A 139820-nucleotide genomic window follows, 5' to 3' on the forward strand; every position below is an offset into this window, starting at 1 on the left:
CTTTAACCCCATAACCCTGTACTTTTCAGCCCTTAAACCCAAGACTGGGGGTGTAGAGTTCAATTGGTTAATGATTTCATTTTTTTATTAATGAGAGCGCTACTTATTACGAAAAAGTAAGTAAACTTGTAAATCATTAATATAGTGCTGGTAGGGTAATAAAAATAATTAAAAATTGAAAAAACTCTTGGTTAGCTTATTTAAAAAAATCATTCACAAACATAATTTTCTATTCCCAGTCCCTTGAGCTCCTAACTCTTCACCCCAAGTACTTAAACCCCATAACCCTGTACTCTTAAGCTCTTAAACCAATAAATGACCCGGGTTGTAGGGTTCAATTAGTTAATAATTTTTTTTTTTTATTTACAGTAAAAGTGCTACTTGGAAATTTTTTCGTGATAAGTAATAAAAAAAAAAAAAAATAACTAATAGTAATATTCTTTAAAGTCCAGATTTGAGACTATAATAAACTCAAATAAGTATTATTGTTAGTTATTTTTTTTTTTCCTTTCGTCATGAATGTCATTATAGAAACATGGAAAAAAGTAGTAACTAGAAACAACTTTTATGATTAATGATCACTATTTAATACTTGACTTTTAAGATTTTAAAAAAAGTAATTGCTATTAATAATTGTTAAAAATACATTATATTTATTGTTTTATATTCTATATCAGATAGAAAGAAACAATAAAAAATAATAATCTTTATGGGCACGGTTGTACCATTTGATCTCACGAGCAAAAAAAAAAATAACTAATAAGTATTTTAAAGTTTTAGTAACAACTTATGACAGACAATTGTAAATAACAAGTCTTATTACTTGTCTTAAATCTAGACATTAGAGGTTGGTTGAAACGGAAAGAAATTTCAAAATTTATGGTGGTAGCGAATCGAAGCCTATTGGAAAATTAGAAAATGTTCGACTCGAATTTAACGGCGATAAAAGAGTCTTAGTTTGTTTTGTGTTCAAGGGTACGGGACCGGATTTATTAGGGCGACAGTGGTTGCACGCGTTCAGAATGTGGCCGTTAAATTTTATAGCCGCGAACGTTAACTGCTTAAATAAAATTGATTATGAATTCATGGAAACCTATTTTTTAGATAAATATAATAAATTATTCAACAATACACTGGGCAGATACAATAAAAGCGAGTCAAAAATTTATTTAAAAAATAACGTGCGACCTGTTGCGTTGAAATGTAGGCATGTAGCACATGCGTTAAAGCCACTTGTGGAAAAAGAATTAGATCGCTTGGTAAGCTTGGGCCATTTAGAGCCTGTGGAAATAAGCGAGTGGGCTACACCCATAGTGCCAGTGTTCAAAACTAACGGTAACATTAGAATTTGTGGGGATTTCAAGCTAACGCTTAATCCATATATAATTGAGATTAAGTACCCATTACATACGATAGACGAAATTTTTTCGAGTCTTCAAAATGGCATTCTGTTCTCCGAGCTGGACTTAACGCACGCGTACATGCAGTTTCCTGTTGATGAAGAGAGTTTACGATTACTCACTATAGTAACACGCAAAGGTTTATTTCGATATAAAAATATACCGGAGGGTGTTTCACCAGCTCCTGCGGACGTTCAACGAAAAATGGACGAGTGCTTAAGGGGACTAGATAACGTAATCGCCTATATCGATAAAATTTACATTACAGGTCGCACTGAGATCGAACATATTAAAAATTTAGAGAAAGTTTGCGAAAGACTTTTAAAGTGTGGATTGAAAGCGAATAAAAATAAAAGTAAATTTTTTCAAGATAAGATTGAAGTTTTAGGGTTTGTCATGGACAAAGACGGGCTGCACAAGTCAAAATCTAAAATTGAAGCTATGATAAACGCGCCTCAGCCGAAAAATCAAAAAGAGTTGGCTTCATTTTTAGGCTTGGTTACATTTTATTCGCGATTTCTAGAAAATAGAGCTGAGAAATTAATGCCGTTGTACGCATTACTAGATCAAAAAGAGTATAATTGGAATGAAAAATGTTCAGAAGCGCTCGCATGGTTGAAAAATGAACTGATATTGCCGCGTATACTAGCGCACTACGATCCGACAGAAAAAATTGTGTTAGCGTGCGACGCGTCGGATTACGGTATTTCTACGATACTTTCACATAAATATACTAACGGGACCGAAAAACCAATTGCATACGCATCTCAAAAAATTTAAAAGAAAGAAATTAATAGAACTATATTAGACAAAGAAGCAATGGCAATTATTTTCGGTTTTACACGTTTTTATCAGTTTAGTTTTGGGAAAGAAATTATACTCAGTACTGATAACAAAGCTTTGCAATTGATTCTAGGTCTGCGAAAAGGAATTCCGATTACGGCGGACAATCGTTTGCAACGTTGGGCGTATTATCTATCGGGATTCAGGTACACTATAGAACATATGAAATCTGAACAGAATGCAAATTGCGATGCATTATCTAGACTCCCGATAGATAATAACAAGAATGGTATAATGTTATTAGAATCAAACACAAATGTTAGCCATATTAAATTTTTTAATAATGAAATACAATCATTAGATCATAGAATGCTAGCAGCGGAAACGAAAAAAGACCCCACAATGGTACAAGTTTGTAAATATGTGTTAAGCGGATAGCCAAATAATAAAAACTTCTCACTTAATGAAAAAAATTATAGCACGAAAAAATTAGTTATCGGTCAAAAAGGAATGTCTATTTTGGGGTTTAAGAGCGGTTATTCCGAAATGCATGTAGAATGTAATCCTTAAAGAACTTTACGCTACTCATCTAGGAATAGTGAAGATAAAAATGTTTGCGCGATCGAGGGTCTGGTGGCCGGGAATTGATCGTGATATAGAATCCATGGTAAAAGAATGTAAAATATGCATGATAGAGCAAAAGAAACCATCACACACACCGTTGACAACATGGCCTTGGCCATCACACCCTTGGGTCCGCATTCATTGTGACTTTGCAGGGCCATTCCACAATAACATGTACCTAATTATAATTGACGTGCACTAAAAGTGGCCTGAAATAATTAATTTTAAAAATAACACAAAGGCATATAGATTAGTTGAAGAGTTTCAAAAATTGTTCACACGTTTTGGATTGCCCCTGCACTGCGTCACAGATGGAGGTCCACAGTTTAAAAGCGCCGGATTCAATAAATTCTTAGAAAAAAATGGGGTAAAACACACGTACTCCCCTCCATACCACGCAGCGACTAATGGAACGGCCGAAAACTTCGTGCAAACTTTTAAGAATAAGGTAGGCAAAATAGTTCAAGGGGGAGAGAAGCTAGACACTGCGGTAAATATGTTTTTGTTCGACTACCGTAGCATAGAACATTGTACTACGCGCAGGAGTCCGGCGTATCTCATGCTAGGGCGTGAATTAAGAACACGTCTTGACGTATTGAAACCTAGTTTAGCCGCAGAAGTCGATGAAAAACAGCGCTCGTAAATAGTTAATCGTACTGGCAAACGCAAAGTAAACGTAACAGTAGGAGATGACGTCATGATAGATAACCATGGTGTCAGAGCTAGCAGGCGAATAGCAGCTAAAGTGATTAAACAGAACTCTCCTTCAACTCATACAGTTAAATCATGCGATAACATAGTTCACAAGCGTCACATTGACCAAATGATTAAATAAACTGTTTATTATCATGTACCTCGATGCTCTTCAAAATTGTATTGGTTTAGATATTACAGAAGTGGGAGAGTTGTGATGTATTGATCATATTGCGCATATATACATATAAAAACGATGAGTTTGTACTCTCACGCGAGCCAAAGTTGAGCGATGAGATCAGTTTATCGTTGACCCGCTTCGCACTTACAGCTTAAACTTATGAGCTCCGAACTTATGTAACACTTATACTTATTATCAATAAACACTAGTTATACAAATCAGCCTACATTTATTGTACTCGGCGTATACCACAAGAAACTGTTATTATTTTTTTATATTTCCTACTAATTTTAAAAATAATTATTACCAACTTACCAAACAAAATTATTTCCGCTTGGGTATAACAAAAAAAAAAAATAATTTATAAATCATTTGAACGGTATTTGCGTTCGATAAAATTGTTAATAACTTAAATGACTCGAATAGCTTATAAATAAAAATTATTAACAAATTTAACTTTCTACTCCCAATCCCTTGAGCCCCTAAGCCTTGACCCCAAGTGCTTTAACTCCATATCTCTGTACTCTTAAACCTAAAGGTCTATTTATTTCTTTATAATTGTTTTCGCGTTAAAAACGTGCTAGTAACATTTATGAAATATCAAATAATAAGAACACGTGACGGTTAAAAGCCTCATGTATGTACTTTATGATCCTTGTGCAATACAACTACAATAGTTGTGAAATTTTTAAAGTTGTGGCACTCTAAGTTGTTAGTTTTTTTTGCATAAAAATTGTAAGAAATAAATTAAAGTGATTAGTAATTTATTAAAATCAACTGATTTTACTAAACGCATCAGTTTATTACGTTGGAATTGCATAGAGAATCATGGGGTTTGAGAGGACATTCAACACACATAGTTTTTTCTCATAGATGTTTTCGAAACTTTGAACGTATATATACCGTAAAAAATATACTACGCGATATTTCAAATCGTTTTACTGTATCGCTTTTTAAATATTTGATTTTTTTTAATTTTTATTTGACATGAAAATAAGTAGCTTGACTTTTAAAATATAGCATGTTTCTCCTAGTAACGTAACGGTTGTTACAATACCGCACCAAAATTAAAGTGTTATTAGCTAGGCGAATTGAAAAAATTCTCATGTATTTTCTGAAAAATTACAAGTTTTTAGATCTTCAATCATTTAAAATAATTTTCAAGCAAAAAAATTAAATTAAGTTCTGTCTACTACACATACAGAAGATATTTAACAAACTTTTAGGTGAGTAACAATTAACTAATAAGTGAGACTCAAAAATTTTATGAAAATTATTTCAACAAGGAATTCTCTTTTCCAGGGCTACTAACAAAATTCTCAATGAATAACCGCCTTTCAATACTGTAAGAGGCAAAGATACCAAAAACTTTTAGAAGCTTACACTCTGCCGTTTTGCAAGAACGAAATAGTTACTGAGCAAAAATCGAGTATTTTGATCAATTTTTGCAATTTTTTTTTAACTTAAAGGGTCCTAAACAAGTGGCCACATCAGGCTTCTCAAATAAGGGTGCCTGTACATGGGCGTCTTAATGTCTTTAGACTGTAAGCCACACCTATGGCGGGTGATTCATTCAAACTGATGTTAACTGAATACCGATATAAGTTGTTTTAAACAAGGAAATAGACACTTTATTCATCATAAAACTATGTAACCTGATTACATTATAACGTTAGAACGTTTTTTAAGGCATTAATTGAAAAGTCTCTACAATTCATGTTAATACAATAATTTTGTCAACATAACCTCTCTTTTGAACGACTCAGCGTTAACAAAATTTTTTTTAGTTTTGGTGGCTAAATATCTTTCCAATATCATAATGTAATCACGTAACATAGTTTTGTTATAAACAGGATGCCTATTATCTTGTTTAAAACAAATTATATCAATATTTAGTTAACGTCAGTTTGAATTGAATCACCCGCCGTAGGTTTGGCTTACAGTCTTAAAACATTAAGACGCCCATGTACAGGCACCCTAATTATCGATGACGAACCGAAGAGATAACGATAGAAACGATGTGGGAGGGGGAAGGGGGAAGAGAGAAAAACAGAGGTTTTGTCAACGCATAGCCAAGGCATCGTTACTTTCAAAAATATCAGTGAACAAATACCTACTCGGTGGCTCGATTATAGAAATGCAGTTCCGCCGGTCTCCGGAGTGAAGCATCATTTGCTGCGGTTAGTACTTGGATGGGTGACCGTTCGGTGCTCTTCGTTTCGCCCGTGATGTGTTCGTTTCGAGGACCGGTTAACTGTATCTCTGTCGTCTTGACCAGCTTGAAGGTGCAGGAGTTAGTAATCCTTGTGTCTATACGTAGACACTTGGACCTAACTCTTGCCGACTTTTGTCTTTTTTTTTTTATTTTTACTTTAAGATAATGTTTATCAATGTCCTTGGCATTAAATACTTTTTTACGCATGTTAAGCGAGTTTTTAAGCATACAAATTGACGTTAAACGCGTATGGCCCAACTGAGGAACACCACAGGTGTGACATTATCAGTGGGTAATAAAAACATGGTATATGGCTTCTTTTTTTTTAAGGAAATATGGTCCTGATTTATTTTGTGTAGTTAAATTTAAAAAAAAAACTTCTCACCAGCTGGTTGGGGAAAACAAGCCTTGACGCATGCTTTTTTAAATTTTGCACGTTAGGTGTATTATTTGCGAAATATTTTATAGGTTTAGCTCTTTCTGGTTCTTATATTTTTGTAAAATTTTCTAATCTAACATTTTTTAAAAACATATATTAATTTATTTGTAAATGTAGCGACACATGTTGGTAGTACATCATGAATAATTTTTTCCTCGATATCTCACACAAAGACGTGTTTTATCGAATAGTGACAATAAATTTTATTTTTCTTGATACATCGTCAGCCTCACGAAGTTTTCGGATAACAATTCAAAATCGGTCAAGTTTTTTCTCGTTTTTTAGGCGCAACATATACAGTTTGTATGGCACTCGTAGTTCTATATTGTCTTATACTCATACATAAAAAAGTTACTTACCAATAATGATTTAGCCAAGTACTACATAAGAAATATACATTAAATAGATAAAAAGAATTACCTAACGTTTTTAGACACGACTGATTCACACAAGTGCCCTGTATTTTTGCCAGAGTAAAAAATGTAACCGCTACTTACAAAGACATGTAAATCAACTATCTGAAAAGATGGTGCTTAGATTTGGTTTGTAGTTTCGTGTACATACCAAAACCCGACAGTTTAAAATTTCGTCGAAGGGAAAAATGTTTCCAGCCCCAGGATTTGCACAATTCTGATAAATTGAAGTTATTTTTTTTTCAGAACCATCTTCATGTTTGAAAAATTAAAAACATTGAAAAACATTAATTAAATCCTTTTTTTGCTATATCTTTTAGTTTGGATTAATGGTGTGTGTGACTGTATAAGTAGTAAGAAAAAATGCAAGTCTCATTGAAGTATAACTTTTTTATATCTTTCACTTATATTCAAATTACAATCCTGATGTATACGTAAAGGCAATAAATATTTGAAAATAATTTTAAAATTTATTTCTGGAGAGTATAGTAAAAAGTTGACATAATTACATCAAGTTGTAAATACAGCAGTTGTATATCTCAAAAAAATACAAACTTTTGATATTTTTGTATATTTTTTAAAAACTATTTTGATGCTCTGAAAAATGAAGAAAATACTTTAGCAGACCAAAAAATCAGTATTTTTGGCCACACCTAATGTTTTAGATTTATGTATGGTCATTGAAAATTGTAGATCTTGTTGTGTTACGTTTTAGAATACATATTTAAACCTAAAATGTGATTTTTATGGTCTGGACATTAATAATTCACACAAATATCCAAAAACCGAAGTAATAGTGCTCATATTGAATATAAAAAAAAAATTGTTTAAACTTCTACGATTATGATTATACTTTTCGTTTAGGTAAGAGTTTTTTTTTTAATGCACTACGTGGTACGGTTACATAATATACTTATGCTTATAGAACTTCTCCGCCTCGTACACATAGACGGCGGCGTGGTCAGAGTGAAAAGCTCGCACGTCGCCTTGTGTTGTGCCTTGCAGTAGCAGTTCACAAAAATCCTTACCGACATTAGCTCGGCGAACGATAACTTTATTAGAATTATATAATTTATAGGAATTAACCTTATTCCCTTATACATATATATATATAGACTCATAATATCACACTTTATCAGATATACAAACGATGTAACCCGTTTCTTCCACTCTCATTTGAATATGAAGCAGTTAGAGGATAGGGAATCATGCACTAAAGTAATACAATTCACGAATTACACTGCCTTTAGTGTACATATATTACGGTTGTTTCATAACTACTTTTTTAGTGCTTGCATTTTCACAAAATACTTTCTTCAAAAAGATTATTGAATTTTAAGGCACTCATTACATAGACAACTACATTTAATCTTATTGTTTAATACAGATTTGTAATTTCCATTACCCATCCTCATTCAGTATTCCACCTTAATTCACTTCACCAAATTTAACTACAAATAAAAACAGTCGATTTTTCGTCAAATACATTGATATTTCTTTTACTAGCAGGCTCCACCTATGCTAATACATTTTATTAAACTGCTTGAGACAAGTATGTTTGAACAGATATGTAACATGTGCAAATTTAAAAGAGATTATTATCATGACACTTCGAGTTAAATCAATGAGAAATAAACTTACATTTGGAAATTTTGATTAATTGGGTATTCAACTGCAATCCATCAATTACTCTTTTTATGGAAAATCCTAATTTCATCTACTAATAAACTTAACAGCAAAAACAGTTAGACAGAATGGTCTAGTTTCGCGATCAGAGACAAAAAATGTATAATTCGGCTTAATCGATTATCAGACGGATAATCATAATTACACAGAAAGTTCTAAAACAAAACTTTGGTTTATAAAACGAGACTAAAATAAAACTAAACAATAAATGAAAAATATACATTGACACACATGTAACGTATTTCTAAGGAAAGAAATAACTAAGTATTCACGAAAGCAAAATGCATCAGTTTCATAAAAAAAGCCGCAAAATCCTAAGCAAATACCCCTGCGGTATGATTACGAAAAATTTACCGTAGTCATTAACTATAAATCGCCGAAATAATTGAGCAAATCTAAATACATGTTTGTACCAGCAGTAATAACAAAAAACCAGCAAATTTCCAATTCAAAATTTCATCTACAAAACTACGAGTATGAAACAAATACACAAGTCTCAAATTAGTGAACGAAAAAAAATATGCTAAACTAGTTATGAGAGCACAAAAAAAAACATCTCAAACATGATTCAATTACTGACACAACCACTACATGCTTTGTAGCCCATTAAAAATAGCCACGTAAATAACAACCTTACGCATGTATAATATTAAAGTTATTACAAGCATTCTATGAAATAAAGTCCGTCATGGATTAAGAAAAATTTTAAATAAGTTAAGCAATAGTCTCAGTAAGAGAAATACAAAATATAATCAGTAAAAGTAGTCAATATGATAAGCGTTGTACTTTGTGACCCAATTTTATTACCCAAAGACATTGTGTTTTTCTGTAGAAGTGTGGTATGCTCACTGGATAAAAGTAATCACAATAACTCAGATCGTGCAAAACACGATAACCATAACTAGTACTGTTAGAAATATTAATTTACTCACAGCGAACTTTAATTATAACTCCATAATTATTTTGTCAATAAAAAAAGTTAATCGTTTTTTTTTCTGTTTTTATTTTTTTATTTTTGGACGTTCACTGCATCTTCAGCAGAAAAAAGAGAACTCGTACCTCATGGGCAATACAGTGCAGGCGAGTTAGTTAATTTATTGAAAACATCCTTCGTCCACTTTCATGACGTGATAATTATAAAAAAATAGCAGAAATAGCTGAGTACATTTTGGCAAAGTAAATTATAACAGAACATACGGGGATGAAGGTCAAAAAAGTCCGTAAACCACGTTCTTTGCCATTTTCGGTGGGGAGAAAAAATTAATTGGCACAAACAAATAATAGTATGTAGAAGCGTTTAAAAAAAGAAACAATACGAGGTGTTATGCGTCTCAATCGGTCAACAACTTTTTTCATAAATAATAAAAAACGCTTAAAATGGCCATTTTTTTGCATTTAATTACAGCTACTTAAATGGTCTTATAAACTTTTGTTGAGCTCAAACTGTAGGTATTTGTGTAATACTTTTCTCTCTCTGGTAAAAATTTTGTTAAAAATGTTTTTTGAGTTTTGTCACTATTTGCAAAAATGTAAAAAAGCTGTTTTGTTAAAATGGCGGAGCAATTGCCAAAATATATAGCTAATTCTGCGATTTGTTAGTAATTTTTCCGTCAAAAAAGTGGACAGAGGACCTTTTTAAAAAAACTAACTATCCTGCACTCAAACAGAGCAAGCACAAGGTACTTTTTTTATTAATAAAAAAATTATAGTTGTCCTACCCACCTACCAAGGAAGAATAAACTTAAATAAGAGTCTTTGTCCACATCAGCTTTTGAAATATGCCGTTTTTTATCGAATGACTTACCTAAAAAGCGCGCAACAACTATGTGAATATTTTCATTCCATACTTGGATGTATAAACATTTTTTTCCTCTTTATTTACGTGAAATCAGATCTTATCCCTCTGCTTCTGGATAAATTTTTAAGCATAGCGATTTCTTATAATTAACATATGTGAATTTACAAATAAAGTGTTAAATATCTGATCACTATTTTTAGTATGCACTTGCAACTAGTTAACTGTGCAATAATTTGTGTATTTATAGTAACTGATATTTTTTTAAATTTAATTTTAAAAATAACGACAGTTAATCAATGATATATTGGGATTGTATAATTATTGCATAGTTTCTCTGTTATAGTCATTTTTAATTAAATTTTAATTAGCGTTAAACAAAAAGTTTTGTTTGATACTTACTTTTTAATATTTACTTGAAACCACATTATCTATAAAAAAAAAAAAAAAAGCGAACTGCTACACAAGAGGCTTGAACGAAAAGGCAAAACACAAGGCGACGTGCGAGCTTTTAACTCTGACCACGCCGCCGTCTATGTGTACTAGGCGGAGAAGTTCTATAAGCATAAGTATATCATGTAACCGTACCACGTAGTGCATTAAAAAAAAAACTCTTACCTAAACGAAAAGTATAATCATAATCGTAGAAGTTTAAACAAATTTTTTTTTATATTCAATATGAGCACTAATACTTCGGTTTTTGGCTATTTGTGTGAATCGAGGTGTGAATTATCAATGTCCAGACCGTAACAATCACATTTTGAATTCAAATATGTATTCTGCGAAATGTAACACAGGATCTTAAATTTTCCGCAGCCATACATAAATCTAAAACATAAGCTGTGGCCAAAAATACTGATTTTTTGACCTGCTAAAGTACTTCCTTCATTTTTCAGAGCATCAAAATAGTTTTTAAAAAATATACAAAAATTTCGAAAGTTTGTATTTTTTTAGGATCTACAACTGTAGTATTCACAACTTGATGTAATTATGTCAACTTTTTACTATACTCTCCAGAAATAAATTTTTAAATTATTTTTAAATATTTATTGCCTTTACGTATACATCAGGATTGTAATTTGAATAAAAGTTAAAGTTATAAGAAAGTTATACTTCGAAGAGACTTGCATTTTTTCTTACTACTTATACAGTCACACACACCATTAATCCAAACTAAAAGATATAGCAAAAAAAGGATTTAATTAATGTTTTTCAATGTTTTTAATTTTTCAAACATGAAGATGGTTCTGAAAAAAAAATAACTTCAATTTATCAGAATTGTGCAAATCCTGGGGCTGGAAACATTTTTCCCTTCGACGAAATTTTAAACTGTCGGGTTTTGGTATGTACACGAAACTACAAACCAAATCTAAGCACCATCTTTTCAGATAGTTGATTTACATGTCTTTATAAGTGGCGGTTACATTTTTTACTCTGGCAAAAATACAGGGCACTTGTGTGAATCAGTCGTGTCTAAAAACGTTAGGTAATTCTTTTTATCTATTTAATGTATATTTCTTATGTAGTACTTGGCTAAATCATTATTGGTAAGTAACTTTTTTATGTATGAGTATAAGACAATATAGAACTACGAGTGCCATACAAACTGTATATGTTGCGCCTAAAAAACGAGAAAAAACTTGACCGATTTTGAATTGTTATCCGAAAACTTCGTGAGGCTGACGATGTATCAAGAAAAATAAAATTTATTGTCACTATTCGATAAAACACGTCTTTGTGTGAGATATCGAGGAAAAAATTATTCATGATGTACTACCAACATGTGTCGCTACATTTACAAATAAATTAATATATGTTTTTAAAAAATGTTAGATTAGAAAATTTTACAAAAATATAAGAACCAGAAAGAGCTAAACCTATAAAATATTTCGCAAATAATACACCTAACGTGCAAAATTTAAAAAAGCATGCGTCAAGGCTTGTTTTCCCCAACCAGCTAGAGAGAAGTTTTTTTTTCAATTTAACTACACAAAATAAATCAGGACCATATTTCCTTAAAAAAAAAGAAGCCATATACCATGTTTTTATTACCCACTGATAATGTCACACCTGTGGTGTTCCTCAGTTGGGCCATACGCGTTTAACGTCAATTTGTATGCTTAAAAACTCGCTTAACATGCGTAAAAAAGTATTTAATGCCAAGGACATTGATAAACATTATCTTAAAGTAAAAATAAAAAAAAAAAGACAAAAGTCGGCAAGAGTTAGGTCCAAGTGTCTACGTATAGACACAAGGATTACTAACTCCTGCACCTTCAAGCTGGTCAAGACGACAGAGATACAGTTAACCGGTCCTCGAAACGAACACATCACGGGCGAAACGAAGAGCACCGAACGGTCACCCATCCAAGTACTAACCGCAGCAAATGATGCTTAACTCCGGAGACCGGCGGAACTGCATTTCTATAATCGAGCCACCGAGTAGGTATTTGTTCACTGATATTTTTGAAAGTAACGATGCCTTGGCTATGCGTTGACAAAACCTCTGTTTTTCTCTCTTCCCCCTTCCCCCTCCCACATCGTTTCTATCGTTATCTCTTCGGTTTGTCATCGATAATAAAGACGCCCATGTACAGGCACCCTAAAACGTCCCTAACTTGAAAACAAAATTTTTTTTTCAGTTCTAAATTGTCACCAGAAGCCGCAAAAAATGAAATTTTTTAATGCTCCGCGGTACGGTCATGATATTTTGGCCTGTTTTTTCAACCTTACGGCTACGCAAAAAATTTTTCGACATGATGTCATAAATATATTTAGGAAAAATTGGTTTAAACCGTTTAAAAAAAGTTGTGACTTAAAATAATTTGATCCTTCGTTTTTAAACGGCTTTATGGAGTTTATGGAATATTGCATTTTTTGTGAAATAACCCATATATATAATCACAAGCGCGCGCCGAAATATATATATTATACTTAATAACCTAACCTGAGACCTCAGGTTTTCGGCAGCGATGGGATATAGTTCCGGCCAGATTTGGGAATTCTCTAGGACCCAACCTCTCTGACGTGGGAAATCACTAGATCAAAAAAAAATTAGTACCAAAGGTGACGCGCGAGATTCAAATAAGGTCCAATAACACAAGCATCCATCACCTGATGACCCGGGGCGCTCACTGGCCACTCTTTTAAATAAACAATTATTAATAAATAACACAAGCGCCTATCACCTGATGACCCGGGGCGCTTACTGGCCACTCTTTTAAATAAACAATTATTAATAAATAACACAAGCGCCTATCACCTGATAACCCGGTGCGCTTACTGGCCACTTTTTTAAGTAAACAATTATTAATAAATAACACAAGCGCCTATCACCTGATGACCCGGGGCGCTTACTGGCCACTTTTTTCAATAAACAATTATTAATAAATAACACAAGCGCCTATCACCTGATAACCCGGTGCGCTTACTGGCCACTTTTTTAAGTAAACAATTATTAATAAATAACACAAGCGCCTATCACCTGATGACCCGGGGCGCTTCCTGGCAAAACTGTTAAATAAATAATTATTAATAAATAACACAAGCGCCTATCACCGTATTACCTGGGGTGCTAATTGCAAATCTAGTAAATAAATAATTAATCATAAGTATGTCAAGCACCTTCTTCCTGAGGATCCAGGACACTTGTTTGCAACACTATTAAATGATAAAAAGTTGATCGATAACACATTAATTATATCACAATTTTGATTGCCCATCTAGTACGACAAAGATATTTTTAATTGGCGCTCTTGTAATTACTTGATAATTTATTATTCAATAGTAGCTAGTAAGCGCCCCGGGTCATTAGGTGATAGGCGCTTGTGTTATTATTAATTGATTATTTAACAGAGTGGCCAGTAAGCGCCCCGGGTATTTAGGTGATAAGCGCTTGTGTTATTAATAATTATTTATTTAAAAGAGTGGCTAGTAAGCGCCGTGGGTCATCAGGTGATAGGCGCTTGTGTTATTTATTAATAATTGTTTATTTAAAAGAGTGGCCAGTAAGCGCCCCGGGTCATCAGGTGATAGGCGCTTGTGTTACTAATAATTATTTATTTAAAAGAGTGGCCAGTAAGCGCCTCGGGTTATTAGGTGATAGGCGCGTGTGTTATTAATAATTATTTATTTAAAAGAGTGGCTAGTAAGCGCCGTGGGTCATCAGGTGACAGGCGCTTGTGTTATTTATTAATAATTGTTTATTTAAAAGAGTGGCCAGTAAGCGCCCCGGGTCATCAGGTGATAGGCGCTTGTGTTATCAATAATTATTTATTTAACAGAGTGGCCAGTAAGCGCCCCGGATCATCAGGTGATAGGCGCTTGTGTTATTTACTAATAATAATTTATTTAACAGAGTTGCCAGTAAGCGCGCTGGGTCAAAAGGTGATAGGTGCTTGTGTTATCAATAATTATTTATTTAAAAGAGTGGCCAGTGAGCGCCCCGGGTCATCAGGTGATGGATGCTTGTGTTATTGGACCTTATTTGAATCTCGCGCGTCACCTTCGGTACTAAATTTTTTTTGATCTAGTGATTTCCCACGTCAGAGAGGTTGGGTCCTAGAGAATTCCCAAATCTGGCCGGAACTATATCCCATCGCTGGTTTTCGGATAGATTCATAGATAACCCGATGACCGTAACAACGCGTTAACAACATTTAATCAAGTCTGTGCTCTCGCTAGTACTTTAAGGTATCGTCTCATCAGCTAGCTAGTGTACGTACAACTTCGAGGTCGCGACGATCTTGCATTTTCTCTCATCGCAACGAAGGTACGAAGGTCCAAAATAACGACAATCTACAACCGCCGAGCCGGTCTGCTACTGCTACTATACCAAGAAGTCGGCGTCGACGTCATCGTCGTAGTCGATTAGTTAAAAACAGCAGCGGTATCATCGGCGTCCTGGCTTGCTCGTGCTCTCCTCGACTGGTAGCGGTAGATCGCTCATCCGCAAGAGTAAAAATATGAGGACTCCTAGCCATTCGAGCAGGAAAAAAAGCAAGAACCGCAGCAGGTTATCCAAACAACAACAGCAACAGCATCAACAGCAGCAGAAAATTGAGACCAAAGAAGCAAGTCCCGGTGCTGCTAAAGCTGGCGCCACTGGCGTCGACGCTTTACCCGTCCAAGAATCTAATAAATATGCTGTGGTAAGTTGAAGAGAAGTAGTGCTATCAGCTATTTCTTTATATGGTTTGTAGGGGCTTAAAATCGTTGGAGGTGAGTGTCAACAAAGTGCAAGCTCAATTTGGTATAGAGTTGATGTTTTGGTTCAAGTGCTGGTGTTACTTTTGATCTCAAAAATTGCTAATGTGTTTCTTTAAGGTGTAAAACAGAAACGATGGTTGGTTGAATTTAAAGCTTTTTTTTTCATATCTTAGGTGATACCTTGGAAGGAGGATGTAACTAAACCAGTTAAACTGCAGTTCACTGAAAGTATTTCAATACTTCCACAGGATGGTTGCGTGGAGGAAGAGAAAAGTTCTCCCCACAAGAATACTATCACGATCAGCGATAGAGAAAAAGAAGATAAGGCTATCTTGAGTTCCCTACCAGTTGCTGTGGCCAAAGAAATTGATGGATATGAAAAACAAATCGGGGAAGCCGAAGCCCTTCCCAACTCATATGTCAGGTTTATGGAGCGCAGTGGAGAAGAACTAGACGGTACAAATGGCAGTTTTTAAACAAAATACAATTATTTACAGACGTGTAATCACTTAAAAAATTAACACTGTGTCTTATTAACAACGAAATGTTTTAATGCAGGAGAAGTTGAGTATGATTTAGATGAAGAGGACTCGGCATGGTTGGCCATAGTTAATGAAAGACGAGCAGCCTCTGGATTACCAAATCTTGAACCAGACGTTTTTGAGCTGTTGATGGATCGATTAGAAAAAGAATCCTACTTCCAACAACAGAGCAACGGTGGTAGTAGCATAGCTACTCTTGGCACAGCTGCTGACGAAGATGCTGTATGCTGTATCTGTATGGACGGAGAATGTCAAAACAGCAATGCCATTCTCTTTTGCGACATGTGTAATCTAGCTGTGCATCAAGACTGTTACGGAGTTCCTTACATTCCAGAAGGCCAATGGCTTTGTAGACGATGCCTCCAGAGTCCTTCAAGGGCCGTTGATTGTGCTCTCTGTCCTAACCGAGGTAATTGCGTCATTTGCGCCATTACTGCTTGCTAGTTTACTCATCAATTTCCAGAACGACTCTACTTGATTTATTTTCCATAGGTGGGGCGTTCAAGCAGACAGATCAATCGGGTACATGGGCGCATGTAGTTTGTGCTCTCTGGATACCCGAGGTTAGATTCGCCAATACAGTGTTTCTAGAACCAATTGACAGTATTGAAAGTATTCCAGCAGCTCGCTGGCGCCTCGTCTGTTGCGTTTGTAAACGGCGGAATGTCGGTGCCTGCATTCAGTGCCACAAGAGCAATTGTTATGCCGCTTTTCACGTTACCTGTGCCCAACAGGCGGGACTCTGCATGCGCATGCGAACCGTCCAACCTACCAACGGCGAGCCCATGTTGGTTCAAAAGACTGCCTACTGCGAGACACATTCACCACCAGATTATCAACCCAATACGAATCCGACTGACGCTAGGAGGCGGGCTATCGCAAACAAGAAAAGCTCCAGTGCACCAGTTATCTCTATACCAACCATTCCACCCGAGCGTATTCGTGAAATAGCTAGGTAAGTTTGGCCAGACTTGAATGACGAGTGAAATGTGGTTTTTGTGACTCTCAATCTTAAAGCAAAAATTCCTTTTTTGAACATTCCTGCAGCCTAGCTGAAGGATTACCAAAAAAGAATCAGCTTATGCAGCGATTAATCGCCTATTGGACGTTAAAACGTCAATACCGCAATGGTGTGCCATTATTGCGCCGACTTCAAAGTTCGCATCCACATCCACGGGCACCACCGTCGTTAAATGATTCTTCGTCGCCGACGCCAGATTCAGAGTTGCGCGAAGAACTTGGTAACCAGTTGAAATACTGGCAATGCCTTAGACAGGATCTCGAGCGCGCAAGACTACTGTGCGAGTTGGTGAGGAAACGTGAGAAACTAAAGAAGGAACTGTTTAAAGTGTAAATTTCAATTTATACGACATTATTCATGAGCCTGGATGCATGTATACATTAATCAGTTGACACTTTATTTACACACAGGAAAGAAAAGTGCATGTGGTTTGAACTTAGACCATTAGATAGCTTATTGAAAATAGTGATCGAATTATTGAAATTGCGGGATCCAAACGACATATTTGGTCAACCAGTCAACATCGAGGAAGTTCCCGATTATTTGGACATTGTCACTCATCCCATGGATCTCTCAACCATAGAGGTCTTTGTTTATTATCATTAGTGCCTTAGTAAATATTAAAACACGTCTTCAATGTATAAATTTCTTTTTAATTTTCCATAGGCTAAAATCGATAGTCAAGAATACGACTCGATATCTGCTTTCGAAAGTGATTTCAATTTAATGGTAAGCAATTGTCTTGCTTACAATCGCAAGGATACCATGTTTTATCGCGCGGGTGTCAAAATGCGAGAGCAGGGCAGTATTATTATTGAACAGGCTAAAAAGAACTATCCTGAGTTTAACGGTTCCAATGCAGTTGAAAAGCACGTCATAGATGAGGCTGAGCAACCACAGCAGCAAAACGTTACGAGTACGAAACGGAAACGTGAACGTAGCTCACGCGTCCGCAATGACTCCGAAACAGTCAGGTAAGCATGAGTATGTACTACTTGATACGATTACAAAAATAATCGATATTTATAAAGAATACATTTCCCATAAAAAGTGGCGACAAAGAGACATTGTCATCGAGTGCTCTCAGCATAAGCCCTGGAAACGCAAGCAATGCAAACACAAGCGGTACCGGTAGCGCTCTAGGTGCAGTCAGTGGTGGAGTCAATCGTCGGACAGCCGTGCTCTTCACTCGGAAGGCCAAAGCTCGTCAAAGTCGTGGTCCTTTGCACCGTGCAAGCCCGGAAAATGAGCAGAAGAAACAGAGCGATAGTTTCCGGGTTTACCGGAGCGGAGGAACGGACAGTGACGTGGGCGAGCGGGACAGCCAGTCGTCGAGTTGCAGCAGTTGTTCGACTAGCCGGTCCACGAGTCTGGAGCGTGAAGACGACGAGATGGAAGAAGACGAGGTGCCACGCGTTGTCACGGTCGTGCCCAACAAGACTAAGCACACAACGCCAAAACTCGTCAGTAATGCGACTACCGTCAATAAGATGGAGGTTGACAGTAACGGCTCGTTGACGCCTCTACAGCTTGTTTGGGCCAAGTGTCGAGGTTACCCTTGGTATCCAGCTCTGATAATTGATCCCAACACTCCTAAGGGCACAGTGCACAGGGGTGTGCCGATACCTTCGCCCCCAGAAGATGTACTTGCACTGAAGAATAATCACAAAGATCTCGTTCATCTTGTTTTGTTTTTCGACACCAAAAGAACATGGTACGTAGACACGAGTGAGTTGTACATCAAATTTTTGTTTTTCCTTTAATATATCGACATATTTTCTTCATCACAGGCAATGGCTACCTGGTGAAAAATTAGAGCCTTTGGGGGTGTCGCAAGAATTGGATGACGGTAAATTGATCGAATCTCGAAAACCTACTGATAGAAAAGCAGTGAAGAAGGCTTATCAGGATGCGTTACTTTACCAAAAACAAACTACCGGTTCATCGACGCTCAACTCATCAGCTAGCGATTAGTGTGTTTTTTAATGTCAATTAGATAGCTCTTGTATAAAGTTTGTTTAATCCGTTCAAAGGATGACCATAATCGTTGCTTTTTTCGTAAGAAAGCTCATTATGTTTAATAGACGTTTCACGCGTTTGATATGTATGAAATAAATATGTTTTTACACTATAACTGTAAATTGATAATTTTTCATTTGAACTTTTCATTTTTAGATACAAATATGGGCGCACTGTCTACTTTTTCACAACTTGCGGCTGGAAATCAGGCTGCGCAGCTTGCGTTAATTTTTCGGCGTACATGTCAAGTCTCTGAGTCATCTGTAAGAACAAAAGTGAACTTTGACGAATGTTTTCTACGTTCCTTGACGCTGTAAAGTACTAACCCTGAATCCCCAGGAGTCTTTTGTCTGTCTGCAAAGATTAAGATCCAACTCGGCCACGAGTAAACCGTCCATGTGACGATTGAGGCCTCGCGTTCTCGCACCATCTGGAGCAGCCACATAAGAGCTGCCGTAAAACTGTCCAAACTCCTTGTGCGCTGGATTGCCATCCCCGGATGTAAAAGCATTGGGGAAAATCTCCGTCCCAACTCGATTGATCGCACAAGTGTAGTAGCTGTTGGCAATTGCCGCGTTGCGCGCTTCTATTGGCCACAGTGGTTCCGACAAATTGCCTACCGTAGCCGACGGGTTGAACACGATCTGCCGATTTTACCGTAAAATAAAAACTTTGGTTTCCTCATTCAAACTCGAATACGCAGAGTGTTTACTACAATAAATAAAACAACGCACTTCGGCTCCGTTGATACCGAACATGAGCCAATTCAACGGGTGATGACGCCCGTAGCAAATATTAATACCGATCTTCCCGTACGGGGTGTCAAAGACCGGATGGCCGGTATTTCCTTCCATGTAATAGGTTGACTCGTTGAAGTCACCTACCCTGGGTATGTGATTTTTACGGTGCTTGCCGATCACTCGACCGTCGCTACCGATCACCACGACCGTGTTCCATACTGTTTCGCCGTGGATCCCGTCGCGCTCGAGGATCGGCGATATTATGACCATACCGTGCTTGAGGGCAAGTGACGACAGCAACTCGGTCGTCGGGCCCGTTACTGCCTCCTCCGCGAACTCGTTCCAGGGGTACTTTTCACGAGTACAGAAGGCAAAGGGCATCGCTATGATTGAGAAAAACCCGCATTACCGATCATTATTTCGTCATCTTTAAAATGAAAGGGACGGAAAAAAAAAAATCTCACTCCAAGCTTCCTGAAGACAAACGATGTTGACGTCGCACTTGGCTGCGTGATCGATGTATTTGGTGATCTTTTTGTAAATGGCATCGCGCTGCTCCTTGATCGGCGCATCTGTTGGCAGGACGATCGAGTTTTGGATCAGACCGACTCGAACGATTCGCGGGGGGCGAAGTTGCTCCGCTCGAGAACCGCCTACTTTCCAGCCTGCAACTTCACAACTTGTGCCATCGCCGTCCAACGTTGGTATATCGAGTTTCCTAAAGCAATAAACAAAAAATGTAGTCCCACATTACAATTAAACGCCAGAAATGATACACTTACTCCAATTCACGACCGTAGAGGAGCCTGTTGACGAAAGACCTATGCTCCGGAGCGAGGTCCTTATCCAGCACCTCTTCCAGCGACAACTTGTCCAACTCCAGGCTCATTTTCGGCTCTGTATCTTCAACCAGATCGTCACAATCAATACATCTGTATTGGTTCATGTGTTATTAAATATTCGTTCGACTCGGGTTCTTGCCAGCTTCTGCGCTTGTTTTGCTAAATCATCGAATCCGATATCATGATTCTCGCGAGTGCAATTACTTTTGTAAATGTTACGTGCGCTCTCGCCGCGATAAGATTAGAGATGCAAGTGAGTGGTTTTTTTTTTTTTTTTTTTTTTGCCACTCGATTAATATACTGCCGTGAGTTTGAGTGGATAAATTTGTCTCAATATTGATTCATTTGATAACTTTGTAGTAAGTTGGTAAAAAATATGTATAGCATCGACGTGTGAACACTTTTAATTACTGGATTTATTAAACAATGATATATTTTTTTTTTGTAAATACGAATGCAATCAATATTAAATAAGTAAATCTAAAACTCTGCACTTACCGGCTAATCCACACACGTTGAATGTTCTCAAAAACGTATCATCAACTCTTACCTTAAAATTTATATTTATATTTGTAATGATTCGGGGCTCGTTGGAGTAATAAAATTGTGACCGGAAATCTTGTGGCGTCTCGTCGCTTGGCTCAACTTAAAATGACGACGCTAAAGTCCAAACGCCAAAGACGTCGAGTGTAAGTATATACATGCGTGTACGTTATGTACGTATACGTATGTTGCGTGTGTATACATGCAACGACATCGACATCAGCTGCTTCGGCAAAATGTGCGTTCGTGCGCGTAAAAGCGTTTGAAATGAGATGGAGAGGGGGACTAAAGGAAAGTAGCTGATTAAATTCTTTTTTTTTTTTTTTTACTTTTTTCATTTTATCCTTGCCGATATTTTTTTTACCCGTGTGTGGTTACTCGATTGGATTAACTTTAATAATCGTTTTTGTGTATATTTTTCATTTACCTGGTGTTTTGTATAGTTGATGATTATTCTAGTGTACCGGATAATAGATGATTACAGTACAACATGTTGTTTTGGCAAACGAAAAAATTTAAACAACGTTTTACGAGTTGTACAGGTAAGGAAGGAAGCGTGAGAAAAGGTGCAAAGTACATTTACTCGGTTTAACGTGCAACAATCGCTTTTATTTACGATGCTTTCGTATAAAATCTCCATGAATCTGCAACTTGTTTTGTGTGAAATAAAAAACAGATATCAGAAACTCGTAAAAAAAAAAAAATAAATAAAAATAGTACATATTACTCTTGTAACAAGTAACGAGAAAATTGGATGAAAAAAAGGAATCAACGACAACCATTGTCGAGCAACGATGTTTTTGTACCCGCCTCGCGGAGATTTATTTTCTACCCACGATCTGCGGCTCGTAGTTGGGCTGGGCAGCCTTGCTCAATTCCCGAGCGTAAAGGTCCAACCGGCGGGTCATCTGCAACGACGAAAAACCGTTTGACATATACATTTTCCACTTGCGCGAAGTCGAAGAGACAAAAGTCGCGGCTTACCGGGAAGTTCCTCGAATCGCGCATCTGCCTGCACAGGTTGAGGTCGATCTCGGCGAGGAGGACGCCGTCGCCGGTGCGACTCAAGCTGGGGGTGCGCGAGCCGTCGGGAGCCGTGATGTACGAGGACCCGAAGAACTCGCCCAGCTCCTTGTGGGCTGGCTTACCGTCGCCGGAGGTAAACGCGTTGGGGTAGACCTCGGTGCCGACGCGGTTGATGGCGCAGGTGAAGTAGCAGTTTGTTATGGCCGCACAGCGGGCCTCGATGTGCCACAGAGGCTCGAACTGCTCCGCGATTATCGCCGAGGGATTGAACACGATCTGGAAAGGAAAAAGTACTGCGTTTTTTCAGAATTTTCTTTTTTTTTTTTTTTTTTTTTTTGTTTTTGTTTTTTCTTCGCTCACCTCGGCTCCGTTGAGGGCGTACATGAGCCAGTTCAACGGGTGGTGGCGGCCGTAGCACGTGACGACGCCGATCCTGCCAAAGTGCGTCTGGAAGACCGGATGGCCGAGGTTGCCCTCCATGTAGTAGGTAGACTCGTTGAAGTCGCCGTTCCTGGGGATGTGGTTTTTCCTTTGCTTGCCGAGGACGCGGCCGTCCGTGTCGATGACGACCGACGTGTTCCAGATGATGTCGCAGTTGAGCTCCTCTCGCTCCAAAATCGCCGAGATTATGACGATGCCGTGCTTCTGGGCCAGCTTGGACATTAGGGTCGTCGTGGGCCCTGAAACTGCATCCTCGGCGAACTCGCACCAGGGATACTTTTCGCGGGTGCAGAAAGCCATTGGCATCGCTGGAATATTTTTTTTGTTGTTGCTTTGATTAAACTACATATAATATATACGCTTTTTTTCAGAAGTACATTTTTTTGGGACAGCTGAAAAATTCATCCCGATGGTGGATAACACCTGTATTATTTTGTGAGTGGGCACGAGATATTATACGTAGTGCTGAGTGTAAAATTAAAATTGTTTTCTCTGCTTGTATATGCGCAAAGAGAAATTTTTCTCCACTTGCGTTTTCTCGAGACGAAGAGGTTTCTTCATCGCAGAAAATTCAAAGCATTTGCCGATCTCCGTCGTATGCACTGTGAGTACATATATCTTTTTTAAACCGACTAATTGTCATAAATTATATTCATTCTAATTCTTTTTAAAGTTGAACAATGAACGCGAAAAGTTGCAAACAGTACACATTGTAGCATCGAAGAATAATATATATGCGTACCAGTACTGCAAATTATGTCTTCACGTAATCGTAGTTTTTTTCCTCCAAAACCATCACGCCTATCTTGCATTATTAAAAAAAATCCACCACTATGGCGTGCGAAGAATCATTAATGGACGTTTATTGCGTAAGCGTGCGATGCTGGAATATTCTAGATGGCAACGGTGCCTGCATTCCATCGACCGGTATCATTTATTCATTATGCTCCCTCGATCATGTATTATTCAAGTATACACACATGTAATATCATAATGATCCGAGCCACTCCTATGGCCATTTAACTCGTGTGCATCTACGCTTTTTGCAATTCATACGACGCAAATTAAGTCTCCAAGATGACAGGTTTTCTACGCAACTGTTCAAAGCCAATTGAAACCCCCCCTCACATAATTTGCAAAGGACCGAGGGTTGCACTTTTTTTTCTTCGACTCGCGTACCTTTTTAAATTAATTTCATTTGTAGTGATGAATTAGAGGATTTGCCAATTTTAGATGAAACTGCACGATAAAAACACGCTCAAGCGGAGAAAAATAAATCACACGATCCACAATTGGATTGGGGCCGAGTATGAAGGATCACAACTAAAACTTTTTCACTCGTTGATGAAAATGTAAGATAAATCGGTATCATGATCAATTAAAAAAAAAAGTTGAAACGAACGGTAAAAACGGAATGGTTAAGCCAATAAATAACGAACAATAGCCAAAGGGGGTGGGGCAGGAAGGAAACTCACTCCAAAGTTCCTGCATGCAGACGACATTGGCACCGCACGAGGCCGCGTGTTCGATGTACTTGCAGATCTTCTTGTGTATGGCGTCGCGCTGCTCTCGAATCGGCTCCGTCGTCGGCAGGACGATGGAGTTCTGGATCACGGCGACCCGCACGATCCTCGGGGGCCTCAACTGCTCCTCGATAGCACCACCGATCTTGAAACCCTTAAGCTCGCACTGGACCCCATCCTCGAAAGCCGGCAGCTCGATCGGCCTGTCGCGTAAAAGAGCGCACGTCGGGGTGACCAAGTGGGTTATCGGTATACAAAAGGGGGAGTCGATAATAATTATCGAGAAAAAAATCGGGGCTTACTGAACGTGCTCGCCGTAGATGACCCTCTTGAGGAACTTTTGCTGGTCCTCGGGCACGTTGTCATCGATGACCTGTTCGACGCTACGGTGTCTGTCCATTTTATCTGAGGGAATATTGTACCTGCAGCAGACACGACCGGTGATTGCAAGAAACGAAACAACGTATCCGCGGATGGCTGGAAATCGTTACGAGGCGATCGGGTACTCGAGCTGGATTGCGAGCTGCGGCCCTCGGCACGCGGGCTATATATAGGCAAATAATCTTGTACCGGGGACTCGTTTCGCGTAGCAAGTCTCGTTGTAAATCGTTTTGCATGTGTGCGTATATACGTGGGAAAGTGTTGATACATATAAATTTACGTTTAGCTCGGAGAGGGTTTTTGTGTGTACATGTGGTTTCGTTTGGTATATTTCTCAATCAGAACCGTATACAGTATATTTCATCGTTGGCGGACCACTTGTTCGTTACTTTCGTGTTGTTATCTCCAAGTTTATTTTGCTTATCAAAAGCGGTGGGTCAAAGGCTTTCGTCATTGTTACCATTATTATTGGCTCATCGGTACATCGTGACCACCGTTTGTTGTTCACTTTTCACTCGATATATTTATAATGTGTATGCATTTTTCGAGTACGTTCCCCCATCTACATACGGATATTTCATGATTGTACGCCACGAATTTGTTTATTCCACAAACGCGACGGCTTAAACGTCGATAATCGTGTGTTTTATGAGGACGATAACGTTTTTTTTCTTTCTTTTTCTTTTTTTTTTTTTTTTTTTTTTTTTTTTTTTTTTTTCTTTTGGTGCAAAGTACAACGAGAATGAATCAACACTTTGCTCCAAGATGAAAAATAATCTCAAAGCTCTGCCCAACTCCCAATTTTCCAACGTATTAAGCAACACGATGAAATAAATGGTACAAAAGTACTGATTCGATTGTAATACACAATTAGGGCGTACACTTTTATTAATGACAATATACGTTGTGTTGCATATTTACGGAATTTTGATAAAACAATATAGTTAGCATCGTTCCTTTGTGGGTAGCTTTAATATGCATTGTCACGAGTTTCGTACAGTATAAATCAAAACCGAGACTACTTTTTGAACCCATAGCACTAACATATATGGATGAATAATATTTATTATTATAGTATGTGTGATTATGTTCATCAATGATGTGACATGATTGTAGGAAAAAAGTAAACATGCGTCCCTCCATAGAATTGTTTCAACAGTTTTATTAATAAAAATATAGAAAAACATATAAATACTAAAATATTCAAATGACTATTGATCGATATAATTAAATCAACAAGTTAAAGCGGTAAAAAAATACAGTGTTCTGCAGACAAACATTTGACGATCCCGTTTAAAAGTCAAGCACGTTCGAAATTAAAATGATTGTTCTTTTTCTTTTTTTTTTTTTTTTCTTTTTTTTTTACAGCAAGAATACATAAACTGTTTACTTATTGCTTAACGATTTGTGGTTTGTAATCAGGTTTCACCGCTTTGGCTAGAGCTTCAGCATACATGTCGAGTCTCGCAGTCATCTGTAACACATAATAATAGTAACAATCTTGAATTATTTTAATAAAATTTACTCATATTGAATGACACGCAAATAAGATTACTCGAGAATACCTGCGGGGTACTTGAATCGCTTTATTTTTTTTTCCCCCACGAGTTAAATCATATACGACAATTACAAATTATCCTTACCGATTTTTCTTCCTACCTCATCACGACATGGTAAGTATTAATTATTACCGACACGTGTAACCACGTCCAACATTTTACCGATAAATGAAAATGTAAAAAAAAAAAAAAAAAAAAAAAAACTCACCCTGAAGCCCCAAAAGTCCCTTATCTGCCTGCAAAGGTTGAGATCGATTTCGGCGACGAGCAGGCCATCCTCGTTCCTCGACAGCCCCGGAGTTCTCGTGCCATCTGGAGCAGCCACATAAGAGCTCCCATAAAAGTGTCCAAAATCGTTGTGCGCTGGTTTTCCATCCCCGGATGTAAAAGCATTGGGAAAAATCTCCGTCCCAACTCGATTGATGGCACAAGTGTAGTAGCCATTGGCAATAGCCGCGTTGCGCGCTTCGATCGGCCACAGCGGTTCCGACAGGGTCTTGGTGGTGGCGCTCGGATTGAAAACGATCTCCGCTCCGTTGATACCGAACATGAGCCAATTCAACGGGTGGTGACGCCCGTAGCAGGTGTTGATCGCTATCTTCCCGTACGGGGTGTCAAAGACCTGGTGGCCGAGGTTGCTCTCCATGTAGTAGGTTGACTCGTTGAAGTCGTTTTTACGCGGAATGTGGTTCTTGCGGTGCTTGCCGATCACTCGGCCGTCGCTACCGATCACCACCGACGTGTTCCACATGACCTCGCCGTGGATACCGTCACGCTCGAGGATCGGCGATATTATCACCATTTTGTACTTGCGCGCGTAGGAGCACATCAGCTCGGTCGTCGGGCCCGAGTCCACCTCCTCGGCGAACTCGCACCAGGGGTACTTTTCCCGGGTACAGAAGGCAAAGGGCATCGCTGTGGAGAGACGAAACATGTAAACACAATACATGCTTGCGGATTATTGGAAAATCGGTTAGTTTACGTTTTACTGCGTGTACATATTTATGTGCATCCGGTTCTATGGTAAAGTGGCAGCTGTAGTGAAAGTATATACTCACGCCAGCCCTCCTGGAGGCAGACGATGTTGGCGCCGCACGAGGCCGCGTGTTCGACGTACTTGCAGATTTTCTTGTAAATGGCGTCGCGCTGCTCCTTGATCGGCGCATCTGTTGGCAGGACGATGGAGTTCTGGATCACGGCGACCCGCACGATCCTTGGGGGCCTCAACTGCTCCTCGACAGCACCGCCCATCTTGAAACCCTTGAGGTCGCACTGCACGCCCTTTTCGAATTTCGGCAGCTCGATCGGCCTGGTGGAAATCGGTATGCGGTTGAAACATCATTTGTGCCATTTTTTAAGTGTTATTTTGAAAAGGAATCGCCTTGTTGTGTGCGACAGTACTCGACTTCGCGGCCATAGATGATTCGCTTGACCTCCTTGAGGATGGGCTCGGGCAGATTGTCCTCGAGCATCTGTTCGAGGGTGAGGTGCTCGAGGCCGGTCGTCTTGGCGTCTCCGAAGATCTCCATGCTTTGGCCTATTGCGCTTCGACAATTGAGTGGATGAACAACAACAACAACAACAACAATAAAAACGAGCGCACGAGTGTGGTGACAATCGAAAGATAAACAATTGTCGACTTCTGGATCGGCTGATCTTCGTGCCCGGGCTTATATAGACGTCCAATATCGGCGAGTCGATAAAAATATTTGCAGAAATCGTCGCCGGGGATTGGTCGGAGACAAGAGTTATGCAGCAGGCCGTTGCTCCGTCTCTCTTTGCCTCCATGTGTGTCGTGCAATGGTCTCCTCGTTGACAGTATATTCTAGATTTTTCTCTTATTAAAAAATTCATTTCATGACGTTGCATGTATACATGTCTATATATCGATGCACAGGTCAGCGCGAGGGTTATTATTGTCGAGAGATAGATTTGAGTTATCGTTATTAGGAGTACGGCTATGGAGTAAGAATAGTGATGGTGTTAGGGGGGAAAAATTTTCAAATGACATTAGATAATGTGGCATTTTTGTAAATAATCCGGAAAATCGTTATCAAGTGACCCTCTTTTCTTATTTCTCCTGTGGATAAATCTTGCCTATATCTTATTGTTCTTTGGAGAATAGCGTCCCTTCCTATATGGGTGTCGTATGTCAATCAGTCACAGCACTACATAGGCAACGTTGATGTTTGATATACGTGTCACACATTTTTTTTTTTTTTTTTTACTTATCCGTTAAACAAGCGTATTTTCTCGAATACCCGGTATCTTTACTTTGCTGCTTCTTTTCACTTCTAAATGAAAATTTTTCTGGTAAAATAATTTTTGCATTACATAAATAGCAATTTTTCATATGCAGCTCAAACCTCAATCTATGCATAACTTGTGATACGGTATGAGCACCAAAGCTGCTTCGCTGAAATTAATATGCATCATCGCCATTAGTAAACACCAATTTCCCCCTTCCCCCTGTATTATTTTATACTTCACCAAGTGTCCGTATACACATTACGTAGGGAGAGCATAGATACGCTGGTGTATCCTATATACTTAATGGAGCGCAATTTTCCACTTGTACTCAATTAAACCAACTGTTGTACATACTTGACGTTTTTTTTTTTTTTTTTTTTTCCTTAAAACACGTCGATAATCTCACTTGCGTAACCGATACACATGGGTATTTATGCGTTTTTATGCAGCATTATTTTCAACAAACAAAGTAATAATACTGCAATGATAAGTACATTTATCACATTCGTGCTCTAAAATCGCATGAAAAAACTAAATGAAAGTTACAATTCATACAAGTATATAGTTAACTTATGGCACGACAAAATTTTGTTGAAAAAAAAAAAAAAAAGAGTATGATCGATCGCGCTGATAATAAGTAAGCCATGTGACTCGATTCCCGTGTACATGTATTGCATTTCATATACTTATTGATAAATTTAACTTTACCCTTTATTTTGAAATTGAATCAATTGTAAAATTTATGTGGACTAGCACTCTTTTTAATATCAAAGTGTTTTTTTTTCGTATTGAGCAAAATTTATTTTTAAAAATCTACGTGCGAACAAAGTAGTTTTTTTTTTTTTTTTTAATTAAAACAAACTTGTACATGTATTTTTTACAATAGCCGAAATGTTTGTTTAATCAATTTCATTTCATTTGATGTAAAAAAAAAAACAAAAAAAAACATCAACTTTGGGTTCATTGTATGATATCCGCGTTTTAATCCAAGAAGTATTAAATGAATTTAATAATTAATTAAATGAGATAAAAATTATCAGTACTTTATTTTGATTCCTAAAAACAGATGAAATAAAAAAAAAAATTTCTTACGACATTGCAAATGTATTTAAATCTAAAGATAAACCGCTTTCTCTTTTTTTTCCTCGGGCGTTTCAAATATAATTTTTATCACTTAAACTTTCGAGTTATAGTGTAAGTAACAATTTTTTATAGCAGAAAATTACTGAAACTACATGTTTGTTCAATGTAAACAATTTTATTATTTATATTTCAAACCGCAAATGACCAAATATTCGAACAGAATTTTTTTTTGTTTATATTTAGTACACATATATTTTATGTTGTATATAAATTCATGAATTGCGTCGGCACCCAAGCGGAAATTTTTTTTGTGATTAAGTAACGAAAAAAAATAATAACTAATAGTAATATTTTATAAAGTCCAGATTTGAAACTATAATAAACTCAAATAAGTATTATTATCAGTTATTATTTTTTTTTCTTCCGTCACGAATGTCATTATAGAAACATGGAAAAAAGTAGTAACTAGAAACAACTTTTATGATTAATGATCACTATTTAATACTTGACTTTTAAGATTTTGAAAAAACTAATTGCTATTAATAATTGTTAATATTATAGTATATTTATTTTTTTTATATTCTATATCAGATAGAAAGAAACAATAAAAAATAATAATCTTTATGGGCACGGTTGTACCGTTCGATCTCACGAGCAAAAAAAAATAATAACTAATAAGTATTTAAAAGTTTTAGTAACAACTTATGACAGACAATTGTAAATAAGTCTTATTACTTGTCTCAAATCTAGACATTAGAAACTGTTATTATTTTTTTATATTTCCTACTAATTTTAAAAATAATTATTACCAACTTATGAAACAAAATTATTTCCGCTTGGGCACGATGGCATTTTTTTTTGAGGCCACAGCCCAGGTGGTTAAACTTTTTTTATATGTTCGGTACAATTTTTAATGTAGAAACAAATGCAGAGAAAAATATCAAGTATATGGAAATTTTTTTTGTTGGCAGCAATGTTAAAAAAAAAAAATAACTGCAGAATCATGAAATACTTTTTCACGTTTGTTTCAAACTATTTATCTGTAAATATAGTCATGTACTTGCAATGATTTGTTTAACCAAAAAACATTGACGAGCACATTTGTTAATTGCCATTTTTTATTCACGATAAAGCCGGTAAGTATACATACGAGATTTGCTTCGACTTTCGCTTGCAGTCATTGGTGATCGTTTGTTTACATCATCATAAATGTCAACAAAGCAGACGCCTATTCACAGCACTTCGGAGTCATTTGTGGGAGCAATAAAGGGTTAGGCTAGGTTTGAATTAGAGAGGGTTATGTTTTTGTGTATTTTTTGTGACTTTTGTTTGTTTTCATACAATGCGTAAGTTGTAAAATCTGCTGGAGGACGATAAGAGCGACGTCCATGATTTGCATCTTCACAAAGTATAACTCTGTCACAGTTTTATTTTCTCATTTCTATATATGTAGTCGGATCCTGTTTAGTATATAGAGCAAGGCGAAAGGAAAGTGGGTGGGTAGGGAGCTGGGGAAATCGATCTCTCACGTCCGAATCCGAAACTTCGAAGAGTGTGTTTGCTTTGCCCCACTGTTTCTGCAATTCTCTGCTAAGTACTTACTAAATTTTGTTTGTCACGTATTTTTTTTTTTTTTGTTGCAAATTTCGTGCGTAGTGAATGGCATCGTTACTTACTATTTCAATGGCAACAAAATTTCAGTCATGAGTAACTAAGTACTTAACTTATTTAGCAACCAGCAAATGATAAATGTTGTGTTTAATTGTCAATTTGATGAAATACGTGGTCGGTTAATTTGGTGTAAGTATACATGTATAATTGCACCTACTCGCGAAATACATGTGATATTTTTGCACTAATATTGCATGAGTGTATTTATAGTGAATACTTGGAAACAACTAATAATAAGATTAAAACTGCAAAATCATACAAATTTGGAGTAGTCTCGGTGTGGTTGTAACTGCAACTTATTTATTTCTTTTTTTTTTTTTTATTGATTTTTTCTCCATTTTCAATTTGAGCTTCTGACTATTTGTCTTTTGTCTAGTACGTTTGTCATGCCTAATGCGTGAAACAGTAGTGCATACACGCATGAGCGACACTATAATTATGATTTAAAATAAAAGCAAACATTTATTTTAAATTATATTGATTGGTTGAATGATTCAATTACAAGATAAATTTAATTAAGCATTATAACAGTTACTGGATAGCTGGAGAATAGAGATACATGTAATATATTACAGCACTGCATGTTCAAAGGCACACATGGGACGTTTGAGAACATTTTTGCACTAAGTATAACTTGCAGCTGAATAACCAGTAATTTCCTTCATTTGAACAGGTATAATGCTTTTCCCTACTCCAAGAAGAAGTTAACTATACTCCATGAAGACATGTGACTATGCTACACAACAGTGCCACACAGAGAGAGATGGAGTGAGAGAGGGAAGTGAGTTGTGAGGTGGGTACCTTGTTTTAATTCTAACAATCATAATGCTACTGGAGCAGCTAGTCTGTGATGGTTTACATTTTGTTATCAGCTAGCAAATGCTACTCAACAACTGGCCTGGCAATTGTTGGATCAGTGTCAGTTGAGCCACTGTCTCACAAAGTTAAAAAATTCATCTTTCTGGAGAGTATTCAGCTGAAAAAACGTTATCGATGAAAACTTCTACCTCGATACAGCATAACTTACCTTGAGTTTCAAATTGTGTTTATTAGAATTTCAAACAAAATCGTGTCAAGTGATAAAAAAAAAAAAAAAAAATACTTGCAGTTAAATTTATCCATCTAAAGAAAGATAAGAAAATAAAAAGACAAGGTTGTTTTTTTGTGATTCAATACCTTGTGACTGATAAGCAACACACCATCTTAAGGTATTTCACGTTTATAAATGTTTATTACACCTGCGTTTTTAGTTTGATTTTGACTGTGCGTTTTGAAACATATAGTTTCATATTTCTTGTTATTATTTACTTAAAAACAATAGATTCATAAGTATGAAATGTAAAATATCTGCTATAATTTTTAATTTACTATCAATTAGTGTGCACTCATATTAATTACATAAAATAATTGTTAGATGTTTACTAATAAATTTAATTCGAATTTTTTTTCAATATTTCATTTTAAATAAGATTCATGTAACAATAAAAATATCCCTACATATATTCAAGTTTTCAATTACAATATTTTGATCCATAAATCACGCATTAGGAATGGAGTCTGGAATAAAAGAGCCGCACTTCAATATTTCTATTTGTGAAAATGACATAATAAACGGTGCTATGGAAATTGTAAAACTCTTGAGACCTATGTGGCCTTCTGACCAGCTATTACATAAGGTAACGTGTGTAATACGAGATAACTCGTGATAAGCGAGACTTAATAACAGGAAAAGTAAGAATTTTTTAAATTTCTAGATCTTTACCAATGGAATATCAAATAAATTGGTAGGAATTTGGTGTGGAGATAACTATAATGAAATGGTGCTAGTCAGAGTTTATGGGCACAAAACTGATCTTCTTATTGATAGGAAGCAGGAAATTAGGAATATAAGGGTATACATAGACTATTTTACAGTTAAAACAATTAATGCATACAAGTTTTCTGTTTCTCTTCATTTATTTATAAAACTTTTCAATTTAATTTTAAAGGCACTACACAAGGCCGGTCATACGCATTCCATTTATGCTACGTTTGACAATGGACTTGCTTACGAGTTCATCGAAGGCGATACGCTTACTGTTGACACAGTTAGGAAGCCAGAAATTTATAAACTTGTAGCTCAGCGTATGGCTGAAATGCATTTGCTTCAGTCAAGTACCGATCAAAATCAAAGCGAGCCAATAATATGGCGAAAAACCGAAAAGTTCATGCAGTTGATGCCAAAAAGTTTCGACGATCCAGAAAAACGAAAAAAGTAAGCGTTTCCTGTTACATATAAATTTTTCACAAGCTTTTCAAAATTTTACGACATCGAAAATGTAACTTGTAGATTCGAAAAGTTGATAAAACCTCATTCCTCGTTGCTACACGAGTATCAAACTCTCAAGGAAAATCTTTCGAGGATGGATTCTCCTGTTGTCTTTTGTCACAACGACTTGCTCCTGACGAATATACTTTACAACCAAAAAGAGAACAAAGTAACATTTATAGATTTCGAATATGCGGCCTACAACAGTCAAGCCTTTGACATAGCAAATCATTTTGCTGAATTCGCTGGTGAGATAATAGCTTTTATCGGAAAACAAATAAGATAAGGATAAAATTAAGGTATGCTCGAATGATTTATTTTAATGGCTCGACAGGAGTGGATAATCCTGATTTTTCTCTGTATCCCGACGAAGAGTTGCAAAAATCGTGGCTCAAGATTTATTTGCGGACTTACAAAAATATCGAGGACGTGTCCGAAGATGAAATTGCGAAGTTGTACAAGCAAGTTAAACAATTTGTACTAATGACGCATTTCTTCTGGGGCTGCTGGAGTCTCATACAGAGTCAATATTCACATATCGACTTTGACTTTTTAGAGTAAGTGACCTTCATTTTGACGCAAAAATGAAAGATCATTGCCCACCTCGTACAGATGACAGTATTTTTGATTAAAAAAAAAAAAAAAAAAAAAAAAAATTTATGTAGTAGCAACTTTAAAAGTCTTGACGTCTTAACTAATAATTATTTGCTTTATAGGTATGCAGCTCTTCGATTTAACGAGTACTTCAGGAGGAAATGTCACGCAAGCGAAAACGGCATCAGGAATATTTAAAGATTTTACCGAGAACAGTAAAAAAAAAGAGTGAAATCGAGATGATTGCCAAAGATCTATTGTATTGACAATAGACAATAAACAATTTTTGTTGGAAATACGTTGATCGTACTGGCGTGCAATACGTGGAAACCAAGAAATTATTTTATTATTTTTAAAAATATTTGTACATATGGAAAAAAAAAAAAAAAAATTGTGATAGCTGTACCTGTAACATAAAAAAGTGCTACTTAGTGTAAAAAATTTAATATTGAACATGGAATTGTTGCTGAACTTTGTATTAACACTATTAGTATGGTATATACTTTTGTTTGTCGAAATGAGTATATACATGTATTATTTCGAATCTAATGTATATTCAAAAAGTTATTGGAGGCACTAAAATTGCATTTAAAAAAAAAATGTTATTGTTAACATCGGTTTTGTCGATTGCATGACTATCAAAGATTTGAAAAAATTAACAAAGCTCCATACAAGTTCCAAATTTACGTTTGCAAATGCTGCAGTAATTTTCACGGAAAAAAAATTTGTTGGTTGAGTGGATGAATTTGATTTACAGCGTTTCAACGAAATAAATTAAAAAAGTGGAAAAATGAAACCTGAGCCTACTTATTGTAATATAATTTTGGACAAATAAAAATGACTCGCGAATCGCTGTGCTTGATTTTCAACAATGACACACGTCCTGTTATTAAAAAATTTTTTTAATTTTTCATGAAATACTCGTGAGAACACAATATCATGTTTGGTTTTCGTGTCGGTACAGATTCACAATGAAGAAATTTTCGTAAGTTCACATTCACTTTCCTGAGAATTCTCATCTTGATCATTGCCCCGACTTTCTCTCTTAATTATTCGTCAGAGATTACCTCGGCATCACAATAGGAGTATAACAATATTAAAAAGTAATCCTGACATATGAATGAAAAAAAATTTTCCTCGCCATTGTGTTATTGTGAAAAAGTTTGAGTAAAGGATCTGGAAGATCAGAAAGTTGTTTCGTGCACTTGCTTAACGCGGTATATTACAACGTAACAATGGTAAATAGTGTATTTTACAATAAACATATACGCATGGACAATATTTATAATGATACATACATTGGGTTTTCCTTCCGGTACAGTTCCTACAACAGACAACTCATCCAACGGTAAATCAAATGTTAGCTCTCTCTCTCTCTCTCTCTCTCTCTCTCGCATTGTTGCTCGTATCGGCTAATTACGTGCATAATCCAACCGAATGAAATGTTCTTTTTTGGACGTATTCAGTAATCGTGCAAAGTACATATAATATACTCGCGGTCGCGTAGAAGAGCATTTGATAAATTATGTCTAGTGATCCAAAATTGTATTATCCTTTCGATTGTGCATTTCGTACAGTTAGCATATTTAGTTCGTACGGTTGATTCATACAATACAGCTTTCTGAGCGAACGGGAATGCCACATAGTCTGTACATATAATGTACGCAAGAGATTTACATTCACGGGTGCTTAAATATTTTTATATATCTTTAGCATGAATCACTCTGTTTTCAGCGAAAGTCCTCATGGTGAGCCGAACATAGTCGAACATACCGATTTCGGATCGGTAAATGAAATCGGTATGTACTTATGTGTTACTATTTTTGTGCATTGATTCGAATATCCAACAGAAACGATGTTACAAGAAGAAAAAAAAGTATTTCATTGGTAAATTACTACCGACTGGTTTAAAAAATTAAAGATAATTGTGCTGTGCGCAGCACGCCTTGCTTATCAATTTAAGGAACCTCGAAAATTAATAGAAATATAAGTATAACATACGTTAAAAAAATGAATCATCGTGAATCATCCAAGGATATTTCGAAACTTTTCATGAAAATCGATATTGAGTGCATTGAAAAATATGTCTACATTTTAATAGCTGTAAATTTGGATCTCAATAATTTTGTATTTTTTAGCTAATTGTATACCACGTATCAGTGCACATGCAGTCACAGCTTGCCTAACACGAAAACGACCCTTTCAAGGAAAACTGTATTACACGTAATATATTTCAGACGTGTGTTTGTATGAATCACATACACATTTTTTTATGTTATACATATACGTAAAATTTTACACTTATAAACTTGTACGTATGTTCAACGATATCATTCTTAATAGACAAGAATTTATGTCATGATTGTATATGGGTTTATACACGCGCATTACAAAGAGTGTCTGTAAGTTATTGACTAATTTTGTTTTTTCAATTTCACCACTTATAAAAAGTTTTTGTGAAGAAAGTGAGATTTTTACCTTGGTAAAGAGAAAATGTTTTAGCTAACGTACACGTGTCCCTAAAAGTTTTAATTTTCTTTCCGCCCTCAGGTGGTTTTGGGAGGCTGGTACTTCCTCGAGCGAAAAAGCAGTTTTCCGGAACTCGTTCGAAAAGTCTCCTTTACGAACCTCGTTACGGCCCTCGCCTTCAACTCATGCCATAAACCTCTCGGTTCGCAAACAAAGACTTTTCAAACTCGTAGGAAAACTACCATTACCATGGGCTCAAAGTGCAACCGCTGCTTTGCGCCCTTGGGTCACGGGCCCAAAGCACTTTTCTGCCCTAGGGCGCAAAGTGTACCCACGGGCACAAAATTGCACTTTGGGTCCTCGGTAAGAAAAACGTTATACGCGACTCGGGCACAAACATACGACAATCGTGCCCTTCGGCCGCTCATGTTTGTACTTTGTGCCCTAGCAACGTAACGTACCGTTATTTTTAATTGATTGTTAACTATATAATTTTTTAATTATAGAACTACATTGGATGTATCAAGTTGTGGACCATTTCTTAACCGTGACAAACATATTGGGTATTACTAAACTTTGTCGTTTACGTTGTAAAAAAACTATGCTCAGAATTTTTTCAATTTATGAAAATATAGATGATTATATTTATATTCCGAGCACACGGTTCTGATGTGCGTCTAAAAGTTTCGGAATAAAAACATCTCTAATCTATTGGATATGTTATTTTGGATGAATATTAATTTTGCCCAAAGATACCTGGTAATAAACAAAATTTTTTGTATTCATCAATAAATTATTAAGCCAGAGGTATACCTGGCAAATGGAAGCTAAAAAAAACACAGACACGTTAGCGCGCATAATATGTAAACATATTTGTGTCCAAAAGTAAGCATATATGCATACAAGTAACGTTCGCTCCCTTTTGCGAAACAAGTACACATATTTTACTTTTCACTCATAATATTATGTGTTAAGCGCAGTCATGTCTAAAAATGTGATATTACTTTTCTTTCTCCAAATTATCATATGTCAACGTTCGAAGTAACTTTAAAAGTGGTTAATTTAACAAAATGTTCAACAAATACAATCATCGCACGGATACCGCTTCTAAATTAACGAGGAGATATATATATATATATATTATATATACTTACATTTGTAACTCTCGGTTCAAAACAACTAATCATACGAAAAATATTTTAATGACTCACTGTGTCTTGCCCCCTGGAGTGCGATTACATAGGTACCTACTGCAGTCAGTCAGTCACCCGAAGCAATAATTATAATCCATCCAGATCTGAAATTCTGAAAATCCCACCGGAAGTGCGACTATATAAGAACGGGCATGCTCAAGATTCCTTCCTTGCCAATCTTTCTCTCTCTCTCTCTCTCTCTCTCTCTCTTCCATACCATCATGCCCTCAACCCTCAAGATAACGTATCGCATATTCAAAGCAAAACATACACCAAATAATAAAACTTCTGCATAATCAAGGATTTTACACTCTAAATATATAATTGTGTGTTGATGCGGCTTATTATGAGGAGGGGGTCAGGGGGTGCACAAAGCCCTTTCTCGGGGGGGTTGAGCGGTTCAGGATTCAGGACTGTGAAGAGTGTGAAAAGAGAAAGAGGGAGTAAAGGGGAAGCCTAGGCAACTTCGACCCTCGCCATCCCCCCCTCATGGCAATGTATACCTGTATATATTACACTGTACTTCGCCATTCTTCCATTTGTATGTATGTATGGTATATTGGTACGTAGCGTAGCAATGTAGAATGTAGCCATGTAGGTGAATTGCGAGAGACAACAACGAACGACCCTTCGGAGGACACGCGAATACGCGATCCACCCTCGTTTTTTGCAAGAGAAACACATCAACAGAACAGTAGAAAGAGTGAGCGTAGAAATAAGAAAAAGTTGATGACTTGCTTGTGTCGTCGAACCCATACATACGTTTCGTATTGGAGCAAAAGAGAAAGAGAATAAATCCGGCCTCTTCCTCCCACCACCCTCTCTTTTCCCTCAAATATATACATATCATCTGCTACTGCTGCTGCTGCTGCTGCTGTCTCCTTCGCACTCGTGTCATAATAAACTCATCGTCATCTGCACACAGTCGCATTTAATATTTTTATGTTTGTGTTTGCGGTAAATGTAGTAAACCTGTAAAAACTGATACTTAAAATAGAGTATATACCCATCACTGTGGACAGGAGAACAACGACTCCTGACAATGAGGTCGTCGCCGGCCAGCAACTCCTTGACGCGTAGCCATCATCAGAAAGTTGAGAGTACTTACAGTACTTAGTGTTTGTTATATACCTACTATACCTAAGTTCCTATTCCTACATGTATATAGTGATAGTGTTAGTGCGGTGTGTTGTGTTTTATGACTCGAGCAGTTTACCATTAGTGAATAAGTGAATGAGCTTATAATACATACATACACATATATATATATATATATATATATATATATATATATATATATATATAGTGAAGCAATGTATGGAAGAACTTAAGCTTGTAAGCTCCGCAATCTTATTAATCTCCTTTTGTGTTTTCCCGTTGCCGTGCGCATGCCTCCTTCAATTCCATAACTCTTCATCTCTGCAACAGCAACCATCATCATACTACCATTATCATTACTTATCATACCTACAACTACGTTCCATTGGGTATAGAAAGCAAAAAAGAGAGACCCTTGTTTCAGCTATTAGCTAGAGTATATATAAATTGTGTGTATGCAATATAATTATGACGTACGGTTGTTATAATCTGTATCATTGTAAACTATACTGCCTGGATCACCTGCAGGGTGCCTGCCTGCCAAAGTGCTATAAATGCCAATTCTGCGTGTTGCCGTGTATACAACATATAAGCAATACATACACACATGTATATAGGTTTGTTACAAAATATCTCCTTCTCTCTTCCTCTCGCCATTTTGATTGGTGAGGGACTGAGGGACGAACGACGGACGGATAAGGCATATAAACGGCAGGCAGACGACTGATGGACTGATATGTGCTATAGGGTATACATATAGTTACATATGTATACAGACTGCTGGTACGGCGACGACGTAGACGAGAGGAAAAATGACGCGCGATACTCTAGTGCACTCACGCGCGCCTCTCTCTCTTGTATAATACACACTCCACTAAACACTATCCTCCTCTCTCCTTTCATTCCACCCCCTCTGCCTGCTTTGCCTCGCTCTCTATCATCCGCTCGAACAACGTCTCTCTCGTCGTCATAATCCTCCGTGTCCGTGTGTTGTTCGTCCACTCTCTTTCTCGCTCGTTTACCTCCTCGCCTGCTCTTGCTCTCGCGAGCGCGCTGTTTGCTCCTCCTCCTCCTCTCTTCTTTTCTTTCTGTGTTTTGTGCAGCAGATACTGCTGCTGCAGCTGGTGATGCGTTACTCACCCTCCCTTCCGTGAAAAATATTTGAAGTTTTGCGTGGTACTTGGTTCAGTTTTGTTGTTCTGTTAACTCTTTTTTTTTTCTCTCTCTCTCTCTCTCTCTACCTATATAAGTAAATTTGCTCCGCTTTGGTCTTCTGCTGGAAGAGAGACACAATACCCGCTGCTATTGCTGTGTATAAACTATACCCATACAATTAATGTGTACGTGTGTGTTCTGATATGCTGGATGTGCTGTAACTGGTGCTTACAGGTTGAGAGGAAAGAGGTACCTAACAGATACTACTCAAAAACCATCTTCAGGGAATGCGGTTGTATGGCAACTAACTAGGCCCGGGACAGACTGGGCCACCACGTAAAAGCAGACGGCGTTAATTGTCTTGACATGGAGCTCAGCCTGGATCAACACTGATCTCTAGATGCTTTGTGAGTTGGGATATGACGTTTCTCTTCATTGCTCCTTTTTTATTTATTTATTTATTTTTTTTTATCCCCATTTTTCAGTTTAATTTATGTTTGTGCACTTTCATGTAACTGTGCACGAGATACCTGTCTGTGTATCTAGTGATTATACACATGAGTCAGTGCTAGTTGAGTGTAAACTTTGATTATTCCATGAACGTGTAAGCTATAGGTACTATCATTTTGGTGTGTGTCCCTCTGCAGAGACTAGACTAGTGGTGGGAGTGATTGTACATATGTGAATTATTCAAGAGCTCCAAGTTTTTCTTTGAGGCATTGACTGAAATGTTTAATGTAACAAAAGTAAATCAAAGAGTTCGATATTCTGTTTCCACTGTCATATAAGTATATCAATGATATTTTTAAATTAGGAGTGAATCACTTTTGACAGTTTGTTGAAACTTGTATCTCCTGGGTGTAACTTAATCCTTTTTTTTCTGAGTTCAATGATCTTTCATTCTTGATCATCTTTACTCATTATAAAAAATATACCCTCACACATGCGTTTATACTCTGATAATAAAGTTGTGATGAAATCAATAACTTCTTAATATATCAGTACTTTGTTCTCTGATAAACTTCTTGTGTTTATTTAGTTTTGCATTCGTATTTTTTTTTTTTTTTTCATCAAAATCAACAAATACTTATAAATAAATTTTAGATTCAGTATAATTCAAATAAGTGTACAATATAGCATTTAATTCGTTTAGAGGCATTTTTTTCAATTTCTTGTACACTGATAAAAAATACATTAAAGTCCAGTAATGATAGGATAAATGTAAATTATTGTCTTATCACTTGATTCATTGTATAATATATTGAATAAGATTAAAGTAATTCATTATTTACTATGTGTTACACCTCATGATTCCTCATTTGAATACTTCATAACACATTAAAATGTCAAAAACTTTTTTTTGTAAATAAAACAACAAAACAGTATGGAATAATCCTTGTCCATGGCATCATATAAGTTTGTTGAAAATATTTAATTTTATTTGAGAATATTAATACTTGTGCAATTTTAGGTACACGATGTTAGGGCTAATTCGATATTTATTAACAAACAAAAAAAAAATCATCTAATCGTTGATGGACAATTGTATCAACAGGCCAAGCGACATACAGCCAGGGCGATGGATTGATAGAGGAAAGTAAGCTGGCTGGTCAGGTTTGGATTGACGAGCAGCAGGCCTGCGCCCGCAAGAGCAGTAGGAGTAGCAGCAGTAACAGCAGCTGTGGCAGCCAGGAAAGGCGCAAGCCTACAAGGAAGAAGAAGCTGGAAGTCGAGGTGGGCAGCGTCAGTGAGGCGGCCGGAGCTGTCGGTCACAACAGCAGAAACAACAACCGGAGGGCCTTGGGCGCAGGCCGTGGTGGGTCGCGTGACAGCCAGATTATGCCGACACAGCCGAGGCCGGGCAGCCTCAAGGATCCAGAGATCGCCGAGCTCTTTGAAGATAACGATCCGGAGAAGATCTTCGAGGACTTGAGAGAAATCGGCCATGGCAGCTTCGGCGCCGTCTACTACGCGAGGTGCCTCATCAGCAGGGAAATTGTCGCCATTAAAAAGATGTCCTACCTCGGTAAGCAGACTATGGAAAAGTGGCAGGACATACTCAAGGAAATACGCTTTCTCAGACAACTTAAGCATCCAAACACCATCGAGTACAAGGGTTGCTATCTCAGGGATCACACTGCCTGGGTAAGAAACGTTTTCATTTTTCGCAGTTGCATCTAACGCTTGTGGGTTCTAATGGCAACGAAAGCATCAATAATCACTTGAACAAAACCTCATCCTCCTTCTGCTCCACTTTCTGACTCTTTGCAGCTGGTCATGGAATACTGTCTGGGTTCCGCGTCGGACATAATCGAGGTGCACAAGAGGCCACTAAAAGAGGACGAGATCGCGGCGATATGTGAGGGTGTGCTGCGTGGCCTAAACTACCTGCATTCGTTGGGCAGGATTCACCGGGACGTGAAGGCTGGCAATATCCTGCTTACGGAAAACGGTACAGTCAAGCTCGCAGATTTCGGTTCTGCGAGTGTCAAGTGCCCGGCCAACAGCTTCGTCGGTACGCCCTACTGGATGGCCCCGGAGGTCATACTAGCCATGGACGAAGGCCAGTATGACGGTAAAGTCGACGTCTGGTCCTTAGGAATCACGTGTATTGAATTGGGTGAGTAGCCATTTTATTTATATACTTACTGTTTGCAATTATATTCTTATTGTGTTTTGGTTATCCAAAATGAAACTTGTAGATTTTCCTCGATAATCATACATCTTATTATTGATGTAATTGCATATTATCTCCAACACGTATGCTATATATGACTTTATAACGTTTAAGTTTACGTATCGTATTTATTCGAAGCTGTTACTTGTGATGCTGTTGTGACAGTACGATGGCGATAATTCATGAGAATTTTACTCATTTACAGCGGAACGGAAACCGCCTTACTTCAACATGAACGCAATGAGTGCTCTCTATCACATTGCCCAAAACGAAAGGCCGACGCTGAACTCGGCCGAATGGACGGAAGTATTCCGTCACTTCGTCGAGATCTGCCTTACCAAGAGTCCTAGCGAGAGGCCAGCTTCCGGGAAACTGTTATCGGTGCGTATACCAAACCGCACGCTGTAATGAATGTACATTTTTTTTTTTTTTCTTTTTCTTTTTTTCATTTAAATTTTACCGAAACTCTTTTCACTCTTTGGTAAGAAAAAAAAAAAAAAAAAAAAAAAAAAATTTGTGACAAATTTCTCCTTTTCAAAAAGCAGTTTTTCTATTATACATCAACGATAAATAAATTTTACAAACATTAATAAAATCATATTGTGTTCTGCAGCATACTTTTGTAACAAGACTGCGCTCGCCCCAAGTCTTGATAGATCTTATAAATAGAACAAAGGCTGCCGTACGGGAATTAGATAATTTAAATTATCGAAAGATGAAAAAGATTTTGATGATCGACACCTGTGAAACGGAGAGTCAAATAGGCGACGCTGATGGTAAGTTTATTTGTTTCTTTGTTTTTAATGATCAACTTTAATTTGAGTAAAAATTTGACATCGCGTAAACAAGCATCTTATGAACTGACAAAAAAAAAAAACCAGTCGTTGATATAAAAATCTCAAATCTCTATTAAATTTTTTCTTCTTCATACTTTAATTTTAAACTTTCATTGAACAATCAGCTAGTGGCTCTTTTTTACTCGCGAATGAAAAAAAAGAAGTTTCAATCTGTTGTACGAAACGATTGTTTCTCCTGAAAACGCGGTACGACTCGCTTTCTGATACACAGACACTCCTGACGAACAAACAGGTGGTGACAGCAGCAAGAGCAACAGCATTACCTCCGAGCACTCGATTCACTCGATGGGCGTGTCGGCAAGCTCGCAAAGTTCATCAACCAATAGCCTACCTTTACCAAACAATGCCAATGACACGAACGACGCTTGTATTATGGCTGGTTCGATGAGAAATCGACACAACCGAATGGCAGGTGCTCAAGGCATGACCGCGAACCTCCTCGAGCACGGCGCTAACAATTTTGCGACGATCAGAACCACGTCGATCGTCACCAAGCAGCAGAAGGAACACATGCAGGAGGAGATGCACGAACAGATGAGCGGCTACAAGAGGATGAGACGAGAGCACCATGGCGCGTTGGTGAGTAGTGATTTTATTTTGTCTTTTAAATACTCGGTGCTCTATGTCTCTCATGATATAAAAACGTATCCCATTTTTTATTCTTAACTAGATGAAATTAGAGGAACGGTGTAAGATCGAAGTCGAGTCTCACAAGCAGCAGCTTGAAAAGGAGTACGAAAATCTGATGCAGCAGTTTAGCAAAGAGTTGGAAAAACTACAGGCTAGGCATCATCAAGAGCTCGAGCGGAGACAAAAGCAAAATCAAAATGCAGAAAAGAAGCTTCACAAAGAAATCACGAACAGGCACGAAACTGATCGCAAGGCTCTTGAGGCTCAGCAAAAACGGGAGTACAAGGCGTACAAGGAGAGGTGGAAGAAGGAACTATCACAGGACGAGCTGACGCCAAAGCGACAACGGGACGCTACTCTTCAGAGTCAAAAAGACAGTCTCAGGCAGATGGAGGCTCAAGAGGAGCAGCGACTCGCGCGTGGACAGCGGGAGTATCTAGACTTGGAAATACGTAAATTCCGCAGAAAAAAATTACTCAACTACCATGCTCTTGAACAAGAGCTTCTTCGTGAAGTAAGTATTGTGTTTTATCGAACAACGTGTTAGTTGTTCTCATTCGTGTGACCATCAATATTTCTCATACTTTTAGGAATTAAACAAGAGACAGCAACAGCTGGAACAAGCTCACGCGATGCTTCTTCGGCATCACGAGAAGACGCAAGAGCTGGAGTACAGACAACAAAGGGCCGTTCATGCTCTGCGAGAGGAACAAATCCAACGGCAACACAACACTGAACTTAGCAATCAACGAGATTATATGCAACGTGCCGAACGTGATCTGCGTAAGAAGCATGCGCTTGAGCTCAAACAGCAACCCAAAAGTCTGAAGGTAAACCGCATCTTTGCAATTTTTTTGTCTTCTATCGGATTAAATTTTTCATTCCGAAATTTATACTAAAAAAGAAAAAAAAATGTTTTTTTTTTTTTCATAAACACATGGAGTCATTTGTTTCTACGCAATTTTGTTTTTTTAGCAAAAAGAAATGCAAATCAGGAAGCAATTTAGGGAAACGTGTAAAATACAAACGCGCCAGTATAAAGCACTGAAAGCCCAGATATTGCAGACAACTCCCAAGGACGAACAAAAATCTGTAATAAAGAAATTGAAGGAGGAACAAAGGCGAAAACTCGCACTCCTGGGTGAACAGTACGAACAGAGTATTGCTGAAATGCTTCAGAAGCAAAGTATTCGTTTGGACGAATCGCAAGAAATTGAGTGCCAGGTTCTCAAGGTACTTGTTGCTTTACTCTCGATAAAATCTCAATATTTTTAATACAAGAGAAATATCAAATATATATGTATATACATATAATTTTTTTTTCAAATTATAGCAACGATTGAATCACGAGCTTGAAATCTTGATGGCGTACCAGTCGAAGAACAAGATGCAGGCGGAGGCTCAGCGTGATCGAGAACGACGCGAACTCGAGGATCGAGTGTCCGTGAGACGAGCACTTTTAGAAAAGAAACTCGAGGACGAAACGCAAGAGATCTTGCACGAGCGTAGTGAGCGAATACGATTGCTGCACGAAAAGCAAGAGCGTGAGCTCCATTACTTCGACGAAGAAAGCGCGAGAATCGGATTCAGGTGAGATATTTATTATATCGAGAAAATTGAGAATAAGTATCGAAAATTCCGGGTTGACGTATGAATAATTTTTGTTTTCAGTGCGTTAGCAATAGCCGAAGCTTCAAAGGAATCTTATCCGGATGACGAAAGCCTCAGCGGTTCAATGTTAAGTCTGGCTCACAGTAATAGTTCTACATCTTTTCCCCCTAATAGTCTCTAATCCAAAACCATGAAAAATAATTCGTGTTAATGAAAAATAATGAAATAATTATGTCCGCCTGTAGTCGTGCGAGTAAGGAACTTTTTTTTTTTTTTTTTTTTTAACTTATAACACCGCACAGTTCAGAGGCAGAAGTGTGTTGACTCGCTCGAATTCCAGGTATGCGTATTGGATTTAGGTACTAGCAATGCGATCACTTCCTCAACACTTTTTTGACGTAATTTTTTTGATTTTTTGATTCCACATTTACAATCAAGCGCAATCATTCGTCCCTACGGCCCAGTTCAACTTTTCTCGTCTCTCCTTCTCTCTTTTTCTCTCTTCTAATTTTTATTCTTTCCTCTTTCTTTATTCTAATGCTAATATTTCCTTGTAAAAATTTTATACTCATAATAGTCTGTGTAGATATATATATTTTTTCCAAGTTATCGATCATGTTTTATCGCTCTTTCATTCGGTTTACAAAAAAGTAACAAATCAATGTTCTAATTGATTTTTATCAATTATTTTTAACATGATGTTACTCTTTTGGGATTTGAAACGCCTATTCAAAATGCATTTTGATAAAATCTAAAAATTTTGTACGAATTGCCTTGTTGTGAATATCATCATTATATTATTCAAAAGCTTATTCGAATCAAATGACTATTAAACACGTTTGACTTGCATACGGGATATTAAAATCATACGTAAACATTATAGTATGAGGCACGTATTAAAAAAGTCCGATTTTAAAAATATTGTTCGTTGAGCACATTTTATTTGACATTTACCTCACTTTTTTCTCTTAGTAATGACAATTTTTGTAAATACCTTGGCCATTCGATTTAGTTTGTATTAGATTATGTTTTTTTTTTTTTTTTTTAATTTTAACGTGATGCGTGTATGTATATTTTATTATGCGTTATCTCATTATTAAAAAGATGAAAAAATGAATTAGAAAGTCGATTTTTTAATATAAACAAAGTAAGCATACATAGATAAAAATATATTATCATACATTAAACTAAAGATGAAACTAATTAAATTTTCTCAAAGAAGCATGCCGAGTCTCTTTTCTTTAAATGTTGTTATTGTTTTATGTCTATTCTTTTTTTATAGCAACAATAAAAATTCATTTTTTAACTGACAAAAATGATAAAATATTTCTCGCGTACGATTCAGTAATATCAGTAATTCTGCAGACGTTGCTAAATTTTTAAGGTGATATTTGACATGCGTGAAAATCTTTAAGTACTCACTTTTATGGTCTTCCCAAATCCGACTATTCTGTTTTATTACATAAATGAAAATATTGACCAGCAAACTTTGCAAAATTCTAAGCCTAGTAAGATTTTTCTGTTCTGTCGCATTAAAAGTTGACAGTAAAAAGAGCGACATGCATTTTTATACAAAATTATGTACAGATACTACAAAGGTATCATTGAAAAAATAAATACTAAAAACAGTTTTAAGAAAAAAGTTACTTAATGATGTGCGTTTTGATTATATAAAATCGCATCTCATTTTTTCCTAACGAAATAGTAATAGTAATAATAATAACAATAATAAGGTTAAAAAAAAAAAGAAACATAAGAACTATGTGAAGCGTCCAATTGTTATGTGACACATCGACACGTGGATATGCGCTTTGATCCAGTACACATACCATTATACAAGCTGAAAAATGCAAAAGTTTCATAAACCAAAAAAGGGGAAGGGCGTTTTTAATCACATTCACTCTTTCTCTATTAGGAGAGAAAAACTTTTTATACGCAGATATTGATAAAACTAATTATATATAAATACCATTTAAACGTTTAAAAAATATCTAAGAAGAGATGAAATAAGAATAAACCTCACAAATGTAACATGTGATTAGTGGGTAGGTGATTGTGACAGTTTTACGATTTAATGACGGTGCGGATTTTTATTCGTTATTTAGTAATAGAACTGTATGGCTAAACGAAAAGAAGTAGACTGTAACTATAGCAAAAATAAACAACCATTCAAGTAGTTATCTTTTCGTTTTTGGTTGTACGTACGGGAGAAAAAGTTCATGTGAGTCGTTGGTGTATGTAATACTTTTCACAAGTTCAAAAGTAGGTAACTATTCGGTTATACACTTGTGCGTTAAAATATACAAATAAACTAGACTCTTAACATTAAAATACATGTGCAAAAAGTTATTACTAATATCAAAACCTTACTGTTTTTTGCAAAATCAACAAAAAGATTATCATTTTTGTTGTTGTCAATATTATATGGTGCCAATTTGATGATTACAATTTAATGGTCTTTTATTGTAGATCGCTTAAGTTTAAGCTTTGTAAACTAGAGAGGGAAAAAAACGAGTTTCGAGTGATCACCATTGGATAAATTTATTGTAATTATAGAGAAAAGTGTTGAAAATACACACAGTATGGTGTTTGTGATTTATTAAAAATTAACTGTATAGAATTATATGCCTAGTATAATGAATCAGTGGGTTAAATAAGCAGTGAAAAAAAACTCATAAAGTAAAATTAATACCTAAACTAAGTATGAATTGGTGAAAAAAAATTTTGAAAATTCGCTTGTATGAAAAGACAACGAAGAATTTCTTTCAAAGGGTCGTAACGTATGGAACATATTGAAAAATGTCACAATCAGCCGATTTATTCTTCTTTTCAAACAAAAAAAAACAAAAAACAAAAAACAAAAAAAAAATACACACAAAAACTATAAGGCAAGTCTGCTCACTGCGATTACACATCATTGTTCATTAAAGATATACAAAATTAACACGAATAATATTTATTTATGTATAGATTCGATGGCGACAGAACTACGCTAAAGATTGTTATGTATTATTTTTCATCGCAATTATTATTGTTTTATTCGTTGATTATTGTCACGGTAAATAAATAATTGAAGAAAAAAAAATTATTCGCTAACAAAATGCATGACTTAAGTATCGCATAATTTATTTTTTTTTCACACACGTAAACTGCAATCATTTGTTAAAGTGATATATTTGTTTGTATGAATAAAAAAAGCTTTTATATCATAATGTATAGTCTTTTGATATTCAAATGATATGTTACTTTTCGTTTTCGATATCCAACTATTCATTTTTGTAAACACAAAAATCAAGAAAAACAAATTCACATAATATGATGAATCGCAGCAAAGCAACAAATACATACACACACACATTCAATATTGAAGCAACGAAACAAAAAAATATAGACGTGACACAAGAAGCAGGATATCAGCGCGAACTCGATTTAGATGAGAATCAGCGTGGTTTTTTTTCTCATTGCATTAATTTGATTGCTCTCGTGTGTATAATGCTGTGCGGTATCGTCACGAAGAGAAATTTTTATTAGCACTGGAAAAAAAATTGTAGATGAATTATGTGTTTAATAAGAAGGAATATATAGGAGCTCCAAGTTTAGACCAAAGGTCAGAACTTGGAGCTTCGCCGATATAAGTGTATGTGTTAGATACGAGAACAGAATAATCTCAGTGTTTTGTTAGTATTGTGTATATAGACAAATACAGAATATCGATTATAAACGCATCTGTGTACGTATAAACGTACGACAAAAATACGTCTACTTTGAAGAGAACAAAAAAAAATTATAAGTTTATAGATCGAAACACAATATCAAACAAGGCCACTTTAAAAGTGTAAAAAATATGATATTTTCGTGGGTGTAATAATATCGTCAATTAGCTCGCGCAATGGAGTAAATAGGCATTTTCATTTTTGTAGATTTTCTACGAGAGATTTTTTATAATAAAACGCAAAATCGCTTTTATATCATATACAATATACGCAACATTCCTCGACACGTTTGCGCGACGCTTCGATTCAACGCTGTGTCTTTTACATTTTTAAAGTGTCTACGTCAAAACCCCGAAATATAAACATCCAGCCAAAGATATGGAAAAGAAAATTTGTCCAACTTGCTAATTAAAGAATTAAGAGGTAATTTTTCTGTAAAAGAGAAAGAGAGAAAAACGTGTTTCTTGTTATTGTCATTGTTGTTGTTGTTGTTGTTCCTTTTTTTTTGCTACCATTTATTCCTTCTTTCTCTTCATTATTGATTTGTTTTCTCTCTTTTAAGATTTGGTTGTAAATTTCGAACCGACGATTGCGAGGATGACGACGGTCATGCAGGTCAAGAATTTCATTAAGTAACGTCTAGTGATGAGGCTCTCGTGGCTGTAATCTTTTATTTCTGACTAGCGGGAGAAAAAAAAAAGAATTGTAGAGCAATGTATGTATGCCTAGTAATATATGCTGTCGTCGTTATTTTTTTGTAGCCTTACGAAACAAAAAAGTTATTTCATTGTTTAAGAAAAAAAAAAAATAAATAAAAAATAAAAAAATAAAATAAAATAGTAAAAATATTGATGTTTAAGTTATCGATTTGTTAAAAGAAAAAAAAAAATTAAAGTTTAATGTAGAGTGTAACCTTGTATGATTTGTTTAAACATTTTTGCGAATTTTAGGTACCTCTCAGCCGTAAAACCTCCGCAGAATGGGTCTGAGAAAAAAAAAAAGAATTTTTCAAAACTGTGAACTTATACATATAATACGTACGCAAATCACGAAGAAAACTTTTATACACACGTAGACGTAAGCGGTAAATAAATTATACATATACATATATATATATATATATATACGATAACTAATAAAAGATATGATAAAGAGAGACTTGCTCTATATAGTAAAAGAAAAATACCGTAAAATGGACAAATTAAATTAAAATAAACACATTTTAGTATGTAACTCGGTACGTTTTTTGTACAATCATGCGAGAGAATAAGAATAAATTAAAAATTAATAAGACAAAAAAATCTGTGCAATGTCGAACAGCGTGTGCGTGTTGTTATAATCAATATGACAATGAAAATATGTATTAGGCAAGTAAGTACGTACATCATAAGAAGAAGAAAAAGAAGTACATAGCTTTATGCTAGAAATACTAGAATCAATGGGTCCCTCACTCAAGTTTATAATATCCCCCCTTTACTTCAATAGTCACACAGGCGTAAGCAAATGTGTGTTGTTGCATGTTGCGATTTGGTGTCAGTCAAATTGTAATTTATGCCTCTACTTATTGAGTTATAAAAAGTGAGGGAGAACGACGAAAGGCCACCTTGTGTTGTAAAACGTACTATAACTCATTTTAAATATTGTCTATATTTCACTTGAATGTGCAAAATAGAATTCAGAAAAAAAGAGTGCGATGGAGGTGAGAAAAAATTAAAAGTTAAAGATTAACAAAAAAATTGTAGAGTATGTGCGACTAAGCAACAAAGCGACGAAAAAAAATCCAGAGAGAAGTTGTAAGCATATGTAGTCCGACACTTTTTTCAAGCTATATTTAAAATATGATCATGACAATTATTTTTATCCTCAAACTTGTGTAGAGCTTTTAGTACATTTTCTATCTTGAAAAAAAAAAAAAAAAAAAAAAATGAAATGAAAAAGTATGGTGTTATGATTTTATAAAAGAGTAAGAAAAATTTCGATAAATAATGTAAAGGCACTCGAGTAACGCGCAATGAAGATGGTGCCCGAGTGTATTGACGTCAATCGAAGATTTCAGCAAAGGTGATCGAAAGAAAAAAAAAAAAAAAAGAAAATTATAGGAGCCCGAGAAATGAAGCTCCTCGAAGCCGCAACGTCGATTAGATAATAATAAAAAAATTGATATTAAAGATACTCAAGTTACTGTATTTTGTATTTCATTCCCGTAGATTTTACATGTGCTTTTGCGCTGTACAAATTCCTCTTTAACATTGTCGTTTTTACTAAAATTAAAGCTACGTATCTTTACTTTTCCCACTGCACCTTATCTTCTTTCCATCTCGTAACATGATTCATCGATTATTCAACAAAAATAACAACAAAATATTTCGAGCCCATAGTGTTACATGATTAACGTTTCTTTTATATCCTTACATTTCTAGTTTTATAAGTTCCATATAGAGTCGAAAAAACATGCTATTTATACATATCGCGCTGCTGCGAACCATTCTTACTTCATTTCTGTACATCTTCCTTTTATCATTAGTAAATTACTATTGCACATACTTTGCTAACAAAAGTGGAAAGCTTTTTTTCCAAACGATAATTTTTTCGATTTTAATAATTATATTATTTTATTATCGACACCTCTGTTGGACGTATGTACGAGTAATGATCGTATTAATTGGCATTTTTTCCTCACTGGGTGGGCGAAAAAGAGGTAGGTTTGAGGATACGACAGTGCATCTCACGGATGAGAGGTACCGTGTAGGCAACGCACTCATCCCAGCCAGGTGATCGCCAAGCACTCTCACGTGTTTCTTTACGCTGCTGTAGATCCTTGTAACCTAAAATTAATTAACAATAATTCATTTATATTTTAATTTCATTATAGTATGAAAATATAGCTTTTTGGTGGCTGGAAAAAAAAAATTAATTTATGCTCAGAATTTCTGTTTATCGTAATTACTTACACCAAATGTGATGAACATTGTAGAGGCGTCCTATTTGCGAGAAAAAGCCCGCAAAAGCTTCATCGTTATTGCGTCTGAAATTGACTGCTCGGGCCCAATTGTTTCCCCATTCAATCATTGTACCGGGTTTTAAACTATAGCTTCGTATTTCATATTTATTCACGCCCTCTCTTAAAACTATTTGTGGCCAATAACTAAATGCTAACAAATATTGTAAATGCCGCGATCTTAAATAGTTTCCGCGTTCCTTGAGTAGTTTCTGGTAATCCTAAATCAGAAATTTATAAAAATTTTCATTTATTTTAACACTTGATAAAAAAAAAAAAAAAAAATTACCTCATCTTTGGCAAGTAGATTTTGTGCTTTATCTACAATTTGGAATCCTCCACTGTACTGCCACAAGTGGAGTGCTTGATCTAAATCTCCGACTTCAACAGTCCATGACCCAACAAGTTCTAGATTCAAGTCTTGTTTTTTGGAATGAATAAGCGCAACATTTTGAGAACTGCGGGACGCAAAAATTCTTTAGTCACAATATGTTCCATTGAATTTGGTGAAATGTAATTTACAATAATTATTATTATTATGCAATGGAAATTTTACTTTCGCGAGTCCACTTCTCTTCTTATCTTTGTAGCTTTTGACGTACTTAATTCTTGCAAAACATCCGGGATAAGATAAAACCTTCACCTAATCGTTTTGAGCAATGCCAAGATCGTTATTTTATAATTCTAGAAATTTTAAATAGTATCATAGCCCATTACGGTATTTTAAATCGACTTTTAAAGGAAAACAGTTAAAGAAACTCTGTTGATGTTACTGATTTTCTCAGAACAGTTTGACGTTTTTCATTAACTTTTATCGAATGTCATTCTGAAGTTTAATTTTGCTCCACTTAACTAATAGCCTTCAGTAAACAACATGAGCTTGACAAGACTCCATTAAATAAGTACCATGTAGGCAAAAAGGAACACTCGATGATAATAAAAATTAAATCCTCTTGCAGCAGCTAACGAGCTGCATTTGAAATAAAAAAAATTTTCTCAAATGTACCGCTGTTGTGGTCGAATGGTAAAATAATATATACATATATATACATATATACTCACTAATTATTCAAATATTTGTCGTAGGAGTCAGGGCGAATATTGTGGGTGTGTAGCGCGTAGATGACCTGCTTGTCCGAGAGCATCCGCGAGTGCGACTCCTTGGTCGGCTCGATCTTCCTCACGAGTAACTTGCTGAACCATCCTTCGCTTATGTCCTGGAGGTCGGCCGATTTGGTCAGACACCTGCAGATCGTCCCCAAAAACAAGAATAAATTACCAAAGCTCTTTTTTTGTATCACAAGGACGAAAATAAACGCAGCATTAAACTATTGGGAGCAGCGAATATTTGCGCGTGACAAGACAATTGTATCAAAATATTGTGGGGATAGATAAGTACATCATAATTAAATACTTGGAAATAAGAATAAAAACAGATAATTAAACCTGGCGTTGGGCGTTTGGATGAAAGCCGATCTACCGCTGCAGGAGGCGAGAAGCGGCTGCTGGAGAACAGCTCCAAAGTACCTTCTCGTCACGGCAGCCATTATTGCCCGCGAGAGGAGAGGATTATAATACAAGTATTTTATTTCTACTCTATCTCAATTCATTCGGCAGCCCCCGGCACCCACGCAAACACTTCTCTCTTTCTGTGGGTCAAGTATACCTATGTACAAGTTCTTTATAACATTATCAGAGCAGAGATCAGAGCAGAATCAGAACTAAGTACAGCCATATGTTTATGTATACTTAAGTATATATGTGCATATATATATACCGAGATCTCGATGAAATGTTGTGATATTTTTGTGTGATCATAAATCATAAATATAGCAGACGACGGTGGACGGGCGGCTCCTGAGCGCGTGAGTTATATATATGTGAAAAATTATTGTACTACTGGATCTGGAAGACTGGAAGATGTTTGTTACCTATATACTTATTATGTAAATTATACGCATATAGGTAATTAGGTGTTATGTATTTTAGCCGCACCCATCATTACGAAAATATAAAAAAAAAATACAGGGTACAGCAGGTATAGTTATGTTCATACTCGAGATGGTTTTACCTTTGTCTAAATATTAATTGTTAACTGATTCTTTGAAAGTTAAATTAAAAATTTCGAATGTTTAGTTGCGGCGAACGAATACAATGAATTACAAATATTTAAACCTATTGGATGTATTTTATTGTATTGTACGGCGTTTCTACCCTACCGACTGCGTGATATCTATGTATGGTATTGATTATTTATTTTAACTATGTAATACTTTATAACTATATAGTTATCAATGTTTTAACGTATAAAATAACGAGAATACAAGCATATTCAAGAAAAATAAAAAAGCCTCATTATAGTCATTATTAATTGTTATTTTTTACGTAATTATACATGCAAATAATATTTAAAGTAAATAAGTTAGTCGGTAAGGTAGAAACTTCTGGTAAAAATTTGGCAGTTCCCCGAGTTGCCACGTATGTAATTATGCGCTCTTGTTCTTGACTTGTTCTTGTTGTGTTGTGTTTTGTGTTTGTGCTTTGTGCATGCTATATACTTATATGTGCTCTTGCGACTTGCGACATTTGCGTGATTCTCGTTTTTTCGTGCAAACAGTGACCACACCAGCGATTTAATCTTTTTGATTAAATTATAAAGGAATTGGTGTTTTTTTACATCTCTCGAGTAGGTAAGTACGAAACACTTGATATGGTTTTGTTCTCTGTTGGGTAATTTTTCTTATTCGTGCATTAAAAATAGCAACTATTAACTCTACGAAAAGATAACGTAGAAAAAAAAAAATCCCGGCATGCTTACACGTATTTTGTACTACTGCTGATGTTAAAAACAACTTGTGGAAGAAATATACTTGAATAAATTACGGATTGCCTTTTTTTGCGTTCATAATAGTTGCGTGGGACGAAAGCGTTAAAAACAGACTCAATAATTAACATTTTTTAATGCGTAGCATGCCCGTGAGAGTGTGTGTGTTCATATGTGTGTCGGACACCGGCACACGCGTCAAAGAATTAGCTCGAATTTGCTCGAAAGAAATGAAAAGAATATAAAAGGGGACAAAAAACCACGTTGCTATTGTCTGTCGGCGATCGGCACAATGCAAATATCGCCTTTTTAAACACTCAAATTGTATTATCATTCGAATAAAAATTTTAAAGGTCTCTACTTAATAGTTTTTTATTTATTGTTCAAGTATAAAAATTTACCCTCTAATTTGTGTATTTATTGCATTAAGATTATACATTCGTTGAGATAAATACGCAATATAACCTAAGTTTAATTCTTCGTTGTCTTGAATCTTAATTGCACTAGGTATCATTAAATTTCATTATTAACATATTTGAAAAATCAATTTAATCATTATGATGGACCAAATTAACTATATTCTTAGAAATTATTGATAAATCAGAAATGTGTAATATTCTACGTTAAAAAAAAAAGAATTTCAATTTGCTAAAGATTATTTTATTTGCATTACAGATTAAAAGATGAAGGAATCATTGCCATTTAGTGATGAGCAAATTGCACAGCTTAAATTATTCATTGAGTCGTGCAAATTGCAGCCAAACGTTCTTCACCATCCTAAACTTACTTTCTTCAAAAGCTACTTACTCTCGCTAAGAGCTCAACTCCCAAAGCAAGAAGAGACAAAGGAACCCGAACCTGCTTCTGTGAGTGAAAGTGAAGAAAGTGAAGAAAGTGATTTGGAACTTGATACAACCAATGTCATAGGTAAAACTTGAACATTCATTATTTTTTATTCACAAAGTTTATTTCTACCCTTGGCACTTGTCAATCGTTACAGAACCAGATACAGATGAGCCCCAGCCTATGGGTGATGTAGATGCGGAACCAACAGAAGAACAGATTGACCAATCCATAGAAAAACGTTCAGCAGCAATGTCTGAATATCGCGCCAAAAACTACGATAAAGCCATCCAGCTCTACACAGAGTCCATTGAGTTAGACCCTACATCGCCGATCTCGTTTGCAAAACGTGCCCAGGTCTACATCGCCTTGAAAAAACCAAACGCCTGCATTCGTGACTGTGAACGCGCCCTTGAGATCAATCCTGACAGTGCACTCGCGCATAAAATGCGGGGTAGAGCAAATCAGCTGTTGGGTAATTGGGAAGATGCTGCTAGGGATTTAAGAATAGCTGTCAAGTCTGATTTTGACGAAGAGGCTAATGAATGGCTGAATGAAATTACACCAACTGTAAGTAATCTTTTTCTACATTCAAGTACATTTTTAACATAAATAATAACTACAAAAAACTACCAAAAAAGCCAACATAGATATTTGCTCATATAAAGCATTTATTTTAGTCATTGTTTACTTTTTTACATTAATAAATAACAAGTCATTTTTCGTAGTTTTTTGTATTCATACAATTTTCCACAAGATGAAAATTAATCAAGCACTTGTGGTTTTTGGAGTCATGTTTGAAAATATTCCACGAAATTTCTAAATTTATCTTGGTTGCAGTCTATACTTACTTATTTACTTACCAACAATGATTCAAGCACTAATTTTAAATTAAAAGTTATTTCCCCACTCTTCTTGCACTTTCATTCTAAAAATACATTTATAAATTCACAATTCAACAAGAAAATTTTATTCGAGGATATGTAAATAACAAGAACATGCATGAGTAGGGAATTTTAAAATTTTTATTGACTTTTTTTTAAATTAAATTATGTCGCGAATAACCTAACGCAAAACATTGAACCATCAAAATAGCGCTCTACCACATTATAATTTATGCTTTGAACACTTTTGCATAAAACATTTTTCATTATCGTTTAAATAAAAATTGTTATTGTTCGAAATTTTTTTAAACTTTTTAAAAACTTTGATGTACGCGAAATTGGCAATACAAGAGTCGATGATGCACATATATTTAGGCAGTACGTTCAGAAACGCGTAAGTTAAAAAACAAATTAAAATCATGCTCGATCCTAAAGCTACTAATAATATATTACTTTAATATTGATATCTATTAATCCTAATATCATTACAAGTATGATATGAATAATCTCAATAGAAAAGGAACTTTGCCGAGTTGAAATATTTAAAAAATAAGTAAATTGATTATTTTGAAAAAAAAAAATTATTTTTATTCTACCAAAAAGCGTGTCCTCACATTTCAACAATGAAACAACAACACAACGTTCAAAAACTTTAGGTTTTCAATAATCTAGCCACAACTCGCCATTGTTCCTCAATACTCGACGTATCATATAATAATGAGAATAATCATGATAAGAATAACAATAGTTACATTAAATCAGAAGTATATCAACAGAAGGTGCACAATATCTCTGTCGGCGGCTGTAAACTTATGTACAGCATTTGCAAATTTTTAAGAGACAGTTGAATTGTAAACATGATATTTTTGTTCATCTTTGCTCAATTATTAAGAGCACAGTTTGTTAACTTTTTTTGCTTGTGATGAAAGACAAGGAAAAAATAAACGTCTAGTTTTTTTGGCCGCTCATATATACTTGCTCTCACAGACTTGCATATTTTTACATTTTTTTTATTTATGTATTTTATTTTATTTATTTATTTATTTTTTTTTTTTTTTTTTGACGAAAATCATAATATGTATTGTTGTCGTTATTGTCACGGTAAAACTTAACAACAGAAAATTTGACTTGATACATCACATTTTGTGCGACGTGTCACGTTAAAAGTATTTTTTAAGCTGCATATACTTAGATGCCAAACTTTCGTTTTGGTGTTCTTTAATCATCAAATAAGAAAACCGTCATTGAAATCATCTTCCATGACGTATGTTAAATTGGTAACTACATAAAAAAAAGGAGAAGAAAATAATGTTCAAAGAGAGGAGAGAAATAAATTTATGTTCGACAAAATACGTATAATAGTTCAAGGTGTAATCATACATTGAATTGCATAATACTAAACTATTTCCCTCTTGGTGTAGTAACAATTTGACAGGCTTTGATCATGCCTTTCCTTTGTCCTTCTCAACCTGCCCGTATGAGGACTGAGAAGGAATCTTTGGTCTTCTATAGTCATGTTCTTAATTTTATTTTATAGTTGAAAAAAAAGGAAAAAAAAAAAAAAAAAAAAAAGAAACTCGATATTCGGCAGACCAGCTGATGTGCGAGTAGGCACCATCAGCATCTTGATCCAAAGTACGAGTATGCGTGTACATGTTGTCAGCTCACAATTGTACTTAAATCGTCTCCAGCGAAGAGAAGCGGTGCCGACAAATCGTGGAGTTTTGCAAAATTTTCGTGGAATAATCGATTTTGGAAACATCCTAGATCTGAAAAATCGTCAACTGAAGCCTATAGAGAAAAGGGTAGAAAGAAGAAAAAAAGGCACGCAAGAGCTTGTAATGAAAAGTCTCCAAGAGGTACCGGCACGGCGCATCATCAACCAGGACCACCTCAACTGAACGAGAGCCTCGAAGCACCACTCCTCGCGGGCTGTTTTTTCTGGTTGGCAGCATCAGGAGTTTCGGGCTTGGGCGACGCGGGAGAAGGAGCGGGTGGTGAGGAGAGGAGTGACGTCGAGTCGTCCTGTTGGACGGCGGCTCTCTTGTACTTGCCGACGAGCTCGGGCAGGTCGTAGGCTATCGCGACGTCGAGCCTATTGATGGGACAGCCCCGGAAGTAGGTGCAGGTCGAGCTGAGCAGGGGGAACTCGTAGAGGGAGTTCAGCCGGAAAAAGTCGCGGTAGACGTCCGGGTCGGGCAGGTCGTAGCGCGATATGTTGGTCAGGGTGCTCAGGCCCTCGTAGATGTGGTAGTCTTGTGGGCTCTCTATTATCCGATCGCTCGTGTCCTTTTTCTTCGCAAAGAAGCTCTTCTGATTGTAGTAGGTCGTTAGGTAACAGTCCACCATCTTTGCGTGGTTGCGCACTCGAACCTTTGGTTTTTCATTTTTTTACAAGGGAAGAAGTTTTATTTTCTTTTCGTAAAAATGCTCGATTTTTTAAACTAAAACCCACCTTACTGACGTATAGGTGTATATTGTTGTATTCAGCGTTACTTGAAATATCATTCACAATCACAAATCGGCAATATACTGAAGCATATTTGTGAATGTTTATCTTTAAAAATATTACTGTGAAACTCACTCAAATGAAACTCAATCAAAGACGAGCGTATTGTCGGTAAGGTCGGTTTGTACTTGACAATTGAATTATCCAAATAAAAGTACGTGTCGAGTACTCACAGCGAATCTCCTGGCGCTGGCTATCTTGTGCTCGACCCGTTTGTCGATGGCGGTGCGCAAGTCGCGGAGGAAGGCGCGTTCCTGGGCGTAGAGCAGCCTCGTGGGGGCGCCAGCCTCGTAGGGTATCGACCACAGGGACGCGGAGTACATTATCGGCGGCTCAGCGCTCGACATGAGCGGCGAAATGTTCCAGATCAAGGCGCCCTGCACTCGCATCAGCTCCTCTGGCTTCACCTGATCCGCCTTGTTCAGTATGATCCTCGTCTGGCGTTGGTCAGTTTTTTTCTCTTAGACAATGTTTTTTCAATCGAAAAACAACTTTTTTCCATGTACCTGGTATTCGCGTCCCTTGAGCTGGTCGAGAATGGCTTCGGTTTCAGGTCCAACGTCGAGCTTGGACGGGTCGTAGACCAGGAAAATAATGTCCGCCCTGTCGATGAACCACTGGCATGCATCATTGAACGGGAATAGCCTCTGCACCTGTTTTCGGATCTCCAAGATTCCGGGGATCTCGACGATGTTTACCTGCATCCATGAGTCAATTTTTTTTGTTTGTTCCTTTTGTCATTGGCGATCGTAGAATCTTTTTTAATCAATTGTCTTTAATTTCCAGCATCTCACCTTTTCGAGCAGCTTGTTCTTCAGCTTGTACCCTTTCAGACGATCGAGCAATCCCTGGCCAAACTTTTGGAGTCCCGAAAACGTCCAGTCGGCGGCCAACTGGGTTCCGTCCAGCACCTCCTCCTCCTCGCCGTGCATCAGAATATTGAAGTAAGCCGGCGACGGCTCGGCACCTAATGCGATTCATTCGTAATTTGTGATTTCGTTCATCTCGTGACAACATTCACTCAAATTCAAGACAGACCCGTTCTCAACGACGTTGCTTTGTATTCCATGTCCAGTAGATAATTGATGATGGACGATTTACCCCCGCTCCAGGGACCCATGAACAGTACCAAGGGTTTTGAAAAAATTTCTGGATCTAAACGCATCCAAACAACAACGTTCGTCAAAACAACAGCCAGGTTAATACATGCGCAGCTAAATTACCTCCAAAGTGACGATTGCTCAGATCTCGGTACTTGTAAAGAGTCTCCAGGGGCTTGATGGCATTGTCGTAGAGCCTCTTGAGGTCTCTTAGGATAACATCGGCCACCCTCTCGACGGCCCTCTCCTTATCCTCGTTTTCCTCGTCCAGCTTGAGCAACTGGTTTACGTGATCCCTGGGCCTGAGTATCTCCGGGATCTCGATCTCCATGATCAGCTCTTCCTCCTCCGGCCTCGACTCCTCCTCGACCCCATCTCCCTCCGCCTCCACTTCCCCGCTTCCAGCGTCTTCCGAGGCTTCCTCTTGGCTCTCCCCTTCATCTGAAACAAACGCCCAGCCACCCGATTGTACAACCCAAACTATACGACAATCACGTCTCCCTCCATATACCCACCACCTTCCCCGGATTTTCCAGCCTCGACCTCCAAAGACTCCCCGGCCTCTTCTTTCTTCACCACCTCCTCCTCCTCCGCCTCGGCGCTCTTTTCACCCTCCTTTGCTTCCTCCTCTTCCTTACTAACTGCCTCGGCTGCCGGCTCAGGTTCCTCCTCGACAACCTCCTTGGCTACAACTACCGCCTCCTTCTCCTCTTCCACGGTTTTATCCCCCTCCTCCTCCTTTTCCCCCGAATCTTCCTTTTTCTCTTCTCCACTGTCCTCCTCGGACACTCTCTGCTCCCCGCTGTCGGCAGCCTTGTCCTCCTCTACGGACTCTGTTTGCTGCTCGACTCCTTCCTCCCCCGACTCCCCTTCGGCCCTCTTCTCTTCCTCGGGCTCGCCCTCGTCTTCGCCGCTCTTCCCCGAGCCCTCCTTCTGCTCCTCTTCGGACGCCTCTTCCTCGACCACCGCCACCTCCTCCTCCTCCTCCTCCTCCTCTACAATGGCCTGCTCCTCAGTCTCTCCCTCTTTCTCCTCCGATTTGTCCTCTTCGACAAAAAAAGAAAAGATTCACCACAACAGCCCTCGCACACCGAGCTACCTCGAGACCCACCAAATTAGATGCATACCTTCGGTTAGATCGGCTGCCTCCTTGGACCCGGCCTCGTCCTCCTCGGCTATCGGCACCGGCTCCTCGCTGCCCTCCACCTCCGCGCTGACCGCCTCGCCGTCCCCATCGTCACTCTGGTCGTCATCCTCGACTCCAGGCGCGTCTCGCTTCTCCCTGACATCCTCCGATTCTTCGTCCTGGGGATAGAGCAAGTCGGTTTTACCGCGGCAAATTTGGATAAGTACTAACGCATTCGAGATAACTGTCAGAGAGAGAGAGAGAGAGAGAGCGATTTTTCACAATGTGACAAAAGTAACGCGCCGGCTGTCGAGGAAAATTGCATATGCCTGTGCGGTGTATCACACGCACACACGTCAGTTTTCTCTCTCTCTCTCTCTCTCTCTAGATCTGTTATATTTCTGGACTTTGAGGTTGCACTCTAGTTCGCCCGGAATCCGCGTGCACGTTAAATTTGACTCTGGTGAAATCTTCGTATACCCAAAGTGTCCGCGTATTTTTAGAATCCTCCTCCCCTAGAGAGAAGGGGGGTAGGGGTGGGAAAAAGAATAAAGTTATAACGTACAATGCAAAGGATCACGTGCGAAACGGTCCATCGTTGTGGACCGTTGTGCTTGAGTCAGCCGAACTTACGTTTTCGTTTGCATCGGCGGCCGATTCTTCCGTTGGCCCTTCGTCGTGCTCGTCGTCCGCATCTTCCGTCTGCTCCTCAGATCCTTCTAAACATTGGGGTTTTTTTTTTTTTTTTTTTTCTTTAACAATGGTACTTAATTTTTTCATTCAAAGCGTTTCAATGTCATGCGCTGTTCGAATAGAAAAAGTGTATTTGAAAAATGGATCGTCGCAGTTGCGTGTATTTTATTTTAGTCGCGATTCGCGAGCAATAGCCGAGTGTACGTGTATACGTGGACAAGCGGCGTTACGCAGTTGACAAATATCGTACACGTCTGAGGGCAAACGATGCCAAAACGTTGAAGTTATTCGGTGCCGTCGAATCCACCTCGTTCGAAACGCAAAACACTCGCCGTACGATAAATTTTTCTCTTTTCTTTAACAATTTCATGTAGAAATGTATTTCATATACACGCATATGCGAGTCGATTCCGTAAGATTGTTGTGCGCTTGTGTTGAAGCCACTACCTCGTACCCCGAGACTTTACCTGTGCCCAAATCCTTCAAAGCTTTCTCAATGTAAGGCCGACATTGGTCCTCTGAGGGTACTTTTTCCAGCTCCTCGCCTTGCACACCTATACAGTTATAACCATCAGTTCAATGTTGTATACTTTTGCCTCGTCGACAAAACGAGATGTAATCGAGCGCATCCCTCGCAAGACAAAATCGAGTTTGGAAAATCGGTAGAAACTTCTCTCGCGCTACGTGATCTTGGCCGGGGAATATGCCGATTCGCTCCCCTGAGCTAGACGCGTATATATACAGATAAAGAGGGGCTCTATATAATATTACGCGAGTATATGTAATACCTGGGCCGAGGCCGAGTGTTCTAAGTTTAGCTAAGACGGGTAGGCGGCACCGCACCACGCGCGCACAGCTGAGATATATCTCGCCGCCGGCTGCTGTATCTTCCTCCCGACACTTATTACACGAGCAAAAATAATATTTCCTCCCCTGTCTCTCCTTTCGATGTATCTTTTTTTTTTTTTTTTTTTTTTCTCACGTGTACAGGGTTATTGGTATACGCATAGGGTGGATCATCGATCGCGTACCGATCGCGCGGACCAAGGTGCATTCCGATGACAATGTCGAGTGGTTTGAATGTTACTCTAAAATTAACAAAGCTTAATGAGAAAACGAAAAATTGTAGGTGGATGAATATCGACAACCCCGAGGTCTCGAAAATGAAAAAAAGCAGCAAGAAGGAAAAAGAAAACCGCCAAAGTAGGAAAAAGAAGAAGAAGAAAAAAAAAACATAATCCCGGTGACTTTGACACTTTCATAGTTTTAGGTGAGATTGACGCGCCATTGATGTGCACATAGATAGATATACACGTGAAAAGTATTTTAAATGGGGCCAGCAGTGGTCCGCGGCTGTTTTTAAATGACTCGCGACCGCATCGACTTGACCGTGACGGTCGGGAGACCAAGGGAGTGGGGTACCAATGTCAAAAGCGTCAAGTCGGAGGAGACGATGTCGTTGCTGGTACAGGGTGTACAAACATCTATGTATATATGCGTGGGCCTGGAGTTTTTGGGCGCGAGTTTCGTCGTTGCCAAAATTATCCGGGCTGCGGGGGTCAAGTGTTGCCGGAGCCTCGTTTTTGACCGGTAACCGAGTCGACGGTGAGTTTTCCCGAAATCTCGCATATAGACTTGGCATGCTAACAATTTACATCACTTTGATCGCTGGTTCAGGTTGATCGTTCAATTGGATCGTCGAACGATCGTTTCCTCGGCGCAACTAATTATTTTAGACTATAGGATGTCGAGATAAAGGTTAAAAATAGTTAACAATGCCTTCACTCTGCAGCCCATTTCGATCTAATAACTCAGGCTGTAATGACGTTAATGACTTATTGGCACGATCTATACATCTTTTTTTTTTTTCTTACTTTAAAATAGACGCCGCGGACGATGTAAAAATATTTCCTGCTGGCTATTTTCGATCGAGGCTTCCTTCGCAACGAGAGCGTGAAATTGTAATTTTTGTCCATCGAAATGAATCGAGTAACGTCTCAAAGTGTACTTTGATTGGCGGTCGTTGTAAACGCGTTATTTATGGTTGTTACCGATCCACCACTTCGTATGGGCACCAAAAAAAGCAAAAAGAGCAAACCCTGAGCTGATGAAATGGCATGGTCGAAAAATTTATCATCGGTCAACGTTGGACGGGGAGCCGCGCTTACGTAATTAGCTCGATCCGAAAATCCGCGAAATCGGCGAGGTGTGCTGTTTTGCAAAATCCCCAGAGATTCCGACAACCGATTTCATTGATTATTTATGATTTTAGACGACTTCTGGAGGAAAAAAAAGCCACAGAAGATCAAAGTTCGTTGCGCCAAGATGACGCGAAAAACCAAAATTTTCCCCCTCGCACTCTTACGTAACACCCAATTGTAAGACCTAAAAGTACGAGTGAAACGAAAAACAGCAATCGCCTCGAGTAACCGACCAAACGCGGAGGAGGCGCCAAGTTTGGCACTGAGGGTCCTTATTCGGGTGAAAAATTGTTTCCCTGCCCTCTGGTGGTGCTGGCGTTGACTTTTCCTTCGCGCACTCGACGGAGAATCACTTCCGAAATTCGTGAAAAATCGCAGGATCGAACAAACGCGTCAAGGGCCGATTCAACAGGTCACACGGGAAAGGGGAAACGATATCTCATCTCCGCGCACAAGAACAAAAAAACGCTGCACTTGTACGAACAAATCGGGTATTGTTCGCGCGATCGAAGGATGCGCTCGATATCGTCGCCACGTCCACACTCGGGAGAGGGAGCACCACTTTGTATTGATTGTATACACGCGTATGTACCCTGCAAGGTCACGGCTAGAAGGAGGCCCAGCAGGAGGCCCGCGACGAGCAGTATCGCGGGTCTCGTTCGCGTCGAGCCCGTCATAGCGTCACAACACGTCCCTCGAACGCACCACGCGACGCACTGAACGCGCCCCGCCGATACCGACGCGCTTTTCCGTCCGTGCGCGTGCATATTGCTCTATATACAAATATATACATGTATATGGTGTCGACTAGTGGATTTTGGTTTTCACTCCTCTCTGGTACGCGGACAAAGATAGACGCGCTTCGTCTCTTTTTCGCCCTCCCTGATGTGTACGAGGGGGACGAGTGATCGGTACGGGTCGGGTTCGATTTCCCGTCGATATCGCGCGAGCCTGAGATTCCCCTCGTCGCTGCTATCCACGCGAAAAGAGGCCTCTAGTCGAGCTTTTTCGCATTTAAATTTTGCGGTGTCTATATACTCGTACACGAAAAAAAAAAAAAAAAAATAGAGTCTCGGCCGAGGTCGCTAGTGCATATAGGGTTTGTCGTAGCGTGCAATCGACGACTTTGACCGCCGATGCGGTGACTCTTCCTGCAGCGAGATGATGAACTCGGCTATCTTGCGCGTCGCCCAGAAATAAACTAAGATCGGGCTATTCTTCGGCGACATTCGATGGCAGCCGTACATATACATATAATATGTTATGTATACCCTTTTGTAGACGCTCTTTGATACATTTATTTGCCCGAGCATCTCTCTTTGTGTAAATATATATATATAGGTGTCGGGTTGATGGCACCAGGTCCTCTCCCGAGCGCGTGCCGATCGCTCGTCACTTTTTATTTGCCGGTCGTTGCGCCGGCTCGGCGCGATCGGATGATCTGCATCGGCCATCCGTCAATCTTGTACATGTATATGTATACCTATTGTAACCTATACCCGATGCACTTTTGGCGGGTGAGATTTATGTCGGTTCGACGATCGATCGAAATACTCTGTGTACACGGAAGTAACGAGATTTTCGAGCTTTTTTTTTTTCATTTTATTTTCTGTTTGATGAGATGCTCATTTTTTGATAAACAATTAAAATAGTAACCTAATCTCTTATTTCATCAGAGTTAGTTAAAAAAAAAATTCAGTTTTTCACGAAAGACATAAGTGTCATCTTGCATGAGCCTTCTTGAGCCTATAAAAATTATTTGATCTGGTAAAATACTTACCTATATTATACGTATGTAAACATAAGGGATCAGTTTTTTTTTGTTCAAGGCAAGTCTGACCGATCGCAGGATATTCATCAGAGCTCATAATTATACCATCATAGAAATCTTTATACAGATATTCATTTGATGAAAAATTGCATCCTCCATGTGTATGTGTGTATGTACGTCGTATACTAGCGAAAAATGTGTGCACCGCTTAGTCTCCTCCAATCTCTTTCTCATTACCTCGGCCTCCATCCCGTTGCGTCAACAAGTAGGTATATACATACAGATACATCATGCCTAGTACACGTTCCGACGATTTTCGGGGACTCGAAAATAGGAGAACAAGGTCGCGAGCGCGTCTCTGCACGCGCGTTTGCGAGATGAAATTTTTTTTTTCTTTGTTAAAACAAGCATTTATTCTGGGAAAGTTTTTTTTTCAAAGCTCTCTTTTTTCGAGTCCATACGTATATACACGATGACTAAGAAATATCGTGAATCAGGCAGATGATGTTATGCTCGTATATAACAATGCAATGAAGCGAAACACGTGTCGCCGGTGCCTTTGCCCTCGTAAATATAATAAAGCTCCGATAAACGATGAAACGGCGGATCACTTGGCGATGGGGGAAAAATTTGTATACGCGTTTTAACGCTGATCGTATGGGCGTAAAGTGAGTCGAAGCAAAAGGAGAGGAAACACCGCCAGCAGATACGAGGGGGGAAAAGGGGACGAGAAAAAGCCCGAATTAGACGTCCGGGCCGAACAAGCCGGCTCCCCCCTACTCGTGGGGCTGATGGTCCTCGTATGATTCGCGTTTCCAAAGATCCGCAACACCTTCGCGAGCCCCTTGCTCGACCCGCTTCGTTTCGACCCATCGATCGGATGGTCCTATATGTGTTACGGTTATCACTGATTTTTGCTGACTCGGCTCTGCTCGGTTGGGGAGCGCGACAAAAATCAACGTTGTTACAATTATGTACTTATACAATCGAACGAACAAAAGTAACCGAGTTACTCGCCAGCTCTTCATACGTATATTTATATACTTATTTTTAAACGCCCAAGTGTGTATTAATACATACCATTTACATATACGCGATGGATGTAACATTACATACAAGTGTGACGTATGTCGGGTTGTCACAAAAAATCATGTCCAACCGTTCCACGCGTTTTTACTTTTTTCCCACCAAATGTACGCAGCCTTCTCGGCTGCCTTGGATTGTATTTATATCAGAGTCTAGCCCAAACTTAGTACTATACTCGGTCGCATCGAAACAATTATTTCTCTCAACGCCTCGGAGCCCATGAACCCCAGCAGCCACTCTCTCTCTCATGAAATTCCAAAGTAAATCAGCCTCTTCCCCCCGACCTTTATACGATATATCTCTACGTAAGTATACACCTTTACACTTATAGAGTGCAACAAACACCACCTCGACAGTGCGCCCATCAGAGCTACACGGTGCAAAAAGCCCAAATGTATGTATACGTGTGTACCTACCGATGATATCAACGAAGTCGTACGCAAACGCAGTTTCGGCCAATTGGCCGGTTCGCCGGCTATTATTAAAAAGAGCCGGAGGTCGGTGAGATGCCGGGCTGTTCGCGTCACTCGTGATTTACCAAGCCTCGCTCGGACGATTACTTGTACGCGCACATATTTTTATATATTTTACGTAGGATCATGGGTGAAAGAAAGGGGGTGCACTTTGTATAGTGACGTATGTGCAAGCGACCAATTTGAGACACGTGTGACGAGGGCGCGCGTCGTGCGCTTTTTTTTTTTTACCTTTGGCTCTCTCTTTTCTTGGATCACCGCACGATGAAACGCTGTGATGCGCTTCCGGCTTTTTTTTTTTTTAAGCTCGTCTGTCTGGCTAGCTGTTGATCTGTAGGAATTTTTCAACCTTCGGTTGTGCCAAAGATACTTAATTTGCCGGCGTATAGCTTGTGGGTCGAGCTGAAAGTATATACGTTGTCGAGTGACAAAATCGGGATTACGAAGCAATGCTTTTGGGGATGAAAATAAATTGAAAAATTTACCCAAAGGAGTAACAATGTATAGAGGTAATTTTTATACAATTTGCTGTATGAAAAGAAAAACAACAAATACAAATACGCTTTCGGATTCGGTCGTTTGCCCAAACGAATTCATCGACATTGTACATTTGCGATCTACTATCTAAAACACAGGGGTAATGTCTTATAATGTGTTTGACTCCAAAGTACCGCTCGATATGAAAAAAAAAAATGCCCAAGCAATCGTAAAAAAAAAAAAAAAAAAACAAACCAACTTTTGCTTCCAGATCAAGAAGATCGAGGAGCACAAGCGCAAGAAGGAGCGCAGGCAGCGCGAGCGCGAGGACCACGAGCGCCAGGAGCGCGTGAGGAAGGCGCGCGAGGCCCAAGAGAAGGCCCGGGCCGAGGCGGCCAACGACTGTTGTGGCAACGGCGGCTGCGGCACCGGACCGTGCGGTGGCGGTGCCGATGCCGGCGGCATGCCCGGCATGGGCCAGTTCTCGCAGTTCCTCAACGATCCGGAGGTCATCCAGGCGTTCCAGGTGAGTTTCAAAGCTTTTTTTTCTCTACAATGAACAGGTGGAGGTTTAATTTCGCGCGTCTCGTAGGATCCGGAAGTGGCTGCGGCTTTCAAGGACGTGTCGACGAATCCGAGCAACCTGTTCAAGTACCAGAGCAACCCCAAGGTGATGAGCGTGATCAACAAGATAGCCACAAAGTTTTCGGGCGGTGCTGGTGGATTGGGCGGCATGATGGGCGGTCTGGGTGGTATGATGGGCGGCATGGGAGGGGCAGGTGGGGCCCCACCGCCGTCCAAGCCCTCCGAGCCCGATGACTTTGGTCTGGATTAGAGGGGACGAGCTCCGTTGTGTCGGAGAAGCGTCTCGCGCTACATTACTTTTATGTACGAGCCATTTGGTTCTTTTTTTTTTTTTTTTTTCTTAAACTTTAAAATTTTTTACTCGTTTTATCGACTTACATTTGTTGTTTCTTTTATTTCATCGACTTTGATTTTTCTTTGAATATATGTTTGTATATTACATAGCATTGCGATTGATAAGCTTCCAAGTCGAGTCTGACGAGATGGTAATATTTTTTCAAGTCTACAAAAACATTTGCCTCTTTTGTTTTTCCCACTCGAGCAGAGCCATTTTTTGTTTTTTGTTTTTGTCAGCTTACTCAACTATTAACCATAGCTTTATCCATAAAACGTATTACAGTTGTTATCGAATGATTACACAGTTTTTACTTGAAATTTTTTTTTTTTTTTTCAATTAGGAATAACTTGATGTTTTTTCAAATTAGACATTTCGTTAGATTTTATACACGAGTCGAAAAAATGTTGCGAGCCCATACATATACATTGGCAGCTCGAGCGTTGCACTGAACATTATTGAGTTAACCGCGTAATTTTAGTGCCTATCAAACGATTACAACCCAACAGCCCGATGTGATTTAGATAAAAAGTCAGATCATGCCATAAAGTTTTTCCCAGCTGTCGGAATTAGGTAAGTCGTGAGAGTGCATTGAAGTAATCTTTATTAGTAATGATCGACATTGACTTTCTCCATTTGCTTAAACATTTAACTGATCCGAAGCAACGTTCGATAAAAATGCCATCTATCGATGTACAATGGTACTTGGAACGTATTTATATATATATAAATATATATGTTTAACAGATTGTAATCTCGATTTTCCTAATAAACGCAAATTGCAAACAATCACGCGCACATTCTCATTTCGTCGTCCTCCTCTTCTCCATTCCATCTTCAACTTGATAGTGTTAATGAAAAATACATCATGATATATATAATAATATTTACACATGCAAATACTAATATTAAAGTTACAATTAATAAATTTTTCTTCACGATACAGTCCAACGGTTTTTAGTACAAATTTAATGGCTAACGATTGTCCTTGCTCTTGTCATTGCGGAGCACAAAAAGAAAAATATAAGATTTTAACGTACTCTAAAAGGTAATACGTCATAAAAAAACACATTCCTATCCTATTTACATCCTCAATACTTGTATACTTCTTACGCATCAAGTTCGGTTCAAATCACTAAACTTTACATTGTACAGTTGTAATTATCTACCTATGAATTTTGATTGTCATTGATTTATTCGTTCTGTGATTGGTCCTGCCTTGGGGACGTAAATTTGAAAACGAGGTTAAATAATTATTAGTTATAATTTTTGCATCGAATAAAAATTAAATTATTCAATTGTTCTAACAAAATCGGCAAGTTAAATACTTGTTATTAACTGTGAGGGGGTTGGCGCGCGAAGCGCCCAGTACTTGGACTAATGTACATATTATGTATCCATGCAAGATTAAGACAAAAAAAAAATTGTTTTTTTTTTTTTTTTTTACACATTTGCTGCATCTGTATACTTGTAGTGTGCGTGCGATAGACATGGGTAAACAACAACGAGCGAGCATAATCAGGCTCGTCGGATCTTGAGCATGTGCAGATTCGGGTGCCATGGCACTTTGCGGAAGGTCGATGTCCCCTCTGTCGGTCCGTCCGTCTGCCAAAAGTAATCGGCCTCGTCGTCGGTCCTCCTGCCACTGGGCGCGCAGTCGAGCTCGTCCTCAGCGCTGTAGAACCTCATATGCCTCTGGCCCGTGGTCACGTTCCTCCTCCAGGTGCCGGGCTCGCTCGTACTCACGCGTCGTACCATCGACTGACGAGGATGGCGTCGGTGGTGATGGCGGTGCTGCCGGCGATGCGGCGATTGGAGGACGTAGGGCGAGGTCGAGCGATGGGCTACGTACGGCAGATGGGCGTCCAAGTAAAGCCAACTCGCGCTGTCCATGTAGGGGTGCAAATAGGCCCGCCGCGCCGTCTTCTCGCCCCGCTGGCGACAGCCGGAGTCGAGGTTGCGGTGCTTGCGGTAACGTTGGCTTGGCTGTTTCTTCTTCTTCTTCTTCTTCTTGCTCTTGTCGCTGCTCCAGACCTTTGACTTGAATCTTCTCATCGAAAACGAATCGAGCACTTGTTTCAGGATAATCAAGAAAATTCCTATACTGTTACAACTAGTGTGTGCACATACCTGAAGGAGAATTTGTCGGCCAGTGTGTGTCGTCAGTTGAGCGGGTGGTCGCTCTTGATCGTTCTGTAGCACTTGCTCCAGGCCTCGAATAGTAAAACGAAGCTGTGAAACCGATAGAATATGAGCAGCGGCAGGCCGATCCTCGAGATGACGCCCCACGCCAGTATACCGAAGAACCTGAGCTGTAGCTCTTGCGATATCCAGTTTTGCGTGACTATGGTGTCGAAGGTCCACATCACGACTACAAGCCGTTTGTCAAAACGTTATTTTAAGGTATCGTAAACTACCAACATGTGCACGTGAGATTTTAGATGGTTCCAACGCACCATTGCTAAACAGTAGAAACGTGATGATCTGCCTGCCTGGCTTGGCCATGATCTGGACACGAGTGATGCAGCATCTCTTGGAGGCCTCGGCTATCAGGGTGCTCTGGGCGAAGCACTGGACCAGCTGCAGAGCCGACGTCGTGAGCAGGAGGATGTGCCTATCCCGCATGTCCTCGACCTCCTTGTTGGGCTCGTTTTCAGTGTCCTAATGAACCGTCCCACCACACGAATCATGTATGTATTGCCGTGTATCGTCAAACGCATCATAAACCTACCTGGAGCTCGAGGGTGGCCAACGAGCAGGCCGAGGCGACTATCGTGAACACCGAGTAGAGCTGAACGCCGAAGAGCGCGACATTGGACAGCAGGGTGTCGAGGGCCGCGGGGGCTCTCGTGACCACCGACATCTGCCGGATCTGCACGAGTCCGCTGGCCGTCATCAGTCCGCTGAGGGCGAGTATGGTGCCCAGGGTGCCGCAAGTCAACCAAGTCAGGGTGACGACGGGAAAATTCTCGTCCTCGCGCACCACCAGGAATATCAGGATCGCCACGATGCCAGCGACCGTGCACAGGATACCGAGAAAGAGGCCCTTGCTCGAACCGCTACAGCCCATCCTACCCGAGCCCGGGAGGTCCTTCATGCTGTGGAACTTTTTGTGCAGCAACCGGCTCGACCGGCCGACGTTCTGGCCCATCACGAAGGTCACCGCTGCGGCTATCAAACTACATCGACAAAAACGATAGATCGGTAAGACTCGATCAAAGTTTCGTCGTTTGCCTGTATATCCATGGAAAACAATGGGCACCTGAACTGAACGATGAACGGGTACAAAATCGGCATACTCGAGGTCCAGAACTGCCCGAGGGAGTTGGTGTTAAAGCACTCCTGCAAAGCGACGACCTGGGATATCTGCTCCTGGGAGATCGGCACGTACCGGTTCATCGGCAACTCCTCCTCGTAAGGGATGTCATCTGCAACGCGATACGTGAAGTTACAGGTAACGGAACAAAACATTGGCTTCAGCAATCGACGCTCACCGGGTATCTCGCGCGTCTGCTTGGTCAAGGAGCCGGGAAAGCCCCGCAGCTTCAGGGGCGAGGCGGCACTGAGCGGCCCGCGCTGGGCCAGGTGGACGTAGTAGGTGTACTCCTGGGCCGAGTCCCAGATAACGAGGCGCGCCCACACGGCTATGTTGGTCGCCGCCAGGTGGGTGAAGCAAAAGCGCGCCGCCAGGCCGAACCTTTCCACCAGCACCTGTTAATTGACGTCGCGTATTTAAACTCGCTTGATTGTTCGATCGGTACACCCGTAAACATGTTACGTGCGGGTAGGTATCCTGACCTGCGATCTGACGAAGAGAAAGTGCATCATGAGGAAGGTGAAGAGCCCGTGCAAGACCGGATGGACGAAGATGATGTCGTTGAGGCACTCGGCGCCCTGCATCATGTAGTGCATCGCCATCTCCAATCCGTTGAACACAAGCGCGGCTAGGCCGAACACTGCAATCACACGCGCGCGCGTTGATTTATACATATATATGTACATGTATTTTTCACCCAAAGTGTATGTAATATTATATGTGGCTTCCCCAACGTACCGATCAACTCCATTTTCGTGATTTTCGAGGATATTTTACGAGTGTGATCAAAAAGTGCAATGGACTTCCTTGCTACGAGTCGCTTTTATAAGAAAATATATATGCCATGCCTTGCAGCTTACTATAGTTAGTTGTTATCGAGTAGTACATTTTATTACTCAAACACAGTACTGTATAGTACTTCGTACTTAAACGATGATACCGACGAAAAGTAACACGATAAAAAGGTCAAAACGACCAAATACAGTATTCTTCATAGAAAATCATCAATTTTTCGCTGCAGCAACGATTTTTTTACATCGCTTGTTCGGTTTGGCCGGGAAAATGGCAGTTAATCGCCCAAGTTTTGTCCCGACAACGGGAAATCGGTAACTCGAATCATTTAATAAGTTTGTGTGGACGAAAGTATGTACACTAAAAAAAGATGTGCTTCGCGGGACTACCTCAATATTGAAAAAAAAAATGAAGTTAACCGGTTTGTCCGGGAAGCCACAGACATACACCCACGATGATCAAACAACCCACCAACAGCGATATGCCGAGGAGTGACTTTTAACAACATACACGATTTGCAATAAACGCGTGAAACACAATGCCGATTGCACGTGAGCTTGCAGTCTCGTGATTTCGAAAGTGCCGACTTACCGAGCGCCCCGACTCTTATGTAAAAGCTTGTGGGCGCGGTCTTGGATCGGGATATGTGGGCGCGCTTGAGGGAGCCGAACCTCGTGAGCGAGGCGCCGCCGAGCTCCGCGTCCCGCAGACCCGGCCCCGAGCGCAGGCTACCGCAACTGTCCACCAGGACCCACATGTAGATGCCGATTATCACGACGATACTGCCCACGTACATGTATATCAGGAATATACCCTGTGGACAAATGTCTTTTATTAATTTTTTTCTTCTTTGGTAAGTACATACATATATATACATTGAAACAAAAGTACCGCTACGGAAAATATATTGTACATCTAAAATGCACACGGTATAAATATACAGGTTTACAAGTGTCTATATGTGTACGCGTCGGGGGGGCTGTGGATCATCGCGATGTTTCGCGGAACGATATAGCCCGCGGCTCGTTGTGCCCCTCGTCTCTCCTCTGACGGATGTGGTATTGTTGTTGCTTTCAATTTGGAAAACAAAAAAAAAAACTCCGAGCGAAGAAAGGAGCTCGTCTTTGGGCGCACGCGGTACCGCAGCCAATGAGAGCGAGTACACGGTGCACCGGCTTTGATTGGCAGGCCGCAAAGATTACGCCGAGCGTCCAGCTTATTATTACTGTACGTAGCTCGACGCTTTCCGGGATTTACCGATACTCGAGTTACCTTTCTCTTTTTTTTCTTCCCTTTTTCAACAATACACTTTCCGCTGGATTGCTTAACGAAAAAAACCCCAACTCTTGGCTCCCGTCCGGTGACATGACAAGGTGTGCTTGTGCAATAAGGGCTCATCTGGCACCTCCGATGTGTTATCGATGTTTACGCGTCCGATGGCCCATCGCATACACGAGGAGACACGAGCGAGCCGGTGCGTATATGGATTCTTCGCGCGGCTGGTGAGGCAATTTCAAATCGTGCGAAACGCGAGGAACGAAAGGGAGGTACGGGAGAAGAGGGAGCACGTAATTGCGCGACGTACTTCCACGCGCGCGCGTCTTGTGACGTGTACATATAACATATCCACGCGCGGTGTGCGTCATCCTATACCTCCTTGTGCTTCTTCATCCTCTCGGCTTCGTTTTACGTGCAGTTTGCAAAACCCGCTTGGATCCCGAGGGAGTGCTACCGATGGATCAACAATTTTTTTCGTTTCGAATCCGCGTCCGTTCGCCGTATACGCGATACAATGAGCGAATTCGGCCAGTACGTGTTTAATTTAATATATCGGTCGAAACGACATTACCTTGCCACGACAGGTTTCCCCCGAATGATTCCCTTCGAACCGTATACCATCATCTAACGGATCGCGCCACACTACGTAATATGTTTATGTATAGTACACGGTACACGCGCTCACCAGAGAGTTGAATTTACGCGCGACACATCTCCAAGTGCCATCTCTCTCTCTCTCTCTTTTTCTACTTACGTTACTCTCCACATGTGGTAAGGATCGCGACGACAGGTTTTTATTGTTCGCGGACGCGCGCGAGAAATATTTATCGCCCAAGTGTTTGCGCACTTTGTACGTGTGATGGAAGGAAGCTTTTCCCAGCGCAAAGGTTTGGCGAGGTTCCTCGAAAAGTGAGCCATCCCTTTTTCGAGGTGGATATGAATTTAAAATATGAATAAAGTTCCCTCGGGCCATGCGCTCCGTCAGCCGGTTCCAAATCGGTTTACGATCGAGATTTTCGGTCGAGAGCTCTCGCAAAAAAAAAAAAATGAAATAAAAACATACTCGCGCTCTTCGTGTTGTTTTTGCGATCGAAAGGATCGGAATGCCGTACGGCCATGCCGGTATTATTAGGGCTCATCTCCGCGGGCGCTCCCTTTTCCGCGTTTATGGCTCGAGAGGGGACTTTATTTTTTTTTCTTCCTTCGACGCTTCCTATCGTAAAAAACACGCGAGAGAGTCGCGCAGTCGCGTGTAACTTTCGGCCCCTTATCTCTTTATACGGTGCGACGTTACCCTTTTTCTTTCTTTGCTAAAGGATTGTGAGTACGATATAACGTAACAGAGCTAATTGAGGAAAACACGACGAAACTCGTTTTTCGTGCTTTGCTCTGGATGAGGACTGTTTTTTTTTTTTCCCCGTACCTGAAGGCTGAGCAGTGGCACGGGCGTGTCCATGACTTCGGCCAGGCACAGGGCCATCGTGATCACTATCACGAGCTGCCCGTACACGTTCGACAGGACTATCCATAGTTGCGAGCTAGAAAACAATAATAATCATCAACCAGTGTTATCATTTGCAAAATAATCGGCACAGCAATTCATGTACTACAAATTGTCTTCCAAATCCAAAAAAAGTAAGTTTTACGTGTAAATTGTTTGTGATCGTTATGGGTTACGAATCGGTTACATGCAAGAGTACAGTATACTTACGTATATCCACCCCCCTAGAATTAATCTCAAGGTCAAGTTATTGGTCGAAATCGTTTCTTACGAACAGGGGTCTGATCGATATTTCGCTTAAATTACCCATGCGCGTTATTGTTATTTTTGGTTATTTTATAAGGATTATCGAAAAAACTGCTTATTTAAGCGAGATATCGAGTGCCCCGGTCAGACCTCTGGCAGTTAATATTGTTTCGACACACTTTTCCATTGGGTAAACAAAGTGAAAAATATGAACACGAATAATTTGATTATCCAGTGTTGACTCACAATGGCTCGGAGTGGTCCAGGAGGTCGTCGGGGGTCCTGGAGCGCGCCAGTATCCTCGACACGAGCGACTTGGGTGACGACGGCGAGTGCGAGCGTTGCTGGCGAGAGTCGCGTTCCGGTGACGATTTGTTGTCGGCGCCGCCCGAGGTGCGGACCTGCTGGTGCCGGCCGTTGCCGTTCGAGGGCCCACCCGCGGCCCCTCCCGGGCCCCCGTCCACCGTGTCGCCCGTCGTGCTCCCGGTCTCGTTCAAACTGTCCTTGTCGTGCTGCTCGTTGTTGGCTGCCGATCAAACCAAAAAGAAAAAAATACGAAACCATATCAATTCTCTTTCCTTCTTTTTTTCCCCCCAAGCTAAACTGCCCTTTGTACGAACTTTTATTGTGGCGTCGTTGGACGCGATAAATTAAAATACATCCGCGAACTGGTCGCGCCGACGCGATGAAAATTAAAGTTACGACCCCGCCAACAGGTTTTTCCCTCTACGGTATCCCTACGTGCACGTTCATTTGGTACTCGGCGTCGAGTGGAAAATCCTCCCCGAGGGATCGTTCGACGTGGTACTTTAGTGACGTCATAAATTATATCACGTGTGCTTTTATTTAGGTGCGCGTATGTATACACACATATTATATGCACATTACGCAGGGATAAGAGTTTGTTTGCGACTTTCCTCTCACCGATCGCAGGTTGAAGCGGAGTAATAACCGAGCCCTTGTGCGTGTAAGGAATCGAGCGATATCAAAAAGGTAAAGAGTACGCGTATAGCTTCCGACCGATGAATGAACCAGAGAGAAAGAGAAAAGAAAAAGAAAAATGATGAATAAAAGCTGGGAAAAAAAAAAAGGATGTGGAGCAAACTTTTTACATAATAAGCAGTTATCGGACAATCGCTACAACTGTACATACGATTTGCTCGATAAAAATCTCAAAGGCCACTTTCTCTCTCTCTCTCTCCCTCTTCGCTGCAACACAAGTATCATCATCATCCCGATACGTACCGAGTGTGCGGGTGAACGCATAATTACAACGTTAGCCACACAAACTTGCCGATCTATGTACAAGAGAGTGAGTATATTAGGTATATACTTGTATGGTTTTCCTTTCGCCGTCGCGCTACACCCATCCTTGCGTGCGATGTAGTACAACTGTGTTTTTTTTTCTTTTTTTTTTTTTTTTTTTACATGCACGCATCTATACGTGTACCAGACGCGCGCGTGAGTCCAGCCGTGCGTATTATACGTTTCTCGTGCCTAATGCGGGGATAATGTAATTCTAAGAATCTCGCGCGCATCAGTGACAACAACGGATGGAGCCATACATACATATAATGATTATCACAATAAATCCGTTTATAACGTATGGATACAAAACGCATCTACGCGTGTGGTCGTTTGTTTACGTACATATATATATATAGAAGCGAGTAGGTGCGTTAAATTGCGTACGATTCGACCGGGAGAAAATTTTTCTTTCCGCGTCGCGGACTTTTACCCCCGTGCAACATCGTATTGTACCGAGTTGCTCAGTGGTACTATATATAACACGTGCTTGGTTGTAGCGAGCACAGCTTTTGCTTTCGCGATCGAGAGGTTGCCGATCTCTCGGGATATATATCATGTACGTGTACCATTCATTAAGTATCTCGAGAAATTTCAGTGATACGTATGTACACGTCTTTCGATTTTTAGGTAGGTGGACCCACGTTTACTTTTGAAACACAAAAAAGATGTGTATATTAATTGTGTATAAAGTGAAAACGATCCATACATTACGGACTACTCGTCGATGGAGGAAAACGAAAAAACCAACAGTGCAACGCTCGAGCAGCATCCGATCGACCGCGCTAAGGTGTATATGTATTGCTCGATTATCGATGATAAATAAGCCATGACAATGGGCCATTTAATAAATGGAGGAAAAGAAAAAGTATCGAGGAAGAGCTCGACACACCTGCGGCGCATCAGCTCTTATTAAATAAGTGCATTGCGTATCCACGCAAACGAGGAAGAGAAGCAAGGTGTACTTGCAGAATCGTTATTTGTGTTGGGTATTGATCTGATACATTGCGTGTGTATGCTTTGGCGGGAACGCATTGTTTTTTTTTACAAGCAGTAGGTATACACGAGACGGGAGAAAGTTGTTAAAAGGCCGCTTGGGGAAAGAGGATGAAGGGTTGGAGGAGTATACTTGGAACGGAACGAGTGGTAATTTAGTTAGAAATATCGTATTTGCCGATTTTTCAGTGCGTTACGACCATCGGAACTGTCGATATTGAAATCGGATGCAAGTTGTTTCTCTTTTTTTTCTTCATTTGTGTGCGTTAACATTTTTTTTTTTTTTTTTTTGTTTGTATTTTGAATTGACCATACCGAGTTGACGTGCGATATTTTCTAAAAGATGCGAGTGATTATGATATTACGCCGTGTTTATTATTAATTAAGACGTGTGTGTCTTTGTTTTACTTAAAAAAAAAAAAATAATAATAATAATATTAATAAAATCAATATTATATGAACAGGATTCAACGACGGAGGGTGAATAATTTTTTTTATTATTGTTTTTTTTTTTTTCTCCTTCATCGATTGAATCGACGAAAATTTGAATGTCGATCAAGTCAAGTGGAATCGAATTATAATTCAAACTCGTGATTTCAAAATTTATTTTTAAACGTTATTTAATATACTTATGACGTAAGAGATGAACAAACAGCTTTTGAAGATTTAAATGAACAACGTGAAAGCACAAACCCCCGAAACTCGAACGGCATAAATATGTGATTTTTAACGGCGCGAACGTGAGCATTTGTATTTTCTAAGGGATGATTGAGACAGGTTACTGATATCTCTGCACGACTATGATGCATAGCACACTAAAAAAAAAAAAGAAAGCGAATTGATAGCTAAGACTCCTGTTTATTTGTTTAAGCGTCACTATGGCGGTACGTCACATCGTGTCCTTTTATAATTATTATAACAACGAGATACTTTTGTGGCAACAGCTCGAGTCTCGAAGTGATTCGTACCTCTGGCAGAAAAATTACGTTACGAGCTCAACTCAACCAACTGACCTACGCTAGTTCGCGTGGTTGAAATTGTTTTTAACGATACTTTTTTAACTTGTCAAAACAAAAAAAAAATCGTTCTACTCACGTGTGCAAAGTACATCCAATTAGAATTCTCGGACTCATAGCACTTTCGATGCATATTAAAAAACAATCAAACCTGTGCTCTATGAGAAAAGAGAGAAAAAAAAAAAAAAAAAAAAAAAACCAATTGACGAACCACACGAACGCGTCGTTCTCGACTCAACGGCACTCGAAGTTACGGCAAGCGAGGCGCAATGCCAAGTGCATAGTCCAAGACCGGAGTCTAATAAGTTAAGGAAAATCGCAGCAGTAGCGCCGAGAGCGAGCAGTGGAAAGAAAGGAAAAAAAAAAAAAAAAGAAAAAAAGTAGCCTCTGTCGGTCGCTTATGTTGCCGCTGCACGTACATGTGTGTGTAGAGACGTTGCAGCGAGAGGCGCGCAAAGGAGGAGGAATAATCGTCGCGATATACCGGTTCGGCTTTAGCCTCCTTTTCTGATGATGGCGCCGACGCCGCTGCTGCACTTTTGTGTCTTATCATCCCGGGCACCATATGGTCGGCTTCTTCCACCACTAAATGTCCCAGGAGTTTCTCGGCCTCGTGTCGATTCTCTCTGGACCGAACTTTTTTTTTTTTTTTTTTTTTTCTTTCTGCAAAGTGGAACTTCCTTTGTATGCCTGGATACCGTCCTGCTCCCGTGCGTGCTTTTTTTTTTCTGCACGGCAATTAGAGTAAATGGGAGGATTTGTCCGAAACGCCGTAACAACGATCATTTCGGTTTTCTTGCTTTCAATGCGATTCCGGAATCGGCGCGCGATCGCTGTGGGTACGCGGTGAGGGAAAATTCCCACGCGGTCATCACGTACAATAAGAGATTTTCTTTTTCTCGAAAAGCAGCCGCGCTCCGTGAAATTTGCAAAGCAAACACGGCACACAACGAGCTCACTCGATCAATCATGTAGATGGTACGTAAACATAAAAGGCCATTTCGCGCGATTTCTACGATGTCCCTGGCATCTGTCGCGTCTTCTCGCTGGACTCAAATTATAATGTAACGATAAAACGTAGGGGAAATAAAAAAAAAAAAATGTATCGTTCGTCAAGAGTGGAAAGAGTTGAGCTAAGCGTGAAAAACCCTCGTGGCCGATGAAAAAATCGCACGGTCGGTTTAGCCGAGCAATCACACGCGGTGTGTAACGTTCGGTGCTCCTGATGCGCGTGTACTTACGTGGTGTACCAGAAAACACAGACGCCGGAAAAATTCTCGTTATACGGTAAAACCCGCGTGAGTTTCATCCTGCGGTCATTAAAGCCTTCGCACCGGTCAAACACCTGTCGTCGTGTCTTCCCTGTACGTACGTATATATAACGTTATCGTGCTTCGGTTGCGGGTATATCGAGTAATCGCGAAAAAAAGAGATTTTTCATCTACGTGGGTATACATACGTATATCAAATTGTTTAGTCATGACTCAGGCTTGGCTTACTTTTTTTCATATCGTACGACTTATTTTAATAGGTAATCCACCCGCGGGGTCGCAGTAAATCTTTTTCCTGTACGTTTTCTTCAAAAGAATCGTAATTTCATGGTCCGAACGTGAATAATTTTTCAATTTGCTTTCAACGAAAAATTTTAATAAAACAAAAAATGCATCACGATTTGAAAGAACAAAAAAAAAAAAAAGAATCAAAGTATTTGAAAAAGTGTTTAAACATGTATATATTGCACTTGTTTGCTGGAATAATTTTTTAATTTCAAATAACGGCGTCGAATTGACATTCTTGTGAACAAAAAAAATGCATATTATCAAGGGAAAAAGAAAATTTCTCTCAAAGTGTTTGAAAACTGATAAAACGATCGTGGTCACTTCGAAACGAAAGAGTAAAAAGTCGAAAAACAAAATTGTTCTCTGCGCGAGTTTTATTATTTTTTTGTTTCAGTCCCGCAGGAATGACGGACAGTCGAGTATGTGTTTGATACATGAAAAAAAAAAAAATAAAGAAAAGAGTAGAAAGTAGCCCTTGGCCTAAATGGACGACAGACACGGAACCGCAATGAAGAAGCATATATATATATATATATATACAGGCTAACCGTACTGACGCTGCAAACCGATCAACCAAAAGAAACAACTCACCCATCGATCAAAACGGAAATGGAATCTTTTCTCTAGTGTTGGTAAGAAAAGTGCTTGTTGAAAAAAAACCAAGCCACCATATATACACGCACCCCCCTACGGACCGTGACCTATAATGGTCATCCCCATCAGCTGGGCCAGTGTACCTCCAGCGATGAATCACTTGCTTGTACATATATACATGTATATCCCTGATAGCCATCATCAGAGCCCGTGCATTTCTCTCTTGGCGGGCAGCGCTGACCACATGTCGCGGGAGAGCCGGGAGAATCATCTCTTGGGCTGTGCGGTGTTGGTGCCCGATGGCGAGAGGCTCCGTTTCGCGGATGATAGAACCGATATATAGAAGTGAAGCGAAGAAGAAGCAGAAGAGGGGGCACACGCGCATATGGGAATGCGCTACGCGAAACGACATAATTTCCGAGTTATTACATGCCAGGTATACATACACACATGGGGATCGGTCATCTTCTCTCTATGTGTACCTATGCCATTAGCGTCGGAGGGGATGCATACTGCGATGTGTATATATATGGGCTCATATTTGCATTTTCCAGCGTTGCAACGTGTTTGCATACATGTGCATATTATTTTACCCGTACGGGTATATATAGGGAGTTCCGGCTATGTGGATTCGCGTGGGGATGTTTGCGCATGAGAAGCTTTATTTGCAGTGTAATCATCGTGTATAACATAGTAAGTTGTTGCGTCAAGGAGTTTCTATGGGAGTGACACGGGGTACGTATTATTATATTGTAAAAACAAAAAAGTAAATAATAACAAGGGCTTTAGCGAGGAAAGGAAAAACAAGGGGACATGGGTATAGCGTCTTGTCCCGCGCTTAGTGCAACATTTTTGTATGTTGAGGTTTATGAAAATAATGTATCCTCGCTTTTTTCGTATCACCACAAACTCAATTGAAAACGAATCTCGCGTGTTATGGAGAGGCGCAAATACCGTTTTGTCAAATTTAAGTTGCTCTCCATATTTGAAATAGTGTACAACTTTTTTTAAATAGTGAATATACATTGTTTAAACAATGAAACAAGTGATTTAACTATTTCAAAGTTGTGTATACTTATAACTTGGTTGAACTGGTGAATATTCACTGTGAAATAGTGGATTTTAGTCAATATTCAATATTTCTACCAAGTTGACGTTTCACTGTTTCAATTAGTTGATTAACTTGTTGCTGGTACCACTTAAAATAATATAAATGGGCTATACAATTATATTCATTTGGATCAAGATTGTTCGTTATATTATACTGATGAATATTTGGAATAAAAATGTATAACGATTGGGCGCGAATAATCGATCCTGATTTTTCACTTTTTAGCCAGTGAAAATCTTGATTCACTTTCGCAAGTAGGGAAATTTTCACTATTTCAAATTTAGAGAGTACGTGTAAAACCCCTTCGATTTTGATTCAACCACAATTACTTTAACCATACCAGCTCAGCTTGTATTTTCGAAGATTAAACTTGTTTTCTAAGCTGATTTACACGATTAAAGAGGTAAAGTCACAACGTTAGCAACGTTACTCTCGATACATTTTTTTACGCATCCACTCTTATTCGCGTAATTTTCACACGATTAAAGGTCTGTACGTTAAATGAAAAAAAACCCCTCGAGGTTCCCTCTATCTTGTGATTTTACGTGGACTTTGACGTGAGCTCGCATACCTATATGGTATAGGATATAATAAAGAGAGAGAGAGAGTCGTAACACATACCGCTACATGAGTGTTTGGTGCATCTCGTGATGGCTATATTATGTACGCAGTGTGTGCACCATAATATTATTATGTATGCATGTATATATAGATACACCGTACTCTTGTCTACATATTTCTCTCTTTGGCTCGTCTTCGCGAGAGAACATGCATACGGCTTGCATGTAAATCACGCGGTATACATATACGTATACCCAATACACACCTGTAGAGAAGTGAAACAATTATAAGACGCGCCGATGATAATTGATTGGAAATATGTATTTTACGTAATATATAGCATAAAACAACGGAAAAGTGGCATCGGCTTCCTTTAAGTAGCACCAGCTTGAAAGGTTGTTCTTTTGTCGAAAGTGGATGTGCACATGGACGACAAGATCGAGGCCAGAGGGAGATTTCAACTTTCGATATTTCATTCGTAAGTATATATACGTATACACTCTCCGTGCATAATAATCCAGCGCATGTAGTTTTCACGCGCGAATGAGCGCGCCGAAATGATAAAAAAAAAGAGCCACCTCGTGTATACATATACACAGGGAATAATAGAAAGAAGGCGGGGGGAAGCAAAAAAAAAAAAAAAATCCATACCCACAACAGAGTCGTTAACGATCGTGAATCGATAACTTTCCAACAACCGCGTGATGATGACTTTGCTGAACGGCTATGCATAAATTTGGATCTCTGCGGCCGCCCATCGGGACGCTGCGAGGAAAAGAAAAATCAGCACGGCACTTCCTCCGCGCGCGGTTTATTACAACGGCGTTCGGCGAGTTTCTCCCCGAGAGGAAAAAATCGGCGCTTACGACTTGCAAATGAGCCTCGCGCTCGTATCTATCACATACGTGCAATTGTGTATAAACACGCTGCTTTTTGCACCTGTCTCGGTCACATCCTCTCTCGGCGTGGGTAAATATTAGGAGCCATAACGGACGCTGTGCGTATAGTCTAGGGTCGATCGGTAGTGGCTTACCAGCTTCCGCCCCGTCCACCGGCACGTCGACCGGCCGCTCCTCGTACTTGACGCCCACCGGGACGGCTTTGTCGTTGTTGTTCTCGTCGCTCCTCGTTTCCACTCCGTCCCCATCGAGGTCACCGGGAAAATCGTTTGGCACCAGAGTCGCGGAGTCATTGAGCGCCACGTCCTCCCGCGGCTCGTTTGCACTTTGCCAGCTCAACCGCCCCTCGCGATTGTCGCGCCGTAGGACCTCGCTCACCGTGTCCACCATCTCCTCTACCAGCTCCTCCTCTTCGAGTATGTACTCGCTGCGCGGGATTTCTCCACCTCCATCCTCGGGGCAATGCTGGATTCTGGAATGTTTTTTTTCTCTCTCTCTCTCATACTTTGCCGATCGATCGCCAAGTCGAGACGCAAACGATTTCGTATAGGAGGCTCGCTCCTTTTACAAGTTTGCCGGGACTTGACGAGAAAAAATGCTAGCGAGCGCATCAACAAGTTGCAAACAATGTTGCATTGGAAGAGAACCGTATGAATATTATGCACATGAAAAACTTTAAGTACGCGCGGATACCCCCATAGTATCAAAAGTTGAATGAAAAAAAAGAAAAAAAAAATCATGATCCCACCGGTCGAGACTCGAGAGTCCACGACTTGAAAAGCCAACCGATCCGATCGAGAGAGAGAGAGAGAGAGAGAAAAAAACCGCGGCCCTACCTGTACGGCTCGACGAGGCCGACGATGCCCCTGGGCCTGGAGACGAGCCCGGGCTCCCTGGCCCATCCGACCTCGTCCTCCCCGGCAAGCATGGCCTCGCGCCTCCTCGACGCGCTCCTCAACCAATTCTCCAGCTCCTCCCGTCTCCCAACTACTCCTTCCTCGAGCCGGCGCCCCGGCTTGTCCACGACGCTGTAGATCGGCTCCGGGGGCAGCCTCTGTCTCTCCTCGGCCGACCTCTTCCCCGGCGCGTCCAGGACGTCGTAGATCGGCTCGTGGCTCTCGACTCCGTACCAGCGCGCCTGACGACTGCCGCTGTCTGACTCCGGCCGAGCCCCGCCAAATTGGACACCGTTTTCGGACGCCATGGGCTGCTCTCTTTCCTCCGATGAGCCGGAAGTCACGCGCCGATCGACGACCCGGCGCGCATAACTCGGCTTGTTATCACCCGGCCACTGTTTTGTCCGCTGTGGTGTTGTATATGTCCTCCTGCGCGGAGCCAATGGACCGAGCGAAAGTCCCGGAGTTCTTTTTTTTTCTTTCGTTTTATATCCAACGCGCAAAAGTTTCTCTCGTCGTAACGCGGAAGGTTCGCTTATCTGTTGCCGATCGATCGGTATATCGGGCTGTTGTTGTCGGCCCCGGTCGCGGGAGGCAAGTGGACACGCGGCGAGCTTTTTCCGAGGGACCTCTCGCACGGCAGAGCGCCTCGCTCGCGTATACGTGCTTGGGGCTTCCTCTTTTTTTTTCCACTTTTTCGTTCGGCCCGTGCCAGCGTATGGATCGTGACTGGGGTCCGAAAGACCGCGCGTCTCTCTCCTCTTGACGAATCGTCATCTCTGTCGTCCCCCTTTTTTCTTCACGTATCGTCGGGGTTTTGCGGCTACTTTTCGGTCCCTCCGTGGCTGCGAGTACATTGTTTCGGACTCTTCGATTTGCCACAAAAACGAGCTTTCCCTCGTCACCGTAAACCATAAACTTTGATCATTACCGTGATGATATATATTTATAACATCGTGACCGATCAATTATCATATGCGTATATAATACTTTTGATTGTTCACGAAACGCGCGCTTCTTTGCATACAATTGATTACACATGCCATTGTACATTGGTCGTATATGTACCAACGCCAACCGCGCGTATACACGAGAGACTTTTCCAATGATCACCGAGTGCTTTTTCGCAACATTTGCATCATCTTGATGTAACACGCACGCTCGAGTGGGACAAACAAAAAAAAAAAAAAAAAAAAAAGACATCCATATACATCCACGCGTAGGTTTTTAACAATTCAACGACACGGGCAATAGCATCTCCTTTCAAGCTCGACGCCATTAGATCCACGTCCAATCGCGAGATCATTAGAACCCGAGCTGTCGTCTCGCAGCTGTCGTAACACACTCATGTACACGATACGCGATGAAAAAAAAAAAAAAAAAAAAAAAAAAAAAAAAAAGTCCTTTGTCAGACCTACAGGGTTTGTTTTTGTTCGATTATTCGCGTGTACGTATTGTTATAACAGAGAGCGCACCCCGCGGTCGTCGCATCGTCTCTCCATGGCGTATGGTTATCGGTGTACGATACTTTATTAGCGACGTCACGGTTCGCGTGTGCGTATATATGTCATTGTGCGGCTCGGAAAAACCTTGCAAAGAAGAATATGGGGGAGGCGAGAGCTTGGGTTAATTTAATGTTTCCGCGTTGATGTACACGCACACACCCCCGCGTGTGTGTTTAAGATGCGAGCAACAATCAACCGATTTTTGCGGAACAAATAACGATCCCTCGTACGCACTCAGCTGTGATATCTACATAAATATTTTTTTGTTGGACTTGTTCTGCTACTTGTATTGAAAAAAAAAAAAAAAAAAAAAAAATTAATAGTAATATTAACGACGTGCACACTTACCACAGTACCGATTTCTTATATTATCTTTATACATCAGTGATGCGTGAAAAACCAAGAGTGAAACGGTTTATTGCGTATGCGCGTGTATATCGGACTCTGGCCTATTACGAGTGCGTATACGCGTGTACATGTACGCATAGCCGACGGTAACCTTTGCATCCGCAAATACATCCGTTCGGCGTCCTACTCCTCTTTGACTTTTTGCATACGAAGGAGGTTGGCGAAAATAAGCCACCGCCAACCGCTTCAATTCCATCCTACGCATGCTAATGCTGTCACAATTTTCTCTCTCTCTCTCTCTCTCTTTCATACAGGGCATATATTTATGTATGTACTACATATGTAGTACATACGCATCGCATGGCGTATATATATACGCCAGCTCCGCTTAACTGTACACCCGACGAGCCATATACGCACCGACTGGCTTACACTTACAATAGTTGGGTCCGAATCCGCGCTGCGTGAGGGCATGTGTACGACATTTGTTCGCCTTCGTTACCTATAATACAACACTTACTTTTGTACCCTCTCTCTCTCTCTCTCTTTCACGCTGTGTCGTTTCGTTCGTACAGTCACTTTGTTTTTTTCAAGTGCCGAAAAGAGTACAAATGATGATAATAATGTGAAAGAGCCGTGTGATCGGTATGGTGTACGTATCTAAGTTATTGCAAAGTACATAGTACGTGTGGACAAGTGCACATCGTTTGATGAAATCGACGGAAGAATGTGCGTGTGTACGCGCGAGGTCGTTGAACCATCGCGCGAGAAAAGGGACACCGCTTGATTGATCGGCACCAGCGCAATTGCTCGCTCGATCGTACGCGTATGTGCCTATTGTTGTTGACGTTGTCACGGGTTAGACGTACCAGAATATACCCATACACTTGGCTGTATTAAAATTTGTATCGTATGTGAAAAATCGCGTGTATTAAATTACGACAGATGCGCGAAATTAATCTTCCGGCGCAAGGACGATGAGTATAGGATAACGATCTCTGCTCCATCATCGACAAAAGGGGACGCATCGGCGTGTGTGAAAAACACAAAAAGTCATGCAATTTGGCCGATCTTGCATCCCACCGATGACGATCAATCGCAGCCAGTGGCGGCGTTATCTAATCGGCACCGTTGCTCACTCGATCCGATCGGGTCACGGATACCGGTCAAGGTCTCCCTGCTAGCGCTCTGGGTCGCGATCGAGAATTTTCCTCCCTCTCTCTCTCTCGGTATGCACGAGCAGCAGGGCACACGTCGTCGCGGATAGTTTTCAAAACTGCTCTCTGGATATACACAATAGATCGGTATACATATAGAGAAAGAGAGGTGCAACAACGATGCAGGGGAGATCGGTAATCGCGCGTTGTTCCTTGCTCCTGCTCGCGCTTCCAACTTTGAATGGGTGAGTTTCGAATGATTTCATTTAAATTTTGTGTCACCACCAGCGCGTTAATCAATTGTTGTATGTGTATGCATATTGTATAGCGATCAGTGGCTAATGCAGGGCGACTTCATCCCCGAGTCGGAGGCGAGGCGCTCGAGCCTCGTCCTGGCGACGACAAACTCGACGACGAGCGTGTCCTCGTCGATGCGACTGACGCTGACTTCACCCCCGAGGCACCGGATAAACTGCGTCCTCGCGGCCGCGCTGGGCATGAACGGCAACGTCAGGCTCGTCGACGGTGGCGTTGGCTTTGGCAACGTGACGCTGGGCTACGAGACGATTTCCGGGAAAATGGACCAGCTGTTCGTGCAGATCGAGTCGAACGCGGAGGACCGGCTCAGCGTCAGGGACAACGTGGCGGAGAACTCGAGGGTTACCATTTTGTACGACATGTTCAGGGATTGGCAGAGACAGGGCCCAGGGACGAGGGGTGACGTTGGCGATGGTTACAACAACACCGTGCTGGCCTCGGAAGATGAGTCCAATGCGGCCGATCGGGGGGTCTGATGATACTGATGAGCTGACACTTGTACAACGGAGGGGATACGCGTTTTATTGGGATTGATGGGTGTCTGCGAGTACATGAATGTATCATTATACTGACGGATTACGGGTGCATCAATAGTTTAGTGATTATCTGAATTGTAATAAACGAGCGAGTGTCCTCGACCGTCGAATTGAACATTACCTATACATATATTATATTTAAAAAAAAAAATTACATTGTACAAACGTATAATCATGCTTTAGCGAGTAAACGTGTACGTCTCCATGCTCTTAATTATAATTATATACATGTCATACAAAAACTGTCTCATATGGTATAGATAAAATACACACACACCCAATTGGAGTCTATTTTGTAGAAAAAATTTGGGGGGGGGGGAAGGAAAAATATATTATGTACCATAAACTACTCCATCTGGCTCGCACAGGGAGGGGGGGGGCTTGTAACGTATAACGCGTAAGGCGAATCTGGATAATCTTGAGATTATAAGGTTGTATATGCATCCGTGAGATGCGCTGCGCTCCTTTCGGGAATAGGTACATATACGAGCGCTTAAATCCGAGGCTTTTTTGTCCGTGTATATGCGAGGGAAAACGGGCCATCGTGAGAAAGTGGGAGATGGTTGTTGGAATGAGAGGATAAAGTTGGGGTTGAAAGCAGTTTAGTGTGGGTCATACCAACAATTTGCGGAGCGATGGTTGATTTGTTTTAAAAATTTGAGTAAAAAAAAAAAAGGAAGATTTTGTTTTGTTGATTTACGACTTTGGGGTATCTTCGAAACTGCACTTTTGATTGAGCGGAATAAATCCAAACTTTGATTATACGTATGTTCCGAGGAAGCAAAGATATTCAGCCAAATAAGCGGGCAATAAAAGCCAAAAGTGAAAACGGGCAACAGAGCACATGTACACCTCAATTTACATCTCCGGCGCTCACTGAATTTTTATTTTTCTCCTCTTCTTCCGATTCCACGTAGGAATCGCTCGTAGGTATAATATGTATTTATTATGTTTTTACAATAGAAAGCCGCAAGGTCGTTTTTTTCCTCGTTAATGCACATACCGATCCGAGATCGTTTTACATTACCATTTTCATCCCAGCTTTTACTTTTGCCGATCTCGATCGGTATGCGCTCGACTTCCGCGTGTACACCCATCACCTATCCAAAAGCTATTAGTTTTGGACTTTCGTTTTTCAAGCGTATACAAGCATAATATACGGTAAATACATAGGATGTGTGTACGCGGTGCGATCTAGATCTCCCGATGAAAATTATATCGGTCCCGATGGGACTCCTCGATGCGAAAACATTACGAGTTTGCAGTGTAAGAGAGTACAAGTAAGTACCAGCTGCGATTACGGGAGAGCGTGTGTCTTCTTGTTATGATCCGAGTGAAAGTCTATTCATTTTATATTTGAGCGCATACATATATACACATGTGTATAGCGCGTATTGGTATGTTGTACATCGATGGAGCGCCAGTGATGGCGGGTTGTAGAGTAATCGTTTTTTATTTACTTTTTTTTTTTTTTGCTGTTTTCTAATGTTTCAAGCCGCGTGTGTTTGAATTTTCAAGTTAACACAGAATCGGTGGTATACGTCCAAAATTGTAAATCCAAGGGTGCCGGGGTGCACGTTCAAAACGTAGCGTACAAATAACACGCTGCGAGCACTCGACAGGTCGATAATCAAAGTGTGCGCCAACTAATTTTTTTTTTTTACTCAAACGCTTGGATCGATGTCCATCGTTTGCTCATAAAAATTTCAATGAAGCAATCATGTATATATATATATTGTACAAGAGAGTAATGTAGATGGGATGCAGCATATATAGCCATTATCGTCGACACGTATCTCCTATATTCGAGGTGATACTCGTACGACAGGTTTTAGTATGCGTTATCATCGCTTATGATGCTTTTTCACATTATAAAATGGCACTCAATTGGCGCTATTGTTTTTAATACGTCAAATAAGAAAGGTTTTAGTTTTAACTTTGGCCACTTCATTTGTTTTTGTACAGGCTCTTCGGTGCTAGTAGTTGCCTCTCACCTCGAATTGCTCTCACAACTCGTGGTTCGACAACACAAAGTGCGCCAAACCTATATATATTATAAATACAGCACGTCCGATCGGCGATTAGAACCTAAGCATCGGCAACGAAAACCTCGGTAATTGCGTTTGAAACCTTTTTTTTCTTTATTTTTTCCAACTTCGTATCCTGTGCTGCATCTCGCGAGGACGAACAATGCCACGGGCGTCGAAAAAGAAACAAACGGGGGAGGGAAAAGGAAAAAGGAAAAAAGAAAAAGAAACAAATCCTCCCCACGGGGAACTTTCCTCGCAAAAGTGCGCGCGCGCGAGAGAGAAGAGGAGGTGAATCCAGGTTGATTTGTATCCGCGCGATTTTTCCGATAATAGCAGGAGAAAGTCCTCCAGCAGCTGCTCCCATGATTTATACGCGAGACGGCCATAGTGGGAGGCATCAAGTGCAAGGCTGCGCGCGACGGTGAAAGGAGCCGCGAAAAAAGAAGCTGGACTCTCGAGATACATATAACACTATTATATTTATCTCTCGCTGATGTATACGTATACATATAACACCCGTCATTCACTTATACTGGAGGTAAACTGTCGCCGTCGACGTGCCGATGGCCGCTCGATTTTACCTAGAATATATATATATTATCATCACCACGGCACGGTCGAGATTTGCCGTTTTCATGACGATACGTTTTCTTTTCTTCTTTCTTTCAACGCAAAGACAATGTCGGCGCACGAGGTACGTGATATACACATCTCCATTTTCGGGGATTTCGTTTTGTACGCAGAGCCAATGTAAAGAATAAACAATCGAAAGCATTTGTTTCATTACATATATATATATATATATAGAAAAGAAGAAGGCGTCATCGAAAGTTTTCTCTCTGCTGGCGCGGGCGTTTGCACCATATATATTATATTCTTGTTGTATGGCGTGGTGGTATAGCATCTTGGGCGGCGCGGGAGATTTTCCGCCAAGCAGCTTTCGAGTATAGTCATCGGCCCCCATTTCGGTCATTGCACGGGCCACGACCGGAACGCGCGAGTGCAGGTACACATAATATATATACACAATAGTGCATCTTTAAGGGAATCGTTGAATTCAACCGAGTACACCCACACGAGCAACGGCGGGCGGATTTCATGTTTTTCCCCCCTCCTCGTTTATGAAATGCATGGGAAACGATTGGTGATTCGCTTCCTTTGATCTTTTACAAGTCGCGATCGGGAGAAAACTCATTTCGCGCGGTGCTGGCAGGATGTGCGTTCTGGAATCGCTGGCTCGGATCATCGGGAAGGAAAGAACAAAAACAAAACAAAAAAACAAAAAAAAAACAGTCGATACGAAAAGAAAGGGAAACAAAGTGACCGCTCGATTTCACCGTCAAATAGATCGAAAGACACTCGGTGCGCGAGCGAATTAAGGACAGCGCCGGACCGGAACACGGAACGATGATCGTCCCGTGCTCGTGTACAGGTGTATGTGATACTATTAGAGTTTCGAGGTGCGGGTGGTTTTTTTTTAAAATGTAAAATAAGTGATCGGTAAAATGAAACCACGCTCCAACCGTCATTTCGAGCAATTTGAAATGTTTTTGAAAAAAAAATTATGCGTACAGTGGCAAAAGGAAAGACAAGAGTTGGGAAAAAACACAGAGCGCTTTGAGCAAACTTTGCATTGTTGCGGCTTGCGAGCCGTGGGTGGGTTTTTGCAACTGAAAACTTTCGCCTAATGCAACCGGTCGGAAAATTAATTCACTCGACATCAGCGCCTGCCGTGTGTATGTACGTTACTCTGATGGACTTTTACGAGTTTAATTGTTGCACTAGGCGCATCCTTCCATGTGGGGATTCAGCGTGTACTACAAAACTGCAGAATAATTTGTTAACACGATGGTATAGCTTTGAATAACAAGTTCGACCGAAGAAATTTTCCTTTCGAACCCATCGAGTTTCAGACATCCTGTACTTTTCGTTTGCTGAACTAAAAAAAAAAAAAAAAGAAAAACACGCCGATCGCTCCGGATCGATTATTCTTAACGCGTGACTGGGCCCACCGCGCACGTATTTTTATTTTCCACGTTTCTATGTACCTTTTCTCCCAAAAGTATCCTGCACTACACTCTTGATGTATACCTAAAGTAAATAATTATTTTCCTGTTTCAAAACGATTTTTCCATCACTGGACAGACCGAGAAAAAATCCAGACTCAAGTCTCGCGGTAGGCGTTTCCTTATTGGATGCCCTAAAAGTGATGAAAAAAAAAAAAAAAAAAAAAAAAAAAAAAGAAAAAGTCCCCTTCTCCGATTGATTTTTAGACGCAACATTCCACGCGTACCATATTCAAGAGCACGACTCGATTCTCACGCGCTATTACGCTTCCCGTAAAAATGAACTGGTTATCGGATGCGCGGCTTAAAAGCAAAAACAAAACGACGCAAAACGCCGCGGCCATTGTTCGTATACGCACACTGAAAGTTCGGCTATTGTTAGACACGTGCGAACTATTCGCACATTTTGCTCGGGGTGTTTTTTCCCCTCCCAAGTCCAACATCAGCTTCCAACGCGGAGGAGCAAAAAAAGGGACTCCCATGCGAGCGGAAGCGGAACCCTCGGCTCCGGACAATATAAAACATCATTTTTTCCCACCCGCGCGTGCATACATCCACAAGGGAGTACATGCACGCATCATACTTTCATCGGCAACATAAATGTACAAGCTCACCGGTGGATTTCCCTGAGTTGGCCTCCTCGATGGGCTGCAGGGTGGCGGCATTGGCCACGGCCGCGCTCCTCGGCATCTTGTCCCTGCGCCTCTTGTTCGAGTATATCTCGTACCTTTTCGGCGGTCGGCTCAGACAGCGCGCTCGAGCCTCCTCCTCTTGGTCCATCAAAGCTGCTGCCCCCTTGCACCAATACACGCGCGCACACCCGCCTCACCACCGTACAAGCATGATCGGTATTGTACCCTTGGCCCGTGTATACTTATCAATCGCCAAGCGTCGTCACTTGGATCTCGTGTTTTCCGTTGGGTCGAGGCATCGGTATCGGCTTTACCGATTTTCTCATCGTTCGGGAACTGCACCGAAGTTGTACTATTGCCGAAGACGCGCGCGATCGGCGTTTTTCACGACTCCATCGGATCGGTCGAAGATCGGTATACACCAAGCCCTCACATCTTCGCGCACAAATCACAGGTTGTCCTCGACGGTGCTACCTTGTGCCGTGAGCATTTGGTCGAGACGCGTTGGTATGTACCTCGCCACGCGGGAAACGAAACGATAGACTCGATCCTTGAGAATCGCGGCCGACGCGGATGCGAGCGCGCATCAAACTCGCCGATCTCTCGCGGCTGCTGCGGCTGGTCGAGTCCTCGCCGCGCAAGGAGGTGGGAGAGCCGCGCGCCGTTGGGTGCAGCGGCGAGGGGGGAAACCGCGACCGGTACACATTGCGATGGGCACTCTTAAGTACCTTACGCATAGAAATCGGGGATGTATATACAGTTTTGCTTATAGGGATTTTTATCGTCTGTACGATACCGTACCTAAGTTTTTCAATTTTTTTTTTTTTTTTCTACCTGCGCCTCTGGTTTTTAGAGGGACTGTAACACCCGGTTTTTTTTGTTTTTGTTTTTTATCGTGCACAGCACTCGATGCGCGCCCTTACAGCCTATATAATATACACGCGCGTGCATAACAATATAATGGACCGGATGTGTTGCGGTTTCGGCGTTTTCATCGAGCTGGGACTGGGAGAGAAGAGAACTTTTGGGGGAGCCGAGTCTGCGGAGCACTTGAAATTGCAAGCCGAAATATATTTTGATTCAAACAAATGCAAGTATACCTACACGATTATCGGGCGAAAAGTAATTTTTACCTATTCGGACTTTAGCAACATTACATGTATATACGTACCATTGAAAGATGGGTCCTTTAGGTATATAGTGTATATAATAAGAATACGGTAGGATGTAAAGGGGGTTACTCTCTTTTCGTTCCCTCTACGTGCACATGCACAGGAGCGCACTCGAGATAGAGGCACCTGGAAATCAATTAGAATAATTTTATTCCAATTAACTCGAGGCGAGAGAGAGAGAGAGAGAGAAAATTTCAAAGGCGGTATGCAAAATTGGCCGCGCGAGGGGGAGAGAGAGAGAGGAAATCGTGAATGAAACGTTAGTCGCGGGCGCGCCTTATTCGCGAGGTGCGCATTACGTGAAATAAAGACAGAGAAAGTGGAACGCGTGGCCGCCCCCCCCCCCGCCCAAGGAAATTGAGATGTTGACGGTGGCGGGGAGCCGATACCGATACGGAAGCACGTGGTTTGACATTTTTATCGAACATCCATACAAGCAAGATTTATATGGATGCGATGGATTATTCATCGCTTTGGCAACAAGATATCCAAGAAACTTGTTGATACAAAATATATAATATATGGACAAACGATGAAGGTGACAGTAATAACATTTTTTTTTGTTATTTGATGTGATGCATTAACACCTCAATTGAGCAAAGTTGTACCAAACGCTGGAAACTTTTTTTTTTGTGGTTTTTTTTTTATAGGCTTCCAAAGCATCGGATATGACGAGGATCGAAGTAATCGCATCACGTAAAAGAGGTGCTCTAGCTCTGTTTATTTTTATCTGTAATAATCTGTATAGTACACGAGTACTATCTAAATTTTTCAATATTCATCACTGTACTGTGAGATGCAATAAAACAAATTACGAAAAAAAAAAAAAAAAAAAAAAAAAGTATTCATAACAGCATGACATGTACACTATTTTAATCGTAGTATCAGTCAACCGGTAAAATCGCGTATGGCAAAAGCTCGGACACAAAGTGCAGGTAATTATCATCTAAAACTGTGACAGCGATCGAGAGGAAATCAATTAAAGTGTAAATTTGTGAGAGAGCAGTGCAAGTATAGGTATATAGACTATATATATACGAAAGGCAAAAAAATTCAGGCCAACGTTGAATACATGTCACTTCAGGAAAGAAATCGAAAAAGTTATAAAAAACATCTTGATTGTGATTTGATATTGAAAGTGAAAAAAAAAAAAAAAAAAAAAAAACGAACGTGAAAAACGATTTGTAAAAAAAATACGGAATAAGTATACCATAATGTATCGCACCACCACCACCATAATATCCTTTCCAGAAAATCCTTAAACATGTATACCCAAGGAACGATCTTTACACAAAGCACCGCTAATTTTTCCCTGCAGGTAAGATATTGCCGATCGTTAAGCAGCGATAGACTCGCTCAGCCAAGCTCAACCGAAAACTTGCCTATCTCACAGTTTATACGTTATATATAGATACAACATATTTTATATTTATATACGTATCAACGAAAATATACACATGGTCATTTATCGCTATACACCTGCATATATATATATATATATATATATATATATATATATATATATATATATATATATATGTATGTATGTATATATGCGGGAGAATTCGCTGTAGCGTGACACGACTCGTAAATAGTGTATATACTTATTATATATAAATCTAGCCGAGATGCACAGGCATACTTGTATATACACGTACCTCGTAAAACTAGAGATATTTTGTATTAATTGCTGATCCTCTGGGTGTGTTGCAATAAGAGATCGCGGGATATTATTTTAAAATATTATCGTTGGCTGTTGTTTTAATTATATTATTATTGTATATACATATATACCTGATGTGTGTACGTGAGCACTAAATCTCAAGTACCAGATGCCTGTCTATTGCCTCGTTGCGATGATTTTCTTTGTCATCGATTCTCTTCTCGCTCGAAATCCAACACGCATTAAGTAATGAAAAGAAAGAAAGAAAAAAAATTCCAGTCTGTTCTGATTCATGACGCGAGAAACTTTTGCAGACTGCAGTAATGGACTAATCATTGTGTATGTTTATTTGTGCGCGTATACAATTTCTTTCTTTCTTTTTTCATTCAAATTGCGAATCGCGGCTCAAATCGTTGATTTTTTAAGTATTCATAATAATACACGACAAAGAACTGCTCCTGGTGGGATTTTTCCTGTGTTATGTTCATTTTTGTTTTCAAATCTTAATCCTAAAATTAGAAGATTAATATTATAATTATAAGTATTCCCATCACAAATTTCAATGAATATTGCACAAATTTTGATAATGTTGTTTTTTCGCCGACATCACAGTTCACTGCGTACGAGGATCTAACATTTTTTTGAGGAAAAACCGCTATTAGAGTTGGAGCGTACGTATATATAGGTTTCAAATTAAAAAAAAAAAAAAAAAAAAAAAAAAAAATGGAATATGACAAAGTGAAGCCATTGAAATTTATATAGCATCGTGAAGGTGCATCAATTTTCAGATTTTACAAAAAAAGCGTTTCAATTTTGAAAATAATCATTACCTCCAAGAATGTAATAAACTTCATACCACGTGCAATCGGAGAATATTATTAATTATATAAAATGCAGCTTTGTAAAGTTTAAAAGAATACAAATACTAAATGAAGAAATGTCGAAAGAGTATAAATAATCGTTATTTAGTGTAAGCATGTAAATAAATAGTGAAATTACGTTAAATACGTAAGTGCAAGTATACAAATATTTCCTTAAAACTGTTTACACAAGTGCAGTAGCTATAGTCCTTTTTTCAATCATAAGAATCGTAAAAATGGTTTTGTTTTAATATTTGGCTTACGAGTATCTAAATGGAATTTGAGTCCAATGCAAGCTCTTTACGTAGGTATACGATATATAGGTACCTATAAGAGTGCGCTTAGATTATGCGTCTGCATGGAAAATCTACAGAATATTGGCCAGTAAAAATTAATGGATGTTTTTGAAAGAAAAGTTGAAACTCCGAATTGAACCGAATTAAAAACTCTTCAGTTAACGACTTGATGAAAATGCAATAATTTTTTGATTGGTGTAAATTTTGAAACGACATGTGTTAATAACAGATTTTAGGTGTTTCTAAAATTTTGGCCTTTGGATGACAAGTTGTATTTGAAAAATAGTACCATTTTTGTCAAATCGTTATAACTGGAAAGTTCAAACTTCTAACTTGTGTTCAATTCGAAATTGTAACTTTTGTTCAAACTGACAGTCACCAAGTAAACGTTTTTTAGATGTTTAATAACAAATATACCGAATAGTTATAAAATTCTTATACAGCTATAAGCCTTTCCATGAGAATTATGTACCGATGACTGCTATTGTAACATGTAAAAAATAAACTAGAAATAATGTCATTTCTAGTTTTTTAATTAATTTTTTTTAATACATTAAACAATTTTTAATTAATACATTACATTAGAATATTTAATTCAAATTTCGATCCTTAAGATTTTTTTTTTATTAAATCATAGTGTGTTGACCTCCAGCTAGGTCACGTGCACTTACTATATAATATATTGTATACTTATACATCTGAATTTGTATGGCATCATCATACTTATTAGTCATACACCCGTTGAGCACTAACATTCTGCATTCTACAGCCTCCTAATATCTGCCTGCAGTCTGCCAGACACGATACACGATATATTATCGAAAGGCATGATAGATAGATAGATATGGTAGAAATGATAGAATAGATATGATAAAAAATAAATTATAATTGATTTTGACATGATTTAGATAGAATGATAATCAATTTCCGATATATTGTAAGTTGACATCAGCGCCACCTCTTGGGCTGAATATTAAGTTAACAAGTCCAAAGTCAAAGTCATCGCGGTGAAAGAATACGTCATTAACGTATCAACTATCAACTACTATACTCATCAACTTGCACGTAGCCTACAATATTTAAAAGTTAGCATGCGTTGCGAGCTGCGTTGCGTTCGATTTTGTTGAGAGAAAAAAATACGTTACAGCCTACAGGTTACAAATTTAAGGGTACAGCTAAGTCACGCCAAGTCCATGTTGTCTATAAATATACCTGTACTAAGCCATATTTAACGAGGTACACAGTGTATACACTTACACGGCTTATACCTTACAATTTTCCAGGGGCCCTATCCCCTATCCTCTAAACGGCGACATAGCCAATACGCAGCTAAAGGAGCTCTCTGATTGGTCGAAATTGACTGTGTTGGCCTGGTGTCAGTTGTGTCACCCACACCCACCGACACACTTATAGGATAGGTCCCCTGCAAGAGGCGCTGTCGTCGATAATGTCGGTCATGTACAGCGTTGGGTGAAGAGGATTCCCGCAGTGAAAATGACGGTCAGTAACATAAAAGTTACTGTCACTAACATACCAATCTATAGAGTGTTGGAGAAGCGAATAGGCAGAGAAGAAGGGGGCATTCCAGAGGTTCTCACCAGTGCTCCCAAATGTGACTGGCAAACATGTGAGAAATAACACAAGCACCAATCCCCACACAACCCGGTGCGCTTACTGGTCCCTTTATTTTTTTAATATAAATATAATAATAAGACAAGTGAAAATCCCCACACAACCCGGTGCGCTTACTGGCCGCTTTGTTTATTAATTAAATAAATAAAATATCACAAGCGCCAATCCCCACACAACCCGGTGCGCTTACTGGTCCCTTTATTTATTTAAAATAAAGTGGATAAAACAAGCGCCAATCCCTACACAACCCGGAGCACTTACTGGCCGCTTTGTTTATTAATTAAATAAATAAAATATCACAAGTGAAAGTCCCCACACAACCCGGTGCGCTTACTGGTCCCTTTATTTATTTAAAATAAAGTGGATAAAACAAGCGCCAATCCCTACACAACCCGGAGCACTTACTGGCCGCTTTGTTTATTAATTAAATAAATAAAATACCACAAGCGCCAATCCCCACACAACCCGGTGCGCTTACTGGTCCCTTTATTTATTTAAAATAAAGTAAATAAAACAAGCGCCAATCCCCACACAACCCAAAACGCTTACTAATCCCTTTATTTATTTAAAATAAAGTAAATAAAACAAGCGCCAATCCCCACACAACCCGGTGCGCTTACTGGTCCCTTTGTTTTTTTTAAATGAATATAATGATAAGACAAGTGAAAATCCCCACACAACCCGGTGCGCTTACTGGCCGCTTTGTTTATTAATTAAATAAATAAAATATCACAAGCACCAATCCCCACACAACCCGGAACACTTACTGGTCCCTTTATTTATTTAAAAAAAAGTGAATAAAACAAGCGCCAATCCCCACACAACCCGGTGCGCTTACCGGTCCCTTTATTTATTTAAAATAAAGTGGATAAAACAAGCGCCAATCCCCACACAACCCGGTGCGCTTAATGGTCCCTTTATTTATTTAAAATAAAGTGGATAAAACAAGCGCCAATCCCTACACAACCCGGAGCACTTACTGGCCGCTTTGTTTATTAATTAAATAAATAAAATACCACAAGCGCCAATCCCCACACAACCCGGTGCGCTTACTGGTCCCTTTATTTATTTAAAATAAAGTAAATAAAACAAGCGCCAATCCCCACACAACCCAAAACGCTTACTAATCCCTTTATTTATTTAAAATAAAGTAAATAAAACAAGCGCCAATCCCCACACAACCCGGTGCGCTTACTGGTCCCTTTGTTTTTTTTAAATGAATATAATGATAAGACAAGTGAAAATCCCCACACAACCCGGTGCGCTTACTGGCCGCTTTGTTTATTAATTAAATAAATAAAATATCACAAGCACCAATCCCCACACAACCCGGAACACTTACTGGTCCCTTTATTTATTTAAAATAAAGTGAATAAAACAAGCGCCAATCCCCACACAACCCGGTGCGCTTACCGGTCCCTTTATTTATTTAAAATAAAGTGGATAAAACAAGCGCCAATCCCCACACAACCCGGTGCGCTTAATGGTCCCTTTATTTATTTAAAATAAAGTGAATAAAACAAGCGCCAATCCCTACACAACCCGGAGCACTTACTGGCCGCTTTGTTTATTAATTAAATAAATAAAATACCACAAGCGCCAATCCCCACACAACCCGGTGCGCTTACTGGTCCCTTTATTTATTTAAAATAAAGTAAATAAAACAAGCGCCAATCCCCACACAACCCAAAACGCTTACTAATCCCTTTATTTATTTAAAATAAAGTGGATAAAACAAGCGCCAATCCCCACACAACCCGGTGCGCTTACTGGTCCCTTTATTTTTTTAAAATGAATATAATGATAAGACAAGCGCCAATCCCCACACAACCCAGTGCGCTTACTGGTCCCTATATTTATTAATTAAATAAATATAATACCACAAGCGCCAATCCCCACACAACCCGGTGCGCTTACCGGTCCCTTTATTTATTTAAAATAAAGTGGATAGAACAAGCGCCAATCCCCACACAACCCGGTGCGCTTAATGGTCCCTTTATTTATTTAAAATAAAGTTAATAAAACAAGCGCCAATCCCCACACAACCCGGTGCGCTTACTGGTCCCTTTGTTTTTTTTAAATGAATATAATGATAAGACAAGTGAAAATCCCCACACAACCCGGTGCGCTTACTGGTCCCTTTATTTATTTAAAATAAAGTGGATAAAACAAGCGCCAATCCCTACACAACCCGGAGCACTTACTGGCCGCTTTGTTTATTAATTAAATAAATAAAATATCAAAAGTGAAAGTCCCCACACAACCCGGTGCGCTTACCGGTCCCTTTATTTATTTAAAATAAAGTGGATAAAACAAGCGCCAATCCCCACACAACCCGGTGCGCTTACTGGTCCCTTTATTTATTTAAAATAAAGTGAATAAAACAAGCGCCAATCCCCACACAACCCGGTGCGCTTACTGGTCCCTTTATTTATTTAAAATAAAGTGGATAAAACAAGCGCCAATCACCACACAACCCGGTGCGCTTAATGGTCCCTTTATTTATTTAAAATAAAGTGAATAAAACAAGCGCCAATCCCTACACAACCCGGAGCACTTACTGGCCGCTTTGTTTATTAATTAAATAAATAAAATACCACAAGCGCCAATCCCCACACAACCCGGTGCGCTTACTGGTCCCTTTATTTATTTAAAATAAAGTAAATAAAACAAGCGCCAATCCCCACACAACCCGGTGCGCTTACTGGTCCCTTTATTTTTTTAATATAAATATAATAATAAGACAAGTGAAAATCCCCACACAACCCGGAGCGCTTACTGGCCGCTTTGTTTATTTAAAATAAAGTGAATAAAACAAGCGCCAATCCCCACACAACCCGGTGCGCTTACTGGTCCCTTTATTTATTTAAAATAAAGTGGATAAAACAAGCGCCAATCACCACACAACCCGGTGCGCTTAATGGTCCCTTTATTTATTTAAAATAAAGTGAATAAAACAAGCGCCAATCCCTACACAACCCGGAGCACTTACTGGCCGCTTTGTTTATTAATTAAATAAATAAAATACCACAAGCGCCAATCCCCACACAACCCAGTGCGCTTACTGGTCCCTATATTTATTAATTAAATAAATAAAATACCACAAGCGCCAATCCCCACACAACCCGGTGCGCTTACTGGTCCCTTTATTTTTTTAAAATGAATATAATGATAAGACAAGCGCCAATCCCCACACAACCCAGTGCGCTTACTGGTCCCTATATTTATTAATTAAATAAATAAAATACCACAAGCGCCAATCCCCACACAACCCGGTGCGCTTACCGGTCCCTTTATTTATTTAAAATAAAGTGGATAAAACAAGCGCCAATCCCCACACAACCCGGTGCGCTTACCGGTCCCTTTATTTATTTAAAATAAAGTGGATAGAACAAGCGCCAATTACCACACAACCCGGTGCGCTTAATGGTCCCTTTATTTATTTAAAATAAAGTTAATAAAACAAGCGCCAATCACCACACAACCCGGTGCGCTTAATGGTCCCTTTATTTATTTAAAATAAAGTGAATAAAACAAGCGCCAATCCCTACACAACCCGGAGCACTTACTGGCCGCTTTGTTTATTAATTAAATAAATAAAATACCACAAGCGCCAATCCCCACACAACCCGGTGCGCTTACTGGTCCCTTTATTTATTTAAAATAAAGTAAATAAAACAAGCGCCAATCCCCACACAACCCAAAACGCTTACTAATCCCTTTATTTATTTAAAATAAAGTAAATAAAACAAGCGCCAATCCCCACACAACCCGGTGCGCTTACTGGTCCCTTTGTTTTTTTTAAATGAATATAATGATAAGACAAGTGAAAATCCCCACACAACCCGGTGCGCTTACTGGTCGCATACTTATTTTACAATAAATATAGTAATAAGGCAAGCGACAATCACTACATAAGCTGGGGCGCTTACTAGTAGCAATAATTATCATTAAAAAGCATTAAATAATCATTCAAGCGCAACCAGTGGTGACCAGTGAGTATCCTGGATAGTCAGGTGATAAGCACTCGCGTTGTTACTTAATAAATTTTATTAATTATTACAGGGACCAGAAAGCACTCTGGGTTGTGTGGGGATTAGCGCTTGTATTATCATTATATTCATTTAAAAAAAATAAAGGGACCAGTAAGCGCACCGTGTTGTGTGGTAATTGGCGCTTGTTTTATCCACTTTATTTTAAATAAATAAAGGGACCGGTAAGCGCACCGGGTTGTGTAAGGATTGGTGCTTGTGGTATTTAATTTATTTAATTTATTAATATAGGGACCAGTAAGCGCACTGGGTTGTGTGGGGATTGGTGCTTGTCTTTTCATTATATTCATTTTAAAAAAATAAAGGGACCAGTAAGCGCACCGGGTTGTGTGGGGATTGGCGCTTGTTTTATTCAATTTATTTTAAATAAATAAAGGGACCAGTAAGCGCACCGGGTTGTGTGGGGATTGGCGCTTGTTTTATCCACTTTATTTTAAATAAATAAAGGGACCGGTAAGCGCACCGGGTTGTGTGGGGATTGGCGCTTGTGGTATTTTATTTATTTAATTAATAAATATAGGGACCAGTAAGTGCTCCGGGTTGTGTAGGGATTGGCGCTTGTTTTATTCACTTTATTTTAAATAAATAAAGGGACCATTAAGCGCACCGGGTTGTGTGGTAATTGGCGCTTGTTCTATCCACTTTATTTTAAATAAATAAAGGGACCGGTAAGCGCACCGGGTTGTGTGGGGATTGGCGCTTGTTTTATCCACTTTATTTTAAATAAATAAAGGGACCGGTAAGCGCACCGGGTTGTGTGGGGATTGGCGCTTGTGGTATTTTATTTATTTAATTAATAAATATAGGGACCAGTAAGCGCACTGGGTTGTGTGGGGATTGGCGCTTGTCTTATCATTATATTCATTTTAAAAAAATAAAGGGACCAGTAAGCGCACCGGGTTGTGTGGGGATTGGCGCTTGTTTTATCCACTTTATTTTAAATAAATAAAGGGACCATTAAGCGCACCGGGTTGTGTGGTAATTGGCGCTTGTTCTATCCACTTTATTTTAAATAAATAAAGGGACCGGTAAGCGCACCGGGTTGTGTGGGGATTGGCGCTTGTTTTATCCACTTTATTTTAAATAAATAAAGGGACCGGTAAGCGCACCGGGTTGTGTGGGGATTGGCGCTTGTTTTATCCACTTTATTTTAAATAAATAAAGGGATTAGTAAGCGTTTTGGGTTGTGTGGGGATTGGCGCTTGTTTTATTTACTTTATTTTAAATAAATAAAGGGACCAGTAAGCGCACCGGGTTGTGTGGGGATTGGCGCTTGTTCTATCCACTTTATTTTAAATAAATAAAGGGACCGGTAAGCGCACCGGGTTGTGTGGGGATTGGCGCTTGTGGTATTTTATTTATTTAATTAATAAATATAGGGACCAGTAAGCGCACTGGGTTGTGTGGGGATTGGCGCTTGTCTTATCATTATATTCATTTTAAAAAAATAAAGGGACCAGTAAGCGCACCGGGTTGTGTGGGGATTGGCGCTTGTTTTATCCACTTTATTTTAAATAAATAAAGGGATTAGTAAGCGTTTTGGGTTGTGTGGGGATTGGCGCTTGTTTTATTTACTTTATTTTAAATAAATAAAGGGACCAGTAAGCGCACCGGGTTGTGTGGGGATTGGCGCTTGTGGTATTTTATTTATTTAATTAATAAACAAAGCGGCCAGTAAGTGCTCCGGGTTGTGTAGGGATTGGCGCTTGTTTTATTCACTTTATTTTAAATAAATAAAGGGACCATTAAGCGCACCGGGTTGTGTGGGGATTGGCGCTTGTTTTATCCACTTTATTTTAAATAAATAAAGGGACCGGTAAGCGCATCGGGTTGTGTGGGGATTGGCGCTTGTTTCATTCACTTTATTTTAAATAAATAAAGGGACCAGTAAGTGTTCCGGGTTGTGTGGGGATTGGCGCTTGTCTTATCATTATATTCATTTTAAAAAAATAAAGGGACCAGTAAGCGCACCGGGTTGTGTGGGGATTGGCGCTTGTTTTATTCACTTTATTTTAAATAAATAAAGGGACCAGTAAGTGTTCCGGGTTGTGTGGGGATTGGCTCTTGTGGTATTTTATTTATTTAATTTATAAATATAGGGACCAGTAAGCGCACTGGGTTGTGTGGGGATTGGCGCTTGTTTTATTCAATTTATTTTAAAAACATAAAGCGGCCAGTAAGTGTTCCGGGTTGTGTGGGGATTGGTGCTTGTGGTATTTTATTTATTTAATTTATAAATATAGTGACCAGTAAGCGCACTGGGTTGTGTGGGTATTGGCGCTTGTTTTATTAACTTTATTTTAAATAAATAAAGGGACCATTAAGCGCACCGGGTTGTGTGGTAATTGGCGCTTGTTCTATCCACTTTATTTTAAATAAATAAAGGGACCGGTAAGCGCACCGGGTTGTGTGGGGATTGGCGCTTGTTTTATTCACTTTATTTTAAATAAACAAAGCGGCCAGTAAGCGCTCCGGGTTGTGTGGGGATTTTCACTTGTCTTATTATTATATTTATATTAAAAAAATAAAGGGATCAGTAAGCGCACCGGGTTGTGTGGGGATTGGCGCTTGTTTTATTCACTTTATTTTAAATAAATAAAGGGACCAGTAAGCGCACCGGGTTGTGTGGGGATTGGCGCTTGTTTTATTCACTTTATTTTAAATAAACAAAGCGGCCAGTAAGCGCTCCGGGTTGTGTGGGGATTTTCACTTGTCTTATTATTATATTTATATTAAAAAAATAAAGGGACCAGTAAGCGCACCGGGTTGTGTGGGGACTTTCACTTGTGATATTTTATTTATTTAATTAATAAACAAAGCGGCCAGTAAGTGCTCCGGGTTGTGTAGGGATTGGCGCTTGTTTTATCCACTTTATTTTAAATAAATAAAGGGACCAGTAAGCGCACCGGGTTGTGTGGGGATTGGCGCTTGTGATATTTTATTTATTTAATTAATAAACAAAGCGGCCAGTAAGCGCACCGGGTTGTGTGGGGATTTTCACTTGTCTTATTATTATATTTATATTAAAAAAATAAAGGGACCAGTAAGCGCACCGGGTTGTGTGGGGATTGGTGCTTGTGTTATTTCTCACATGTTTGCCAGTCACATTTGGGAGCACTGGTGAGAACCTCTGGAATGCCCCCTTCTTCTCTGCCTATTCGCTTCTCCAACACTCTATAGATTGGTATGTTAGTGACAGTAACTTTTATGTTACTGACCGTCATTTTCACTGCGGGAATCCTCTTCACCCAACGCTGGTCATGTATTGTACTGTATATTAGTATATCTATAAATTTTAGAACATTTAAAGACGTTAAAAGTTACAAGGTACATACACTACATACATGCGCTGTCCTATCAGTCTGCACTGACACTGACTGCAGTGGCTTGTAATAGCGTCTCGTATCATCAGCAATCTCGGCGTTTAAGTTTTACAGTTTTTAAAGATATAATTGTAAGTAAGTGCGGAGTGAAAAACTGCGATTGTCCAAGACATGTTTTACCTAAGTAATAACTACAAATCGGACGACGAAGACTTTGACAACAGGTAACTCGATAGCAAGTAGAATTTATATCTTAATTATACGTTGTATACAAAAAGTGATACACGCATACCGTTCGTTGCGTTGCGTAGCTTTATTGTAAAGTTCTGTAGCTTAAATAACATATAAAAAAAAAAAGGTATTGTCGCATCACTTGATACAGTCGGCATCTGCATACACATGTATCTAATATTTCCACACTTGCAAGGAAGTGCAACTAGTGCAAGTCTCGTCCTGTTTGCGCAAACAAATGAGTTGCGACCCTTCCGGGCCACTGCAACCGGCAGTTCCTCTCGCGGAAATTTTGAAGAGTCCTCGAGTACTCATACACTGATCCTGGCTGACAACTATTTTTCTCGCACACTTCAAAGCCGTACAGCATCATAATTATGTCGTTTCACGCGTGTTTTATTGCCATGTGATTCTGTCCTCGCGCATTATAGTTACAGCATCACACACACACATCAGCAGTTGTTGTTTATTAGTGTTCCGCGAGTAATTTTGGTTAAAATTAATAATACACATATGGAAGTCAGTGAGATTAAGTCGGAAGCCGTATCGCCTCCCCCGGCATCGCCTGCAGCCGGAAAATTTGACATCGTGGACAAGTGGCGGGCGCGCGTTTTGTTCAGGACACCCGCGAACCCGGCCGGTAGTGGCTGCAGCAGCGGTGACACGTCCACGGTATCTCCAATAGGGACGAGCTGGACCAAGATGATCGAGCGCAAGATGGCCGTGCTCAAGGTGGCTCTTCCCTTCCTGACCGAGCGACAGCTCCTAGGCAAGGCGTGGCAGGAGTGCGGATTTAAGAGCATCATGGGTGGCGTCCCAAGGTGCTTTTTTTTTTTTTTTTTTTTTTTCTCTGTCCTAGTGTTATTATTGCCAGGACTCGGCGGTTCAAAGCGGCATGTGTGTCAGCTCGCACAACCTCGAGATGCGTACGCGCCCATAAACCGGGATATTTTCCGTTACGATTTTGAGCGGGATTTTAAGCTTTTTCCATTTGCTTCAATGATATTTTAAGCTTTGCTTTATCTTACACACACGTATTTTTTTCTATCCTTCATAATTTTATCTAAAATTGAAAGTACAAAATAACACAATATTGGTCGATAACAAATTCTTCATAAAAAATTCAAGTTACGTTGAGAGTGATGATGCAATTGCAATTGTATTTTGTTCAATCTATGCTCAACTTAATCTTCAATACATTATTATGTTAAATGTATGTTCATATTTGCATGTAAATTAATGAAAATACTTTTTTTTTTTTTTTTTTTTTTTTTCTTTCAACAGATCAGGACTACCGCCGAAAATAAAGAAGGAATTCACCAAACGCGGTCATTCGAGATTTAGCCAAAAGCCACGAATCAAGAAAGAACCAAAGACTGAAGAATGCCCTTACTCATTTTTGGATCCAAAACCCGAGCCGTCGCAATCTCAAGCTAGTGATCAAGATTTTAATGCGTCGTTTGATACTGAAATTCAGACAATTACAAACAACGCTCAAACATTAGACTTATTTCAAGTGTCTGAAGGGAATGAAGCGGGTGCTGTATCTCCAATACTAAACACTAGAAAGAAATTGAAAAAAGCCCATTTTCGTAATAAAACCAACCAACTAAATCAGACTCAGAGCAGTTACATACTGCCTTGTTCATTAAATACCACTGAACCAAAACTTTACTTTGATCATACGAAAAATGTTGCCCTTGTACCATCAACTTCAAATGAAAAAATCAGTTCACAGTGTATCATTAGCAATGAATATCCGACGACTCAAGAGGTATCCAACAAAACATCATCAAGTCAAGACAGTGAAGTGCAATCAAATGTACATAAAGTTTTTCCTGAACAATTACAAAATTCACTAATGCCATCAGATATGTGGGTTATAAATTATAATGAATTACAGAAGTGCATGAATCTCGATGCAAAGCACATGATAATTGAAATCAATAAACCACCATTACAATCGCAAACTCCATCCATGATAGAAAATACAAACGAAAAGTTTATTAATGAAGAAAGCATAGGTGAACAAAATACTTATACTTCGCATCTACTTATTGACGTCTCTTATCTGTATAATTTTAATTCTTCAGGTACAGATTCCAGTTGTAGTTATGCGGAAACAACTCCACTACAAAGTACAAAAGTAAACGCGAAAAAGAGAATAGTGTTTGAAACTGTTGCAGAAGTATATCATAGTGATACAGACGTAGTAGAAAGGACAGAAGTTATCGAAAAAACTCCAGAACATCAAATTATAAGGCCAAGTAGTCGCGTTCCAAACTACAACGGGTATTCCGTAGCATCTTGCGATGTGGATAAAATCGAATATGCAGAAGAATATTTAGAAAAAAAAGATGAAAATGAAATGCAAAACATCTGCGTTACTCCTGTTCAACATATAAATGCTGCACATTTTAATGCCATCGAGCCAAATGTTGTACACCTTAGTTGTGAAAAGATGGATGAGGAACCAATAACGTCAGGAAATAACGACGGCATTGATAAAGGGCAATTCAAAGTACAAGGTCATTCAGGTAAAATAAATATAAATTACGATAAAGTTGTTTAAAAATTCAAATTTTTGCTTTCTTGTTGATGATTAATTAAAAAAATTATTTTACATGAAATTAACTTTACCCAATATTGCGATATTTCCAAATACGAATGAGGTGTTGGGATTTTGTATCTATGTCTTTAAAGTCATTGTTTTTTAATAAAGTATGCACTACCTTATTTAAATTCTAAAAATTATGTTGGCAAGGATACTTTATTCTACACTAAATGGTCAATTAAAGTTTGATTTCAGAATTTTATCGTGATACAAGAGTAAATGGAAAGAATGGGCTAGTTTATAAAAGTCACCAACTCAATCATGACTATAAAAGTTCTCAACTCGACTATGACACTCTTTCTATATCACTACCTTTAACACCTGTGGATTTATCTGAGTACACTAAATTACCACCAGAGTGTCTCCTTTCCAATTGTTGCAGCGAACAAGATGCATCATGTACAAACTTGAATATAAGACCTATTGAAAAGAGAAATTATTATTCTGATAAGGTAATAAATTATTTGAAAGATCATTTTGACTCCATCATACCGCCAGATCGATCTATGAAAGATTTTTTATTAGCACCAGAAAAAAGTTTTAAAAAAGTAGTTGCTGTAGTACAAAGGAAGATAGTTCATATTATGTCAGTTTTAGATGAAGAATATGGTTTTTAAAAGACAAATATTAGATCAAAGAGATGGAAACATTAGATTTTGAGTTAAAAATGTACAAGAGTGAGATTGACAAATAGATGTAATCATTTTAAATAAACTTTTTACATAAGTATTAACAATAAGATTTTTTCTTATCCCTTTGTTAAAAATTTCATTATGACATACTTCATAGTATTTCACAATTGTATCTACCATAAAGTAACTGAAGACAATAATATAGCATTTTATAATTTACATACTTAGCCTAAATCTAAGGAATACAGAGTAAGAAAATACATAATACATTCTTATTTTTTCTTCTTTGAACCAAAATCAGAAAAGCCCATTATAGCTGTCATCTCATCTACTGGCTCTTCATCCTCCTTTGGCTCTTCAATTTTTCGCTTCTTGTCTTTACGCTTGTCTTTTCTGTACTCTTTCATTTTTTCTTCCTGAAATTTATAAAGGTTTTTATTTAATACAAATGACTGCCACAATAAAGTAACTTGTAAAACCGTAGATCTCCATTACCTCTTCTTTTAACTCTTTCAGCCTCTGTTCAAGATCATAATCTTTTTTCTTTTCATCCATCTTCTTTTTGTTAAGAGCCATTCTAGCTTTGACCTGTTCTAGTGTCGATCTCTCGATCTTCATCGACATACCCAAGTTTCTTTGATCTAAAACGTTAGTTTTTGTCATAAATTTTATACTTGAATATACAGTACAAATAATATTAAAGAATTTAAGAGACTTGGAGCTTACGTTTTGTTCCATTGATGTGATCAAGGAAGTTAATGGAATCCTTGACAACGCAGTCGCAGACATTGCAGTAATATCTGAAAAATTATGATATATTAAGGCCTATCAATCAAATTAATATTCATCACCGAGGGTATACTAACCCTCCAGACTGTGAACTTGGGGTATTTTTACTAATGACAACGCTTTTGCCAAGTTTGGACTCCAAATCGACTTTGTAATCACGTTGTTTCAGCAGCTCTCTTTTGACTGCAGGCTGCTTCGGGATCCCTAATTCTTCCTCTGCTATTTCCTCTTGTAGCCTCTGCAGGGCAATTCTCTCGTACTCTTCTCTGTTCCATTTTCTTCTGTGGTCATCTGGCCTCTGAAAGTGATCAAAAGATCATTGACAAAAAATATTGATCTGACAGGACATTGTTTACATTGTGTTCACAACATTATTAAAATCTTTGTATTGCCATAATATGAAGTTCTAGAATAAAAACGTAAACATAGTGATGGGTTTTAAAACACATTTTTTAATTTAGTACTAAAATCTTGGATGATTGTATAGTTTATCAGTCTTTTCTATTTATTATGAAATTGAACGAATTTTAACCTCTGAGGTGACATTTGACACCTTTTTAAATCAAGCCAAAATAATATCAAGAGATGAAAAGTATACTTTACCGTTGACATTTTAACTAATAATTATGTACAATTTTTCTATAAGAAATTCCTGTTACTTGACGACTTTTACTCCTTTTTTAATTCTTGTATATATACATATATATGTATTATATTATTGTTATTATACTACGAGAACGAGAAATCGAGAAATAGAACAGTGAGACGTGAGTATATAGAAGTGACAAGAAAAGTGACGGAACAACGCGTTGTCGCCGTAGAAAGTTGTACAGTCATTGCCATCTAGCGAGGCTGATTCTGAAATAAAAAGTTACACTTACAGCGCTGTTAGATGGCGCTGATGCTAATCTCAAAGTTATATATATATACGTTATTATATTCAGACCAAGAGCTGACTCCCGAAGGTGGTCGAAAATTTGAACCAGCCGCCACTTTCATCATATTTTGTTCTGGTGAAGTTATGTGGTAGTTAAAGTAGTGCCATTTGATCAATTTTGTAAACCAGCCGCAATTATCTTTGATCAACAGATAAAAGTTAAAAACGAGGTTATAAGGTATATCTGTAAGTGTGATGTCTGGTGAAACTAAAATTTATCTTCTACTTTAAAATTGACCATAAATGTATTTTTTAAAGGTCAAATTTCAAGTAAAAGATACATTTTTATCTTGCCGCAAATTCCATTATAAAGTACAACTAATTATTTTCTGCTTGTTGGTTAAAGTTGCGGCTGGTTTATAAAACTAATCACATATCACCACCTTAACCACCACATAACTCTTCATCAATATGAAATATGACAAAAACAATTGAGGATCTAATACTTAAAGATTTCTCAATTTTAAGTGAGAGTGACCTGTGGCGGCTGGTTTAGATTTTTGACCAATACTCTCGGACCTCAGCTCTTGGTCTGCACAGCTCCCCCTCCCTTGCCTCTCTAGAGATTCCTCGCGAGTCAGCACAGTGAACTGTGCGAACGACTTGCATCCAGAAAAAAAAAAAAAAATACCAAAAATTGCGGAATCGTTTGCAGGTTTTGCAATTGCCATGCAAAAAATTGTCAGAGTATTATTTTTTTGTAAAAAAAAAAAATGTAGTACGTCCTGCGAGAATCTAATAAAACTATTATTTCGCCTCAACGGTAGAGTTTCTACTATTAAAATTATCACCAGTCGTTTGCAATTTAATTTCCAGTGCGTGTAAGGATCGCAAAATAGTCGAATTAGTTATATTTATTGAATAAATAATTATATTTATATACGAGAGTAAGTCGAGTCATCTTACTCCCACCCCAGGCCAAACTGACGTATTTCGAGTGTAGTGCGCATGCGCCCTGGCCTGGGGTGCCACCCAGGGGTGGGAGTAAGATGACTCGACTTACTCTCGTATATAAATATAATTATTTATTTAATAAATATAACTAATTCGACTATTTTGCGATCCTTACACGCACTGGAAATTAAATTGCAAACGACTGGTGATAATTTTAATAGTAGAAACTCTACCGTTGAGGCGAAATAATAGTTTTATTAGAGTCGCGAGTCGCGAGCCTTGTGATCATCTGATCGCAGGTGTGCGCTCCGAAAATTTGGCCGATGATAGTGAAGAGCGGAGATAGTTCCTGAAATTAGGCCCAGTGCGTTCGCGTGTCTTCCATGTATGCTGTAGTTGAAGCAGCTAAGGCCGCCTAATCCAAATTCAGTATCAACGCATATATGTTATCTACGGTTTCAGTTGTTTTACTTTATCAAATTGTCATCTAAGTACTCTACAAGGTTCGTGCGTTTGTTTATTTACACGCGAGGAGTCGAGGAACTGATAACAGGGAGAGAGAAAGAGAGAGTGAAACAGATTAAGTACACAGGTGGGAAGCAAATAATTGACCTGCAGACAAGGTGCAGGGCCGACGACATCAGCTGTGCAGTCGTTCATACAGATAAGTTGCCTTTCTGCAGATTAGCGTGGAGCCGGAGCCATGGCGACGAATATCGCGGCCCAACGGATCAAACGCGAATTCAAAGAGGTTATAAAGAGTGAGGAGGTGAGTGTCGTTTTCTTAAGTCGTGTATTATGTTGTTGCTGCAGGCAATTCCCCTAACTTGCTTTACTTTGCATCCACTGTTTGGATATAACTTACGTTATTTCATGTGCCATCTGCCAAGCTATCTTGTTCTCTTTGTCCAGTGTTGTATCAACCTCTTCATCAAGGAAATTGCATAACCCAACAGCCCTTGCTGGATCTAACGAACTTTTGCCCTTTTCCTCATTATTCTTACGTATCGGCCAGCTTTGATGTGAGAGCGTACTTTGTTCTGTGGTCCTTTGTGTGAGATGGCCGCTTATTTGTAATGCTACCAAATTTTAGATTTTTTGTTAACGCGAGGTGAAACTGTATGATGACTTGCACTGACACCTTTGGGCTGACCGTATAGTCTCTTGTTATTGTTTGTATAAACTTACTTTTCTATATGTTTGGCTCTACAAATGACTTTTAAACAACAAATTTTCACCGTTTCTCCAAGAGTACTTGACACTTAGAAAAAAAGTAATAAAAAATTTGATTTTTACAGAGTTAATTGCTTATCCTAATTATTGGACTTTTTGCAGCTAGAAGTTTAGTTCACATGTCCATTAAATGAAAAATCCTTCACTTACTAAAAAGGAAATACGTTAATCTAGCTCAGTCCGATCTTCAACATATTAAAATTTGTTATTAGTGGAGTCTTAACTAAATAGAAGTTTTATAAATAAATAGTGAGTAGCTCACTAACGATATATATATAATAAAAATTAATATCTACGAAAAATATTACAACTCCATACTTTTGTAGGTTCATTCTTTGCACTGATTTATGACTGATAATTCAAAGTGTGGTTTTAAATTGATGTCGTAGCACAATTTATTAGATTGAATACTTATATTTCTTTCTATCTATTTTTAAAAATAGTTTTTTGAACAATTCCAATCTTCAAAAGTAACAAACTTACTTATGATGTGTTCTCTATTTGTTCCCTCTTATGTCAGTTCATAGGATAATCTGCATGTGATGAAAATATTTATCAGAACAGGCAGTTTCTTCATGCTAATTCTTATACTATACTTTACAGGCAGTTTCTTATACTATATTATAATGCACTGCAAAAATATTTCAAATAATGTCAAGGATCAGTTCTTATTATTTCTTGTGTTGAAATATTATTTATTAATATTAATTATCAATCCATGTAAAGTATCCGTCTTGAAATAGTTAACAACATGTATACAATTTTAACTAAGAATTTATTTTTAGCCCTGTTTACTATAAACATAAAAAGTTGTAATTTTAAAGAACTGTACATTACAAACGTTTTCTATAAAAGTGATTTATACAACATATCAATACCTATTATTATTGTTTAATAGAGCTTAATTATTCAATGAAATATTTCTACAAAATGTAATGTTGGAACAGCTTTGATTGTGTATTATAAGTGTACCTTAAAGAAAATAACATAAGAGCTGCAAGTTACTAATAATTAAGTATTTTAAAAATATTTTCTAATATTTATATGAATCTATCTTAGGTGGCACAATGCTCCATCAAAGTAGAGCTTGTTAATGACAGTTGTGTGGAACTCAAAGGTGAAATAGCTGGACCTCCAGATACTCCATATGAAGGGGGAAACTTTGTTCTTGAAATAAAAATTCCAGAAACTTATCCGTTTAATCCTCCAAAAGTAAGTGTACTTAACGTATTTGCTTATGCGTAATTTATTTTTCCGCCGTCGGGTGGTTTTGGGAGGCTGGTACTTCCTCGGGCGAAAAAGCAGTTTTCCGGAACTCGTTCGAAAAGTCTCCTTTACGAACCTCGTTACGTCCCTCGCCTTCAGCTCGGGCCGCAAACCTCTCGGTTTGCAAACAGAGACTTTTCAAACGCGTAGGAAAACTACCATTTCGCAATAATGTGCGGAAAATGGATGTTTTCCGCACTGGCATTAGTGTGAAAAATCGATTTTCCCACATAGTGTGCGACAAAGGTTTTTGCTGCACAGTGTACGGAAAAGGTTTTGCCGCACAGTGTACGGAAAAGGTTTTGCCACACACCGGAAAAAATTTTGCTACACACTGGAAATCAAAATTCATACCTATTTTGTACCTATTTTCCTCACACATTGCGAAAAAACTTGTACGCAACTCGTGCGGGACGATTGCCCGCACTCGTATGGCCGGTGACGGTAACTCGTACCTTGCGCTCACACACGTGCTACGCACTCGTGTGCTCAACTGGTACTCGTTCCCGTCAACTCCGGCCACTCGTGTGAGTCAATCACTACTCGTGCGGGAAATCGTCTTTTCCGCATTTGTTACGTAAATAACTATTTATAAATTGATACTTGGTACAAAACTTTATTTTTTGAAGAAATGAAAATCATGAAATTTTGGTGAAGTAGTTTTTTTAAATGCATTTAATATGTTTAAAGTTTCAAAGATTACTTCTACAATAATAGTTTTCTTATTTATGGTATTCAATGAAATAAAAAAATTAAATTTTTACTCCAATTGAATACAAACTACGCTTTTACAATAAATTTTTTTTCATGCACTAGATATTGCTAACTTTTATATTTATAGTTTAATATTAGTAATTTATATTGTAGGTTCGTTTTATAACAAAAATATGGCATCCAAATATATCTTCAGTGACAGGAGCGATTTGCTTGGATATATTAAAAGATCAATGGTAAATTCATAATATTTGTTAATTATAACAGTTTGATTACAATAATGTATTTGGATTATGAACTATAAAATGATCGATTTTGTAATTTTCAATTTAGTTAAATGTTACGTTTAGCCTTGACAAAATTAAAAAATACGCTTAATATAACAACTAAAAATTTACAAAATATTATGTTGTGAAATTTGATGCTGATTTTAAAAACCGTAATTCAACTTTTTTTACCTTCACTACAAATTAGTTTGTATGTAAAGTTTACCCGTACTTCAAGCAAAAAAAATCCAGTTTCGTAATCTAAAAATATCAAATACTATTTGAATATTCTCATGAATAAATTTAAACATGTCATATAACTGTGTTGGCAAAAGTTCATAAATTTCTTTGTTTCGCAGGGCAGCGGCAATGACTCTGCGAACTGTATTATTATCTTTGCAAGCTCTTTTGTCAGCAGCTGAACCAGACGATCCGCAAGATGCTGTGGTGGCAAAGCAATACAAAGAGCAACCAGAAATGTTTCGCCAAACAGCAAAACATTGGACATCTGTATATGCTGGCGGTGAGTTGTATAACAAAAAAATTCAGTTATTTACTCTTTGTATGACAAAAATATTGTAAAAAAATTATATAGGGCCATCAAAAATGCCAGAGCTGGATGAAAAGATCAGGCGCTTGACCGACATGGGTGTTGAGGAGCACAAGGCGCGAGTCGCTCTTTCCTCCTACAACTGGGACTTGGAACGTGCTACAGAGCAACTCTTTAGTTAGTGATGACTGAACAGTTGTAGCTTTACCCAACTTGTGTATCACCTGTTTTGTAACGCGAGGAATACTCCATCGAGCTCAGCATAGCTCGATTTCGATCAAAATCCCCATCTACGTGCGCGTTGTGACGCTATACTCATGACTCGTGTTTTTGGACAAATCATCTATGATTGATCGATCAACCGTTAATAGTTGTGTAATTTATTTTGTAAAATACTTAGTCGTGAGAGAATAGAGAAATCAATGAATATTTATGCAAGCTAATGATAGTAAAGTGAGTGTAAAACGAAACGAGAGTCCAAATTCAACGCCGGTATCGTACTTTAAAAATATTCTCTTATAAATACAAGCGAGCGCAAATCATTGTCACGTTGATTGTGCTGTTTTTGCGCATCTAGCAATTGTATTAAAAAAAAAGAGTTCACAAAAAAATGCTACAAAAGGCCCGCAATTTTTTGTCAACTTCTTACTGTTTTGCCTTTTATAATATCATACACTGTAACTTTGTACATGTGATATTTAGTTGCCAGATTGTCTGGCTGATCTGTTTTTGAAGGGAGTGTTTACATAATAAAAACTGCCTTTTAGTTACATTTTTTTTTTTCTTTCTTTTTTTTTTTTGTAACTGAATCTCTTTTTTCAGACGTCACTCAACTTTTTTTGTATTACATGAAAACCTATTATATTTACAAATATTTACTATTTTTGGAGTAATTCAGTTGGCTACAAAAAATTGCACCAAAGTTGCTTTTTAACATTTAATTCTTGATTTTTAGGATACTCTGTAAAAATAACCATGATGCAAATTGATGAAAAGGACCTTGTCTTGCAATTTATTTGAATTGTTAAAAAAAAATGTTTATCAACATAAAATCTTTCTCTTGTATCTCATTCGAATATTGAGAAATTAAAGTTTACTTAGGTTCGGAATGTACATTGATGTAAAAGATTTATTTAGAAATAGACATGTAAAAAGAATTATACGCTAAACGTTAAATAGTTGATAATTAAATTTTGTACATTTTCCGGTGCATAAGCCGATGGATAAACGCTCGTTCGGTCACTATGTACGCTTATATACAATTACTGCAGTTAAAGAAAAAAAATTTATTCCCACGTGTCTATACATGGAAATAAACAGTTTACATTCCAAACTCGGAAACAACGATGCATTTATCTATTACCATTTCATTTCCGAATACTGCTGATTTAATCTGAAGTTAAAACTAATTTGTAAAAAAAAAATAACATCTACAAATTACGAATTTCAAAAAGATTTGATAAAAATTAGTATTGACTTCGCACTGTGTTTAAATTTTGAAACTTTTAATTCGTTTGAAGCTAAACTTTTGAATTAATATTTTAACTCTATGAGAAAGCTTTCGATTCACTTATATTCGTTCATCATCATGCATACAAACATTTCAACAGTGCTTATGAGTTGGTTAAGACCAAAACGTTTTTTTTTATTTTGAAGTAATTGCACGATCACTCAAGTTTTTTTATTAAAAAGTTGCGCCATTCTACGTAACGAAACTAAATTTTATCTACCTATGTTCGTAAAACGTCGTGACCTACGAAACTCTCCTAATAATAAATTGGACAGTAAGCTTACAAAATTTTTAATGTAAATTCATTATCAACATTAAAATAAAATTTAATTCCTTCTTAAGAACTGTGTTTTTATTTACGAATGTACAGTCTTGTACTACAAAATATAAAATTTCTATCTAACTGCTTTGGTAACGAGGAAAAATTTATAAAATGCATTACCAGCAATTTGAAGTGTGACACAAGTATTAGTGGGTGACCCAAGTATTGATAATTTAGAATTCTACTTATTTTGTCGTTTAAAACCTTAATATCTAGAAAAACATGTCAAGGATTTTAACGGAAAAATTTAGTTTACAGTTAATAAATGTACATACTTCATTTATAAACATTATTAATCAATACATATATACAGTTTATGTCACAGAGTTTAGAGTACCACCAACTCAATTTAGATTTACAAACATGGCTTACATCGTAAACCTTGATGCTAAGTACTCGTGCTTTTGTGTTTGAAGAGATGTAGTTTATTTTTCGTTAGAACAGCTTGGCGTGTGCCGTCATATTCGAAAGAGCACATGTCAAGCACCTCTTCAGCCATTGGAAGCTTAAAGGATTCGGTACCAGTAGATATACTCCATCCCAATAGACTTTTATCACTATCGTTGTTAGCAATGACTAACGTATCATTTGGTAGATTCATGTAACATGGTCTTGATAATAATTTTTGCATACTCCCACCATTAAACGAATGCACAGCATTAAATTTAATTTGATCATCTCTTTTCTCTATTGTACAAACATTGTGACGTATAGTCGGATTTTTGGCATTTGGTCGACAAGAAAGCAACACGTGGTTGTCTTTATCGTTGTATCTTAAATACAAAAAGGGACCTTCAACATCAATTTGATTCCCCACGTAGTTGCCTTCCTTATAACTGTATGCATAGCATGAATTTAACTGACAAGCTAAAAAACCTCCAGCATGCATAGTTGGACTAGTAGTTGGAATCGAAGCCAATGACACAACAGGAGAGCTGCAATGAATTGATTATTCCAATAATTATTTTTACTTCACTTTGCATTTTTTTTTTTTTTTTTTAAGCTATTTTAAAGTGATAATGATACTACATGCTCAAGAAAACAATTACTTTTTTATTTCTATAGACGTATGTAAATAATGTAGTTAATGTGCTGAAATAAATTAAATGTATTTCAGAATGTATGATAAAATTAATTTTTTTTTAGTAACTAGAACACCAAGTATAAGCTATACTTGTATATAAAAACAAATTAAAGTGATTGTATTATGACGGTCCGAAGTAAAAAAAGAAAAATTGTTTAACATAACTATGTACAAGCTACTAGTGTAATAATAAACTAGTCAAAAAAACAATAGCAAACAAGAAACGTCAGAAAGAAATGCATATTTGTATATATCATAAATTTCTTTTTCTAGATGAATAAGCTCGCGAAAATTTTAATATGAAGACATAGGGTGCATTAACTTAAAATCAACAAAGAAAGTTCTGAAATCATTTGAATAGTAAATAATTTCTTACTGATCATTGGCGTGGTCTTTTGTCGAGACACTCGATTGTAAAAATCTGATGTCATATTCCATTACGCTACCCTTAGCTCCACCAACAAAGAACGCCTGTTGGTTATAATTTGACCAACAGCAACTCCATAAATTGGTCTCTTCCTTGTAACTGTGGCTTAGACAAGCTGTACGAATATCGGTCAGTACGACTTTTTTGTCAAAACCAACACTTAGAAGGAAATTTGGGTGTTGTTCTTGAAAAGCAATGTCCCTGATAGAATTGCTGTGAACACAGACTGGTAAAGAAGTCACATTGTGTTCCAAGAATATTCTGTTGATAGAATTGTCAGAAGAAATTGCTAAGATTTTGTTCCATGGATTGTAAGCCATCACTCTGCAAGAACCTTTAATGTCATAAATCTTAGTTCTACTTAGATGTGAATTTTCACTTGTAACGTTTAATGCCGTTCTTTCAGCAGAAATTATTGCAAGTTGACTCTGAAGATCGTGAATTTTTTGCTTCATATTAGATATTTCTGCACGATATGCTTCTTCTTTAGTGCGATAAAGACTTAATTCTTGTTCAATAGTTTTATGTTTTGCATTTGCATCATTCAGCTGCATTTGTAATTTTTCTTTTTCAACAGTGTCAATACATATTAGTTTTTTGGCATACAACACTCTGACATCTTTCTTTGTTGCTTTAGCCTTGCATTCTGGACAATTTTTGGCATTTTGAGTTCTGCTGAGCCACTGGATAATGCAAGACATACCAAATAGATGACCACAACGCAGAGAGCAGAGCCTGTGCTCGCCCGCATTGGTCCAGGTTTCCAGGCATATTGGACATTTTTGGTCATCATCTATCGTGTCATCTGGACTCAAGGGTCGTACTATTAGTTCCGGTAAATCCAATTTAATTTTTTTGTGAGCTGAAATACAAAACCAACAATGCATATATATAGTTGTAAGCAAGTGCATTGCAACAGGAGCTACTACTGCCAGCCGATTGGGTATAACATGTTAAACTTACACTGAACGATATTCTCGACGGGATCGTTCTCTTGATGCTGGTTCAGCGATGACGGTTGCACTGGTGGTAACGCGGGTGGCAAAGCTGGCTGAGGGAGGACCTGATTGTCAGCCTCAACATTGGAACCTGCTTGGCTGGACCTAGCACTGGAGACGGTGCTCACTTCACTCATATTGTCATCTTCGTCCATCGGCGTTTCTTCTGTGTCCTCACCACTGTTATCATCATTACCCTCATCCTCGTCGTAGTCACCGTCCTCAAACTCTTCGTCTTCATAGTCGTCGTCGTCGTCTTCGTCATCATCGTTGTCGTCGTCATTCGTGTGCCAGCTCTCGTTCTCATCCTCATCCATCAGAAAATCCGCAAACTCCAAATCTTGCTCGTCGTACTCGCTGTCATAGAAATCCTCGTCGTCGGCGTCGTCATTCATGTCAGTGCTGTCCATTAATCGCTGGTAGATCTGGTTGATGTTCTGCAAACTCGGTGTGTCATTGTTCTCTCCTGCGGAGGAAGAAACAGAGGCGCGCCGCGACTCAAGGTTAGACGGGGGCTCGAGGCGCTCGTTACTGAAGCCGTCAGGAAAATTGATAGAGTCTATTAACCAACCATCGTCCATGTTACGATGCGTGTAGCAGCATCGGACAGACGACTGGCTAGGCTCTACGACTGTGGCTCCGAACGATCGCTATAACGGTACGCTTATCAAAGGACACCACCTCATCCACTTGCTTACCTACCTACCTAATTTAAATTCGTAGATATATAAGTACCGACGGCCAGGGAGTGACGACTTTGACTTGTTGGCACTTGGCACGGAAAATGCACAACTTGCAACTTGCACAGACAGACGCTGGGTGGTTGGTGGATGCAATCAAAACATCATCACGTGCTCCTCGATAATTGCGTGCATTGAAATTTTGAATATCTATATAATAATGTATGAGGAAGTAGGTAGAAATGTGATGCACTGTTGATTTGTTGGACAGTGTATAAGGTATGGACTGTCCTTTATTAACTAACCTGAAAAAAAATAATTGATTGTTGCTGTGAGAGATATAATTGTAGAAAAAAAAACGTGTAATGACAATTGTTACTAAATTCGAATACCCTAATCATTTAGTTAATTATTTCTATTAGAACAATTCTGAAACGCACACGTATGGGTCTTCGTCTTCACATATTTCACAGTATCACACTGGAGTGCACTCACTGCACTCTTTTTGATTTCATACTCTTCTGCTATCTTTCCACACCGAGGCGAGAGACTTGAATCTCTTTAGATTACTTTATTTTTAAGCATGCTAATTTAATAAATATTTCTCCAATGACCATGAATAACAAGAGTTGCGCATTTTATGATTTTACTCATAACGAATGAACGAATAAACAAACAACCCAGAAGTCCCAGAAGCATCAGGCATCAGGTAAGTATGTGTATAATGAAAACGGTTTTGGGTATTGGGTCAAGCCAATACTAGGGGGCTAAGCGGCTATTAAGGGGAGTACTGGACACTGGACAGAGAAGCGCCAGTAAATTAAAGGTATATATAGTTGACTTTCCGATCTGACGGTAATGTAGAGCGCAACTTACCGAAAATTACTTGCTCTGGTAACGATTGCGGAAAACACCTCATCACACGCATGATGCACGTAGTATATTATACCACGTGTGATGGTGTGATTGTCTTCCCCTGTGTGATAATGATTTGACAACAAATAGATAGACGGACAGCTCAACATACCGCTATCTCTTTTGCACTTGGTATAACGCTCGCCGCTCTCGCCGCCCTCGCTGGTGAAGTATTTAAAAACAATAAAACATATTTAATAAAGTAATGCATTGGAAATACCTAACTGGAAAAATGTTGAAGAAAAGCTATGATTGAATGCATTTTATTTTTTTTTACTAAAAAAATATTATTCAGTAGTGTGCGCAAATATCACGTTGTATACTAAAATACTAAAGGTATTGGATACTTATACTTTTCGTCTTTACCGCCACTAATATGGTAGTCGAGCGTTGTGTAACAAATCCAGCTATTTGTTGTCACATCATTATCAACACATTATCAGGATAAGCTTTAATGATGTGACAACAAATAGATGAACGACAACTTGTAACACTTGTCGTCCATCTATTTGTTGTCAAGTCATTATCACACATTGTCAGAGTAAGCACAAGCACACATAATATAATAGTATATCGCGTGAAGTTGTGAAGAAAGTTATAGCATTCAGTTTTCATCAGCTTAAGTATAACGTTCGTTAGCAGTGTGATTCTACGTGGCAGTAAATCGTAATTGTTGAGTCGTGATCAAAGTTTAGAACTGTTTTTTTATCAACTAGTAAATTTGCCTTTTTTTTTATTAACACGTAAAATTTTTCAATAACATTTGCAAAACACGTTTGTGTAACTGTATTTCCGTCGCTTATTTCAAATTAGCCCTATTTGTACTAACGTTTGTACCCTCGAAACTTGTTTAAAAATATTGACATTGACAAGTTATAAGGTTTTTTTGTGGTATAGAAATGAATCAACTTATAGAAACCAGCTGCGAGGTAAGTCGACTTCCATTCAAATGTTCGAGCATATTCCGGAAAAAACCGGCCGCATGATTTTTAATTTGAGAAGTAAAAGAAAGAAGCATTTTCTATCAGTTTTGAGGTAAAGAAATATTTACATATTGCAAAATAGATTAATTTTCGAACGCAACTTTATGTAGCTGTAGCTACTAGCTAATACCATGATGTAAAAATACGCGATGCGGCGTTCCGACGTCTCATTTTCGTGCCGTTCTGCGCCTTCCATTGCGACGCCATATTTGAGGGAGACGTGGCTATATACTACAGCGGCGAAGAGCCTGTACAATGAAACGAAGCCGCTTAAGTTGAAACTAAAACTTATCCCATGCATCTCACCTCGAATTGAGATATATATATTTATATATTTGTACATATATACGTAAACTGATCATCGTTTACCTGTTTGTTCAGTTTTTTATGTGCAAATATTGCCGAATTGGGTGTTTGGTCACTATAATAACTGGAATGAAAGTATTGAAGCAAAAAATATACATTGTTTCACGAGTTTCTTGATGCTAATATATGTTTGATATTTTAAAAACTTTTGAAATCCGCAGACAGACATGGCGGCGCGGTGGAAGCCATGATGTAAGAAATATAATGTGTGGCGTTGCACATCCATTTTGATTCGCACCGCCATGTCTGTCTGCGAATTTCAATAGCTTTTAAAATATAAAGCGTATTAACATCAAGAAACTCCTGAAACAATATATATTTTTTATTTCAATATTTTCAATCCAGTTGTTTCAGTGACCAAACACCCAATTTGGCAATATTTGCCTAGAAAAAACTAAATAAACAGGTAAACGATGATCAGTTTACGTATATATACACAAATATATAAATATATATATATCTCAATTCGAGGTGAGATGCGTGCATGGGATAAGTTTTAGTTTCAACTTTAGCGGCTTCGTTTCATTGTACAGGCTCTTCGCCGCTGTAGTAGTCACATCTCCCTCCAATATGGCGTCGTGTTGAAAGGCGCAGAACGGCACGAAAATGAGACTTTGGAACGCCACACCTTATATTCTTACATCATGGTGGAAGCATTGATCAATCAAAATGGATGCGCAACGCCGCGCGGGCCGCACCTTGTATTTTTACATCGTGGCTAATACCATGTGTTTTTATATATATATACATGTGCTTACACTGACATCGAATAGAAAGATGTTAAAGGAAATGGATGGTTGTGTTCGCAATTTTGGATCCATAATGGGTCCATTTGGTATAAAGTACTGGATGATGACATCACATGAATACGTGAAACGCATATACCCGTTACATCTATATATGTGTTTATAGTAACATCGAATAGAAAGATGTTAAAGGAAATGGATGATTGTGTTCTCAGTTTTGGATACATATTGGATCCATTTGGTATAAAGCACCGCTGCACTGGACAGTGGTGGGTTTCCGACGCAACTCGGAGGTTAATTCTGACTCAGACTTGTTAAGATTGATTTAAAGTTAGATGAGAAAGGTTTATAATCAGATGTTAAACGAACGACGAATAGTTGTCTTTTATTTCGAAGTCATGATTAATCTCACTTAAGTCAGGCCTCATATTTATTTAAAAAAAAAAATGCATGATACTTCTTCTTTCGTCAATTAATTGCATTGATAAAAGTTGATTATACAAATATCACCACATATCGCTTTAATATTTCCGATTAGTTCACAATAGTTTTACTCGTTTAACCATACCGTTCTATGGATAACTTATTGCACTTACAATAAATAATTTATCCTACTAATTTTTTTAGGAACGAAAGGATTGACAGACAGTCGACAAGGAAAGAACTTAAATTTTTTCCGGACTGTCCTTAAACACTTGTATACACTAAATTATTTTCCAGTTAAAATTTACTTGTTTGTTTGTTTTATTTATATCTGAACGATAATTATATCAATAGAACTATCTTGTAGACACATACTCACCTATGAATATATCTGTACTTGGTTTGGTTCTCAACTTCGAATTCAAAATCTTGTGATAGGATTCAAGTTTATTATTGGTTCTATCTACCATATTAAATATGCTAAATACTTCCGGAGTAACTTTAACCATCCATTCATTTCGAAAGTAAACATCTCAAAATCTTTACCATTTGGCTAATTTCTTCTGATCATTTTTAAAACTTTTTTTTAAAAGTTTTCTTATTATTTTAAATGCTTTTTCAGCTTTATCAGCTGGAAAAAGTGGTATTAACAAAATTTTCTTCATAATTTCATAGCCAATATTATTGTTCTCCTTATTATTTTGTCTCAAATATATCCTATATTTTTTTGAGTTAGCTTTTCGTATTACAGCCTAAAATAAAAATATGCTAAATTTCAATAGTTTAACTTGCATATATGTAAAATTCATGAAAAATAGTGATCAGGAATTAAAAAATTTTAAAATTATATAAGACGTAATCGATTTTTTTTTACAATATTTATTACACTGGACATGATTGGTAGGTTAAAACTTATTTATAATAATATATTACTTGGCAGTTTAAACATTAAAGAGTTAAAAACTTATTAATAATTAAAAATTAATTACGAATATTAAAAAGATTTAGGAATTTAATGTATCTATGCAATTTAACACTTAAAACTGTAAAAATGATAAGTTATGAGTTTTGTCAATTTTTTATTTGCTTACAACTTCTACTACCGATCTAGTTATGAATGGTTAAAAACAGCATCAACAAGTTTCGAATGGCTTAGAGCTTTTTTACAACCAATTATAACATTTGTTAATGCGTGAGTGCAAGAGAAATGGTATACATTCAAAACATAAATAATGTATATAAATTATTTAATTATGATTGATGATTAAAATTTTTTTTTTTTTTTTTTTATGTGTGAGGATATCGTTGTTACACGGATGCTATTAGGCATTGTGTGATTATTTTTTAATTTCTTTTTTAACTTGGCATTTTTCAATGTTTTTTGATATTATAAATCTAATTATTTTTCACAAGGCTCATGATGTCGTTAGTCAGAATGCGTGATTTTTCCAAAAATCGAACGATATATATACTACATTTTTGCGCTTTATAAATGTATGGTCATATTTTTTAACCTACTAAGTTTCTTTCTCTATGTTAGCAAGCCTGTAATGGGGCACTTTCCAAAGATATTTGCCGAGAAAGACGTAAAAATTGGCTTCATGGTTATAAATGACAGACGGTATCAGAATACCAACGCTGATGTACGTAAATGGGTCATTCTTTTAAAAACCGAGCACTTTTTGACCAACACATCTCAGAATTGGCTGAATTTTTTTTTCCAGACTCTACTTTTAGCAAAAAACATAAAAGTTCGAGGTTTTTTTTTTTTACGTATTTTAGATAATATAAGCGGTCGAAAATTCGATGAAAGCGAGTTTTTAACTTGAAGACTAATTTTCAAAAATTCATAATTCCGGTTCTATTGGAGCTGAAGATTTAATTTTTTTTTTTATTATAAATTACTATGTTAACTTAATATTCAACATTATGAAAAAAAGAGTATTAATAATATTTATTTATAATGTGAAACTAGACAACTTTAAACCCATTCGGTAATTTTTTCAACAGATTCTTATGTTGAATAATTGAACAATAATGCATTTTCGGTAGTAAAGAGAGAAGAGCCATTTTTGGGTGAGGTAACAGAAATTTTAAAATAAAATATGATTGGAAGATTGCTCTGCCCTGTGAGAGCAATAAATCTTTTCTAACAGAATTTTTTTTTCAACGTAAATCTTTCAATACAAATATATACATACGATTTGCGAACGCGTCCATAGATAATTATATAGATTTAAGGTGGCTCATCATGCTTGTCCTATCCATTTGTGTGACATTATAGACTATCACACTTGAAAATATTGAGTAGCAGGCTCAATATATATACCTACATAGATACGAATCCGCTTGTTTACGTACTGAGGTTAGCCCCGAGTTTCGGACTTTCTTAGAAAAAAGATTAATCAAACAACCTGCTCCTAGTTTTTTTGTAACATATGGCTCGACTTTTAGCCAAAAAAAGCTAAAAATTTGGGTGAAATAATAAAAATGCCTTATAAGACTAACTCTAGAATTTAAAATTTGAATGCATTTTTTCGACTTTGGTCGGCAACATGCTTTGAAATTCAAATAGTAGATCCGTTGAGTAATACTTTACCATGAATTTTAATTTAGGTGCAATAGCTGCTCAACTTTCATAAAGGTAATAATTCACCTCAAGAATTAACATAATAAAATATGGTGATAAAAAATAGCTTCTTTACCGAATTATATTTCTTGCTCATAATGGTTAAAATTTGGTGCACTCCATTAATATTTGGACTCGTCTTAAATGTAGCGTCTACAAATATACTATTTTCTTCATTAAACTTATTCAAAAAATCCTTGTCATAGAGAATAACGTGGTATCCATGAGATGAAGAGTTTAACAACTCTGCAGAGAGGGAAGTTTTATTGCCTTTTTTATCAATAAACTTTAAGAGCGATGGATTTTCCTGCATCTGCTTGCCGAATTCTTTAATTGAATCGTAGCGCTTGGGAATAGATGTATGTTTCACTTTATGTTGGGCTCGGTGCATAGTTATATGAACATTTTCATAAGCAAAGTATTTGTCTAATCCATCGAGCCTATGAAGTATTAGATTTATAAATAATTAAACAAATAAATCAATATGTGTCTTTGTGTCTGTCTATGCAAATGTATATGGGTCATTAAACAAAAATTGATAAATACGAATTGATAGATGCGATACTTTCACGCCCTAGTTGAGATTTTTTAACTTAAACATTAAGAATTTTAAATTATTTTTTTCAAGTTGTTTGTCATAACAACGGATAAACATGTGTGTACACTAATGTACATGGGACTTTTTGCGTAAAATATCATATGCTATATAGTTTTAATGTTCAATAAACTAAATATTATTTAAATTAAATACTTTAGAAAATGACAGTTTTTTTCAAACATCATATGATATGATACAGTATTGCAAATACCATGATATCTCATTTGCTGCTCTTATTTTAATACCATGATTTACAAAATAAATGCATACCTTCATTTTCTTTATAATTCTTATACCAAACGATCTAGCTAAGGAACTAAAAAGAAAAAATTAAAAAAGCTTTCATTTTGTTTTGTAAACATCTAAAAAGTTCAGCATTAAAATTTATGACTTCTCGAGTATAGTTAGCTTGATACATTTATCGACTGATAACGGTATTTTGTACTTGGAAATATTGGCGGAAATTCTGTCTGTGAAAATTTTGTCCATGACCCAATACTTATTCTATAAAGTATATATACTCACCCCGATAGCATTGTGATAGCACGACCGCGACTGTGGAGCACGGCCTGGAGCACACGTGAAAGCACCGTGATGTCCACCTGTCGTAATTTCTGAGCGCACACTGCAAGCATGGTGTGGAAAGTGCATGTCATGCTATCAGACTGCATGGATTGTGTGTATACCAGGGCTGTTGCATACGCTCATGCAAGGTGGTATGCATGCAGTGCCCATTACCCCTAACCTCTTCTATATACTTTTATCATTATTTTAATTTATAATAATAAGAATGTTATTACAAACAATTTATTTATTTTTATTTTAATTATTTTAAATTTATTTTAAGTGCCCCTCGATAATGGATACTTGGATAAGGTTTGTGTTTGGAGATAAAAAGTCGACGTTATTCTCTATGGGTAGTAAGACGTCATTGGCAGTGATACCGCAGAAGTTTGCCATTTGTAGAGGAGTTTTTGTGAGCTAAAGTCGAGCTGTGATGCTGTGTATTAGGAGTGAGGTTTTAGGTGGGAAATGTTGTGGACGTGAATTTTGATTGTCCATTTGGGCAAATAAGGGCGTCTTTATGTTGTTTTAATTGGGTTAGCTTTCGAGAAGTTGTAAAAGGAGGCCTGGTGGGTGAGCTGCTTTTCTTTGGGCGTGTTAATATCTTTTTAGGAGTATTCGAAGCGTTGGAGCACTTTTGCTGTGAAGTTCATCAGTTGCTTTGATAAGATCTTGCATATTGTCTCCCCCTCCTCTAGTCCAGGGAAATCGGAGAATCTTGATCTCTTGTTTCTGCTATTTAGGTCATTGTAATCATGTCAGGCTTCTTCGACTGTAACAGATTTTTTAACTACGTATGTTAATAGTATGCCTTGCTTGTAATTCTGTTAGTGTTTTTTCTTCTCTTAGTTTTTTCGGTAGGATCGTGATAGTTTTACCTTCGAAAAGTAACACTGGTGCAAAACCGGTAACTGTATGTTCTGTTTAATTGCATTTCTTTACGCATTCATGTGCTATGGTTGTCCATGGCTGCTTTCCTTGTTTTTCATTTATCTTACACCTTATTTTATTTTTTTTTTACCCAGTTTACCTCGATAGTTCTTAGGCCAAGTCGCCGGGGCTACCCGCTCACCACCTATGTGTAGGGATGTATTGCCGCACTCATTTTCCAACCCTTTTACTGATGTTACACCTAATCCATGGGCACAGTGTGAGTATCTTCGGTGAGACACCTTGCCAGTTAATCTGACACTCTTTGCACCAACGTTGCATCGGGTCTACTCGCCACTGTGTAGCCTTTCCCCGGGGAGGACTCCATATTTCAGGACATTCACTCCTCACCGGTGAAGCCGGCGACCTCTGCCGAAGCATCGGATCCAGGTTATTTAGCATCCCCGGAGAAGTCTCATGTTTCAGGGACCACTCCTCGTCGGTTAGGCCGGCGATCCCTGCCTGGTGCATCGGATCCGCTAATCCCTACCTCCTATCACTGTTTTGCATTCACTTAGGCCCGAAAACCTGTGGGGCAAGGAAAAAACTCTGGAATTGCTCTGAAGGAAAATTCCATAGAAAAACCCGCCCCAAAAAACAGCCGGGGTTACATAGGAACTTTTCCGAGCTGGGGGTCGTGCAGCTAGGTATCCCGGCTATCCGAAAACGCTGTTCTCTAATGGACAAGTGACTTACGTTGAACTCTATCCCGATCTAATAAATGCTAACGTCTCTGGTGACATACCAGGAGACGTGTTTAGCTAGAGCACAATCTGCTTCTAGCATTTGGGGTTTCATGGCCACTCTTCCAACCGCCCTGGGGTTACCAGAGAAGATTTTGCTACAACAGCAAGCCAGGGAAAACTCTAGAGGGAATCTAACATGGAGAAACATTTGCAGTCTCTTGTTTTTATTATTAGATCTTGAATCAATGGGAATGCTTGCGATTGAGGTATAACTATTTTATTTAGTTCTCGAAAGTCCATACATAATCTAGATTTTTTTCCATCGTCTGTTTAGATGCTAAAGTTACTGAGGCAGCAAAAGGATTAAGATTCTCCTATTAACTAGTATTTTAATAACATTGAGATTTGTTTTTTTATTTCCTTTTTATCTTCAATCGTGCACCTATATAAGGACTTTTACTGCAATATTTATCTACAGTAATAACTCTATGCGAGCTTCGTGTTCTTTAACTGAGCCAACATCATATTAATCTTTTGCAAAAATTGATTTATATTTATCTTGTGAATTCATAAATTTTAGTTTTTTGATGGAAGTTTAGAGCATGTAGTAAGATTTCAAACTTATTTGTGTCTATGTTTTTATTAAAATTTATTTTTTTAGTATAAATACATTCAGAATTTTTTTCTTTTTCCTTCTTTCATAATATTTGTAAATTTTCATTTTGGATTAATTTAAATTCTTTCATCATATTTAATCCGATTAAGAAATCAAACTTGATTTCCTCACTTTCTACTACGAACATATCAAATTGACTTTTCTATATCATAAATTTTTACTCTTATATTTATCATTCCATTCGCTTTCGTTGCACCATTAATCGCCATCAAATTAGCTTTTTCTTTATTAAGTTTATCATTTTCGTTTTTTAATTTTATCAATTTATAATTTATTAAGGATACATTTGATCCTTAATCATAAATCCCGATTACTTCTACTGAATTGTTTATAAGTAATTTAATGTTAATCAATGGTGGAACTACAAGTTTTTTTGAGCTGCGCATCATTTAATTCGACTTCTTACTGAGAGTTGTTTATTAAATTAATTTTATTCTTTTCCTCTTTTTCATCGTCAGCTGAAATTTCTTTTGATTTAAACCAACAATTTGATTCGAGAGTGAAATCGAGTGCCTTTATTTAATTTTTCGCATATTTTATATGTACTGTAAAATTTCTTTTTTTCTGAAGTTTTCTTTCTAACTAAATATTAATTTTTATGGATTTCTCTGTAAAGGTCCTCGACTTCTTTTAAACTTTCTCTATTGTTTTGTTGTTACCATACGCATCAAACCAAAACCCCATAAGCAATTCCAAGTGGAATTCCAAATGTATTATAAGTGTGTTTATAGGTGGAGTTACAAATACACAACGTTGCATCCGAAAATTGATTAACTAATTTATTTATTTTGCAATTATGTAAATATTTCCTCACTTCAAGCCTTATAGGAAATGCTGATACAACACAACTTCTCTCTTTTACTTGAAACCTTTATAAAGTTAATAATCGCAGCTTTTAAGTTGAGTCCTAGTATTATTGAACTCATCCGAGCTTTTTGGCTTCTCGATCACGAGGATTACGATGGCTTTTTCAACATCATGACAAGCCAAATTGTTTCCAGCAATGACATCGAAGACTGGCAGCATGAACTCGCTATAAATTCACTTTTAAAAAACAATCAACACAAATTAGGTACGTTTTCAAATTTTAAAAATATGTAACATACATTCGCAAACTGTCAATTAATTTTTTTTCATCATTTCTTTTTTAACAGCTCTAAATTATCTGCTCATTATTAAACCACCAGTGATATCGTCCGATCATCGGCGCATAATGATCGATCTGGCGGTGGAACAGGGTCATCTACTGTTAGCATTCCATGCACGACCGCCATCGGATTGCGGACCGTTACTCACGAGTTTCTTCCGCTCATGTGAAAAACATGGACAGCTCAGAAAAATTTTGCAACTTCCCTTAAACCCGGAAGAAGAGAAAGCCTTTGACAATTATCTCAAAGAAAATTATAATGACAAAACTAGATTGATCCACTACTTGCTGACGAACCGCCACGTAGAAGCCAGCCACATTTTTTCTGTAAAAAAAAACTTTAACCCACATCAATCAATTGATGAGGAAATAAACTTTAACTCAACCGCTTGGAATTTACTAAATTTGGTTCACAAAAATGTACCCGAAATCTCAAAACGTTTTGCAAACAGCTGGAGAAAAAATACCTCGAAATCGGCCAAGGGACGACGATTTTCACCATATCCCATTATAAGTAACAACAATGAGTCACGTAGATTTCACCATAAACCAATGTCTCAATCTTGGGACATTGATGGTGATGTTTACAACTTGGCAGTAGAAAAGACACTTGAGACGTGTCGCAAGCCCGATCGAGATGGGCTTGGACCATTAAATTATACGCCTTTTCTAACTGCGCCATGCGCAACAATAAATGCTCAACCAAAATTTGTTACTCAAATAAATAACAAGAGTGATACACATTATGTTGTATACCCAAAACGGAAGATCTTCACGAGAAAGACGGCTTTAAAAATGGTAATTGAGCCTGATGATGAAATAGTCAAAAAGCGGCGAAAACTTAACAACCAATCCAGGGACTCAACATTGAATGGTTGTATACTTTATCTACACACACACATACACACACATATATATATATATATATATATATATATATATATATATATATATATATATATATATATATATATATATATATATATTTGTGAACCTCGTTTTATTATAATTTTAATGTATTCGTTCAATTGCTTGTTTTAGATTTGGATCAATCGGGATCATCTGACTGTAGGCTTAGCATGACTAAAATATGTAGCACACCACTTGTGCAACGGAAAGAGAATGAAAAAATAAACAACTTGGATACTGAAACGCCGCAATCAATCCTCAGAATTCAGTGCAAGTCTCGTGCGCCTAGTTACGATTTTACTGAGGTGAGCTAAATGTATAAGGTCAAAAAATATGTAAAAGGATTTATAAGGCCGCATATGTATATAAAATGATTCAATAAATTAACTTATAAATTAATTAAAGGATAATGTGAACGATGAAGCAGATACCCCAAAAAAACATTTGGTAGCTAGTGGTTTTAAGTCATTACGACGAATCCATTTTAACATGGACAGATTGAGCGAAAGTGATGATTCGAACTCATTTGCTAATGATGAAAATCGTAACAAAGAGGAAACTATGGGTGATATTCAAAGTATTAGTGAAGAATCCCAGTAAGTTATTAACAACTATATAAACATCTATATAAAATAAACTCATTTTTACGGAGTATATAAAAAATTTTCAGGCTAGAAGAAACTTGCTGTATTCCAAAGTTGACTAAAAAGTCATTTAAAGACAAAACAATTTTAACGGACTCGAGTATGGTCGACTTTGCTGAATCTCGGCCGGGACCAAGTTTACAAATGAGTAATAGTAATCACTCTCGTGAATGTAGTGAAGAATCGTCCAACAAAAGTGATTTGTGTAGCGAATCAACCACAAACGTGTGTGAACAGGTACCTTAACATACTTGCAATCTCAATCCAGACAATAACTTTCAATTACTAATTTTTTTTTTTTTTTTTTTTTTTTTTTTTTTTTTTTTTTTTTTTTTTTTTTTTTTTGTAGGAAACTTCTAAAGTGGATATAAAAATGTCGCCCGCTTTACTAACTCGTAAATCCAAATCTTTTTATATATCTTCGATTCTTCCTTCTGATACGAGCATGGAAACTTCACAATTAAAAGTACTATCTACGTTGCACAATGTTGAACATGATAAAAGTGAAAGTGAAAAATCAGTAGAACACTCTGAAGAAGATACACAAGTTAACACGAAGTTTACTGAAAATGAGTTTGATAAAGAATGTTTTTTAGATATGGATCAAGAAGAAGAAGAAAAATATCAAGAAGATTATAATGTAGAGGGTGGTCTACAGGAGGACTATGAAAAACTGAGTTCTTCAAATACATTCTTCAATACGGATGCACACAAAGACAATCAGCAGCTAGAAAATTTGGAAAAAGAGCTGGATGACAGCGAAGAGAATTTCGATGAAGAATCGTTTTACAGTTTTTCAAGTTCCTTCACTGAGAAAGATGAAAATAAAGACAATCGCGCTCAGCTGAGAGATAGCCTGGTGATAATCCACAGCGAAGAACAACAAACAGATCATTCTTTTAATGAAAAGTGCTTAACTGAAAATTTGAGTCCAGTTAAAATGAACGACAGTATTGGTTATAGTTACCCAAAACCAACTTATATTAATAGCCAGGGTATCGCTGGCTTTCAAGAATACGAAATAACCGACGATGAGTCGAAAGATGGGCAAGAAAGTGAGTCCCAGTTTATTGTAGAAATGATGCCAGAAACTGGAGTAGCACGAAAAGATGATCTTGTCCTGAGTTTTTTGAATTCTAATACTTCTGGCGAAGGAACGATACAAGCCGAAAACGTACGATCGAGATCAAGGATAGAAGAATCCGGACAGCACCTAAGCATTGAAGAAGAATATGCAAACCCATTAAGAAATTACTTATATAAATTCGTATCGGAGGAACTAGAGATGTCACCCGAATCTAATGTAAGTAGAACTCATCAGGCCATTTTGGAACCACCGAAAAAAGCGTCTCCTCGACCTCCAATTAGGAGCATCTCAACAAGCTTTGATTCTAAGGCTTGGGAGGAAAAGTCCGAAAATATTACAGACAGAAAAAAACGAAGTACATCATTGCTAGAGGAAATGGAAAAAATATTGGAACATGCAAAAAAAACATCCGTTCCAGTTAAAATGAACGACAGTATTGGTTTTAGTCTCCCAAAACCAACTTTTATTAATAGCCAGGGTATCGCTGGCTTTCAAGAATACGAAATAACCGACGATGAGTCGAAAGATGGGCAAGAAAGTGAGTCCCAGTTTATTGTAGAAATGATGCCAGAAACTGGAGTAGCACGAAAAGATGATATTGTCCTGAGTTTTTTGAATTCTAATACTTCTGGCGAAGGAACGATACAAGCCGAAAACGTACGATCGAGATCAAGGATAAAAGAATCCGGACAGCACCTAAGCATTGAAGAAGAATATGCAAACCCATTAAGAAATTACTTATATAAATTCGTATCGGAGGAACTAGAGATGTCACCCGAATCTAATGTAAGTAAAACACATCAGGCCATTTTGGAACCACCGAAAAAAGCGTCTCCTCGACCTCCAATTAGGAGCATCTCAACAAGCTTTGATTCTAAGGCTTGGGAGGAAAAGTCCGAAAGTATTACAGACCGAAAAAAACAAAGTACATCATTGCCAGAGGAAATGGAAAAAATATTGGAACATGCAAAAAAAACATCCGTTCCAGTTAAAATGAACGACAGTATTGGTTATAGTTACCCAAAACCAACTTTTATTAATAGCCAGGGTATCGCTGGCTTTCAAGAATACGAAATAACCGACGATGAGTCGAAAGATGGGCAAGAAAGTGAGTCCCAGTTTATTGTAGAAATGATGCCAGAAACTGGAGTAGCACGAAAAAATGATCTTGTCCTGAGTTTTTTGAATTCTAATACTTCTAGCGAAGGAACGATACAAGCCGAAAACGTACGATCGAGATCAAGGATAGAAGAATCCGGACAGCACCTAAGCATTGAAGAAGAATATGCAAACCCATTAAGAAATTACTTATATAAATTCGTATCGGAGGAACTAGAGATGTCACCCGAATCTAATGTAAGTAGAACTCATCAGGCCATTTTGGAACCACCGAAAAAAGCGTCTCCTCGACCTCCAATCAGGAGCATCTCAACAAGATTTGATTCTAAGGCTTGGGAGGAAAAGTCCGAAAATATTACAGACAGAAAAAAACGAAGTACATCATTGCTAGAGGAAATGGAAAAAATATTGGAACATGCAAAAAAAACATCCGTTCCAGTTAAAATGAACGACAGTATTGGTTATAGTCTCCCAAAACCAACTTTTATTAATAGCCAGGGTATCGCTGGCTTTCAAGAATACGAAATAACCGACGATGAGTCGAAAGATGGGCAAGAAAGTGAGTCCCAGTTTATTGTAGAAATGATGCCAGAAACTGGAGTAGCACGAAAAGATGATCTTGTCCTGAGTTTTTTGAATTCTAATACTTCTGGCGAAGGAACGATACAAGCCGAAAACGTACGATCGAGATCAAGGATAGAAGAATCCGGACAGCACCAAAGCATTGAAGAAAAATATGCAAACCCATTAAGAAATAACTTATATAAATTCGTATCGGAGGAACTAGAGATGTTACCCGAATCTAATGTAAGTAGAACACATCAGGCCATTTTGGAACCACCGAAAAAAGCGTCTCCTCGACCTCCAATTAGGAGCATCTCAACAAGCTTTGATTCTAAGGCTTGGGAGGAAAAGTCCGAAAATATTACAGACCGAAAAAAACAAAGTACATTATTGCCAGAGGAAATGGAAAAAATATCGGAACATGTAAAAAAAACATCCGATGTTCCAAACGTATTCATCGAAAAAGTCTCATCATCGTCTGATGTTGAAGAACCTGAGGAAGATAGCAACATGTTGGCTTTACCAAACAACCCACTTATAGAGCCGACGGATGATTGTAAGGAAGAGTATTTTAGCAAATCCACTCTTACAAAACGAACTCGAGGACGACCCAAAAAAGTAACTAAACTATCAGAGTCATCAAAATCAACTACAACAATACGCACGAGGAGAGCTGGATCTTCTACCAAGGATGTAGCCCCTACAGTGAAACCCACTAGGAAAACTAGAGCTGCATCTGTTGCTAAAGAAAATGTTGATTTGAAAACTGACGAAATGGCTGAAGAACAACAAGTATCTACAGTGCGGTCGTCGAGAGCATCTAAATTAAAAAAAAATACTTCGATAGTTGCTGACAAACGCTCAAAGGCCAGATGGATATCCAAGGATGACGAACAAATCACATCTTCTGAATTGGTACCTGCCAACGATGATCTGCCAATGTCTCACACTCGAAGTAGAATAGCTGAGTCCGTAGACAATGATAAAAAAGGATTGTCAAAAATAAGACCAACCAGAGCCAGGACCGTATCGAAAAATGAACAAGAATCAACCACCACTAGAAAAAAAAGAGCAGGTGCGGTAGTCCAGGAAAATGATCAGGCTACACCCACAGCGAAAGAAGATAATAAACGATGTTTGAGGAAGACGCGAGCCTCATCACTGGCAAAGGAAACCAGTAACAATATCACCAATTTGAGTAACCCACCAGCCAGGGCAGAAATTATACGAGCAATCCAGACTACGAGACCTTCCAGTTCAGAGCCCACAATTCGCAGGCGTAAGTGCTCTGTCCAGTCAGAACCGGGAGACATCGAAAAAATTTTAATTGACACAAGAACTGTAAAGTCAAAGAGTAAAGCGGAAAAAAGGAATACGACAGGTCGAGGTCGCAGAGCGACTAGCGTCGATTCAATCGTAAGTGTGCCTGAAGGTAGGCGTGTAATACGCAGCTTACTCACTAAAACGATCATCAAGGAAGTCATCCCCGAAGAGCCAATATCCATGAAACAAACAAGAAAGAGAAAATATGATTCTTCTGTTACTGGTAATGAAGCTAAGAAAGTACGTGATAAACTCGAGCATACTGATAGTAAAGACTATAGATTTTCGTTACCCAAAACAGTTGAAGATGTTCCGGTTATCTCTGAAGGTTTGTGATCAAAAAAGACATATTTACCGTAACATTTAAGGTAGTTGTTTCCCAATGTATAGGTTAATCGTATGTATAAATATACAATAATAAGGTTATGTTCAACTATCATCCCGTATTTGTTTTCGTTATGTTAACCCACAAATGGCGCATCTAGCGCATTTTTGGTAGATCTAAAACATGACAGGTATCAGTTTAAATGTAGCTCGGTAAAATAATACACATGACTTATTAAATTGGTTTTATTGATATGGGAGGCTTGTTCGTTACCCCCTATGAACTTGATATCGCCATAACTCAGAGGAAAAATGATAAACGATTGGATTGTACATGTAGTGTAAGGCTGAGCAAGTGTAAGTATATGTAATAGGTGAACTTGTATATTTAACAAAGTACATTTAGAGGTTATTAAAATGAAAGCAAACAATAAGAAAAATTTCCTATGACATCTTTACCAACATAGTCACGAGAAGTTATCGATTGATAATGCAATTTCCACTGACATAGCACCAAAATGGGGGAAAAAAGCTAAACATAATGTGAAAAATGTATACGAGCATTTCGGTATTCGGTACACTGCAATAAAAATATTGCTTCTTCGGTGTAAATTTACTGATTGTTTATTTTCTGCATGTCGTCTGCTTGGCACGATTGTGATTACGATTTCCCTGGCACCACTTAATTCTAAACTTCAAAATAGTGTCAGGTTTTAGTTCTACTGAAATATGCTAAATGCGGCACTCATGGGTTAACATGACGAATTTAAAATATCAGAGAGAAATGTGAATACCTCTCCGTACGTAGGTACATAAACATATGCATCTACCTATTTGTAACTTGTGCTCATGTGACAATGTGGTGTTGCTCCTTACGTGATACTCTTGGTTATACTGTAAAAACTATCAATATTATAAATACTGCGACGGACATTGAAAATAAAAAGACCTACTCTGGACTTGATATATTAACAATAAGAATAGTAAATTTACTACAGTAATTATAATGCCTGCCATGATGGAGTATTTTACTTTTGCAAGATACTTAATACTCAAACAACAAATAGTGTGAACACGACTGTTATTTCTATTA

At 38.4% G+C, this 139820-nt stretch overlaps 16 protein-coding genes across 35 annotated transcripts in view; 8 read left to right on the forward strand and 8 right to left on the reverse strand.

The window, feature by feature from the left end:
- Positions 1 to 14840: 14840 nt before the first annotated feature.
- On the forward strand, positions 14841 to 19098 carry Br140 (bromodomain-containing protein 140). Its single transcript, XM_014357095.2, has 9 exons — positions 14841 to 15379; positions 15611 to 15893; positions 15996 to 16388; positions 16472 to 16934; positions 17027 to 17329; positions 17411 to 17585; positions 17667 to 17974; positions 18052 to 18714; positions 18791 to 19098. The coding sequence occupies exons 1-9, from the start codon at positions 15194 to 15196 to the stop codon at positions 18972 to 18974; spliced, it is 2958 nt and encodes a 985-aa protein (XP_014212581.2). The 5' UTR covers positions 14841 to 15193; the 3' UTR covers positions 18975 to 19098.
- A 40-nt stretch (positions 19099 to 19138) lies between these two features.
- On the reverse strand, positions 19139 to 21285 carry LOC106642344 (beta-ureidopropionase pyd3). Of its 6 annotated transcripts, none has more exons than XM_014357101.3 (6): positions 21152 to 21285; positions 20542 to 20662; positions 20224 to 20477; positions 19754 to 20142; positions 19346 to 19663; positions 19139 to 19280 (listed from the first exon to the last, which is right to left on the reverse strand). In XM_014357101.3, the coding sequence occupies exons 2-6, from the start codon at positions 20646 to 20648 to the stop codon at positions 19197 to 19199; spliced, it is 1152 nt and encodes a 383-aa protein (XP_014212587.2). In that variant the 5' UTR covers positions 20649 to 20662; positions 21152 to 21285; the 3' UTR covers positions 19139 to 19196. The 6 variants fall into 6 exon arrangements, with proteins under 6 accessions (XP_014212587.2, XP_014212584.2, XP_014212583.2 ...); XM_014357098.3 differs by having other exon boundaries at positions 21100 to 21285; XM_014357097.3 differs by having other exon boundaries at positions 20542 to 20691; positions 21152 to 21284.
- Positions 21286 to 21731: 446 nt separating this feature from the next.
- Positions 21732 to 24713, reverse strand: LOC106642327 (beta-ureidopropionase-like). Its single transcript, XM_014357077.2, has 5 exons — positions 24437 to 24713; positions 24087 to 24337; positions 22531 to 22919; positions 22129 to 22446; positions 21732 to 22052 (listed from the first exon to the last, which is right to left on the reverse strand). Exons 1-5 carry the CDS (start codon positions 24532 to 24534, stop codon positions 21966 to 21968), a joined length of 1143 nt encoding a protein of 380 aa, XP_014212563.2. The 5' UTR covers positions 24535 to 24713; the 3' UTR covers positions 21732 to 21965.
- Positions 24714 to 25649: 936 nt separating this feature from the next.
- On the reverse strand, positions 25650 to 27699 carry LOC106642328 (beta-ureidopropionase-like). The gene is made up of 4 exons (XM_014357078.2): positions 27476 to 27699; positions 27133 to 27383; positions 26283 to 26989; positions 25650 to 25989 (listed from the first exon to the last, which is right to left on the reverse strand). Exons 1-4 carry the CDS (start codon positions 27601 to 27603, stop codon positions 25906 to 25908), a joined length of 1170 nt encoding a protein of 389 aa, XP_014212564.2. The 5' UTR covers positions 27604 to 27699; the 3' UTR covers positions 25650 to 25905.
- Positions 27700 to 30577: 2878 nt separating this feature from the next.
- eas (ethanolamine kinase 1) lies at positions 30578 to 34902 on the forward strand. 2 transcript variants are annotated; one of them, XM_014357085.2, is made up of 9 exons: positions 30578 to 30815; positions 31752 to 31871; positions 31951 to 32286; positions 32627 to 32754; positions 32833 to 32970; positions 33067 to 33332; positions 33408 to 33634; positions 33721 to 33943; positions 34103 to 34902. In XM_014357085.2, the coding sequence occupies exons 4-9, from the start codon at positions 32629 to 32631 to the stop codon at positions 34176 to 34178; spliced, it is 1056 nt and encodes a 351-aa protein (XP_014212571.2). In that variant the 5' UTR covers positions 30578 to 30815; positions 31752 to 31871; positions 31951 to 32286; positions 32627 to 32628; the 3' UTR covers positions 34179 to 34902. The 2 variants fall into 2 exon arrangements, with proteins under 2 accessions (XP_014212571.2, XP_014212570.2); XM_014357084.2 differs by lacking the exon at positions 30578 to 30815 and adding an exon at positions 31036 to 31207.
- An 858-nt stretch (positions 34903 to 35760) lies between these two features.
- Tao (Serine/threonine-protein kinase Tao) lies at positions 35761 to 50218 on the forward strand. Of its 9 annotated transcripts, none has more exons than XM_089598586.1 (12): positions 35761 to 35779; positions 40130 to 40302; positions 41451 to 42040; positions 42167 to 42515; positions 42778 to 42953; positions 43186 to 43348; positions 43641 to 44008; positions 44100 to 44573; positions 44650 to 44889; positions 45035 to 45292; positions 45393 to 45649; positions 45731 to 50218. In XM_089598586.1, the coding sequence occupies exons 2-12, from the start codon at positions 40296 to 40298 to the stop codon at positions 45849 to 45851; spliced, it is 3003 nt and encodes a 1000-aa protein (XP_089454712.1). In that variant the 5' UTR covers positions 35761 to 35779; positions 40130 to 40295; the 3' UTR covers positions 45852 to 50218. The 9 variants fall into 9 exon arrangements, 8 of the variants coding, with proteins under 8 accessions (XP_089454712.1, XP_089454710.1, XP_089454708.1 ...); XM_089598584.1 differs by lacking the exon at positions 35761 to 35779 and adding an exon at positions 38307 to 38345; XM_089598582.1 differs by lacking the exon at positions 35761 to 35779 and adding an exon at positions 38547 to 38751.
- A 1338-nt stretch (positions 50219 to 51556) lies between these two features.
- Nipsnap (protein nipsnap) lies at positions 51557 to 54077 on the reverse strand. Its single transcript, XM_014357081.2, has 5 exons — positions 53828 to 54077; positions 53444 to 53626; positions 52671 to 52839; positions 52335 to 52602; positions 51557 to 52208 (listed from the first exon to the last, which is right to left on the reverse strand). The coding sequence occupies exons 1-5, from the start codon at positions 53926 to 53928 to the stop codon at positions 52060 to 52062; spliced, it is 870 nt and encodes a 289-aa protein (XP_014212567.2). The 5' UTR covers positions 53929 to 54077; the 3' UTR covers positions 51557 to 52059.
- Positions 54078 to 54946: 869 nt separating this feature from the next.
- Positions 54947 to 70074, forward strand: LOC106642324 (hsc70-interacting protein). Its single transcript, XM_089598264.1, has 5 exons — positions 54947 to 55071; positions 55881 to 56132; positions 56206 to 56618; positions 68640 to 68894; positions 68961 to 70074. Exons 2-5 carry the CDS (start codon positions 55889 to 55891, stop codon positions 69201 to 69203), a joined length of 1155 nt encoding a protein of 384 aa, XP_089454390.1. The 5' UTR covers positions 54947 to 55071; positions 55881 to 55888; the 3' UTR covers positions 69204 to 70074.
- LOC106642340 (uncharacterized) lies at positions 58489 to 65285 on the reverse strand. The gene is made up of 11 exons (XM_014357090.3): positions 65154 to 65285; positions 62828 to 62914; positions 62301 to 62386; positions 61669 to 61846; positions 61057 to 61587; positions 60665 to 60982; positions 60480 to 60596; positions 60236 to 60408; positions 59948 to 60139; positions 59615 to 59878; positions 58489 to 59305 (listed from the first exon to the last, which is right to left on the reverse strand). The coding sequence occupies exons 1-11, from the start codon at positions 65236 to 65238 to the stop codon at positions 58826 to 58828; spliced, it is 2511 nt and encodes an 836-aa protein (XP_014212576.2). The 5' UTR covers positions 65239 to 65285; the 3' UTR covers positions 58489 to 58825.
- Positions 70075 to 71127: 1053 nt separating the features above from the next.
- On the reverse strand, positions 71128 to 81891 carry LOC106642326 (proton channel OtopLc). Its single transcript, XM_089598727.1, is given in 11 exon segments — positions 71128 to 71334; positions 71418 to 71658; positions 71744 to 71916; positions 71918 to 72466; positions 72550 to 72715; positions 72776 to 72998; positions 73086 to 73243; positions 73987 to 74209; positions 76097 to 76211; positions 76667 to 76946; positions 81888 to 81891. Coding segments are annotated over 10 exon segments (2100 nt in total). The 3' UTR covers positions 71128 to 71334; positions 71418 to 71449.
- Positions 81892 to 87689: 5798 nt separating this feature from the next.
- LOC106642330 (uncharacterized) lies at positions 87690 to 89519 on the forward strand. The gene is made up of 2 exons (XM_014357080.2): positions 87690 to 88612; positions 88696 to 89519. The coding sequence occupies exons 1-2, from the start codon at positions 88548 to 88550 to the stop codon at positions 89159 to 89161; spliced, it is 531 nt and encodes a 176-aa protein (XP_014212566.1). The 5' UTR covers positions 87690 to 88547; the 3' UTR covers positions 89162 to 89519.
- Positions 89520 to 106976: 17457 nt separating this feature from the next.
- Positions 106977 to 110466, forward strand: LOC149375537 (uncharacterized). Of its 2 annotated transcripts, none has more exons than XM_089598306.1 (4): positions 106977 to 107171; positions 108463 to 109202; positions 109272 to 109715; positions 109988 to 110466. In XM_089598306.1, the coding sequence occupies exons 1-4, from the start codon at positions 107119 to 107121 to the stop codon at positions 110407 to 110409; spliced, it is 1659 nt and encodes a 552-aa protein (XP_089454432.1). In that variant the 5' UTR covers positions 106977 to 107118; the 3' UTR covers positions 110410 to 110466. The 2 variants fall into 2 exon arrangements, with proteins under 2 accessions (XP_089454432.1, XP_089454433.1); XM_089598307.1 differs by having other exon boundaries at positions 109977 to 110043.
- Positions 110467 to 110548: 82 nt separating this feature from the next.
- LOC106642336 (zinc finger matrin-type protein 2) lies at positions 110549 to 111970 on the reverse strand. Its single transcript, XM_014357086.2, has 5 exons — positions 111817 to 111970; positions 111291 to 111511; positions 111151 to 111224; positions 110920 to 111065; positions 110549 to 110840 (listed from the first exon to the last, which is right to left on the reverse strand). The coding sequence occupies exons 1-5, from the start codon at positions 111823 to 111825 to the stop codon at positions 110697 to 110699; spliced, it is 594 nt and encodes a 197-aa protein (XP_014212572.1). The 5' UTR covers positions 111826 to 111970; the 3' UTR covers positions 110549 to 110696.
- Positions 111971 to 113193: 1223 nt separating this feature from the next.
- Positions 113194 to 117847, forward strand: Ubc4 (ubiquitin conjugating enzyme 4). 2 transcript variants are annotated; one of them, XM_089598173.1, is made up of 6 exons: positions 113194 to 113636; positions 113728 to 113813; positions 115337 to 115489; positions 116411 to 116493; positions 116883 to 117046; positions 117119 to 117847. In XM_089598173.1, exons 2-6 carry the CDS (start codon positions 113748 to 113750, stop codon positions 117253 to 117255), a joined length of 603 nt encoding a protein of 200 aa, XP_089454299.1. In that variant the 5' UTR covers positions 113194 to 113636; positions 113728 to 113747; the 3' UTR covers positions 117256 to 117847. The 2 variants fall into 2 exon arrangements, with proteins under 2 accessions (XP_089454299.1, XP_089454298.1); XM_089598172.1 differs by having other exon boundaries at positions 113196 to 113813.
- Positions 117848 to 118775: 928 nt separating this feature from the next.
- On the reverse strand, positions 118776 to 122847 carry Rfwd3 (ring finger and WD repeat domain 3). Of its 4 annotated transcripts, none has more exons than XM_089598171.1 (5): positions 122537 to 122847; positions 122121 to 122304; positions 121380 to 121880; positions 120366 to 121278; positions 118776 to 119840 (listed from the first exon to the last, which is right to left on the reverse strand). In XM_089598171.1, exons 3-5 carry the CDS (start codon positions 121822 to 121824, stop codon positions 119294 to 119296), a joined length of 1905 nt encoding a protein of 634 aa, XP_089454297.1. In that variant the 5' UTR covers positions 121825 to 121880; positions 122121 to 122304; positions 122537 to 122847; the 3' UTR covers positions 118776 to 119293. The 4 variants fall into 4 exon arrangements, with proteins under 4 accessions (XP_089454297.1, XP_089454294.1, XP_089454293.1 ...); XM_089598168.1 differs by having other exon boundaries at positions 122121 to 122399; positions 122535 to 122847; XM_089598167.1 differs by having other exon boundaries at positions 122121 to 122399; positions 122487 to 122547.
- Positions 122848 to 134908: 12061 nt separating this feature from the next.
- The window catches only part of LOC149375538 (uncharacterized), a 7537-nt gene continuing 2625 nt past the window's right edge, over positions 134909 to 139820 (forward strand). The window contains exon 1 of the mRNA XM_089598728.1: positions 134909 to 138731. Coding sequence (XP_089454854.1) covers positions 134909 to 138731 — 3823 coding nt within the window. The remainder of the gene's footprint in view (positions 138732 to 139820) is intronic.

Source organism: Copidosoma floridanum, unplaced genomic scaffold, assembly GCF_036245765.1.
Source record: "Copidosoma floridanum isolate Cflo_tuat_1 unplaced genomic scaffold, Cflo_Japanese_pri ptg000006l, whole genome shotgun sequence".
Lineage (NCBI taxonomy): Eukaryota > Metazoa > Arthropoda > Insecta > Hymenoptera > Encyrtidae > Copidosoma > Copidosoma floridanum.

Bases quoted from the DNA above. Each gene is read 5' to 3' on its own strand.
- Br140 (XM_014357095.2), top strand. From the start codon at position 15,194: ATGAGGACTCCTAGCCATTCGAGCAGGAAAAAAAGCAAGAACCGCAGC. The intron at 15,894-15,995 runs GTACAAATGGCA...GTTTTAATGCAG, and splicing joins CAGTGGAGAAGAACTAGACG to GAGAAGTTGAGTATGATTTA. The intron at 16,389-16,471 runs GTAATTGCGTCA...TATTTTCCATAG, and splicing joins TGCTCTCTGTCCTAACCGAG to GTGGGGCGTTCAAGCAGACA.
- LOC106642344 (XM_089598885.1), bottom strand. From the start codon at position 20,705: ATGAACCAATACAGATGTATTGATTGTGACGATCTGGTTGAAGATACA. The intron at 20,143-20,223 runs GTGAGATTTTTT...TCTCAATCATAG, and splicing joins TTGTCTTCAGGAAGCTTGGA to CGATGCCCTTTGCCTTCTGT. The intron at 19,664-19,753 runs GTGCGTTGTTTT...TAAAATCGGCAG, and splicing joins TCGGTATCAACGGAGCCGAA to ATCGTGTTCAACCCGTCGGC.
- LOC106642327 (XM_014357077.2), bottom strand. From the start codon at position 24,534: ATGGACAGACACCGTAGCGTCGAACAGGTCATCGATGACAACGTGCCC. The intron at 22,920-24,086 runs GTGAGTTTCCTT...AAAATATTCCAG, and splicing joins CTGCATGCAGGAACTTTGGA to CGATGCCAATGGCTTTCTGC. The intron at 22,447-22,530 runs GTGAGCGAAGAA...TTTCCTTTCCAG, and splicing joins ACGCCCTCAACGGAGCCGAG to ATCGTGTTCAATCCCTCGGC.
- LOC106642328 (XM_014357078.2), bottom strand. From the start codon at position 27,603: ATGGAGATCTTCGGAGACGCCAAGACGACCGGCCTCGAGCACCTCACC. The intron at 26,990-27,132 runs GTGAGTATATAC...GTCTCTCCACAG, and splicing joins CTGCCTCCAGGAGGGCTGGC to CGATGCCCTTTGCCTTCTGT. The intron at 25,990-26,282 runs GTGAGTTTTTTT...TATGTGTTACAG, and splicing joins GGGACTTTTGGGGCTTCAGG to ATGACTGCGAGACTCGACAT.
- eas (XM_014357085.2), top strand. From the start codon at position 32,629: ATGGAGTCTGGAATAAAAGAGCCGCACTTCAATATTTCTATTTGTGAA. The intron at 32,755-32,832 runs GTAACGTGTGTA...TTAAATTTCTAG, and splicing joins CTGACCAGCTATTACATAAG to ATCTTTACCAATGGAATATC. The intron at 33,635-33,720 runs GTGAGATAATAG...ATGGCTCGACAG, and splicing joins TCATTTTGCTGAATTCGCTG to GAGTGGATAATCCTGATTTT.
- Tao (XM_089598586.1), top strand. The intron at 42,516-42,777 runs GTGAGTAGCCAT...ACTCATTTACAG, and splicing joins AATCACGTGTATTGAATTGG to CGGAACGGAAACCGCCTTAC. The intron at 45,293-45,392 runs GTACTTGTTGCT...TTCAAATTATAG, and splicing joins TTGAGTGCCAGGTTCTCAAG to CAACGATTGAATCACGAGCT.
- Nipsnap (XM_014357081.2), bottom strand. From the start codon at position 53,928: ATGGCTGCCGTGACGAGAAGGTACTTTGGAGCTGTTCTCCAGCAGCCG. The intron at 52,840-53,443 runs GTGAGTATATAT...TGCGTCCCGCAG, and splicing joins GACAAATATTTGAATAATTA to TTCTCAAAATGTTGCGCTTA. The intron at 52,209-52,334 runs GTAAGTAATTAC...AATTAATTTTAG, and splicing joins CAATGTTCATCACATTTGGT to GTTACAAGGATCTACAGCAG.
- LOC106642324 (XM_089598264.1), top strand. From the start codon at position 55,889: ATGAAGGAATCATTGCCATTTAGTGATGAGCAAATTGCACAGCTTAAA. The intron at 56,133-56,205 runs GTAAAACTTGAA...CAATCGTTACAG, and splicing joins TGATACAACCAATGTCATAG to AACCAGATACAGATGAGCCC. The intron at 56,619-68,639 runs GTAAGTAATCTT...TTTTGCTTCCAG, and splicing joins TGAATGAAATTACACCAACT to ATCAAGAAGATCGAGGAGCA.
- LOC106642340 (XM_014357090.3), bottom strand. From the start codon at position 65,238: ATGACGGGCTCGACGCGAACGAGACCCGCGATACTGCTCGTCGCGGGC. The intron at 62,387-62,827 runs GTAAAGTCTCGG...CCCAATGTTTAG, and splicing joins TTTGAAGGATTTGGGCACAG to AAGGATCTGAGGAGCAGACG. The intron at 60,597-60,664 runs GTAATTTAGCTG...GGATGCGTTTAG, and splicing joins GAGCAATCGTCACTTTGGAG to ATCCAGAAATTTTTTCAAAA.
- LOC106642330 (XM_014357080.2), top strand. From the start codon at position 88,548: ATGCAGGGGAGATCGGTAATCGCGCGTTGTTCCTTGCTCCTGCTCGCG. The intron at 88,613-88,695 runs GTGAGTTTCGAA...CATATTGTATAG, and splicing joins GCGCTTCCAACTTTGAATGG to CGATCAGTGGCTAATGCAGG.
- LOC149375537 (XM_089598306.1), top strand. From the start codon at position 107,119: ATGTTTTACCTAAGTAATAACTACAAATCGGACGACGAAGACTTTGAC. The intron at 109,203-109,271 runs GTGAACAAAATA...TTAATTCTTCAG, and splicing joins TATTAATGAAGAAAGCATAG to GTACAGATTCCAGTTGTAGT. The intron at 109,716-109,987 runs GTAAAATAAATA...GTTTGATTTCAG, and splicing joins CAAAGTACAAGGTCATTCAG to AATTTTATCGTGATACAAGA.
- LOC106642336 (XM_014357086.2), bottom strand. The intron at 111,066-111,150 runs GTAAGCTCCAAG...CTAACGTTTTAG, and splicing joins TCACATCAATGGAACAAAAC to ATCAAAGAAACTTGGGTATG. The intron at 110,841-110,919 runs GTAATGGAGATC...TATAAATTTCAG, and splicing joins TGAAAGAGTTAAAAGAAGAG to GAAGAAAAAATGAAAGAGTA.
- Ubc4 (XM_089598173.1), top strand. From the start codon at position 113,748: ATGGCGACGAATATCGCGGCCCAACGGATCAAACGCGAATTCAAAGAG. The intron at 115,490-116,410 runs GTAAGTGTACTT...TTTATATTGTAG, and splicing joins ATCCGTTTAATCCTCCAAAA to GTTCGTTTTATAACAAAAAT. The intron at 116,494-116,882 runs GTAAATTCATAA...TTTGTTTCGCAG, and splicing joins GATATATTAAAAGATCAATG to GGCAGCGGCAATGACTCTGC.
- Rfwd3 (XM_089598171.1), bottom strand. From the start codon at position 121,824: ATGGACAGCACTGACATGAATGACGACGCCGACGACGAGGATTTCTAT. The intron at 121,279-121,379 runs GTAAGTTTAACA...TTTGTATTTCAG, and splicing joins CGTCGAGAATATCGTTCAGT to CTCACAAAAAAATTAAATTG. The intron at 119,841-120,365 runs GTAAGAAATTAT...AATTCATTGCAG, and splicing joins AAAGACCACGCCAATGATCA to CTCTCCTGTTGTGTCATTGG.